Source organism: Patiria miniata, unplaced genomic scaffold (assembly GCF_015706575.1).
Source record: "Patiria miniata isolate m_02_andy unplaced genomic scaffold, ASM1570657v1 HiC_scaffold_20, whole genome shotgun sequence".
Classification (NCBI taxonomy): Eukaryota; Metazoa; Echinodermata; class Asteroidea; order Valvatida; family Asterinidae; genus Patiria; species Patiria miniata.
The window spans coordinates 26,199,197-26,343,375 of record NW_024037059.1 but is presented as its reverse complement, the minus strand read 5'-3'; the positions used below and the strand labels follow the sequence as shown (position 1 = coordinate 26,343,375).

The 144,179-nt window shown below is 40.5% G+C and overlaps 5 protein-coding genes and 1 long non-coding RNA gene across 8 annotated transcripts; 4 read left to right on the top strand and 2 right to left on the bottom strand.

Moving 5' to 3' along the window:
• Positions 1–13,236: 13,236 nt before the first annotated feature.
• LOC119727237 (glutathione peroxidase 7-like) lies at positions 13,237–19,260 on the bottom strand. Its single transcript, XM_038199101.1, has 3 exons — positions 19,079–19,260; positions 15,622–15,886; positions 13,237–13,416 (listed from the first exon to the last, which is right to left on the bottom strand). The coding sequence occupies exons 1-3, from the start codon at positions 19,253–19,255 to the stop codon at positions 13,256–13,258; spliced, it is 603 nt and encodes a 200-aa protein (XP_038055029.1). The 5' UTR covers positions 19,256–19,260; the 3' UTR covers positions 13,237–13,255.
• A 331-nt stretch (positions 19,261–19,591) lies between these two features.
• LOC119728617 (cell division cycle protein 20 homolog) lies at positions 19,592–33,764 on the top strand. The gene is made up of 10 exons (XM_038200920.1): positions 19,592–19,676; positions 22,242–22,545; positions 24,076–24,312; positions 26,230–26,358; positions 27,002–27,198; positions 28,457–28,551; positions 29,091–29,319; positions 30,679–30,804; positions 32,214–32,331; positions 33,156–33,764. The coding sequence occupies exons 2-10, from the start codon at positions 22,272–22,274 to the stop codon at positions 33,341–33,343; spliced, it is 1,593 nt and encodes a 530-aa protein (XP_038056848.1). The 5' UTR covers positions 19,592–19,676; positions 22,242–22,271; the 3' UTR covers positions 33,344–33,764.
• Positions 33,765–37,097: 3,333 nt separating this feature from the next.
• Positions 37,098–49,339, top strand: LOC119728624 (cytochrome b-c1 complex subunit 6, mitochondrial-like). Of its 2 annotated transcripts, XM_038200935.1 has the most exons (4): positions 37,098–37,203; positions 44,819–44,860; positions 46,523–46,684; positions 48,650–49,339. In XM_038200935.1, the coding sequence occupies exons 1-4, from the start codon at positions 37,159–37,161 to the stop codon at positions 48,680–48,682; spliced, it is 282 nt and encodes a 93-aa protein (XP_038056863.1). In that variant the 5' UTR covers positions 37,098–37,158; the 3' UTR covers positions 48,683–49,339. The 2 variants fall into 2 exon arrangements, with proteins under 2 accessions (XP_038056863.1, XP_038056864.1); XM_038200936.1 differs by lacking the exon at positions 44,819–44,860 and having other exon boundaries at positions 37,133–37,203.
• LOC119728625 lies at positions 38,147–38,699 on the top strand. The gene is made up of 2 exons (XR_005271090.1): positions 38,147–38,557; positions 38,594–38,699. It is a non-coding gene; the product is annotated as an uncharacterized LOC119728625 (long non-coding RNA).
• A 5,650-nt stretch (positions 49,340–54,989) lies between the features above and the next one.
• LOC119728770 (ATP synthase subunit delta, mitochondrial-like) lies at positions 54,990–58,703 on the bottom strand. The gene is made up of 4 exons (XM_038201149.1): positions 58,460–58,703; positions 57,683–57,836; positions 56,552–56,640; positions 54,990–55,151 (listed from the first exon to the last, which is right to left on the bottom strand). Exons 1-4 carry the CDS (start codon positions 58,613–58,615, stop codon positions 55,023–55,025), a joined length of 528 nt encoding a protein of 175 aa, XP_038057077.1. The 5' UTR covers positions 58,616–58,703; the 3' UTR covers positions 54,990–55,022.
• Positions 58,704–62,745: 4,042 nt separating this feature from the next.
• Positions 62,746–141,650, top strand: LOC119728346 (rapamycin-insensitive companion of mTOR-like). 2 transcript variants are annotated; one of them, XM_038200549.1, is made up of 30 exons: positions 62,746–62,847; positions 62,945–62,992; positions 73,731–73,828; positions 84,168–84,229; positions 98,312–98,507; positions 102,039–102,165; positions 104,458–104,627; positions 105,508–105,572; positions 106,974–107,041; positions 109,226–109,308; positions 109,939–110,026; positions 110,534–110,691; positions 111,241–111,321; positions 113,723–113,823; positions 113,992–114,160; positions 115,170–115,274; positions 116,518–116,564; positions 118,761–118,911; positions 119,811–120,028; positions 122,119–122,245; positions 123,440–123,681; positions 125,334–125,613; positions 126,363–126,455; positions 127,744–127,850; positions 129,574–130,959; positions 132,326–132,464; positions 134,553–134,928; positions 136,720–137,002; positions 139,629–139,767; positions 140,817–141,650. In XM_038200549.1, exons 1-30 carry the CDS (start codon positions 62,802–62,804, stop codon positions 140,907–140,909), a joined length of 5,346 nt encoding a protein of 1,781 aa, XP_038056477.1. In that variant the 5' UTR covers positions 62,746–62,801; the 3' UTR covers positions 140,910–141,650. The 2 variants fall into 2 exon arrangements, with proteins under 2 accessions (XP_038056477.1, XP_038056476.1); XM_038200548.1 differs by having other exon boundaries at positions 136,717–137,002.
• Positions 141,651–144,179: the final 2,529 nt, after the last annotated feature.

The window sequence follows — 144,179 nt, the reverse complement described above, 5'->3', positions numbered from 1 at the left end:
ACAGACACTAAGAATATCACGTTTAACATTTCATTCATAAAATTTACAACTTGTAAACTGGTTTTTTTTTTATTACAGCAACAATTGGACTACATCGCCCTCAGTCGCTGAAAACTATGACCTATTGGTAATAGGCCGATCCACTAAGCCCCTCCCACTGCGCACAGACTGCATAATTCCAGACGCGCGCGTCGTACTTAAAATTAGTGTTTAGACTGTTATTTTCGCTGGACATTATTTTGGTTAAGCGGTCACGGCTGATGCGATTGGTCAAATTTTCGTAGACGGGCTGAATGGATCGGTCTATTGCGACTGAGAAAACATACAACAATGTAGCCTGGGAATAGTCGTTGAGTATGCTCAGATGCACCATACATGTGTATTTGCAAGTTACGCATGATGTCATTCTTAAGGCCTCCCTTACAGAAATGTCCCATGGGCATCCCATGGGATGCCCACGGGGTCATCAATAACACCATGTTAGTTAAAATGATCACCATGGGAGATTTTATGCTCATCATGGAAAAACCATGGGAACACCATGGAGATTGCATGGACACCATGGGAACACCATTGAGATTGCATGGACACCATGGGAATACCATGGAGATTTTATGAGCTCCATGGGAACACCATAAAGGAATTTATGAACACCATGGAAACACCATGGGGATTTTATGGACACCATTGGAACACAATGGGGAATTTGTGAACACCATGGGAACACCATGAGGATTTTATGGACACCATGGTAAGACCATGAGGAAACTGACGTATGTAAATGTACATACTATGCTGCATCGGGAGTCCGGGGAGTCCTGTTTATTTATACGTCACGATTTACTATGTTTTGTTTGCTGCCCCCAGCGACGACTTTTACACAAATTGCACGTTCGGGTCGAAACACGACCTGAAAAACAGCTCTCAAAGTACCTTTTGTACTTATTTCATGACAGACACAATAGTCGTTTTTATTTCATCACACCTTAGGCTACATATACCCGGAAAAAGACGGAAATGTCTTCGAGCATTCCACAACCTCTTTAAGAACAGGTTGAATGTTGCAACAGTATTGGTAATTTTGCTTGATAAATTGAGGTTCACGATGTGAACTTGGAATATGGATTTTTGTTGCATGTATAGCATGCATCGTAATATCGCTAACGGATTTTTAAATGTATTGATTCAACCATACTGTCTTCATTTTGCATGTTGAAATAAGGTTATCGTGTTTTATGTGTATGGTGTGGGTTTTTGGTTAGGTATAACGTATAAATTTGTATTCTCGTTATGCCTAATGTGTTTTTCATAGAAGTCTCCATTTTAGTGTTGTTTTTAGTAGTTTTGAATTTGGGGTGCCAGGTCACTGTTAGGTGTAGATTTCATCTTTTATTTAGAGACATTTAGATATACATGATTTTATTAACTTAGTTCTAAAATGTATACAGTCAGGGTACATCTTTCATATTTTATTTAGAGATATTTAGATATGCATGTTTTTATTGAGTAAATTCTACAATTTATACAGGTACAGATTTAATATTTTTATTAATAGACATTTAGATATAGATGTTTTTATGACTTCATTCTGAAATTTATATTGTGCTTTATTGTGATATTAATGGGCCTATGCAACCTTCGAATCCTCTTAAATATATATAAAAAAACCTATTTTGACATCCCTTTTTTGCGCTAAATTTATTGAGAAGTACACTTCTCTAAACTTATAAAAAAAATTCCATGCCTTTCCGGACAGCTGAGGGCGCTGTTACGCGTGAGTGTCATTTCAGCACAAAAAGACACTGTTCGTTTTAGGTGTTATATGTTTTTGAACCAAAAATAAATGTTCATTGAAAACATTGGTGAGAAAAGTTTGCTCATTTCCTTACTGCCATGTACTAACAAGGAATCACTAAGGAAAGGAAAATTTACGACAGCGAAATATCAAAAAATCTGGCAACTCTTTGTGCTGAAACCTAGTTGTAACATTGAGGTTTCTGCCTCGAATGACATCACACTTTTGCTCATGAATATATGGAAATTTGGCTTAGCATAAAAGACACAAAAATATTCTTGAAAATGGCAAACAGAAATAAAAAGTAGGGGAGTTGGGGACAGGTACGTGCATTTTCAAGGATTGTATTAAAAAAATTTATATTGCATATCCCTTTCAACCAATACTCCCTCTAGCGCCCAAAATCGCCTGAAGCGAACAGTGATTTCATGGATTCTTCAGTGAATAAATACAAATGTAATACACAAATGATTTCAATAAGCACATTTTTGAGTTCACAAATTGAATCAAAAATACTGGTAAACTGAAGTGTCTTCCTGAAATGACACTACTGCAACAGCGCCCTCAGTTGACCGGAAAAGCATGTAATTTTTTCATGCTTTTGTGTAATTTTTATTAATTATTCTTTATAAATAAACCATACACTTTAAATCACCTTTCGTAGATTTTGTCAAATTGATTATTTAACTGTTGTGTTGTATCCGTGCCTCACAAATCAAAAATGGGGGGCATGTAAACAGGCACGTGCTTCTTTATTCTGCATGATTTTCCTATTTCAAGGGGGCTACCTCCCCCCCCCCCCCCCCCCGTAGATACGGACGATCCCCTTCCTTTCGCTTTTCCCATTTTTACGAACGAAAAAAAGGGTAATGTAACTTTTATTCCAAACAAAATACCATTTTGCCCCCTCCCCCGCCTCCCCTGACCCAAAACCTGAATACGCTTCTGGCCTTTTTACTTTTGATAACTTTTACGGTCTAGATCACATGACAACTTGCTTTTAAAGGAAACATGCAGTGGAAATTCAGCTCATCTTGTTTTTATGTATATTACTATGTGTTGCAACAATATGTACAAGATCTTATTGCTTGTTTTCATTGGAAGTGACAAGAAAGTGGTAGTTTTTCAATTATTAGCTAATCCTTTCATTTATACATGTAAGAGGGCGCTATTTTACTTTTGTCACACAAGGTACTCCTTGTCAAAAGTGCATATGAACAGTACAAAAATTAGTCCTTCAAATTACCCACACAAAAAAAGTTTGGAAGAAATATTGGCCACTACTACTTTGTCCGAACAAGCTGTTTAACTTGATGAACAAGTAAAAGTGGCACTTACTCCAACAAAATGAAGAAAAGTTTGATATATAGTTTTACACAGAGCTATAGAGACACTACTGTTCTGCATGGAATGACATCACGCTTTGGCTCATGAATATGGAAATTGTCATTATCATAAAAACTCAAATGTTAAAATTTCTCCCTTTTACTGCTACAAAGGAGGTGGAAAGTCATAGTTAGGCCTAAATGGCAATAAACCTGTTTTAAATGTATTTAGGTCATAAAAATCCTATGTATGTTTTCTTTAACGATCTTATTCAAAAAAAGGACCTTATAGTAGTTTGATCATATCCTCACTTCTCTCTGAAAATTCCGCCACGAAATTCCCGCGGACAAATTTTTTTTTATCCCATGCCAAAGCGGGGATTTGCTCTGCAAACTCGAAGATTAAACTGACCTTACTTGTATACCATGTGAACAACACTCACAAACAACAGTGCAACTTGTCCAGAATCCTTTGCTCAAATATTTGTGCTTTCAAAAAAAGCGGGAACGTTTGACGCCGTGGATATGGGCACGGCGCTCATGTTCTGAGCAGAAAAACAACCAGACAAACCTCCGACGTAATAACAACAGCAAACAAACATAATCCGTCCAGAAAAAAGGTGTTATTGGTTAATTACGTATAGAGAACCTGAGCTTTCTTTTCAACTTGATGAAAATTCCAAAATATTTTGTCCGGTCGAGATATTCAAATGGAAAGAAAACTCAGAATATTTTCAAGTCATGCCATTATCAAACGAACCGAATGTCACATGCGCAGGAAGTATGACAAAAGACAGGGTTGTGTACATACTAGGCTCAATCCCCGCCCCCTTTGTGTACAGAATGCTAGATGGATCCTCCCCTTGCCTGATTCTATGTATAATCAAGCCCCCCCCCCCCCCCCAGCCACCTCCTTTTCTGTTTTGTATAGGCTATTGAAATTGGGTGGTCGTGAATTCACGAATGAGGGACTCGTCTCCAAGAATGGTCCTCCAAACTGCTACACGGAAATTAAGTCAACCATTAATTAATATTGCGAAAGAACAGGGCATTGCGTTTGTATGTTTCACACGTAACTATCATTGACGTACGTATCGCAAAGTGGGAAAAGCTGGGACCCGGGGATACGGTATTGGTAGACTCCATCACGAGTCCATGACTAGTCCGGTCACAGCTAAATGGCAAGTCCATCACAGGGCCAGTCACAAGAGACAGGGATGCACTTTATGAGAAAAAAAAACCCACATACTTTTGTCAAAGTTCTGTTGAAATGCCTGTGGTTCGACTGGAGAACTTGACTTTTGGGATAGACTTGTGATAGACTTGTGAGGACTAGCGCGGACTTATGGACCCGACTTCTTGTACTCGATTGAGTGTTCTTCCACTTCCCCCTCCCAATACCGAACACAAACCATGGCGGATTCCTCCATGCACAAACATACTAAATGCAGCGTTCGCTATCATTGGCTGTAGTCATTACGGCGTACTCTTTCTGCTCGTTGCATTATCAGCGATGTTACAAACGAACTACAGCACTCTCCAAACTATAGTTGGGATGGGACCCAATTATAGCATGGGGTAGTCCCTATAGTTGGGTCCTTTGGCTATTCATTACGGCTTATACTATTTCTGCTCGTTCCATCATCAGTGATGTTACAACAAAACTATAGCACTGTCCAAACTATAGTTGGGATGGGACCCAATTATAGCTGGGGTAGTCCCAACTATAGTTGGGTCCACTGGCTATTCATTACGGCTTACTATTTCTGCTCGTTCCATATCATCAGTGATGTTACAACTGTCCAACTGTAGTTGGGATGTCCCAATTAAAGCTGGGGCAGTCCCAACTATAGGTTGGTCCATTGTTATAGTTGGGATGTTACAGCAATGGCTGTACTTATTCTTGTGAAGAAGATTAACCGTGAACCTAGTTCGAAATTCTTGGCCCGTTTAGTCCGGGATCTGCACTTTGATTTTAGCACTTTTTCGGTAACTTGGAACCCATGATTGAACAGTTTTATTTTTTGCGCGCTGTATACATTCTTCTCCTTAAGCCCTTAAGTAAACCACACGGTTGAAGAAAAAAACTGTTGTTTGAGTCAAACAAACCAAGTACTGTGGGAGTTACGTGTTTGTGAGTTTGCAGACGTCTTTCAACAGAACACTCACACGGTCTTTCACATGCATCAAGTTATTTTGGGAGGCAAGAAACGATAGTGCAAACCTCATGCAACTTTGAGAGCACTTGAGAGGATTCTTGGCGTGCATACCTCTAGTGGATGTTGCCACCCAGTAATGAGTGACCCTCTTCCCAGTCTCCCGACGTCTGCGATTCGTTTGAAAGCAAGACGATAATAATTTTAACGGTAAATGCAGGACACATATAGGTAAAAAGTGAAATATTCAAAAGAAAGTGAACCGGAGTGAAGATTTTATATTCTATAAAAAATTCAAAATTGATGCACAAATGAAGTATGTCAAATTTTTAAATAAATCACTTGCTTCATATATCTTACAGTTATGATATACAGTTTTATGTTTCTGTAATTGACTAATGATGACCTGGAATCTTCAAAGTGAGGTACCTAAATAGCACTGTTAGCAGGCGGAGCCGAGTGGAGACTACACCGAGTTTTGGTACATCCCTGTTACGATCGTCAAATCATTAGTACATGATGACGCACTAAAGTTCGCCCCTCGTACGATCCGAGTGCATACTTGTTTTTACTTGATGCCCAAAATCGTCGTTGAATTTCAAGTTTTCTAAATGCAAGCAATGATTATTAATTATCAACTCATTTTGTAAAGTTATTAATAAGCAAGGTAGTTAATAAAACCTATATTATACTCGGAAACACCCGGCGGGCGCTTTCCGATTGTCGACGAAATTAATTCGGCAAACTTCGGACATTTTCGGAAAAAAAGGAGGCATTCCTCCCGTGTTAGTCACGTGCCGTATATATATTTTGTATAGATATACTATCTGACCTAAGATTCATCAGAAATCATCAGAAAATTTTGGTCTGGGCACCAGACTACGGCAGCTCCAGAATAGCGCGCGGTGATGTTGCATCGAATACCGCGGGACCAGAAAGGAAACGAAGTTGCAGTGCCATCACCGTTTTTCTGGGTGAAAATAAAGTCATTTTAGTAAATGACTTCATTGCTTGAAAAAAAAAGAATATGGAAGCTGAGGAATTTCTGAGCATATTATGCGGTGTTATATTTTGAAGAAAGTGTTTTTGACTCAATGCCGCTGGCCTTCTTCCATAGCATGTCAAGCATGATTTCTTTGTAACACGTACACTCTGACTTTCGAAGTTTAGATATATCTGATTACTTTCGATATAAGTTTGTTACCTGGACTACAACTGATGCATGGTAACCGGAGCAAAACTGAGAACTCTCAACATTTTATTTTTTTCCAGCTAAAGTGTATGTCAACAGTACTGGCCTATATTAACCAAAAAAGTTTAGCCAATGTTAAACTCATAGCAACTTGTTTATTGCTAGTAATATAAACGCAGAAATCCAAAGTACACTCAATGATGTTGCTCTATGGCAACGATGGAACGAACAGTCAAGTTTATTGTGTTCGATCCGTATTCATTCTGTTCAAGAATGGAATATAAGTTATTCGCAGATTTGATATATCTGTGACAGACCGGTATTGCTGATATAAATCAAGTGACCACGTGATATTCGAAAACCAATGCAAATTAACTATTGGTCTGAGAATTACACGATACATTATCCAAAACAAAGATCGCATCAATTTAAAGTTTGGTGTTATCTTCACATGTGTAAGGTTTGTTGATCGAATGTGAATAATAATTTATTTCTCGTTTGCGATGGTTAAAATAGTTCTGAGTGTGATAGATGAGAACACACAACTGTTAAAGGGAAAAGTACATTTGCTTTTGCTGCAGTTTTGAGAAATAAATGGATTTGGGGGATTAGAATATGTCATAGCAAATATTGTTTAAATAATTTTACGATTTTACAGGGAGTGCTTCAGACTGTCATTCCCTAACAATCCAGCTGGGTATTTTGTTGATAATTCGATCATTCCGTTTTGTGATGTTTGCAAATGTTGTATCTTCCCTCTAGCGTTGGTTTTGACAAATTGTAAATAAATTTGGTCGAAATTAAAAAATTGCGCGGTAGGGTACTAGGCAGCATATAATTGACCTGTTATTAATAATGGCTTTTCAAGGTCTGCATCCTTGTCAAATTACTGGCGTTCTAAACAAAAGTCCACCCCCCTCCGGTTGCCGCCGTCAATTAAGTCGCTAATCACCATACGACTGGCAAATTAAAGCAAACTTTCAAATTACACTCTTTCTTTGCATAAGCAGGCTTCGCGCCAAAAGGAAAAAAAAGCTAAGTCTAGCTCTAAAAGCCTTTTCTTTTTTAATCCACATGATAGAGCGTGCGAGTGGCTAAAACGCAGTGTTTGTATTAGGGTTGGGAGAGCTATGGCTTTTTGTGTGTGAAGACCCCCCCGTTCGTTTGCTGTATCCTAGACAACACAATCAGTCATCATCGAGCCAACTATTGTTATGCACGAGGCCCCTGAAAAACCGGATTAAAAACCTGGCTGTGTTGAGTAATTAACCCTTCGCTTCATTATTTGCTGGTCAGCTGTAGAAAGCCCGCCCATTTTTCCCTAACCACGGCACAGGTCACATACACGCGAGGTGGTATACACCGCGAAAATGCTATACAGCGGGAGGAAGGATCTCTGTTGTGCAGCAGGGTTACTCTATGGTCGTAAGCAGTGATGCGTGGTTGTCGTTACCCTACATTCACCACCATGGATTGGGTCACCAAGAAAACACAAAAGCCAAGTGATTTGAATGTCAATGGTGCACGTAGAACGCCTATAATACAAAAACCAGCAAACAATAGTGCAGTGGAATGCGGCATTTTAATGGCATGGGGTGGTTGGCGAGTAAGGCCTACTGCGTGATCGGGTGGGGGACCGGTCACGGCGTGGTGTTAGCCTCCATTATTCACCTGTTGAAAACACAGATGAGTGGTGGAACGCCCTTAGTCCGTACCCACAGAGAAAACCCACTGGGCCGTGCGAATTTAAAGGCGGTTCCGGTGCCTCGTGGTGGCATTCGTGACATGGAAGCGATGACGATCATCTCGTAGTCGTACTTTACCCACAACCGCCATTCACCGCGTCACGTCCTACGTTACCTCATACCGAGAGGAAAATCGACCGGCAATCCAACGGTGTCATCCCCACTGAACCAACCGCGACGTGCTGGTAAGTTGTGATTAACATCCTGCATATACAGTGTCCATGTAAATCTGCAAAAGATAATTAAACTTATGGTATCCCCCATATCCCTCTGCTTGGTTTACTTAACAGTTTTCGTTTATCATTAAAACTAGCAGTATAAAATAATGTGAAGTTTTATCACGTTTTTTAATCTACACGTGTTGCATCTCTGCGCTACCTTTATGGGTAAGCCCTTTATGCGTATAGGGGCCTGCGCCTCGCCGCCCAAGTTTGCCTTAACTTAATCTGTCATGCACAAATTTTACATTAGTAGTCCGTGAAATTTAGAGGCCATCTTCCCAATCCAATATCATGCGAGTTTGTACCATGCCACCAACCACCACTAACGCTATATCGATTGCTCAGTGACCCGATAGCCCCATTGTTGAACCATTCATCTGATCGTGTTAATACTGCATTGGGAGTTCGTGAATAGTGCATCGTCATTTTCCCGCGAGTACTTGTACTAGTGTCGACGACTGGTGCTCAAATGTTACCAACGTTTCTTTACGCGTACGATACAGAGGTCAACCATACTGTAGTTGGTCTACAAACATAAAACAAAAACAAAATTCTTATTGAAATTCTCAAAAGTTGTACTGTAGATTGTCCTTTTGATCATGTTTATGTTCCTTCCTCCATGTTTTGATCAAGATCTTTTAAAGTTCCAAAACAAAATTCTCATTGAAGTTCTCAAAGTTGTAGAACTGTCCTTTTGATCGAGATCTTTTAAAGTTCCACGAGTTGCGCTTCAACCCGTGAACCTTGACCTACCAATGGAACCATTACGAAATCTTTTGTGAAAAAACCTTTATTTTTTGACAATTTCTTGGCGAACGTGTGCTTTTTGACAAGCCAATTGTCACTCGGGGGATTTCTGAAATAAATTTGAGTATTTTGGTAACAAATTTTAACCATTTGCTGAATGCGAAGTTTGGCTCTGCGGTCAACAGTTTCCCGCCAATTTGTGTTTCTAAGAAATCCCACATTATCATCCTCTGCACTCTAAGTCTAGCACTATGGGGAAGATTTCGTCACGCGGGTAGTGATTGTACCGCAAATGCTTTCAGTCAATACTGTCTATTCAACGTGCGGGTTGGCCAATTGGTTGTTACGTAATGGTCTTATCGTGGTATTTGCCGATGAAAAAAATCCATACCATGATATACTGTACATGTATCCATGCATGTAAGCTTTTCATGTCATGGAAACAAAACGCTGCATTTTTAACGATCTGGCTTCCTTTTTGTAGCTTTACTCCCTACGGAAAAAAAGTTAACCATTTATTGTTTGGCTTACAAAATCAAATTACTTTTCTGTACCATCTTGGACTCTTAACAATTTACTGTCTTTAATCGCAAAACATCCACACATCATTTTTGATTTAAGCAAGATGTGGTTTTAGAAGGTATGCACAAATTCAGGATTCACTTTAAATTTCAGGCAGGTTTCGGGTTTGATGCGTTCTTTTTTTTTTATCAATTCCTACGCGCATGCGATTTCAGTATTTGAACGGAACGTGGTACGGCTCAATCAATAAGGTAAATATGCCACGCTACGGTTTAAAATCAACCTGTATACATAGAACACACCCCGGCTTATCTTTATCACAATGCAAAGAAAAAGGACCTTTGGCCCGTTGCTAATATGCTGTGGAATTGTGGTCCATTTTGCGCTGCGTAGTGTGTATGAGCGTTTAGCGCTGGGCCGTAATTAAACACTGGTATCGCACTCAAGGTCAGTTCGCACGCTAGTTATCCGTAACACTGCCTGTTTTTTTTCCTGCATTTATTTATAGTGTAGGCCTGCATCTCCGTTGTTGGTTAGGCTTGATGCGGCTAATGGTTGGTATAATTAATGGTGCCTTAATTATATCGGTGGTGTCTTATTTTGGATGTACATTAGCCCACTTGTTTAACAGCGTGTCTGCATGTTGGTATGTTGCTGTGCCGAGGTTAAATTCTCACACGATTTTGGTATGTCATGTTGTCGTTTTGACATGGAAGGTCAGGGTATTGTTGATTATATTAAACCCACTGTACATTTGTACGTGTGTACTGATAATTGATGTAGCGCACATGTCGTTTAATTAATGAAATTCTGTTAATTCTCTGTTATGCGCATATCGATGCTATGCTCTCAGAACTCTTATCATGGGTGCAGTTGCCAACGACCTGTTGCTTGAAGATCTCGCCTGACAACCGTGGAGCAATTCCTTTTGAATAGCACCATGGGGCCTGGGGAAACATACCAGCATACACCTTCGAAAAATTTAAAAAATTTGCTGTTTCTGCCATTGCCAGGTTTTCTCCATTGATACTTTTGAGTGCCGAAGAGGCAAGATGTTGGCATAGCTGTGTCCAACGACATATTTTCAGCTGTGCCTACATACTGCCATTTTGTCACTTGTAAATGCCTTCAGGAGGAACAGTAACCTTCCAGGATGTGCACCGAATTCCGAGTACAATTCCTATACACCGTAACATTGATTTTCTGTACGACCATGTTCTTACCATCACTTTAAACATGTATTGTTCTTGTAAAAACTGCAAGCCCGCCATTTTCTCTCTTGTGTTCATTTGGTCTATTCATGCAATGTTTGATCTTCGCCAGGCGTGCCCATGTGACGTGCACACAATCTTACGTAACTTTTGAGTGGTCATCGCTGGTTGTTGTGGAGCCCACTGAAGCTGCTAAAGAACATGTTCAAATTAGCGAGTGTAGAAAAGGCAAGATGTTGGCATAGCTGTTGTTGCCAAAAAACCAGCTGTACCTACATATTGCCATTTTTCCACTTGCCCAATCTTCGCAGTTGTCGACAGCACAGTGAACGAATCCAACCATCAGTGAGACTGTACGTTTATACTCTCAAGGTACTTGATATTTTTTGTCTCCACAGATATGCAGAGGCAGTGATGCTTGAGTAACTACGCTTTGGATCACAGATCGGGTGTGGAGAAGGCAAGATGTTGGCATAGCTGTTTGATTCAAATTCTCAGCTGTGCTCACATATTGCCATTTATGCACTTGTAAGAATCATCCACTGCAGCGACTCGACACTAAATGAACACCATTCGTGTCGTGTCGGTGTGCCTGATCGGAGCCGGGTACCCGAGTAGGCCTATAGGCTATACCAGATTATGAGATCGGGTAGCCGTAACCAACTTACAAGTTGCTTCAATATAATACAGTCGAACACCTTTATAGCAAGGTCCTTGGGTCTTTACAAATTACCTGTTTATAACAGGTACCTTGTATGATCAGTAATGGAAAACAAAGAAAAAGACTTGGGGCCTAACAGTTTCCTTGTTTTAAGCAGGATGTTGTATTAACGGTGCTCTTCTTATGAGGGTTCGACCGTATTTACAATTCTTGGACAAAAATAGTGTGGAATGCTTCTGATGGAGAGTTTTTAAAAACTTCTATACTGAACAGATTTCGCGTTTTGTGTGCATTTAAACGCGCGAAAGATGACCCCACAAAAGTTGAACGTGCAGCTCACACCGTAAAGCTACATTGTACGAAAGCCTTCAGACATCTTCCTGGGTTTTTGAATTTTAGGGTTGGGTTCGTTTACGGGTACCTTGAACCCTGTGTTGTACAAATAAATAGGTTACCTGCTGTTCCCGCAAGACCCGTTCATGCACACCACTAAAAATTGTGTTTCCACTTATTCACTTTTGCTCATGTCATTACCTCTTCCTTGTGTATACGGGTCTGTAATGGGTTTACGTTTTCGGTGAAAACGGTATTTTTTACAAAAATGAATTGTTTCATAATATATGCTAATAATTTCTGATAGCACGTGGCAATCATTTATGTGCAGTGTACTTGTGCATGTACATGTACATGATACGTAAAGCAACTGAATGTAGATCGGCTATGTAACATAGTTATAGGAGCACATTCATTTAAGAAGAGCAATTATTTTATTCCGCTTAAAGATAATTTACTGCACCCATGACTGAATACGGACCGTACACAACATTGTTATAAATCGCATTCATGTTTTATACTGGTGCTTTCAAAATGCTTGGATCAAGGTTCATTTTTCATTTGCCTCAATAATTAAAGGCCACGAGCTTAAGCTAGATGTTAATTAAATGGTAACTATATGAAATCTGAAATGATCTTTAACTTGTCAATGCACACAAGTGTCTTGAGGTTTGTTTTTTAATTGCATACGGATTACGGAAACTATTTTGTTATAGTGAATGTAAAAACTACAATACGAGTTTCTACGCTCAATAAATATATTAAGCCACTTCATATAATGTTACCATAACATATATATGTTCGTCTATAACATGTCGTTGCTGATTTCTTGGCAAGAATCGTGGCGAAATTATTAGAACTGAAAAAAAATCAACAAGGGCCAAACCCAACTGCAGTGGTCCATGCAAGTTGCAAATTAATTTCCAAAAAAAAAAGACTCCCTTTGATTGTATTGGAAAAACGACATCCACACTCGAAATGGTTATTTTTTTGTTGGTTGGTTACAATATGCATTGGAAGACTCTTAACCTTTAACAAAAGAACAAAAAGAGGTTTCACACTCATGTGTTCATGATGTGTATTAACCCTCGCCTTCCCAAATCCTTCAAAATCCTCTTTGCAAAATGGATGCTTTTGCAGGATTGAGGCTCTATGGCACAAATGCGTGGCTGACTGATTTTAGAGGATGCACTGTGTCAATGTCTTGAGCCGGACCTTGTGTGTTTATACACCTTAGGCTATACACCTGTTTTTTTCATGGAGTCAGTTGGAAGATATTGCATGATTGAAGTTGCATCCTTGCAAAAATGCCGAAGGAGTTGGGTTAATACCGATTCTAGCAGTTAGCTAGAACTCGTCCCGTCGTCCAGACCCGGTCTTCGTCGCTGCCACCAGAAAGCCGTATATTTCCCGCACGCTGGTCGAGGGCCCCCAGGCATCGATGACTCGCCCCTGCCGGTCCACTAGGTACTTCCAGAAGTTCCAGTTGGGCTGTTTTCCCGAAGCATCTGGACGGAAAATTGGCGGAATCTTAATAATTTGTCAAGTACAATATAACCACGTGTCATCAAGATTTTAATTTGTATTAGAACACAGTTCCTATTAGGACAATATGAAATAAAATTCTTCACATTGGCATAGGCCCTACAAACGTGACGACTTTTAAGATTCTACATATAATTTCATGGTCGGTCGGTCCCCGAAAATTGACCAAAAATAATTGACCAAATGCATGCTATGCAGTCGTCAGAAAATACACTCTTAAAAATTGTTTGACTATTCGTAAAGCTATAATTGACTTGAAGGTTTTCTAAAAAAGAAAATTGGCGGGTAACACTATGTGGAAAGAAATCTCTTCTAAGAAGAAGTGTGGTTCTGAAAAGAACCGGAGTTGGTTGAATGTAGTTAAATGCCTTGAAGGTTTTCTTAAATAGAAAAATGGCGGGTAACGCCATGTGAAAAAAAAACCGGTTGGTTGAGTGTAGAACTAGACGTTCTACACGCAATTTTTCTATTTTGATTCGTAAAGTTGTTTATGAAAGTTTTGCAAACAGAGTCCAGATGTGCAGTAATGTTAAATGACTTGTTATTATGTTAAACGCATTTTAGCTTTATACTCGGCAGACTATAATAAGCCACGCATGCGCATGTATTGCTTTTCATGTATAGTTAGGGAATTAGAACCTCGCATTGTTACGTAAGAGATGACAAACACAAACACATTGATCACAATGGCACAAAAGATCCAAGCCCAACAAGAGCTATAAATTGCCGGCTCATAGCTTACTGGGTCCATTAGGTGCACAACTGCAGTGTGTTACAGAAACTGGTGGTACATGGTACATGCAAGACAATGTATATGGATGCACCCCTGTACACATGTACTAAAATTCCTATAGACACCAGTGCTAAATGCCCATACACATGTATTAAAAATTATTTATAAATACTCGGATCATTCGCAGGTATTTAAGCTGCACAGAAAAACGAAGTCATGTTTCATTTTCTTTTCAATTTTTTGGTGGGTTGACGTTTGACTTTTTGAGAAACTGTCACCCAAAGAAGACGACCCCTATTTTTCCCAAAGCGGAAAGGAAGCCATCTTGAAAAACGATCCCTCCACAAAATAGCAAAATGGCAAAATAACGCCAGGGTTTCGAGCCCGATTGCATCCAAAACGCTCAGAACTGGAATCTCCGAGCATGATCCGAGCCTAAGGTTCATTGCCATATCTCTTCAATTTCCCAAGTTGTATGGCTTTCAGAACTATCTTTTAGTAGAATATTTTGAGGGTACATGTATAACTTTTATTCATGAGCTCGGCGGATGGGTTTAGGCCTATTTACTCTTCGCAAGTCGGCCATATCAAATTGAAAGCGAGGTTAAGTCTTCATTTTGGAATTTGCGGATACAAATGAAAGCAACGAAATTAAAGTTAATAACAAATTAATACCAGTCGAGTCTGGTATAATAAATAATTTAAAATCTGCGATTAAACATAACCTATTATGTTTTAAGCCACATAAAAAAAAAATCTTAATTGAAAGTGAGGCTTGACACGCACTCCAATCATAAAATAGTCTGGCACCATCGCATTCAACTGTTTACAATTTATAACATCGATTCAGGGTCTACGATCGGAAATGGCTTCCTCATAAATGAGTTAAACCCCCACTGTTTTTCTTGCATTACAAAGTCAACCTAAAAAAGGCGTTGATCCTCTGAATATTTTATCCCCCTCTAGATATTTCCAAATACATTTTCCTATGTTGGTAACGTAATACACCTGACAAAAGGTGCGACATAATGAGTCTCATATTTCTCATATTGAGGGCCTCCATGAAAAGCAGTGTCCTGCACCATGCCTGCACTGATCGGAGTTTACCCTCATTAAAGATGACGTAAATAACATTGAAAATATAATAAATAAATACGGGCGGTCAGGGCTAATAGTTTCCAAATTCAACAAGAATATGCACATTATGCCAAGATAATAAGGTAAATCCCCCCCCCCAAAAAAAAAAAATCACGAAACAAAATATATGGTCGAAAGCGAATGATATGATATGAACAACTCTTCGATTGTGTCTCCCTTAACCCTACAACCTCAAGAATGACTGTGGCTATATTGGGGACTGCATTAAAGATGGGGTTTTAATATAATCTGTAAAATAATTTCCCTTGGTGAAGAGCGTGCAATAAAACTTCCTTACTGATCAGATATGTGTAAGCTGGGTGGGCATATTTCCCGAGGACGTCAATTTTGCCGAAGACCGGGAAGGCCACCCCGTACGTCTCCTGGACATGAGCCAGGATCTCCCGGTCGCTACCCGGCTCCTGCTGGCCAAACTGGTTGCATGGAAAAGCCAAGATGTGCAGTTTCTCGTCTATCTCTGGCTGTTGGCTGAGCCAGACCAAATCCTCATAGTGGCTCTTGGTGTAACCACATTCACTGGCTACGTTAACAATGAGAGCAGGCTGTGTTTAGAGAGAAAGACCAAATTAAAATGCAACTGATAAATGCAATGTTCATTGCTGCATCAGCGTCGTTATGCACATCTTACAATTTTCTTGTAGGATCACTGGGAAAAATACAGTGTGACCCCCCCCCCCCCCCAAAAAAAATACAACCCTAAAACAAAACAAAAAGGGATTGGTGGATTTGTATGTTTTTGATACATCAGATTAAAGCTGAGAGCTTTTTTCTTTCAAATACTGAAAAAAGTAAAAATCACTTTTGGTTGCTGAGAAAATGCCAATTATGTAAAAGTACTCATTTATCTTGTACACAAAACATTACCATGAAGTGAGGGATTTTCACTCTACATGTACATATTTGTGCATGTCCTTATCCTTACAAACAACACGGCACATAATATGACAAGAGTACAAATGAATTTGATGGAAATACCTTTTATTTTCCACCTGAACAGGTATCTCATCCTTTTTAGTCCTATTTTAAACCCTTGCAGCATCATAAATATGTCAAAGTACTAAAAACAAATTGCACAAAATAAAATATAATTGCACAGTAGGCTTACAGTAAAATGTTTCAAAGTTTGAAGTACTAATGAACAGGATGAAAAATGACGACTTTTACATCATTGGCATTTTCTCAGCAACCAGAAGTGCCATTTTCATGATATTTTTTTAGTATTTGAAAGAAAAAGCTCCCAGCTTTCATCCAATACCCAAAACATAAAAATCAACAAATCCCTTTTTTAAAGGGAAAATACAACATTTGCAAACATCATAAAATAAAACTACCAAATCATTTTGAAATACCTTGCTGGACTGTTAGTGAATGACAGTGTAAAGCATCCTGTAACATCATGGCACCTGGTATACTGTCATTTTCAAGAAAAGTGGTATTTTTGTATCAATTTCCAACGCTGATCGGCCGATCAGCGTTGGAAAAAACTGGCTTGTTTTTCAAATACTGGCCCCAGTTGACCATCGCACTTGTTTGTAATCGATTACACACCTATGAACGGGTACAAGCCAGCTAGACTGGTTCCCTGACCTTTCAATTCCCCAATATATGTAAACTGCTCTGTTTCTTCTTAAATGGAGTCAGGGAACCAGACTACAGGAAAATGATTGTTTTTCTTGTTTTTTATAGCATTTTCGAACCCAAAACCTCAAAAAAGTCAGTGTAACTACATTTGCTATATATTTCCAACCCCCCAATTCCATCCATTTCTGAAAATTACAGCAAAAGCAAATGATGTATATTCCCTTTAAGACAAATGTTTTAGGGTTGAATTTTTTTATGGGGGGGGCTGCCTGTATTTCTTGGCTTACAGAGGAAGTTCTGTTAATTGTGTTGCCCCTTCCACCATAAATCCTGTAAAAATTATAACAAGTTGTCGGGATTTCCATAGATTGGGTTTTTGATCATGCGGATGCATGTGAATTGTTATCGTTTTGCTGAAAGAACTCTTACCTTTTTTGTGATACGTGGACAGAAGTTAATTGAAATGGTGTTTGTGTTCAAATTCCGTATATAACTTGAAAAGTACATGACTGATTTGAATGATTCCTGTACTAAAAGAAATCTCATTGATTGGGCTTCATATCCGAGATTTTGCTACAGGCAAAATTTCATTCAAAAATTGGTCCTGCTATTTGGGTTTCGTTTTGTTTGTGCTCGCCCTGTATAAAGGAAATAAACGCTTTTGGTACAGTTATGAAAGACATAGAGATCGTAATAATTTACAAAAAAAGCTAGCAAATGAAACAACTCGGACAAAATGACAATGCAAATTCAACCTCGAGATGAAGCTTTCAAATTATCGTTACAAAACGGTCATAAAGTTTCACATTCACGTTTAGTTCAGAAAGCGTTAAACGCTTCTGAAGGTACGACCATTTATCATGCTTAAACCTTGACATGCAGCGCATCATGCAGCGCATCAATAGGAAGTGGATGAGGGGCATGCACAAAGGGACATGACGTCAATCATTCTGGACAAAAGCAAGTGCGACAAAAGAGAAGTCATGAACGCTTGATTGCTTATGGGAGGCATGCAAAGATGCTCGCTGCAAAATGCACTGTGCAGTGAATAAGTGGGGACAATGAGTCAAGTAACATGCTGGCATTTATTATGGGATATTTGTGGATCAATTGAGATGTAAGATTTTAATATAAGTTTTTTAAAACTTTAATGTTTCAGAACATTATAAGCATTATTTATATACATAATATACACAAAAAATTCACAAAGTGTTATAAAATATCGCCGAAAAATATTTAATGCTGCCTTAAAAGTTTAACCTACTTGAAGCCAAGAAGAAAGCCATTTCCACAGCAAATGGAGTCCTACTCATTGTGTTTCAGGTTCAAACTGGAAAGTTAAAACAAACACTGATATTGCACTGGCTGCCAATGATTTTCTGCATAAGCAGAGAACAGAAAAAAAGGAAGTCGCTATTCAATTTGAATTCAAACATTTAAGAATATCTACAGCGTGTGCTTAAAAAACTCACAACTTGAAATTCAAGGAATTTTGTATAAAGTAAAGTTTATATTCAGCAAATAGTACACTCTATCTTTTTGAAAGGGTTTGTTTCTATACATTCTGTGGAATAAAGTGTTTTTAGCAATATCCAGACATTCACATCAGTCATGGTACATGTTTTCTTTATGTTTGACAACGTTGAAATACACCAAATTTAGGGTAATCTCAATAAGTCAGTACATGTATATAGTCTGTCGATGAAAAAAATACTGCGGAAAACTACGGTCTTAACTCAACAAAAAAAATCATTACAAATGTTCATGCAATGTCACTTCTTAAAAACGGCTTAATTTGAAGTGTTAATGTATTGGGCTCCATGATTGTGCAATTTAATATAAAACATTGACCCCAAAGGATGTCATTCCACTGTATGCCGAAATTCACTAGTATTAGTAGTATGCACAACATCCTCGTGGCATGATTTAGGCATATCATGTCGGCCCTATGTTAATTTGTTATGCTTAGGCAATTAAACCTACTCACTTAAATATTACTAATTCTAGTTGTATGTACTGTACATGTATTACGGCTTTGGCATGTACGCAAAGAGCTCTATGGTCTACAGGTTAGTTGCATTTCCTTGCTCCATGGTTGCATCATGGAGGAATGATTGCATGCACGGCGTAGTGTACCGAAAATTTATCATCACCTTTCCACGAAATGCATTTAAAGAAACTTGTATGCCTCTTGGATCGTTGGCAGAAAAAGAATAGAAATGATAATCTGCAAAAGCAAGAATTGGGAAAGTGCTTATAAAAACGGCATAAACAGAGCACAAAAACCGAACACGCTTTTGACACGTCAAACTACTCATGGGGGCTGCCATCTTGTTTTGGCAAATCTCGCAAGTGGTGAGATTTTACAACGTACTTTTCACTAAACATAACAAAAACAGAATGGTTAGCAAAATGAATAATATAAGATTAATTGCAAACATAAATTGGAAACAAAAGTATGCAATTTCAAAAGTAACAAATATCAAGAAGTATGGATAACATTTTTAATCCCGTTCTCAAGCTACGTAGCGTAGGTTTATTTCCATGGTCTCGTAACGGACCAATCACGGAAACGATATGTGCGTTGCTGCGAACCAATCACAACGCGGGTCATTTAAATGCCCATTGACAAAATAACAACTGGACCGGACCTCGACCACGCATAATGCATAGCGCATGCATTGATGCATACCGCATGCATTGATGCATACAGTACACAGGCTGCTGCTGATGTATATTCCGTAGGAGGAGGTAATTTGTCGTTACATAAATGTCTTGTTTTATTGTGTTTTGAAAGAATGCATTCATGATTTAACGAACAATTGTGTTTATGACTGTTTTATTTCAGCATAAGAACTATTCTGTTTACCATTGTGTTATTCCATGGAGGTTATTCGGTGTCGTTTTCTAAGACGAAACTGATGGCCTACCGCGTCACTTCGCACCATTTCTTTAACTTCATCTTTCAAAATTCATGACTTTGCATGTTAATTTCGCAATGGCTATCGATACTGCAGCCGCAACGCGATTTTGTAACAAAAAATTTCAGTCCCAGATTCATGTCTTTGCAATTGTGTATTATTTGCAATGATGACCTTTTTTAACTAGCCATCATTGCAAATCCACAATTGCAAAGACATGAATCTGGGACTGACATTTTTTTTTTCCAATTTTGTTACAAAATCGCGTCAGGATGCAAATTTCTCTCCAGAAGTCCTCCAAACGCATGCCAATTGCCACGGAATTACAGATTATGAAGGGAAAAATTGAAATCTACTGAAATAATGGAAATCCATAAAAAGAATGATTTGATTAAAAACATGACATGACATGAACGTAAAGAAAACTATTAAAACCTTTTTTTTTAATTTAATGAGCAGCGTGGTAACGGTTTCAAACGAGACACCAAAGCGTTCTGGTTGGACGGGTATAATAGATTCACAATGGTGATTTTGCAATACCGTAACGATAGCATTACCAGTTGAAAATCGCGTTGAAAATCTGCCATAACAATATTTTTTTTACAGTTTGGAACCTAGTGTATGTAACTTTGTCAATTTTTTTTATAAAGTTGACATTGAATGATACAAATTACAATTGTAATTGTATTAAGGGCGTTGAGATTGGCAATGCGATGGAAAGTGTTAAGCATCACAAATTATTTATTTTATTAAAATTATTACAATTTACTGTTTTATACAAAACAGAAGAAATTTAAAGTAGTGACTAGTGGCCTACACCATTTACGTGCAGTTTGAAAATTTGTGCCAAATTAGTTAACTTAATTTAACAGAACTTGGAAAAGCGTTCTTTGGACTTTGGAGAGATGTATACTTTTCAAGTAATACAATGCAGGTATTCGTTTTTACAGATTTTCAAATGTTTCAAGTTTTCAGCTTTAATTCTTGATCAAATCTTTGTATTATGACAAAGACAGATACACAAGAATTACTGCGTCATTTATAAAAACACATAGAGGCTATCGTTACGGCAGCCATAATGTGATTGACAACAGCTATTGTTATGGACTTGCCAAAAAAAAAACAGAATTAGTAATCTATCATTATATCACATTTATAATTACATGTACACATCCAACCATAGTGCTTTGATAGCTCAATTGGGTAAACGTACTACCATGCAGAAGGTACCAGTTCTCGTTACTTTTATGTTATACATTAAATCGTTCTTTTTATTGAAGTAGATTTCAATTATTTCTTAGTGATCTGTGGCTTTGTAGGATTTTTGTTTTTTAAGGAAAACAAAGTCTGAGTACCATTCGGCTGATGTCCGGTTTCGAGACCAAACGATCCTGACATTGAATATTGCCAGGTCAGGGAACCAGACGGTCGACACATACAACAATAGCCACAGCATTAAAAAATTGTGTTACAATCGAATCCTGATAAGAAGAGCACTGTTAATACAGCATTCTGCTTATAACGAGCAAAATATTAGGTCCTAAGTCTTTGTTTTTGTTTGTTGTCCATTACTGTTAATACAAGGTACCTGTTATATAACATGATTGTTTTCCATTACTGTTAATACAAGGTACCTGTTATACCAAGGTAATTTGTAAAGTCGCAAGGACCTTTTTATAAGGTGTTCGACTGTGTTCAAGTTGCCAAAAATGTGAAGGTTTATTTGACCTCCAGTTACAGACATTAGCTGCTTGTGAGAAAGAACTACAATGACACATCTCAACTTAGAAATTGACGTCAACAGTCTCTTAAAGGGAAAATACAGCATTTGCAAACATCAAAAAATAAAACTACCAAATTATTTTGAAATACCTTGCTGGACTGTTAGTGAATGACAGTGTAAAGCATCCTGTAAAATCATGGCACCTGGTATACTGTCATTTTCAAGAAAATTGGTATTTTTGTATCAATTTCCAACGCTGATCGGCCGACCAGCGTTGGAAAAAACTGGCTTTTTTTCAAATACTGGCCCCAGTTGACCATCGCACTTGTTTGCAATCGATTACACACCTATGAACGGGTACAAGCCAGCTAGACTGGTTCCCTGACCTTACAATTCCCAAATGTATGTAAACTGCTCTGTTTCTTCTTAAATGGAGTCAGGGAACCAGACTACAGGAAAATGATTGTTTTTCTTGGTTTTTATAGCATTTTCGAACCCAAAACCTCAAAAAAGTCAGTGTAACTATATTTGCTATATATTTCCAACCCCCCAATTCCATCCATTTCTGAAAATTACAGCAAAAGCAAATGATGTATATTCCCTTTAAGGCTAAATGGAGACAAATTTGAAAATTTATTATTTGACAAAGTCTTTTTTTTCCTTAATTTATAGACATTTAGCTGCTTGTGAGAAAGAACTACAATGACACATCTCAACTTTGAAAGTGACGTCAACAGTCTCTTGAGGCTGGATGGACCAATGGGCGGCCCTGCCATGCGGTGGCAGCGCAAGGCCACAGAGACGTCCATGTGCAATGCCTCCTTGAACAGGAGCTTAAACAAGAGCCTGAATCGAAGCCTGAGCAAGAGCCTGGGAAACGTGAGCGGCATCTCACCCATGAAGACGTCCAATCACTCCTTCAGCAAGACACCCTCAAAGTCCAGGACTCCCAGTGGCAAGAAGTCTAAAACTCCAGGTAGAAAGCAGAGTTGTAATCGAGTACTTTCCGAGTACTTTGTTTATTACCAAGTATTGAGCTGTCTTTGCGAACAATGCAAGAGAAATATTGATAGCAGACAGAAAAATGAAGTCAGTGTTAGAAAACAAATTAAGTTGAGACTTTGGTTACATAAAACCCCTTGTTAATTTACCTTTTGGGTAAGAAGTACCCTAAATGTACTTGAAAAGTACTCGGCGAGTACTTTCCGAATACTTTTGTCTTAAAAGGTTAGTTGGTACAAGATGCTGATTGTCTAAAGTGTTGAATTTCTTTTGATGGGGATTTCCTGTTCAGTGTCTGCATTATGCAGCTTTTTTTATAACAAACCATCATAATCTCTGGTAGCTATGCTGGTACTCGGAAAGTACTCGACTACAACTATGGTAGAAAGTGCTCTCTCTCAAGACGTTTTAATCAGGGGAGGTCAGGTTGGTGTAGCGGTACTTTCCTCGCCTTCCACCGCTGTGACCCAGGTTCGAATCCCGCCTGTGTCAATATGTGGATTGGGTTTTCAGTCCCTGCCCGATTCTGTGGGTTTTCCCCCAGAATATCTTCTGGGCTTTTCCTCCCACCTCTAAAACAGTCATTTCTTCTCGTTGTCTTCTCTGTAAGTTGGTGTGATATTTCCCCTGGGATGCTTTGCCGACTATATGATACAGATACAGAATCAAATATATGTTAGGACCATAGAGCTTTATTAAATTACTAGAGCGCTAACTCCTCATTCTGATGCGGGGAGATACTTTAAAGCCGTCCTGCACGCAGACATTTTGAATTCATGTGTGTGTTTGTAAAACATAACAAAATTTTATGGATTGAATTTTGAAAGTGTACTCTAAATGCAATGCGTAAGTAGAACATACGCAAACAACTTGAGCGTGTCATAACGATTCAAAAACGTCACGGTAAAAATCATCTGCAGCGGATATGCGCAGGCGTTGGCGCTGTCTGCGCAGAACACAAAGAAATTATTATTATTATTATTATTAATCATTTCTGGTAATGAAACCAAGGATTCCCCAAAAAGCGCCCTAGGCACTGTAGCTCGCAAGCCTGAAGAAACCTGTAGAGAGGAGACAATGAGAAGAAGTTACATTTTAGAGGCAGGAAGAAAAGCCCAGAAAAATATTCTGGGGAAAACCCACGGAATCAGGCAGGGACTGAAAACCCGATCCACATATTGGCCCAGGTGGGATTGGAACCTGGGTCACAGCGGCAAGGAAAGTACCGCTACGCCAACCTGACTCCCTGAGTCCCCAGAATGCTCATTTGCTACGAATGATGAGACAACCCCATAAATTAAATTAACTGATTTTTGTAAAGTCAATTTTAATGATACTTGAATGGCAAATTACACAGGTCAGGCGTAACAGGGACACCAAAACAATGTCAAACCTTTTTGGACCCCAGATTTATGGATTGACCCAATACCAAAATCTTTGGCTTCATGATTTTTGGAGAAAAACATAAAAAATTCTTAATGGTTTGGGAATTTTTGTTTTACAGGCAAAACTCCCTCCAAGTTGCCCGTAGGCGATCGCTTCATCCCCAATCGCAGCGGCACCAACTTTGACATCAGCGCGTTCAAGCTGCTGAACTCGTCCGTCAGCAACCAGGAGAACCAGGAGACCCAGAGCCCCCAGAAGCTGGACTACTGTAAGACCATGTCGGATAATCTGAACGGCGACCTGCTGAATGCCAAGATACTGTCCTACAAAAACAGGCCGCCGGTGGCACCCGAAGGTACTTAGATCAAAGAAGGATTCACATTTGCTCATCTCACAACCATAGCTAAGAGTGCTAGGGACTTTCTTTTGAGCTCTACAGGGTGAGTAAAAAAAAACGAAACCAAAATGTTGGGACCATTGTTTGATTGAAGTTCTGCATGTAGCATTTTCAAAATCTAGGATATGAAAGCCCAATTCATAAGCTTTCTTTTTAATAGTACAAGAATCATTCAAATTACTCATGTACCTTTCAAGTTACGGAATTTTAAACACAACCACCATTTTAAGGTTCTGTCCACGGATCACAAAAAAGTTCAGTGTTCTTTCAGCAAAACGAAAACAAATCACATAGGGATGTGTGTGAGTTGTTTTCGTTTTGCTGAAAGAACGCACACCTTTTTTGTGATCCGTGGACAGAACCTTAAAACGGTGGCTGTGTTTAACTTAAAATTCTGTAACTTGAAAAGTACATGAGTGATTTGAATGATTCTCTTGTACTAAAAGAAAGCTTATGAATTGGGCTTTCATATCCTAGTTTTTGAAAGTGCTTCATGCAGAACTTCAATAGAACAATATAGTCCCGACATTCGGGTTTCATTTTGTTTTACTCATCCTGTAGAGCCTGAAAGTAAAAGGTCACGCAGCTCAGCTTCTGGAACCCTCGCGTGGCCCCTCTACGCGCCTTTTTCACTTCACTTGCTGTAAGTGTATACCACCCCGAGAAACTTTAATGTTAGAATTTTATCTTGGCATTCTTTAAAAAAAAAATTGATGAGAAATCACTTGGAGATAGGTGATAACAAATTTCATTTGCAAATTTCATTGTTAGTTAACGCTTGTTTTCACCTCGATAGTTGCATGAGAACAAGAATGTATAATGACGGGAAGATTTACCTACCTACAGCCGATGGATTCTAGATTTAGTCGGGCTGGCTTGACTGCAGTCCTTAGAAGCGGTCACTTTAGATTTTTTCGTAAATGCTAATGAGTCCTTTATGAGTTTATTCAAGCAATTTGGAAACCCTTAAAGACTTTTTGGCCTTCTTAAGTTTTCACAAAATTACTGCCAAAAATTATTTTAAACTTGTTCATCCGATGTACACCGAGTTGCACTAGTCTGCATGCACTTTAGATTTTCTGAAGTGAGAGGTCAATTTTTGGCCGATATGTCTCTTCCACGTCAGGCAATGTATCAGTGTCCGTAAATTGATATGCTAGTAACAATTTTACAAAAGGCCTTTTTTGGGGAATGATTTTTTTAAGAAATCAATGTACCAAAAATAATTGAAAATTTTTGAAGTTTTGCGCGTTAATTTTCCTATTCAAGGGGTGAACTTTCAGACTCTATGGGGAAAATGTTGTAAAGCAAGTGCCCCTGGGTCAGCACTTCTGTGCGCATAAAATGCACAAAATTGTAGGGCAACTGACAAGTGGAGTTTCACTTAGAGTGAAAAGAATTGTATTTTAACCGTTTGGAAAAGTGACTTTAATATTCATGATAAAAAGACAGAAAATACAGTGTGCTTGTTACGTAACAAGCATATTGTATTTCCGGGATATCTTTATGATTGAGCTTGTTATAACGGGAGCCGACCATAGCAGTTTACTTGAAAACAAATAGTAGTGGCAGATTAACTCCTTTCCTGCCATTTTTCATCCATAAGATTATTATTCTGTTTAGATTGAGAAAATTAAGCCTTTTGAAATCCACATTTTAAAAAATACTTTCAGCATAAATACTCCCAGATTGGTAATTTGTTCAATCGTATTTTGTTATTAACCCTACTGGACTTCTGCACTTCACAAGTCTTCAAGTATTGCATTTTTGCCCAAAGAGTTGGCACCTACACTAGGGATTTTACGCAATCCTTGGAATATTGATTTCCCACTAAGGGGGTTTATTGAGCTTTTGTTTCCACCTTGTCTTTTTCAGGCTTCCAGAACAACTTACGGGTGTTGTACAGTCACACCAAGACGCCAGGCTCGACCAAGAAGTCAGTGAGGCACATACCCCAGGTCCCAGAAAGGATTCTGGATGCTCCAGACATCCTGGACGATTACTGTAAATATCATCATATGTCCCTTTTTTTGGGGGGGGGGGCTTTTTTTAGACTGTTAACTCAAATGGCTTTTTTCATTAACCTTAACTCCCTAGCATTATTTACTAGGAACCATGCCCAATTTCATAGCGCTGCTTAACAGCCGACTTTGTGCTTAACGAGCCTCCATTTATTCATACGGACCGTTAAGCAGTAAGCACAGCAAAAGCACGCTTAACCCCTGAAGAAAACTTTGCTTAAATCAGTGACCTAACAATAGAAATCTCCATGCGCGCGCAACCGTTAGCATGAAATAGTGCTTAAGCAGCAGCATGATTTTCTGCTATAGTAAGCGCAACTTTTCTGCCTACTGTTAAGCAGTGCTATGAAATTGGGCCCTGGCAAGTTCCAACACCATATGGGAAACTATACACACATATTTCTGACTTTGTTTCTGGAGGTGTGCCAACCCAATGTAAAAGACTGTCAGTTTAGGGGTACTGTACCCATCCTGACAGATTCCAACAAAACATGCTGTTGGGGTTTGATGGGTTGAGTTCTGTTAGGGTTAAAGACTCACAGAGACACATTGCGTGTGTGTACTGGTTTGCGTGTATGGCGTGAATGTGCACAGAGCTGTAGTGTCTATTTTTATCCCTTAACCAGACTTGAATCTGATTGACTGGAGCCTGCACAACCACCTAGCCGTAGCCTTAGGCAACAATGTGTACCTGTGGGATGCCAGCAGTGGCAGCATCAACCACCTGATGCAGCTGGAAGGCGAGGAGGACTACGTCTGCTCGGTGTCCTGGGTACAAGAAGGCAACTTTCTGGGCGTCGGGACCAGCAACGGGGACGTCCAGGTCTGTCAAGCTTCTCTGTGCCTAATTCTTACCACTTGAAACCTGCTCCCACAGGTTTTTGGTTTTGGGCATTTTCAAATTCCTGAGGTTTTCAGCTTCAAAATGATATAAGATCTTCATAGGTGCTTAGACCCTACCACTCCTGGGAGAAGGGATTAAGTGATAAAACCCTGACAACCAAATTATGAGATAAACTTGCATATTGGAATGCTTTCTGTACAAATTTGTTCACCCCCTTTTTTTTCACCAAATCGGCCCAAATTTAAAACGCACTACTGCTTGATAGATTGATTAAGAAAATCACAAAACCTCAAAATGGTGTTTACACCCCAAAATGACTTCACATACCCTTTATGAAAAACCAACTTCACCAGGGTTTCGTGGGAGCAGGGTGCAACCAAACTCCATGTACTATATCTAGCAGGCATGCAATCTACTTTTCCTCGGATCCGCTGATTTTCTCGTTTTTAACTTCCCATGAATGCCATTACAAATGGAAAAATACTGTACAAAGTCTTGTGTTTGGGAATTTCCTCGGTTTTTTTTTTTTTTAATTTTCTGTTGCATGCCTGATACAGGCATGCAACTTTTCCTCGCATCCGCTGATTTCCTCATTTTTTAATTCTCATGAATGCCATTACAAATTGAAAAACACTGTACAAAGTCTTGTGTTTGGGAATTTCCTCATTTTTTTGCTAAATTCCCAGTTGCATGCCTGATTCTAGGGCTGTGACGATTGTCACATATTCAATCATTTGATCATCAACCAATATTCGAATGGCAATTCAACTATTTGAAAAATTTGAGTGGTCTCAAGGAGATCATGAAAACGTCTGTTATGTTATTTTAATATTGGGTTATATAATGTTTAGTGCCACACTTTTGTTGAAAACCACTTTTACACAAGATGTGAGTACTTGCCTTAGCAATATTAGCTCAAATTTCATTTGGTCAAATATCAGCCATTCTGCTACCTGCCCTTTTGATTAACCCATTTGTCAACTTTTCGACAAGCGAAGGTGTACGCAATTCCCGATCTGTCTCCAGTTGAGGTTGTTTAATGCAGGTTGAAGTTCATCAGTGCATTTTTAAATCGAATATTTGAATATTTTAATCAAGTCCGAGTTGGAATGATCGATTACTAAATTATTCAGAAATCCTCTGCCCTAACAATATCACAACAAGGAAACTAGTGGATCAGTCTACTGCCGACAAATCTGATATATTGTGTGGGGTCTGTCTGGGTTTTTTTTTTCAGCTTTGGGATGTAGCTGCTACAAAGCGGTTGCGTAACATGTCAGGCCATGCAGCCAGAGTGGGTTCCCTTGCATGGAACAACTTCATACTCAGCAGGTTAGTGTGTGTCGACATTTGTCCAACATTTGATTAAAGTGTCTATGAAATGAATTTTTCTTTGGAACACATTTTGCGCAACTTTCTACTCTTAAATATATGAGCACTATTTGACATCCCTTTTTGGTTAATTTTATTTGAAAGCGCACTTCTCTTACACATTTAATTTTTGCTCATGAATATGAAAAAAAAAAATGGCACCTTAATACCCTTGAAAATGGCAAAACAAAAAATGGAAAATAAGGTTAAATGGGACACAAAGGTGCATTTTTAATGATTGCATTAAAAAAAATCACGTTGCCTAGGCCTTTTAAATTTTGTCTTTTTCTAGTCTATGATTAGAAACTTTGTTTCATTCCCTGAAAAGAAAATTCAACCCAAACATAAGTTGAGCACTGATATCTAATTCAAAATTTGCCAGGATCAATAATTCACTCAGCAAAATAAGTTGGAATCAGAGGACAGACGAGTAAATCTTCCTAACATAAACAATCTATCATACCAGATATTTTCTCTTAAAAATTCACTCCGCTATGCAGTGGTTCGCGATCGGGAGCCATCCACCATCATGACGTGCGAGTCCAGAACCACCAGGTAGCCACCCTGGCCGGCCACACCCAGGAGGTATGTGGGCTGAAGTGGTCTCCAGAGGGCCGTTACCTTGCCAGCGGGGGCAACGATAACCTGCTCAATATCTGGCCCTCGGCCGCGCAGGGGGATCCCACCACGCCCATACATACCTTCACTCAACACCAAGCTGCCGTCAAGGTGAGTGTTTGTCAGAAGCCAAGTACTGTTGAGTCTCGATCGTTAATACAAACTCATTCGGACCTAGCCAAATTGTTTGTTATATCAGAATTTTGTATTAAGAGGAACAACAGTCCCATTCATTGTGCACATGAATGCACAGTCCGGAGCAAGACTTTATGTTTGTTATAACCAGAATTTGTACTAACAGAGTTTGTACTAACGAGAGTTGACTGTAGGACCATGTGGAATTACCTGGAAAAGAACCTACTGACTGAGTTGACAGAAACTTTGCTCAAAGTGAAGATAAGACTGGTATCAAAATACCCTGTGAAATCTTTAAGCATTAATCCTAACTCCCTAGCGTCTTTTACTAAAAACTGGACCAAGTCCGTCAAAATCCATCAATCGCTGTGCTTTCAATACAAAACTGTACATGAAAAAAGTGGAATCCACCACTGATGCACTGGTTGACATTCGTGGACTTGCTACACATGGCTTTTATCACAATAGCAATACAGGGAGCTAGTCAAAATCAATCGGATGCTCGTAGCACTGCTTCATGCCATTAGGCCCAAGTCCATCCAACTCCATCAATATTTAGTCTTCTGGACCAAGTCCCCAAAAATCCACCAAAATGGGGGGATGGATTTTGATGGAGTTGAGGTGGTTAGGGTTAAAGGTGGCTTCAAAATAAGAGAGTGCCCGCATGCAGGCACACTTTTTTACAATGGAATCCAGTTACAAGCTGAAACAAACTTGATCAGAGCTTGGAAGCTGCGGGCCAACAAATTCGTGTTTATGCATGAGTGGCGTGATTGTGCCATGTAATTTCTTGAAAGAGTAGTGTTTTGAGTAAAAAAAAAAATTACTTTTTGTACCTAGGGACCCCATGATGACCTTTGACAGCAGTTAGGTCATGTGACATGTTTGGGCTGGGCTATGATACTTTTGACAAACTTGTTTGAAATCGGTCAGAATATGTAGAAGAAATGGACAATGTCAACGCTTGTTACTATCTAATGGAGAGACATTATGATTTGATGAGCTGCTACCCGCAGCTAAACAAATTGGGCACTTATATTTAGTCAATAGGTTGGTTGTTAGGCACCCTACTTAAGATTTTGAGCCTTTAAAATTGAGAGCAGTGGTAAAAATATTCTCATAGAAAGTGACATATTTCAGAATTCACAAAATGACTTGTACAAAAGGTTTCTAAGCCTGTTATACAAGCTTTTATTTCTTGAAAATTGACCTGGACAGCAACTATAGTTCCCTCATTACAATTCATGCATGTCCAATTTGCATATTCATAACAGCTTTTAGCAAGAGGACCAATGGTAATGATGGCTGTTTATTGCTTTTTGTTTTGCCTTGCAGGCTCTTGCATGGTGCCCCTGGCAACCCAGCGTTCTTGTAAGTGGAGGAGGCACAGCCGATAGGTACCTACGCTTCTGGAATGTCAACACTGGCACTTGCCTCAACAGCGTAGACACTAAGTCACAGGTAGGAATCCGCCTCGTAAATGATTCAAGCATTATTATATAACTGACATACAGATCCTGGTCTTTTGATTGGTGGAACTCACATCACGTGGCATTCATTTTTGCTCCCATTCACGCCCCGGCTCAAAAAGTACTATCCGCCCATGGGGAATGGGATTTACTATTCAACAGTAAGGATTATGCTTGTTCACTGGCGCGGTATAGTGCAAATGCATGCTGGTGTGCGCCTTAAGCGTAGCGCGTATTGTTCCCAAGAGCCAGTGCTACGGAGTTGAGCAACAATAGCAGAGATAGGTGGAATGTCTCTGTAAATCTGTTCTTTAGTACTGTGCTCACACCATGGGATGTTCTGCACCCTCGTAAGAAGCCTGGTGTACATGTATATGCCATCAATGCCATCTTGAAGCTCCTTCTTCATGGTCCAGGTTTCGGCTCCATAGAGAAGAATGCTCTCCACACAGGCTCTGAAGAAGGCCAGCTTTGCAGATTGTGCTATACTTGATTGCCAGATGTTATGAAGCTTGTTGCATTTTTAGTGATATCTTTAGAACTGATTGTCCAATTTTATTGATTTTTGGGTTGTTTTACCTGAAGATATCAAGAATTACAACGGGTAAATTTTGTTTTTGTAACCTATGTAGTTTTTAAAGAGGTTGTGGAATGCTCGAAAACATTTCCGTCATTTTTTGGGTATATGTAGCCTAAGGTGTGATGAAATAAAAACGACTATTGTTTCTGTCATGAAATGAGTACAAAGGGTACTTTTGAGAGCTATTTTTCAGGTCCTGTTTCGACCGAACGTGTAATTTGTGTAAAAGTCGTCGTTGCGGGCAGCAAACAAAACACAGTAAATCGTGACGTAATAAACAGGACTCGTTTATGCTACTCTGCATCGGGAGTCCTGTTTATTACGTCACGATTCACTGTGTTTTGTTTGCTGCCCGCAACGACGACTTTTACACAAATTGCACGTTCGGGTCGAAACAGGCATGACAGGACTTGAAAAACAGCTCTCAAAAGTACCTTTTGTACTCATTTTATGACAGAAACAATAGTCGTTTTTATTTCATCACACCTTAGGCTACATATACCCGAAGAATGACGGAAATGTCTTCGAGCATTCCACAACCTCTTTAAGCTACAATTTTATAAATTTGGTCGTCATATCGAGATCCATCGAGACTGTCATGTCAAGGGTCTACTCAGGTAGAAATTCCAAAATCTACCAGCTTACCACTTTGTAAACAGGTGTATTAAAGTGGTTTGCCTTGTTGACCTGTGTTTGACTCAGACCCAGATCCACTCGCGGTGGACTGCAAGACGATCGTGTGAATTGTGAAACGGCCCCAATTTACACCCAACCAAGGTTATAATAAACTAGTTTTTTTTATCGTCTCCGTTAATGCATAGGTCTGCTCAGTTCTCTGGTCAAAAGAACACCGGGAGTTAGTGTCAGCGCACGGATTTGCTCAGAATCAACTCATCATCTGGAAGTATCCGACCATGAACAGAATATCTGAGCTGCTCGGTAAGCTTGAGGTTATCCTCTAGTAGTCTGGTTCCCCTTTTGATCCCTTGACATTTCTGAACAAGTCATAGGTCTGTTCGCCTTCACATTACAAAACTGGAATATGATATAGCAAAGGCCTTAATGGCTTTAAATACAGATACTGGGAATTATTTCCCCCCCCCCCCCCACCCCCAACGACATCAAATTTAGCAAACGTGAGGTTCAGTTTAGTGATTTCAAAATTGTTAACACCGATACATGGCAGGTATATTGCTGATGTACGACATATTTTGCTGGTATATGCAACCATTTTACATCTAAAAACACCAGAGCCATCACAAATGTATACATGTAAATGTGTTATAAACAGAGGTTTTCAAAGATTTCTAAAACGAAAAAAAATCCTGCCCGTTTTCAAAGTCAACCCCTGGCTCCGAGTGGCTGGCCATGGGGTCACACACAATTTGCATTGCTCAGATATATCAGACGTTGGTTATAGAGAGAGCCCTGTAGGTCTCCCTCAAATGACGTCATTTCCTACGACCAGCCACGTGCATCGGCACATTGAGCATCAGCTGCGTCGTATTTCGAACACATTTCGAGCAACAAGCGGGCTTATGTGGAACATTTTCAACACTGCGCAATGCATGCTTGATTGCGTAAATACGCAGTTGCAGTTCTCCTACAGAGATGTGCAAAACAAAACCATAAACTACCTACAAAATGACAGTACACAGACAACAGTTGGGTAAAAAAAGGGGGCATTTTAATTTCAACTTAAAGACATCTATATTGACTTTGCTTTTTTCTTGTTCAATTTTTTCTGTTACGAAACCTAACAGGTCACACGTCGCGCATTCTGCACATGTGCATGAGTCCAGACGGCACCACAGTAGCCACAGCCGCCGGGGACGAGACGCTGCGATTGTGGAAATGCTTCCAGGTGGATCAGCAGCAGAAGACGGCCAAGAAGGGAAGCACGCAGAAAGCCTCGTCCGGTACCCTCAAGCTCAGGCAAAGCATTCGATAGATCTGTCTGATGCACTGAGGTGTTCGGTCGCAGGAGTGTATAGATCCGTCTCTCGAACTTTTTCAAAATATAGAGCTGTACACATGTAAATAAATTTGCAATGTACAAAGGTATGATTCATGTACAGCCTTAGCGCAGTTTGCTAGCTCAAGACCAGTACACCAGATTCTATCTAACATGCCAGCAGCTTATGTCATGAAACAGTGCGTAACTTACGCCATGCATAGGACTTACGCCATAAATTTATTGTGCGACTGGCACCAACCGCACAATAAAGTTATGATCGATTTCACGAAATTTGGAGTAGCTGCGCAACGTTTTAAATCATTTAAACATCTTGGACGAGAATATAACAGCATTTACAACGGTTTGTGTATGATTTGGAAACAATCGTTGAATCATCTCAGCCTGCCATTTTGAAGGAAAACATTTCCAACTTTCATCGGATTCATGCAGTAACTCTAAAAACTTGTCAGTTGTTACAAGTAAAATAGCAAATCATTTACTTCAACAGGGGTGTGAGTGACCACTGATGAAAATAGCTGAAAACAGCTGAAAAAGGTGTAAAAAAGCTGAATTTTGGGAATCTCCTATACTTTTGTACACAGCAAGTGAGGGAAAAAAGCTGAAATCCAAAACAAAAAAAGCTGAAATCAGCTTTAAAGCTGAGATTTCACACCCCTGTTCAAACACAAAGCTGTGAGTACATGTCTTGTATCAACCTTGATAAGTTGTGCAATAACAGACTCCACAACGATCACAATTTGCTGGAGAAATAAGTACTTTTCAGTCACTACGCTACAAGTTGCACCACCTAAAATTATTGCGCAAGTTGCACCATAATTTGTTGCGCAAGTCGTGGACTTGCGCACTAATTAAAAACTTTCAAGAAATTGTCATAACGTGAATGTTGTGCAGCATGAAATTGTGGCTCAAGTAGACTTAGCCATTGCGTAAAGTTTTGTGAAATCAGCAACAGCTCTATGGACTGTGTGCACAAGTACCCCCTCATAGGTAAGAAAGGAAGAGTTGGGGGAGACCACTGGGAGAGACATTCAAGCGCATTTGCGGTGACGCACGACTTCGCACAAAGATGTTACTGGCTTGTGCAAAACTCAGAATAAACTTAGTCGTACTTACTTTGAGACATCAAGCATGAACCAGTATGCACACACAGTGTGTACCTCACACTGGACTTTCAAAAGTGGTCACAAAGCACCATTAAATGTCCGTGCACAGGATCCATAGTGCAAACGTTTACTGGGCCATCCAAGTTGAACAAAGTATGTTGAATAACACATAGCCCCAAGGCCAAAAAAAAAAAAAAGGCGGTCTCTGGTCAGACCGAAGTTCCGGAATTGATGCGGCGACGTGTTTTTGGGGGTTTTTTTTGGGGGGGGTGGCTTTTTTTTTTCAAGCTTGAATTGTACAGACAAGGTGGGTATTATTTTGCTTTTTTGTGTCCTCATTATACACTCCATAATATGCCTTGGTGCCCTTTATCATTTGCCTTGGTGCAATTTTCCCCATTCCTTGGTGCTCCTTGGTACAAAAATTTGAGGAGGTGCAGCAATAGAGGGCACTGTTGTAGCTTCCGTGTTAATTTGAAGGGAAAAAAAAGGTTGACGCGCATGATTAAAATCGACGCGCGTGCTGACCAGAGACCGAGTATTTTTTATTTTTTTTTTGGCCTAACAGTCCTGAATCCTCCAATTTCAATATGATTTTGCACACCCCCTAGTTAATACCAAAATCAAAATCGTTATGCATCACTGAAACTTCCGATGAACCTTCTTAACTGCTTTTGGAATAAAATGACATATATTCGTGTAATTTAATTTTACAGTCCCCAAGCGAAAATACAATGGATAGTTTTATTTCAAATGTACATAGCTATTTAATTTTAATACATTTATCACATACATGTATACTTGCTCTATACAGTGTAATTATTTACACGAAAGTATATAACTCCTAGTTTTATACTTACACAATTTTCTTTGTTTAATTTCCCTTTTGCAAATCAGCAGTTATTTTACAGAATTTTACGCATAACCTTCTCATTTAAATGCTACAAATACTGAAATATGGGATGGCATATTCTTTTTTAAGTTTGCAGCTATGCACATTTTAAACGACAAATTTTGCTTTCTATAAAACTTGCATCAGATACAGTGCATCCGAAACTTTGCTTGTAGGCCAAAGTGCTTTTATTCAAGGTTTTGTACATAAAATACAATATGTTACAGCTTTCCAATAAACCTTTTTTACTTCTTCTTGAAGAACGAATCTTTTCTGAACAAGCCTGTAGGCCTACTGTGTGTATACTCTGTACAGAATATTTTATAATAAATACACTGTGACGTAGTACTGCATAGGTTCTTATGCATATATTAAATCCAGTGGCACAAAACCATGTTTATTCCAAGTTTTGCATGATTGCGTACTTTGTGATTGTTCCCCTACCCCATATACGACAAAGGAATGAACTACAGCTACCTCGCCCATATATGTAAAACCAAAAATACCATGATGCTATTATTTTGCCGTTTTATTACTTTGAATGAGGAGTACATTCAGTTGTTAAACACACAACTGGCACAGAAAATGAAGGGAAAATTGCAAAAGGACTTGGACTTATCGAGTGTTTCAAGTTTTTGGACATGTTATTAAACACCTACTTAACACTTATAGTGAAATCTCGATATTAAAGTCAAAACCTGTTAACTCAAAAACATTCCAACTCAAAAGTAAAACTTATTCCTGTCAATTGTTGTTGAATCGAGAATATATAAAATAAAAACTCGTCTCATCTCAAAATTTGAGCCAATCCTCCTGAGGTGTGATTGGTTTTGGATATTCCACTGTATCGATGGCTTGTCCAACATTGTCGAAACGCTGAATTTGATTTTAAAGGGAATATACAACATTTGTAAACATCGAAAAATAAAACTACCAAGTTTTTGCGAAATACCTTAACAGGATGTTGGTAAATGACAGTCTAAAGCATCCTGTAAAATTATGGCACCTGGTATACTGTCATTTTCAAGAAAAGTGGTATTTTTGTATCAATTTCCAACGCTGATCGGCCGATCAGCGTTGGAAACAACTGGCTTTTTTTCAAATACTGGCCCCAATTGACCATTGCACTTGTTTGCAATCGATTACAAACCTATGAACGGGTACGAGCCAGCTAGACTGGTTCCCTGACCTTACAATTCCCCAATGTATGTAAACTGCTCTGTTTCTTCTTATATGGAGTAAGGGAACCAGACTACAGGAAAATGATCGTTTTTCTTGGTTTTTATAGCATTTTCGAACCCAAAACCTCCAAAAAGTCAGTGTAACTATATTTGCTTTATATTTCCAACCCCCCAATTCCATCCATTTCTGAAAATTACAGCAAAAGCAAATGATGTATATTCCCTTTAAGTTATGAGGACATTAATTAAACATGATCAAGAAAAGTACAAAATTAAAGTATGAATATTTACAAACGTATGGGTAACACTTTACACATTTACATGTACATAATGTCACCCAAAAAATTTAAAGAAAGTGAAACTTTATACACGACTTGCAAAAAAAAAATCTGCTTGAAGTTGAACAACACAGGAACCCGGCTGCTGTGCTGATTTGACGAAAGTTTGCATATCATAGCGCCCTCAAGTGGCATTAAATTTTTTCGGATACTTAGCCTCAATATAACGACAACTTCCATTGGATAAAAAATGAACCACGAAGCATTTTGTACCAATCAGGCGCGGCGTATTATTACAGGTATACCGGCAATTCGCAAGCATCAATCTTGCAACATGGCGATCGACGACGAAAGACTTTTCGAGAACGATCCTCCAGAGGTAAATAATAATCATTCATAATTCTAAATTGCACCACAACCTGTCAGAAAATAGGGTATTACTATGGTTGTGTGGACACATTATTATTATAATATTAATCTTTGCACTGTGGGTGAACTCATGAAGTAATTAACGTTAAGAATCCTTGGCTTTTAGACCAATTTTGGAAACGGACCCGACCTAGCTGGAGTTACCCAGCCCTGAGTTTTATCATTGGGTTGTCATCTAGGGCTGGAGCGCATTTTTCTCAAAACTTGTAGTATTTGCAAAAAAAATTTGGAAAATGTTCAATTTTGTCCCCGTTACACACTAATTGCAACTGCAACTCACCCCAAACTTGCCTGGAATAACGGAAACAGGTCAACTCGTACGCGAACCAACTCGTACGCGAGTCAACTCGTACGCGGATTGGTCAACTCGTACGCGAGACAACTCGTACGCGAGCCAACTCGTACGCGTGCCAACTCGTACGCGAGCCAACTCGTACGCGAGCCAACTCGTACGCGAACCAACTCGTACGCGGGCCATTTTAGGAGTGGTTTCGAGGATTGGGTTGGCATGGTTGGGAAGAATTTGGGAATAGTGTGACGGGTAGTCCGTAGTTCAATGTGTGACCGTTGTGTGTGATTGGGAGTGAGAGAATAGACAATTGCACTAACTGAAAACACAATCGGTCCTTTTCAGGGCCACCACGCATTTGCAGTGATATTAAATAAAATTCATTTTTTTTAAAATAAATCAAATTCACCTCCCCATTGTTTTATTTTACAAAATATAATTTGGAGACATAATAATTAGGACTAAAAATTATCGGACCAAAGCTAAAAATTAATTTTCGGATCCAAGAAAAAAAATTATTTTTAGGGCAACCTCGAATTTCTGGTGAAATTAAATAAAATTCTACTTTTAAAAAATCAATGAAATTCACCTCCCCATTGTTTTAATTTACAAAATATAATTTGGATACATAATAATTAGGACTAAAAAATTATCGGACCCAAGCAAAAAATTAATTTTCTGACCCAAGAAAATCGCATTTGACCCAAGAAACCTCGCATTTCCGGTGAAATTATATAAATTCTGATTTTAACAAAAAATGAAAAAATCAACTCCCCATTTTTTCTTTTTTTACAAAATATTATTTGGATATATAATAATTAGGACTAAAAAACTATCTGAACCAAGCAAAAAACTGGCGGACACTGTCCGTACAACTGTATAAGCATGCGTGATGCTATATTCCTTTTTTTTTTTTATAGTAGCTCCTTTTTATACAATAGACCTCGCAAATATCGGTGTTTTCTTGTCATTTTACTTGTCTAACCAACCAGCAATTGTACCGCGGCATACACAGGTTACAGTGATTCAATCATGCATTCTTTATACACAGTGCGCGGTGCGGCGGGAACCAATCATACTGGTTATCGCGAAGACAACTTCCCAATCAATCAAGCGAACTTGTAAAAAAAAAAAAAAAACGCAGCATTCTTCTACTGTAAGTAGCACTGGCGGATTTAAAAATCAACTACATTTAATTTGAAAATCTCCACCTTTCAGAAAAGGTAAAATTATGCCGACCTACCGTACCGAACCTAATTTCATCTGTCCATGTGAGCTAAACCAATCGTCTAAACTCACGCGTACGAGTTGGTCCGCGTACGAGTTGGTCCGCGTACGAGTCGGTCCGCGTACGAGTCGGTCCGCGTACGAGTCGGTTCGCGTACGAATTGACCCGCGTACGAGTTGGTCGCGTACGAGTTGGTTCGCGTACGAGTTGACCTGTATTCGGAATAACCATTACACAGGTCCTTGAACGATCCACGATGAAGATTCAGCCTACAATTGCAGTGAAAACAGGAGGAATAACCACTAACTTGACAACCTTGCTGGATTGGCCAGGACCGCTATTGGTTTGTGCACAAAAAAAATTGTGTACAATGAATGGCGGTCGATTAACAGGCACAGAGAGCGATCGCTGTCAACTACTCGTTTTTGCCGGCTGCGCTGGCTGTTGGCGCATGACGTCACGCGGAAGCGTAACACCCGATGACTGTTTTGTGCACTAGTATAAGGTTTACCACTCGCATCACAGCTTTGGTACTGGAACCGCAACCAATAGTGCATGAAACAGTCATCGGGTGTTACGCTTCCGCGTGATGTCATGCGCCAACAGCCAGCGCAGCCGGCAAAAACGAGTAGTTGACAGCGATCGCTCTCTGTGCCTGTTAATCGACCGCCATTCATTGTACACAATTTTTTTTGTGCACAAACCAATAGCGGTCCTGGCCAATCCAGCAAGGTTGTCAAGTTAGCGGTTATTCCTCCTGTTTTCACTGCAATTGTAGGCTGAATCTTCATCGTGGATCGTTTTTTTACTTCAAGGACCTGTGTAATGGTTATTCCAGGCAAGTTTGGGGTGAGTTGCAGTTGCAATTAGTGTGTAACGGGGACAAAATTGAACATTTTCCAAATTTTTTTTGCAAATACTACAAGTTTTGAGAAAAATGCGCTCCAGCCCTAGATGACAACCCAATGATAAAACTCAGGGCTGGGTAACTCCAGCTAGACCCGACCCGCAACCCACTGCCTGAAGCGCCCCATCAGTGCTCAGTCACAAATTTTGCCTGTTGCCACATGCACAGCACAGGCACAGACAATGCCAGGTCAACTCGTACCCTGCAAGGTCAACCGTGTTAACTCGGACCCTTACCCCAAAGTGGTGCTCAGGTCAACAATGGTCAACTCGTACCTTTTTTTAAAAAGAAGCAAACCTTTTGCTTTTTGGGGATCCCCTTCCATCATCTCTAATTTAAAAAATATTGAGGCTGTTGTGCCCATTCTTGAAAATCACGCAATCTTAAGAATGTGCGCGCATTCTTAAGAATGAGCGCCCATTCTTAAGAACGAGCACGCGTTCTTAAGAATGAGCGCTCATTCTTAAGATTGGGTGGGAATATCACGTGCACAATTTATGAATTTTGCCCAATCTTAACAAACATTGCACGACATAATTATGTTAAATGAATTGTATAGCGGTTAAAAGGGAAACAATTCATATAAAGAGGAAAGAAAATGTTCTATGGTTCTGTACTCGTATAACTACGATAATTTGAATCAAATTAAACCTGTTATTATTACTTGGAAAAAATTCCGTACTCGGACGTCACTTTTTTCAATTAATTTTCTAGCGCCAAAAGTTACATCTTTTATGGTTATTCCTCCACTTTCCCTCCTCTACTCTCACCCTCTCCTTTCCTTAATTTCTATTTATTAATCAGTCAGTTACTTCATCGGGATTCGAACCTCTGACGCTTGCTTGACACACGAGACTCTTAACCGCTAGGCCGCGCACGATCGCTGTTGCAATAATCAATCTTTGGACGTATTTGAAGTATCCATTGAAATAAACTAAATATTCATGAGAAAATAAATATTCATAATGACGTATTGCACTATCATTGGCAGGCTCATGCGACGTCATGGTTGTTGATGTCACGTGTATAACGTACCGCTGTCTTTCAGCCACTACAATCAGTTTTGACCGGCTGCTTCAAGTTAGTTTTGCACGACGTCTGCATCCAAAATGTGCTCTAAAAACACATTTTGAGTAATTTTTTTTCACCTTAACACAGCTTCCTGGATTTCTCTTGGTTCAAATGACAAGGTGAGGTGACAATTAATATGTTTGGCAGCAGATAAATTGACGTCCGAGTATGGACATTTTCCCTATTACTTTTTTCTGCCCACTATGGGAACTTTTGTAATAACTAGCATGACTAGACAAGTTTAAGTTTAGGCTAGCCAAGTTACAAGTCCCTGTATGTATCATATGCATGCCACGAAAAAAAAAACGATGTCCAGAAGCTGCCAAAATTGCTCTTTTGACTAGATAGAATCCAGCTCTGCGACGTAATGGTGGGGTGTGAACAATAAATTGGTGGCAATTTAAATGGGAAATAGCATTAGCACAATGGGATGTCGCAGTATTCATTCTCATTCTTCACATTCTTCATTCTTACGTCCCCCCCCCCCCCCTGCTTTTATTATCCCAAAAATCAGAATTCTTTCCACTAGTATTATTATGTCTCTTATTTTTTCCCGGTCCCCCCCCCCCCCATATCAATACGCCTATACTTATCATATCCACTCTACTTTTCAGCGCCTTGCGTTGCAACAGTATAATTATTGAGAATCAGTGAACGAGGATGCAGCTAGACTTGCCAAGCGCAGCCGGTGCTCGGTATCGACAAGACCGTTATCTTGTCGCGCATTCTTAAGAATGTGCGCTCAATCTGGAAGAATTATTTTTTGCGAAGATTGCGCAAGGATCCAGTTGCACATTCTTAAGAATGTGCATGCACATTCTTAAGAATGCGTGATTTTCAAGAATGGGCACAACAAGCCCAAAGTGTATAAATATATTTTGTAAAACCAGTTCAAATTTCTTAATATCTAAAACTACATGTATGTATTTATGCCTTGTCACTTAATGAAATGAGATGTGGTAAAAATATTAATAAAGAAGAAGAAAGAAATGAAACTTGTGGGGAAAAAATTCCGTACTGGGCCACCACTTTTTGCAATTAATTTTCAAGCACCAAAAAGTTGCATCCTTTGAAAGTTTAATATGGTAGCCCGACTACATCTGGCCGTACAGTACTTACTATATTGCAAGCCCTGTAGTAGTCCGAGTAACTTGGACCCAACTTACATGACTTAGGCCCTATCGCCTTTTTTAACATTCGGACATGGTCTGGCGATAGGGTCCAAGCTAATTCGTATATGCCGAGCAACACAATTCTGTCATTGACCCAAAAACCCAACATTGCCCAACAAAAACATCAGATTTCACCCTCAAAACGGCCTCCAAATTACTAGATACGCCACCTGAGGTACTAGTACTAGTAGACATCGATGATTAAGATGGTTGTACTGAAGTTTAGGCCTACATAGTTATGATCCAGATGAAAAATGAAATTTCCCGTTCAATTCCAAGAGCTCCCCTTGCGATCGTGAACACGTTAAATATGCGACTCGTGTTTGAATTGCGATGTGGTCATCATGCCCAGCGTTCATTCGATGGTCCCCGTATCCCGAGTGCGATTCCGTTACCGAGCGCGCGCAATGCATCGATTATGATAATGAGTCGACTTGATCTCGTTTGTAAACACAAGTGCATTTCGAACGATAATAGGGAGTTGGGAACTAGGGCAGTTTATGGATGGAAACCAGTTCAAGCTAGTTCCCGACTCCCTTTTATTATTTTAGTGGAACAAATGTGGGACCGGTTCGCGGTTCTTTGAACACTTCGGGAACAGTAAGATATGATTTATGACATGAAAGTAAACTATTAAAAAAGAAAATCTCTGAACCTCCGGTACTTTCAGAATTGTAGTCCAACATTTACTAAGTTGAGCTACCAAAGTGCTCTAGAGGGCGTCCTGAAAATAATGGTGCATGTAAACCCCGCCATTTTCACCAATTTACAACCAGAATTTACTGCAAATGTCTACACGATCTTCAAGGTTACAGATTTAGCTTGAGAATACCATTTGTTTAATTAAGATTGCCTTTGTAAATTGATTGAAATGTGTTTGAATATCTGCAAAGCTAAGCCAGAAAAGTTCTGTGCCACTTTTAGGAAGCGAGTGCTTCAAAGATCAGACAATGCCAGTATGGCTCTTTTGATAAGATTATCCCAATGGGTGTAAGACAAACATTCCATTTACACGACAATAGGGTTTTGTTCTTATGTTGAAACAATTTAATAGTACAGACCGGTTCACTTCTTTAAAACTTCAATAAAAGGGTTCAATTAAATATAAATAAATATGGCCAACAAAAAAAGTCTCCGGTTTCTGGTATGTGCGCGCGTCGCCGTAGCCATGCGCGTCAGCAAAATGAAAACTTTTTTTTTTTCAATGAATGATGATGTCTCAAAACCGCCAAACTCACTGGTTTGACTGGAATCCTGCTGCTGCACAATTTTAACGTGTTTTTAGATGGGGTTACGATCGAGAATAAGCTTTATGTGGCCTCTCTAGACTCCTATATATTTGCACTAAGTTTAGTCGGGCACCATTTGCAGTCATCTGCCGACATTTGAAGAAAAAAAAACGGTAAAAAAAAAAAAAAAAAAAATGCGACGCCGCACCACTTTTTGGGCAAGCTCCATACCAGAAACTGGAGACTTTTTGGGGGGGCCTATTGCACACTCTGCTTATTTATGTTAAAGGGAAAATACAACATTTGCAAACATCAAAAAATTAAACTACCAAATCATTTTGAAATACCTTGCTGGACTGTTAGTGAATGACAGTGTAAAGCATCCTGTAAAATCATGGCACCTGGTATACTGTCATTTTCAAGAAAAGTGGTATTTTTGTATCAATTTTCAATGCTGGTCGGCCGACCAGCGTTGGAAAAAACTGGCTTTTTTCAAATACCGGCCCCAATTGACCATCGCACTTGTTTGCAATCGATTACACACCTATGAACGGGTACAAGCCAGCTAGACTGGTTCCCTGACCTTACAATTCCCCAATGTATGTAAAATGCTCTGCTTCTTCTTATATGGAGTCAGGGAACCAGACTACAGGAAAATGATTGTTTTGCTTGGTTTTTATAGCATTTTCGAACCCAAAACCTCAAAAAAGTCAGTGTAACTATATTTGCTATATATTTCTAACCCCCAATTCCATCCATTTCTGAAAATTACAGCAAAAGCAAATGATGTATATTCCCTTTAAAATCACTAACAGTAAAGTGATGTTGTTTTAGAATAGGACTATACTGATTTTAACTGCTTCACAGAAAATGGCACAAAATGAGTTTCTTGGCTTTGCCGTTTTTCAAACATATCTTTGGATTTACAAAAGCAATCTCAATGAAACAAACGGTATTCTCAAGCTAAATCTATTACCTTGAAGATGGTGTAAAAGTCCGGTTGTTAATGTGACATATGGTTTGTTTGGGGGGGGGGGGGTTTTGGGGGGGGTGCCATAATGATGGCCACTGAAAATAATAGCCACTACGTTTCATAAAACGATTGCTCTTAAAGGGAATATACATGATTGGCTTTTGCTGTAATTTTCAGAAATGAACTATTTGAGGGGTTAGTATAATAGATCAAATATTGTTAGACTGACATGTTTGAAGGTTTGTGTTCGAAGAAAAACAAACATGTTCAAGTAGTCTGGTTCCCTGACTCCACTAAATATAAAATGGATCAATTTACATATGCCGGAAACTTGTACGGTAATGGAACCAGTCTAGCCGGCCTGCACTCGTTCATGAACATGTAACCAATAGCAAACAAAATTTGGACTGAAAGAAAAAGGGTTAATTTGGAGCAGTAGTTGAAAAATAGTTAGGTTTTTCCAACGGTGGTCGGCCGACCACCGTTGGAAATTTTTACAAAAATACCATTTTCTTGAAAATGACTTCACACCAGGTGCCATAATTGTACAGGATGCTTTAGACTGTCATTTACCAACATCCTAGTAAGGTATTTCGTAAAAACTAGGTAGTTATATTTTTCGATGTTTGCAAATGTTGTATATTCCCTTTAAAATATCTGGATACATGGCTTGTTTTGTCTCGGTCACATTGTCAGGAAGAAGAAGAGGAGGAGGAAGAAGATGAAGAGGACATAGTGGTAAGAAACGATCCCTGAAATAATTACTAAACCATCAAAAATCATTAGGCCTATTTTCAATAAGTTAAGCTAGCTGACAATTGGCCATTGCTGGATTCCATTTTGTAACCGTTACTTTCGTAGAGGCACTTTCTGATTGTCTGATATCTAATTGTCATATTGGCTGCACCAGCTTTTTTGAAGCTACAGTCTTACAGTCTTACAGCTATCCAAAAGTAACTGACGTAATTATTGTTGAAAATATTGGTTGAAAGTTGGAATTATTGGTTGAAAGATAGTAAGGGGACTAAACTCCCTGTGAAATTATTCTTTCTGGCAAGCTGTCATTTTGAAGAAACCAATTAAAGAAGGCCTTTCCAACGAAGAGTCTAAAGATGCATCGTTGGGAAATTTCCGTTAGTAGTTCGCTTTTTTATTAGGCGAAGCGCACGCATGCGTTGACATGACGCACAAGTGCGCAGTTGCTATAGTTCGTCAGATCAGTGCGTGACATCGCGTAGCTGCAATTTGATCAGTGAACGTGTCTCGGATGCTGAATTCAGGCCCAATTCAAAACATGATTCAGCAACTTTTGATTTGAAATCGAGATCCTAGAATGTTGTTTTTCTTGAGAAATGCAGCTGAAGCTAAGCTGAAACTTCACCAGATTGGTTGTTCAGCATCCTTCTTCAGATATTGAGCACTTTTGTTGCTTCAAACGAACAAAAGGCACAATTTACAAATAATGGACTATACCTTTAACAACCAACCTGATGCAGTTTCAGCTCAGTAAAGGCTGTATAGGAAAGATTTCCATATAAGAAGTTCACTCAACACCCTGTGTACGAACCCTATGAGAGTGGACTGAAAAATTCTAAGTGTTTTCTAAGAAAATGCTTGTATTTTCTCACTGCTCAAATTGACTTTGATGACATGAAATTGCTATCTGGGGGCTTGTTAGTCAATGCAGAGGAAAATTAGTGAACTTCTTGTATGGAAATCTTTCCGGCTGTATATACCGAGAAAAAACAATACATTGTATTTTAGGTTCACGATTTTAAATCACAAGTTGCCGCGTCTGGAAAACGTCATTCAGCCAATTGCAGCTACGAATAATTTCACAGGGACTTTATAAATGTACCATCTTTAAACTAAGTAAGCTTTTCAACAGTAGTTTCGTCAGTTACGTTTTGGATAGCTGCAGATGATGGACTGTAGCTTTAACTGTGGGGTGCTGTGGTCCAATGGTTATGGTGTTAGACTCGTGTGCCGTGGTACATGGGTTCGAATCCTGACCGTGGGAACATGGTGCTTGTGCTCTTGAGCAAGGCACTTTACCATTATTGCTTCATCCTTCGGATGGGATGTTAAGCCGTAGGTCCTGTGTGTTGTGTAATACACGTTAAAGAACCCAGTAACACTTATCGCTAAGAGAAGGGGTTTGCCCCAGTGTTTCTGGCAGTGGCTGCAATATGCACCGCAGCACCTTGTAAACCCTTATAAGGTGCTACATAATGGGTCTCATATTTCTCATAAACTTTATTTACCTTTCTTTAATAATAGACATATCTCCAGCGCCTTGAGTACCTAATAGTTGGTAGATATGTGCGCTATATAAGACTCCGATATTATTATTTTTATTTTTATTAACTGTAATCCATCCCACTGATTCACCTTTTGTAGGATCCTCGGGATGAGATCTTGGAAAATTGCCGGGAAGACAGCCACTGCGCCGGTTTCAAGCAGGAATTTGAGGTGTGCCAGGAGCGGGTGACCAGCCGCAGCAATACCGAGGAGACGTGCACCCAAGAGCTGTTTGACTTCCTGCACTGCGTCGACCACTGTGTGAGTGTACATAAAGACTCCGCGCGCAAACACTAGAGGGCGCCTGGTGACCGTTTTCGGGAGCCAAAGTTGGAGGGACACGCCATGCGTGCACCGGTTCCCGCTTATTGATTGATGCTCAACTAATTTTTTTCTGAATGTGCACAACCTTTTTGCGTCTTAGAATAAGAGTTGTGTCATCGGCAACTCGTTTAAATTTTCCTCCCGGTGGTCTCCCCCAACTCTCTTTCTTAAAGATATAGTTCATCATTTGTAATTTGTGCATTTTGTTCGTTTGAAGCAACAAAAGTGTTAAAATCTAATGAAGGATACTGAACAACTAACCTGATGAAGTTTCAGCTCAGCTTCAGCTGTATATTCCGAGAAAAACAGCATTCTAGGATCTCAATTTCAAATCAAAGTTGCTGAATCATGTTTTGAATTGGGCCTGAATTCAGCGTCCGAGACACGTTCTCACTGAGCCGATTGCAGCTATACGCGATGTCGCGCACTGATCCGACGAATTATAGCAACCGCGTGTGTGTCGTGCCAATGCTTGCGCGCGCTTCGCCGAATAACAAAACGAACTACTAATTTAAATTTTCCTACGGTGCGCAGGCTGACGGTGCGTCTTAAGAGGCACCGTTGGAAAGGCCTTCTTTTGTTGATTACTTCAAAATGACAGCTTGCCAGAAAGAATAATTTCACAGGGAGTTTAGTCCACTTACTATCTTTCAACCAAGTATGTTTTTCAACAATTATTACGCCAGTTACTTTTCGGATTGCTGCAAATGATGGACTATAGCTTTAAGCTGTGGCAGGAGCTTCTATATGTCACCTTTCGGTCTGTCTGTCTGTCCGTCCCAAAAAATTGACCGAAAAATATTTGACCAAAAATAATTGACTAATTGACCAAATGCCATACCCGTGGTCTTAAAATGCACTCTTGATGAAAATTTTTGGAACACTTGTTTTGTTTCAGTCGATGCACATGCACGGATATTTTGCATATACCTGCCCTGAAAATGGACCAAAATTAGCCCCATAAGTTTCCCACAAAATGCAACTACCAAATCGAAAAGTTCACAACAGAATAAATCTAATACTTAAACAAAAATTGTTTGTAGCAATTCAGAAAGATGTTTATGAAAAGTTTTTAAATGGAGGCAAAATATGTGCAGTCATGTTATAGTCAAGTGGTATTTTGTGTAGCGGTTGGAAATGTCCCCAAAATTGGCCAAAAGTATGATGTTCCATACGTGCCATCGGCGTCACATTTTTTGCCAGGGCCAATTGTGCACTTGCACGTGTTTTTCTCTAGATAACCAAAAGAAAAAGGAAAAAACCCACTTATGCTTGATTTTTTTATATTAATGTTTTGGGAAATTGTAAATTTATAGTTGCTGTTTCAGAAAAATTAAAAACCTCACACTGGTCAGTGGTCAGTTCACCCCCGAAATGACTTTCACACACCCTTTGTGTATTAACAACTATCGTCACTTTGTCCTGGTTACATGATAGCAGGTTTAAAGATTTTGTCCCTGTGTAGCGCCCAAAACCACCCTGCCTTCTTCTCACTGTAGCGCCCGAAACTATCCGAGTGCTCTATTAGGCCATCAGCCTTGGTCCACAATTTTGGCCACCGGTATCAAATGAGGGGAATAATCGTCATAGCGATTTCTGGCAAGGTATACACCTCCAGAGTTGGAAAATATGTGATAGCATTGCAGCGGTGGCAGCTTTTTGGGTGTTATCACCTTTTGTTTCAAAATGACCATCGAAATGCTTGTTACCACTCTAGGGGCGGTATACCTTGCACATGCACACTATTATCATTTATACCCTGATTTGATACTGGCCAAACCCCCAGGCTGATTGCCTATATGCTTTTATTGATCTTTTACTGAATAAAGACGGAGTAATGCAAGGAATTACAGGTGCTAACGGGTTTTAATCTATTATTATTACTTTTTTTTTTTTTTTCAGGCTTCTGAAAAGATCTTCAAGCATGTGAAATGACGTGAACATCTAGGCTACTGTTACTTCAATTGATCCCCATACTCCCAGTGTACTCTTCATCCCGAATGCGCACACACACACACACAGCAGGGTTCCAGGCACTTTATTCTACGACGCATCCACCAAATCTCACTGCATGACATGTAGAGATTTCTTTTTCTAAAGATTTGTCAGTGTTGGAAAAATACAGATGTCTTTACAGGACCCAATTGCTAAGTGCATTTATGTTCTAAGCAAAAATCCCCAGAAAAAAATGAAACGTTCCGTGTAGGCTTTTAATTGGTACATTCATTTGCAATTGTTCTGTGCTTAGTGGTATTCTGTGCTCAGCAGCTTGGTGGAATAAGCTCCAACGGCTCCGCTCAAAACACAAACTCTTGTCTTTTCCACAACAAAATTGTGATTGTTGAGAACAATAGGAAACATGATCCAGATGTTGTCGCATTGGAACTCCGATTCATTTTTTTAAATACTCTAATATTCTTCAGAATTAATCTTTGAAACATTTGGTAGTAAACAACTTAATATTTTGTTGATCAGTTTATTAGTTCAATTAATAGAAAAAAAACCTGTGCTGTTGATATTCTGTATAAACATTACACACTGTGCTTTGATTGGCTTTTGTCTCCCTAAATGTGGGATAGACAAAAAATCTTTACACAAACTTGAATGATCATTTGTCACAAAGGGAATTTAACTGCATACAGTGGAACGTTGCTATAACCAACATCGCGGGATCCACAGAAATTGTTTGGAATAGCGATCGTTCGGTATAGCGATTTTAAGCTACCAGTGCTCCGGTACTCATTTTTCAATAAATAGTGCCCTTCAGAACTTCACCCTGCATGCCCTGGTAGTTACTGAAAGACGACTTTGAGCACGTGCCGACTATTGAATTATGTAATGACAGAGTTTTTGAGCTTACTACCTACAGCAATGGGTGGCTATCCCCTCCTATTCCTTGGGGAAATTATAGCCACTTGTCGCTCTTCTGTTGACATTTTTCAACAACGATGTTCGGTATGTTTTGTACACTAAATGTTCGGTATAGCGGTGTTCGGTATAGCGACGTTCCATTGTATATAATTTGAACTGGCATGTACGCTATATATCATTCTGTATTACACTGGTTTTTTTTTTACATTTGCATGGGTTGCAAGTCTAGATATGGTGTTCATGGACCATCACAAAGGTTAACGTAAATATGGTTAAATACTGCCCCTGACAAATTTTCCTTAATAAATTTAGCATTCAAATTACATTCTCCAAAGACCGGTATTAGATTCAAATGCCAAACGCATTTGAAGCATTTTGCTTTTCTAAAGTTCATGGGTTGTCAAGTTGATTTTGAAGGAACTACAGAAGCCGTCATTTTCAGTTGCATTGTTCGTTGATGTTAGGCTGTATTTAAAAGATTAAAAAAAGAAATTGGAATTCTTTTGATTTTGAAGTTTTTGATGTGGATTGAATGTGAAATCGTTTTTAAGTTTTAGGATACAGTTATTAAACCAGATTGGTAACATTCACTTTGTGGCGGGTGTGTTGTGCAGTTAGTTGTTGAATATCTTCTCTTGAGATATGTGAAGTTCAATATTAGGTTTTGCCCTTCACTGACGTATTTCACTCAGGAGGTAACAAGCTACTGTGTACTCGGTGTGTTACCTCCCGAGTAAAAGTTGGAAAAATCACTTGGGTAGGACTCGAACTCAAGACATCCTGCTTTCTAGTGCAGACTTCTAATACCATCAACCACCGAGCTTACGGGATTCGTTGGCTGGTTCGAATCTGATGAACATAGCAGCTGGTACTGCATTTATGTGTAGTCCTGTTCACTAGTAGTCCGAGTATCACCCGTTATCCATGGAGCCTAGTCTCCTGTATAACGTCTGATTTGTCAAAGCATGCAGATTTATGCGATCTCGCGCCTCGGCCAATCGGAGTCGACGTTACTAAATCGTAATGTCATTTCTTTCCCAAATCAGGACTAATGGTTTGATTGGTCAATTCGAATGCAGTGTTTTGTAATGCAACAACAATCCCGCGCATACGTGGTGCGTAACATAATACAATGTAGCGTGTGACCAATGCCTTTGTTGCTGTGTCTAGCGGGGTTATTTTTATCCATGTCGAGACGCGACAAAGGTGAATGACCGAAGACCCGACATAGAAAGCGCCTGCTGATTGGTCAAAATCTAGAGGTCAAAATGCGGCTGTCTTGCCTAATTAATCATCGAATCTGTTCATATGTAACGGATGGTGGCTTACACCCGGTTCAAACTGGCCATTGAACCAATAAAGTACATGTACTAAGAATCTATTTGACCCAAAATAGACTTGAGTTTTTAGGCAGACCAACTTCGTGCAATTGTGTTCCTTTGACTTGACCGACGTCTGAAATCAAGTAGTTCTTGACTCGTGATTAGCTAGGGTCAGGGGCTCAACTCCAGCTGCTGGCCAGTTGTGGTGTCCTCTCCACCCAGGCGTATTCACCTTATTAACGAGGTAGCCATTTTCGATCGTGTTCCCTGAATGTATTTTATAAATTGTAAACTGTTGCATGGGATGGTGCCAGACTATTTTTGCGTTCCAAGCCTCACTGTTAATTTTTTTTTTAATTGTGGCTTAAAACATTAGGGTATGTTTAATCACAAATTTTTGATTATTCATCAGAGCAGACTGGTATTAATATGTAATTAACTTTATGTCATTACTTTCGTTTCTGTTCCCAAGTTCCAAAAATGACGATTTTCCCTTGTTTTCAATTAAATATGGTCGACTTGTGAATGAAGCCTATAAACGAGAACTGGCATTAGCTGGGGTAAACCTGCACTGGACTGGCATCCCATCTAGTAGGAAAAGAAATATTTTGGTATTTAATAAGGGAATAAATGTGTGTTTGGGAGGTATTATAACACTCTGTTTAAGACCGGTTTGAGTCTGGATGGGCGATAATTACCCGAGGCGAAGCCGAGGGTAATTATCGCCCATCCAGACTCAAACCGGTCTTAAACAGAGTGTTTAATACCGACCGAACACACATTTATTCTCATTGATAAATACCTTTTCGGTCCAAAATAAAAAAAAAAATGTCAAAAACTAGACGTTGCCAACCACTTTGTTCAACAATTTTACATCATGTTTTATGAAACACCCCTCTGACTATAATATGGAATGCCCCTCCACAACTCGTTACCTAATAGGGACATTGCCGTGCGCGTCGCGCGTACTGCGTGATGTTGCGCAAAACGCAGCTGGGCTGGTGAAGTGTGACTTTTGGACCATGAAATACTGATTCACTGGTAGTACATTGCGCATGCATACGGGAGGAATTTGAACGTTCAGCCAATGAAACGTTAAAAGGCACCGGATTTCATAGGACTATAGGAGTCCAAATTTCATGTGACACTGGAAAAGCGTTTAAGACCAGCTAGCCATGTCTTTATCATCCGTTTAAGACCGGCCACGTGACGGGTTCTCGACCAATAGGAATGCGTAAACCGTCTGAGGTATTTATGAATGCCACTGCAAGTGCAGATAAATGCCGGCCTGGTGGGCCCTAATGCCTTGTGATTACTTTTTACACCCACACCAGATGAGTCCCTGTATTAGATGTACTCGGGTTACGTCTTAGCTATTAGAAGAGCCCCCCCCCCCCCCCCCAAAAAAAGAGATATTTTACTAAGGGAATACATACTGTGCTTGGCTGGTTTAAACAAGTACATTTAAAACCATCTCCAATGGTGTCCATTAATCAGAGTTGTAATGACTCGAGTCAATGACTCGACTGGAGTCCCTAAGGGCAAATGACTCGACTTGACTCAAGTCACTGCGAGCAAATGACTCGACTCGAGTCCCTCATCAGAATGACTCGACTCGAGGAAGGCTAATATGACGAGTCCCAAAAATAAAAGCAAAACTTTGCGAAAAATATTTGCAATGACTTACGCCGGTGCCTGTTTTTGTTCACGTCACGTTAGAATGTTCGCAAATAATGTATACATATACATACGTGGTTTGATCAGTGTCCCCATTAGTTGAATGGCGATCAGCCTGCATCCCCTTTTTATTTTCATAAAGAGTCAAATGTGGTGTCGCCACATGTAGTAGCCTGAATGTAAAATTTCAAAAGCCAAAAAATGACTTTCTCTTCGAATTGACTCGAGCTAAATACGTGACTCGACTTGACTACACTCTGTGACTCGACTCGACTCGACCTTCTTCACCTCATGACTCGACTCGAGTCACTTCTTTAAAATGACTCGACTTGACTCGAATAACAAAAATCAGTGACTCGTTACAACTCTGCCATTAATTCTGCTTGACTCTGTACAAAAATGTATAGAGCGAGACAGTATATGGAGTTAATATGGCACCCTCATGAAATGCCAAGATCCGCTTTGAAATTAATTGCGCCTTTTATTTCAGTCTAAATAATTCCTTACAATTATTTCCTTACATTGTTCTCACTCTGCATTAATTTCATTAACACAATACAAAAGAGGACCGACACATACATGTACTTGTAACTCAACAGGTCATTTTTATTGTCATAAATCTATATTTCGTATCCAAAAATCGCAAGTCAATCTATGTGGAAGTTAGGACACGGGGTTTCTGTTCAAATTAATTTTAACAAATTATGGGAATCAATCTATTTGTGTAAACGGAATTTCATCAAAAGCCATGACTTTTCCAACTACATGCAAACTGTGAAGTTATTTTTATTCTATTCTTTTTTAGAATTGTATGATTTTTTCAATGCAAGCGTTCTCTTGTTTCGAAAAGTGGAACTAACGTGAGGAACTGTTGGTTCAAAAGTTGGAATTGTTGGAACAAAAATCACTTTTCATTGGGACTGACGCCCAATTAAACAAAATTAATGTTCTGACAAACATTTAAAATGGCGTAGTGATTCATATTCCTATCTACTAAGCCCGATTTCATTTTTCATCCAACTGTATAACACTTTCTAAGAAAACACTGGCTGGCCTGTCACTCAGTTTCAGAAAAACACACCAAATTCAAGCCTTGGATAAACGTCTCTCCGTTGTTAACCTCCAGAAAGCTAAAATCTGCAGCAAACACGAAGAGAAAAAAAAAATTATTACAAGTTAGAATTGCGGTGGATATTTAGTCGCCTTAATTTTCAGGGCCTTTTTTTTTCAGCCACGAACCTTCAACAATTCTCAGAAATCTCCCAATGTGGGAACAAAAATGGCTCATTCTTTGGCCATAAACTTTCAAAATACTTTGAGGATACAGCACTGTGTCCCTGGTTTGATCGGGCAATGTTCCTGTTTTGGGGGCGCATTTCTTTCTTCCTTTAGGGGGTATTTGGAAGCAACAAATTTGCTCAAAATCTCAAGCACGGTGCATAACACTTAACCTGTTTTTCAGTTTTACCTCGGAGGCTACCAGTGTTGTAGTACTCGTACTCGGTACTCGTAGTACTCGAGTACTTTTTTTGGAGTACTCGTACTCGTACTCGAATGTCGAAGAACTCGTACTCGAAATGAAGGTACTCGTACTCGGGCAGCAAAGTACTCGTACTCGACATGTCGAAATTGTACTCGATCATTAAAGTACTCGTACTCGAATAGCAGTACTGGGGGGGAAAATGGTATAGCTTGACTTTATATACCACTGCCTTATTTTATCAATACTTTCAGTTTGAAATGGTTGATTGGCTTGTGGAGAAATCTGATTTTCCTCTGTGCACGTCCGGACAAACACATTTAAGGGCTTGCCATGATGGTCTGTATATCGGTCTGACTGGGCCTGGGCCGCAATTACGCACAATGAACCATGTGCCCGTTGGCCGTATTCGGAAATATAAGTACTCGTACTCGGAAGTACAGTACTCGTACTCGGAAGTACAGTACTCGTACTCGGAAGTACAAGTACTCGCACTCGGCGACCTGTTCTTGTACTCGGAGGTACAAGTACTCATACTCGGCAACCTAAGTACTCGGTACTCGGAAAAAGTACTCGACTACAACACTGGTGGCTACTAAACGTTTTGAAAAAACGTGAACATTTTTGGGGGTTCTGGTATTAACTGAAATCCACTGCCAACCTTCAACTTCATAGTTTCTTTCAATTGTTTTCTTTCTAAACCATTTCGGGCGGAAAGATTTCGCAGGGTATTTGGACCAGACTACTGTTCACTTTGACAAAGGCTTTACTCATTACATTGGTAGGTACGTTTTGGGTAAATTAGCTATGATCCTACATGCTTTGAACAAACGCAGTGAAGTTTATTCTGGTCTATGGGGCTCTCTGATAAAACACTGTTATGCTCACCACATTTTATACACTAGAAGACCGGATGCTAGCCTCTTTATTTGCCAGCAATGGCTTGGTCCATAGCTTCGTGTGCATCTATGGCTATTTGGGCCTCTGCTCTGGCTAGGTCTGTGCTGGCAGCGGCTAGTTCTTGTTGGGCCTTGGACAAGCCTTCTTTAACTGCCTGCATTTTTTCCCAAGACAAAAAGAGGAGATTGTCAATTTCATCTCAAATTTTGTACAAATTACTTGAAAATACTGATGGAAATATGACACAGATATTTTTACATTAAAGCCCGAGTCCATCATTTGCAGCTATCCAAAAAAGTAACTGGCGTAATTATTGTTGAAAAACATACTGGTTGAAAGATAGTAAGGGGACTAAACTCCCTGTGAAATTATCCTTTCTGGCAAGCTCTCATTTTGAAGAAATCAAGGTAAGAAGGCATTTCCAAAGGTGCGTCTTAAGAAGCACCGTAGGAAAATTTAAATTAGTAGTTCGTTTTGTTATTCGGCGCAGCGCGCACAAGCATTGGAACGACACACAGGCGCGCGCGGTTGCTATAATTCGTCGGATCAGTGCGCGACATCGCGTAAAGCTGCAATTCAAAACAATTCAAAACATGATTTAGCAACTTTTGATTTGAAATTGAGATCCTAGAATGCTGTTTTTCTCGGAATATAAAGCTGAAGCCGAGCTGAAACTTCATCGAGTAAGTTGTTCAGTATCTTTCATTAGATTTTGAACACTTTTGTTACTTCAAAGGAACAAAATGCACTTATTACAAATGATGGACTATAGCTTTAACCCAAACTCTACTAAATGCAACAGACTGCAACTCTCATAAAAAGATGTTGCATATTAAGTTGCATACTATTGTACTTTAGCAGTCAACTCAAGTTGGTTCGCCCACAGTACTGCCAAGATGCCCAGGCTTTGTTGCATTTAAGCAGGTTAATTGCTCATAGTGCCAAGGCTGGTACGACAGAATTCACTACTGCGTTTTGTTTTATACGAGTTCTGTTTCTACCCCGAGGAATGTTTTCCTAGGTGAGTTTTCAAATAAAAACAAATGAGGGGAGTCAGGTTGGCCTAGCAGTTCTTTCCTCGCCTTCCACTGCTGTGACCCGGGTTCGAATCCCGCCTGGGCCAATATGTGGATTGGGTTTCCAGTCCCTACCTGATTCCGTGGGTTTCCCCCAGAATATTCCTCTGGGCTTTTCCTCCCACCTCTAAAACTGTAATTTCTTCTCATTGTTTCTCTCCACAGGTTTCTTCAGGCTTGCGAGCTACAGTGCCTAGGGCGCTTTTGAGGAATCCTGGGTTTCATTACTAGAAATTATTAATAATAATAAAACACGACACTACATGTATAGGCCTTTCACATTATTGTGTGTTAAAACCTAGACATTAGCCCTTTTGCACTTTTATTCCATTGTACTTCACTGTATTTACTCCTTGATGTATCCATAAAACAACAGAATGCTTGGGTGGGGTGGGGTGGGGGAGGGGAATGGGTTGGGGTGGTATAAGGAGTAACAGGTAGCGCGCTATGGGCCTTGGGGTCTAACGGATTAACTTACTGCAGGATCTAGTTTGTCAACAGGTACGGCCATCTCTGCTAGGATCTGCACTGATGAATCGTCATTGACTGTCACGGAACCACTGCTCACTGCAATAACAAATATATATGAAATAACTTCTTCCAAAGACAGCAAAACTGTACCAGGATTTTATACCAGGACTTTTCTAGATTTTCTGAAGTAGAAAGCTTGGTGTAGAAAAGTGTTTGGCCAAGTCGTTTTCCACAAGTTTCAAGCACAAGCCAACGTACAGCCCCAGATGCATCTGCGTCTCGAGAAGAGACAAACTTGTAGTGTGATCAACAGTTACTACATGTGACTTTGGGTATGCTTGTTGAAACTGGTGGATTTGCATATAGTATCACACTCAGACTGGGACATTGAGTGCAGAAAAACATGCAAAACAAATTCAGGCAAAGACAAGGTAGTTAGTATACCACCACCCAAGTTTGAAGTCTCAATTCATTTTTTTAAAGGAGACTTTTCTCCCGAGAGCGAAGCCAAGTGATTTCAATTTGAAACTTAAGACTAGACTGGTACATGTCCAGCTGTTTGAAAAGAATGACCCTTCAGCGGTCTGGTTGCAGACCATGGAGAGACGTGTAGAAACAGAGACTGCTTACCAGATGTCTCTTTTGACAAAGTTAACTGATGCAGTACTAAAGGGGTGTTGGACTGGTTGTTTCATGTGGCAGTCTATTTTCTTGTGTTACATGTTTTCAGTACTATAAGTTTTGGGACTTAAATACACCGAAATGGGTTAAGGTCATTGGTCGATCCAACAAGAAATCTCAGACTTTACCTCCCTTTTTAAAACAATCCTCCAGAGCTTTAACTTGGAAAGACACGATGATCGACTAACGGCACTATGAGTATGACTGACCAATGGCGGCATGATTGATCGATAGCGCAGCGTAATTGGACGGTGGCGCAGCACGATCAACCGATAGAGCAGTGCGATCGGGATCAGGCGATAGTGTAGTAGAATCAACCAATAGTGCCATGCAATCCATCGATAGCGCAGCGCGATTGGGCGGTAGCACAGCTGGGTCGGGCGGTAGTGCAGCGCAATTGGCCAGTAGTGCAGACCTGCTGATCACGCCTAACAGGTATACTGCGTATTTTATTTACCAAAAAATTTATTGACGGAGCCGTCATGCTCCAGTACGCTGAGGACGCCAGGTTTTAAGACAGCCAGTGAGGGGACGTGCTGGGCAAGAATGCCAAAGGTTCCGGTGCCCGAGGGTACATCCACCTGCTTCACGTCAGCATCACTGTAAAACATCTGTTGAGAAAACCAACAATCGTCAAGTTAAGCTGATACATGCTGCTGTTCACTGGTGTAGTTTTTGTCATGCAGTTTGTTTACTTGATCCTCATTCAACATTCACTCTGCACATTCTAAGCCGATGATGTCATCAAACTGGAAGTAAATAAATTATTAATAATTTCAATATACAAACATGATTGTAATGTAGTCCTAGGCCTACAAATTAAATATCAAAGCAAAAAATAACATTGTACCAACATGATCCTAGGACTACATTTTTTTGAGAACGAAGCATCAATATCCATATTATTATTAATTTCCTCACAAAGGAAGGGAGGGCGCACTTGTGACGGGGCACTGGAGCCAAGGAGGCACGGAGCCTTGGAGTCGCGTGCCGGTAGAGGGCGCAATTCTCGGAGGTAGGCCCCCTAGGTGGACTGCGGCTCCACGCAGCCATACGGAGGCGCGGATATAGAGTGGAGTGGCCCTGTGTTTTATAGTTGTGCCCCATCTTGAAGTTTAATGAGTCTTTCTTGCTCACTTAGTGACTTACCACTTCCATTATTTAATAGACTGTCGGAAATAAATGCCTTTACCATTTATACTGCACTTAACATGCTTAACACATTTTCATTTACCTGTCCCGGCATGCCAAATGTAAATGACATTTGCGTCGCCGCTACTGGTTTAGCTGCATCCTCTGCATAGAATCTAACCGGCTGTGGTACTCTGAGTCTACTTTGGCATGTCCTTACGGAGCCAGATAACCTAAGAATGTTCCTTAGCATAGACATTTTGAAGAGTGTTTTCCACAAGTTTTAGCAACAGAATTAATCAACGCCGGTAGAAGGGGGCTAACCTTATCTCAAGTCGTCGCGCTTACTTAACGAGTCCGCGACCGCGGACCGTTGAAGAATAACAGCGCCCTCTATAAATTTTACCTTAAGTTAGGGAGGATGGGGGGGGGGGGGGTTAGGAGAGGGAGGAACGGGGACCCTTTAAGGTTTTCCGTATCTTAACTAGAAACTTGTTGTTGGGAAGTGGAATTTTCCCAAGAAACCTTTCTGAATTTTCTATGGAAATAAGTTCAATTGCCCTTGAAATCCCATCTGTTTTCCTTCCTCTATGCCGGATCCAGAACACATTTCTTTGGGGGGGAAAACATTTGTTTGTTCCCCGAAAAAGTGGGTCCAAAATGTGTCCATGTATTGCTTTTGAGTTTTGTGGGTGGTGTACGCAGTGGTTGCTCTTTTTGGGGTCCCTGGTTCGTCTTTTTTTTGGGGGGGGGGGGGTGTCATGGCCCCGTTGCCTCCCTCCCACCCCCCCCCCCTCCCCGGATCCGCCGTTGCAGAAATGCCGCGACGTTTTTCAATACAGAGGACGGAGAGTTTTCTTGAAAAGTTGGGGTACGACATGCATGTTCGGTATATACAGGGACATTGGAAACATCACCCGTAGCCAGGGGGCGCGGGCAATAATAGTTGCTTGTACTTTGTAGGCCAGGGCATGGAGGAATAAGAATCATCCATGGCCAGAGGAACTCAGCACACAGCAAAAAGCTGGCATCGATAAGCATCACTGCGCAACTTTGCACATGCGTTTACCAAAATTTGGCTTCCGTAAAGATCAGCAGACCTGATATTTGAGACCAGGGGCGTAAATCCGGGGGGGGGGTGGAAGTTATACCCCCACTCCCTCTTTTTGACCAGGGGATGGGCTATTGAATCCCCCCCCCCCCCACACACACACACACACACGGAAACACTTTTCCGTGATGAGAAAAAAAATTGCGGAATTCGAGGTATTTATCGAACATCCAAACCACCAAAATGTATTCAATAGCACTGAAAGGTGGAGAAACAAAGTACAAAAGCTTTTTTTGAAGTAAGCGCGAATATACATATTGATATATATATATATCCTGATAGAGGACCCCCTAGTGTAATGTGGTGTCCAGCCCCCCCCCCCCCCCCCCCCCCCGCTTTGCGAATTTCCACGGCCTGACAATAATTGGATTTTGATCATCCCTATCCCCCCTCCCCCCCCCCCCCCCCCCCCCCCACTCGCCGGCACATATTTACGCCACTGATTGAAACCGTTACACCGGCAAATAAGGCCATCCAGCTCCCACATCACCTCTCTTCCCAAAACCATGCGACTGCCCCCTTCACAAAATAAAGCTCCTTCTCCAAGTTCCCCGTACATTACTGTTTTCTGCACAGATGATAAATCTTTATCTCGTCTCTGCGGAGACCCTTCTCATGGTTAGGCATAATGACAGTATATGAGGCCCCTCGTGCCACAATTTAATCAGTGCCTCGATAGACTATATGTTGGAGGAAAAAAAAACTCCGTCGGTAATTTCCTCCATTGTCCCATAAGACTTGCCCAGGTTCTTTGCGTAGGTGGTCCACCGTGCGTGCACTTTCGCCGGTTTAGTGACCGACTTATTATCTCATCCATTTGCAAATACCGTCTGTCAAATTTGGCTTTCCCGGATTAACTAATTCGTATAATAAATTATTGATAAAGAAAATGAGGGTTCCTAAAAAATACAAAGGCCATTATAGCGTTCCAAATTCTAGTCCATTCTGCAGACATCGTCTGTACAATGGACCGGATGAAGCATTAATGCTTATTGGGTAATCCCATTAGATAGTACTGCCCAGCTAGCTCACAACTTCACATGTTAAGCCTCGTTATTTTAATTGGGAACCCAGTTGCTTTTGCTCCTAGATTCGTAAGCAGGTAGGAGCTTGTTCCATCCATGCATAATATGGAAATAAAATTCTGGGGGTGGGGGGGGGGGAGAGATCCCAGCCAATATAGTTTTGGATCATCAATCGTTCTTAAAGGGAAGATACAACATTTGAAAACATCGATCAAAAAACGCAATGACCAAATTATCACGAGATATCTTACTGGATTGTTAGGGAATGACAGTCTAAAGCATCCTGTAAAGTCGCGGCTCCTGGTGTGCTGACATTTAAAAAAAAAAAAAAGCCCTGTATTTTTTGGAGAATTAGTGTGCTGTAGATTAGTATGCTGGCGAAAACTGGCTTTTTTTTCAAAAAGTGCTCCTAATTTTTCATATTTAGTTCGTCTGCATTTTCTTTCAATTAATTACACACCTGCGAAGACTACAAGCCTGCTAGACCGATTCTCTGATCTTACAATTCCCCAAAGTCTATAAATTGCTCCGTTTCATCATAAGTGGGGTCAGGGAACCAGACTACAAGAATATGATTGATTTTCTTGGTTTTTCCAGCATCTACGAACCAAAAACTTGAAACAAGTCAGGGTAACAATATTTGCTACAGCATACTAATCCTCCAAATCCATTTATTTCTGAATATTGCAGCAAAAGCAAATGTTGTACATTCCCTTTAATTTACAACTATTTTGTATCGCCACGAGGTGATGTATTTAAAAAGATAACAGATTAGTAACGATTACATGAAATTATTTCATTTCTCTCCAACTTTTCGGGGTAAAAGTGAATTAAACTGCTTCAATTAAACTTCTACCTGCCTGACTGGATCGACCTGAAATATGAAATCAAAACATAGAAGGCCTTCTTCAGGCGAACAAGAAACAAGCACACTTTTACGGTACATACCTATAGTGTGGACATTCCTTTGATTTCGTGTAGTTAAGAAAATTAAACCCTTGAAGAAAAAAAAAACGCATTTTACTCTCACTGTGAAAACTCTTTCAACCTCTGATTCCCTTGAGTGTTTCTCTTCATTTTGCCACCGATAACCTAACCCCAAAATGCCTCTAAACCTGTTTTCCAGAGAGGGGGAACCTTGTGTGGACGTGGGCAAGTCCACACAACGTCGCTGCTACCAGTGTGGACATCTTTTGTTCGGAAGTCCACACAGTGAATGTAATGCTTGTACATGTACACTGTGGACACACAAGCATGCAGGGTTGGAAGGAGAACCGTGAACACAAGTACGCGGAATTGGGGGGCGGGGGGGGGGGGGAGACCAGAGTGGGTGAAGACCAATATTAGGAAACATGTATACCACCGCACACTGCTTTGCTCCCGTATCCCATTTGATCCTCCCATCTTGCAACCCTGCAAAAATGCACTATGCATGTGTGTCCCCATTATGTTTGTGTCGTGTTCGTCTGTCATTTGTCTCGGAGGAAGGCACTGGTAAGGCAAATATCAGGCCATTTTTATCTGTTTGACTTTTTGTGGTGTAATTCGAATTAAAACTGACGGGTCATAATGTACAGGAATAATGTACTGTCTTGTTAGTACAATGTCTTATTGAATGAAATTAGGGTCTACAACGGGAGTGAAAAATACTTGTAATTGCAGATTTAAATACTTTGAAAAAAAGAATCAAGACAAAAGGCGAGGGAGAAAACTCGATCTATTCGATTGAATGAATTTAAGTCTAAAACGTTTAATCCCTTTTAGTTTTGGTCTGATTTGGATTGTGTTTCGCTTTTGCATAATTATGTTTCGGAATCCATTCCGGATCAGTCCGCATTTTTGTTTTTATCGCCCAATCACTTTTCCCTTCTCTCTTTCCACCTAGCTAAGGGAACCGGCCGGCATAGTGCAAGTTACGTGGTAAAGGGCGGATCCGGCCGTCTCTGGTACAAAAGTGGATAATAAAACGGGACAATCACAGAATTAAGTTGTGTGAAATTGTCGGAAATGTGGACCTTTGGAGGGGTGCCAAGGCAGGCTCCGCCCCATTGCCTACCGGCCGTCAACATTGGGTGCTTGACGTATTAGTTTTGCGGCAATTTGTTCTTCTTTCATAGAACTAGAGACATGATGGTTAGTTCCATCACACTTGTACTTCTGTTGGTGAACTTTGCACCGATTCAATAACCGTCAATCGGTTTGCTCTATATAATGACAGTTAGTAGCCGCAAAGCGGGAGCGACTGAAGTGCCAGACTAATTCATTTGCCACATCCCGAGTAGTGCACATGCGCTATTGTGTCATCTAGTATGGCGGCGACCATGTATCCGAGACGCAGTGGCAGGCGTCCAAAAGGTAAGGCCCATTTCTTGCGAGTTTTAGCTCGAAAGTTGTGATTATTTTGGGAGAGTTTGATGAAGGGATCAATGATGACTTGACTGTTTCTTTCCAGGTCGCCATGATAGCGGAGACGCGGATGTGCCACTTGATTTAGACAAAGGTAGGCTTTCGTTGTGGATTTTCTTGTGAAGTTGTGATGTGACGGCGTCATGCACTGTCATCTCATTTTCAATGCACTGAAATGTCAGCCGCATAAACCTTGGCCGGTGTTGAATGACAGCCATTGACGTATGCAATAACAACCGATTCATCATCCTGCACATAGCTAGCACTAAGTAACACACTTGTCATCAATGCCTCAATCATAAATGTGACATCCAGACACAAGCAAGATTATGTTGAATTTTGAACATGTTTTGATGATGATAATGATTAAAGCCCTAGGAAGATAATGATGATGATCATCATGAATCAACATCCCTACTCAACAGTATACCATGGAGCATGAGTATCTTCAGAAAAAAAAATTCCATACTGGGCCACTACTCATATTCCTGACCTTAATATGACCTGAAAAGTACCAAAAGTTCTAAATCTAATGAAGAAACACTGTTTAACTATTCTTTGAAAATGTTCTGTCATGGCCCATAGACTTTGTGCAGGAGTCTGAGTGGTGGCCCAGTATGGATTTTTTTCCATATCTTCCTCCATGAGTATACGATGTTAGCAGTGATGATATTGACAGACATAACAGAAACGAATGTGATGGAATATGATTTATATTAATTTAAACGCACAAGTGTTTTTGAGAAATGTTTTCAAAGGAGTGTGTTACTGGAATCACGACTAGCACTCTAATTAGCACCAAAAAAGCTCAATTTTTCAGAGTCAAATTTGTGAACCCCCACCAAATTCGTTCTCGCACGCCATCGCAATAATAACGCAAAAACCCTCAGTTTTTAATGGATGGTTTTGTGGATGTTTATAAATCCTACTTTTAAATGCTCTTTCCAATAAACGTCATTTCCTTTAAATGCATTTTTAGCCCAATTGGGCTAATTCCAGGACGTCCCTTTAATCAATGATGGTTTTGACCAATGATAGCAATTACCATGAGCAGCGATCTTGAGGGGGGGGGGGGGGGGGACTGGGGGGATGTTCCCCAACCCCCAATATTTTTTTGGGCGGGGATACTAACTGCTATTTCATGAAGCATAATGTCTTGATATACTGTGTTATAAAAACTCAGGCCCCCCCTCCCTATCTGATTTCTGGGTTCCACCCCTGAAAAGGGTCACTTGAGGACATTTACACGTAAATCCCTTCAGAATATTTACACTCGCCCTGCAGAACCAAACAAAATCAATTGCCAAGGAAACATCTGAGCCTGCTGAATCGGAATCCACCATTTAAAACATAACTTGTCTTTTTTATTCCTCTGATCTAGAATTAAATTTCAGCAGACTTTGCCCTTGGTTTGATATTTTTGGCTTAATCATAGTCTTCTGGGTTATATACATCACTGTTTACAATTTAAAGACAACATCAAAGTCAGTTAAAAGTAGATACATTTTTTTTATACCAACTGCCCACTTTCAAGACTCAGTTTGTAAAACTTAAAATCTGGTATTTTTTCTCTTCAATTCTTTGTTCAAAGAGATTAGTTATGAAAACAGTTCAACTCTAGGTCACATGTACAAGCATTGTACATGTACGTACCACGCTTTACTGGTAGTTTACACCTGTGATAAGATATAAATGGGAACAACACAAGATCACTTTGAAACAGTTTGCATTTGATGAAAAATAAACATGTTTAGCGTCCTGCTTTTAAAAAAAAAAATTGAATGAGGAGGCCCCTTTTTTTTCTTCCAAAATGGCCGCCCGACCGGGCAATTTTTGAAGATGGCCGCCAGCTTTTTTTAAAAATTGCCGCCACTCGGACTCAGGAATGACATACCAGCTTTATATATGGGCTAGATGCAACAGACAAAGCGGCCAGAATGATGCCACTGTTTAAAATTTATCATTTGTTTTTCGTGTTTAAAAAAAATGAAAAAAAAGTGGGAGGCGGCCTTTTTGTCCTTACCCTTCACTTTATGGATTGTCAGTTTGTACAGCACCTACCGCGGGGTACAATGTACTTAATGACTAGAATGATTTGCAGAGTATATTTCTTTAATTTCTCAATCTCTTTCTTAGCAGTTTTTTTTTGTTATCCTGACATACAGTAAGAAGATATAGGATAATAGGAAGTAATAAATGAATGCTTTACCATGTTTGCAGTGGGGTAGGGGGGGTAGACTCTAAAGAGATGACAGGGGGGTCATTCCATGTCAAATCAACACGATTTGTCACCTGACCCTCACAGATTGAAATATTTGGTGCAATGATTTGTCTATAAACCCCAGAACTGATTTTTTTTTTTAATTTGGCTTGTTAGTTTTATTTTGAGATACGGGTCAACAAACTTTGGACTAATTAGCATGACCTCTGAACTTTAAATACTTGTGCCGCCCAAAAGTATAGCCCCTACAGTACCAAGTGTAATCATATAAGGCCCTTCGAATGGCCTCCGTTTCATAAAATAAAACCGAAATCGAAGGCTAAAGCGTTATTATATTTTATGATATGAGCAATAATCTTGGAAAACAACTGTTCTCTCAGCTGTTTTTTGTCTTACAGCAAGCCGAAATCCTGTCATCGTCTTTGATGCGCGGAAAAATGTGCTGTCCATTATTGTCCAAAAGGAAGAGATTAATTTGTAGCACCGTGACAAGATTGTGATGTTCCCTTACCAACCGTTGTGGAAATAACAAATTAATGACTGCGCTTCATTAGCCAAGCAACTCAATTGCGAGGCTCCGTGTGCTGGGTGGCTGTTACGTCCTCTGGTTGATAGTTGTAAAATTTAGAAGCTACCTCAAAAATTTAAGTTCCGGCTTTGTGAGTGATAGGTAAAACTTCTCATTCCAACTCCCAAATCAGACGCCACCAACCAATTTGGAAGCAATCTTTCCCATTTAAATAATTTTTAATTGAGTATCCAGAATTTTAATATTGATTAGGGGTGTGCATTTAGCACACAGGAACCTGGTACCGGTACCCAATTAATAGAACACAGGTAGCCAGGTACCGGTACATGGGCGTCGCCAGGATTTTTTCTAGAGGGGGGCAAAACATATTTTTTCCCAAAATATTGTAGTATTTCTCAACATATTCTTGATTATCAGTTTTAGAGGGGGGCAGGGACATTTTGCCCCCCCCCCCAACCCATTAAATTTACACCAATATGACTTCGTGTCTCTTTTTCTTTTCTTTTTTTCTCTTTTTTTCTTCCTTAGAACAGTAAAAAAAAATCTGCATGAAGTTGATTCTTTGATGAGAAATTTAGCCTGAAGTCTCTTGAGTTTCTTGAAATTGAGATTTTCAATTTGCAACTTCCGTCATTCCACGTTTTATTTTGCCCTTTACCTAAGATGGAAAATATTAATTTGGTGATGTTGCACAACAAAGCAGCATTTCTTTGAAGGTGAATCGAGCAATTATCATTTTTTTTAATAATTTTTTTTGTTTCTTCAGAAGATTGGATTGATAGGCCTATTCATATCATTTTGGTTTCGGGTGATTCACAATGCTTTGTGCCACCAAGAGTTTGCCATGGAGAGTCCATATTTCAAGTTTACGGTCGACAACACTCTTCCCATTTGAACGAGTATCAGTAGACAACTTGAGTTAATTTGTTAAGGATTGGGACAGAATGTACATGTATTACAATTTAGCGTTCTGCCGCCTTGCAAAAAAACACCATATTGATAAAAAGAACAGAAAAGGGGCACTCAGATACTCGAATCATACACTTACGAAACTACTGACCAGAAAAACTAACAATATAAAATGTCCCGCACTTGCGAATTTGTCGACCGTCTCCCACAATGCACTGGGAAAAATGAACTTTCCATGGCAAACTCTTGGTGGCACACTGCATTGTGAATAGCCCGAATTGACAGTACACCCATTTAGAGCTCGCACCGTATAAACTACATGAATGAATCAAATTAAATTCACACGAACCATCTTCGTGCAGTTTGTGGATGGAAGTTAGCAAATGTTAAGCAAATTTTATGTGCTGGGCAACAAAATATCCGCTCCGTTCACAAGTACCCCCTCACCAGCAAAGAAAGTACAGTTGGGGGTGACCGACCGACGCCATCTTGCCTGACTGCAATTTTGCCGCAACGCGCGGCCACCACTAGCACTGCGTGTACGTAGCACAACTGAATCCCCTGGTGTACGTGCGTCACACACAAGGAACGGTGCGCGTCAACCAGCGAAATGTCCCGCCCATGGGACGTCGTTGCTATGTAAAAGGGCGCCCTCTTCTGTTGGCGCACAGAGCCCATAGACTAGATTGCTTCACATTTGGACTGGTGACCAAATTATTTTCCGTTCTAATTTCTTGTAAAAAAATTTCTTTGTTTAAGCCACTCTGTGAAATTGGTCCTATTTGACTGACTGACTGTTATTTGTGACTTTCATGCAGACTGGTTATAGTCTGGTGAAGCTAGCTGGGCAGTGCTCTTGTATAGGATTACCCCATAACCCCAATGAATGGCTAAATCGAACCCCTTGTGTAGACCGGATAGGCATGTATACAACCTTCCAGTGAATAGCCATTCTAAATCAATTAACCCTAACGTACATGTACCTGAATCCATCAAAATCCACACCCCTGTTTCGGGGGATTTCGGCGGATTCAGGATACCTCCATATTGAAAAAGTTGGGGGATTTTGATGGATTCAGGACATGAAGCCTAGCGGTACTGCAGGATATTGATGGATTCAGGATACCTCCATATTGAGCAGTTGGTTGGGGGACTTTGATCAGGATTCAGGATTCAACAGATTTACTCCCGACTAAACTGGTGGATTCTGATGGACTCACTGGCCAACAATTTTTTTTTTTTGCATGGCAAAATTGATGGATTTTGGTGGATTCAGGATACTTTCTGGTAATTATACCCAAGGGGTTAGGGTTCTAAAGTAATCACAATAATAATAAAAATAATAACTATTTATATAGCGCTTTTTGCCAGAGGATACAAAGCGCTGGGGGAGAATGCAACCAAAGACAGGTAAATGAAGTATATGAACGTATGAGACCCATTATGTAGCACCTTTTTGCTAGGTGCTGTGGCGCATAATTGCTGCCACTGCCAGAAACACCGGGGCAAACCCCTCCTTTTAGCGACAAGTGTTACTGGGTTCTTTAACGTGCATTACACAACACACGGGACCTACGGCTTTACGTCCCATCCGAAGGACGAAGCAATAATGGTAAAGTGCCTTGCTCAAGAGCACAAGCACCATGTTCCCACGGTCAGGATTCGAACTAAAACATAATTTTGTGCACTTTGCCTTTGACTCGTCTGGGACCAGTTTTACTAGGCTTGTGTAGTCTTGTTTTAATATTGATTCTCAAGCACTTTGACTAACAAAGTCAAAAATTCAAGCTTCATGTAATTGAAGAACTGCAAGTTGTGCAGTCTGGCTTTCAGATGTGCAGGTTGGCTTCAAATGATTAACTTGTCAAAAGTCAACACTGAAAAAAAAGAAGACAACTGCCAGGCACATCAGTTGCCAAACAGACAGTGGATAAAGCTCCTTGAACTTTACACATTATTGTTCTTATTGAAACAGGTTTTTGCTGGTACCAGAGCCAGCCTATGGACCTCTTTGAACAAATGTACAGTACCTGATAGGGCTGTCCCAAGGACGGATCCAGAACACAATTTGGGGGGGCAAAAAAATGTTGGCGTGGGTTCAGGTCCTGCCTAAGGGCCCAGCACCCGATTTCACGAAGCGCTGCGATGCGTCACAACTCGAGTTACGACGTGTAACACGTCGCAACTCGCGACGTGTCTTATACTCCATTTCACGAAACTTGCGACGGTGTTGAACGCGTCGTAAGTTCCTTGACAATGGCTTAAAACACGTCGCAAGCTACAATGTGTCTAGTGGTCATCGCAAAATAAGAAGCGTCCTTTTCTTGGCCAGTTTTATGCCATAAAAATACATAAACGAGACTATAATGCTGAGACAATGTGTGTAAAGTGTAAATAGAAAATGCACTGAATAATTATGAATTAGCCTTGAATATTGCAGTTGAAATTTCAAACTAGCTATATAGTCCACTGAGAGCTTGATTTCCTTTAATATTGCATCACACGGCCGCCATTTTGTTTTACGTTTTAAACAATTTCGAGCTGAGATCCGACGACTCTTTGTTGAATATCAGACGACTATTTACTGTACGCTGACTAAATACATAAAACAGTCACCGAGTTGTGCTATAAATACACCTACAACGCGTTGCACTTACGACGTGTTTTGTGAAATGGATCGCAGGACGCGTCGCAGCTGCGACGCATCGTAGAGATACGACGTGTCGCAGTGCTGCAATGCATCGTAAGTTATGATGAGTTTCATGAATTCGGGTGCAGGATTTTATTTTGTATTCTACAGATCTCTGTGGTGCGATTTGAGTCACTTTTTGACTACTTAAACCATTTTTTTGTTAGGAAAAGATTGTGGTGTATGCAGTGCCTGCCTTAAGTGTGACGTCACTTAATTAATAAAAGAAATTTGGTTCGTTTTCTTTGTTTTCTTCGACTTTTCTTTGTATTCGGGACCCGGCCCTAGTACGGTACTGACACTTATGAATTAGACTGGTTATCAGTCTATTAAACTGGTACCTAACACTGACTGACTGTCACTTGTAAATTAGACTGGCATTTTCCATGTGCTTTCATGATTTATGTGTCGACAGTAATTCGAGTCTTCATACAAATAACAAAAGTGGATTTTCACTGGTTCCTGACCAGAGGTTCACCTTGTCTGGTAACCACATTCAAAAATAGAACATGACGCAGCCACATCATTCCCTTCTCAAAGCGCATACTTGAGGCACAAATTCTAAATTGACTTTGACTTTGATTTGTCAAAAATAGTCAAAACTTAATTTGGGGTTATGGGGTACAAAGACAACATTTTTCAGGAATACAGTACCCTTGGCAGATCCGGGTGCCCCCTCCCCCCCCCCCCCCCTCCCCCCAAAAAAGGAAAAAATAAATATTTTTTTTTAATCTTTAGATTTGTTTATATTAAAAAGTATTTTTCAAATTGTCCCCCTTTTTGGAAAAAAAAATTCTGAAGCCCTGTTGCCCCCTCCCCCCTCAAAAAAATTGGTTCTGGATACGTCCTCGTACTGTACATGCAGTCAGGGTGACCGTTTTAGCCGAATTTTCGCTAAATTTGACAGAATTGTTCGTAAAAAAAACTAGTTTGACCGAAAATTCAACAAAATGGATTTTTTTTGGGCAGATTTCTGGCAGAATTCTGCAAAAATGGTTATTTGACAGAAAAACAAAGCAAATTTTAAAAAAATGGTACATTTGATAAAAAAAAAGAAGCTTCAATCTTTTCAAACAAACCCTTGCGTAATGGGACAGGTTGCCTGGTCTACTGGTAGGTGCTGAGGTTAACTTGGAACCGGACTTTGTCATGACGCAACCGCATTTTGCCTACATGAAATTTTACGCAATTTCATGACATCATGTGACAATAGATTGTTTATTATGTAATTTGAGCCTTATTTAAGGCAATTCTACAACACATGTGATCTGATACACCGTGCCCTGTGGAGACATGCACACAATAGGGAACAAAAGATTGTATACATACAAGTACGTCTCCACAGGGCAATTTCTATAGATGAATACGTCTCCACAAGGTTTTCACGAAATAGATGTATGGATTTTACTCAAAAACTAGGAATTTCCAAGCTATGTTGATCCGTCGCAAATGGAAGAGTTTTAGAAAAGGGATGTTAAGTCCAAATTTCAGCCAAGGAAATTGATTCTGTTTAAAATAAGAGCATTTTTAAACTAAACTTTCAAACTCGTAAACTTTAGTACACGAGAACAAAGGAATGTCTCCACAAGGATACAAATTCCAGTATATGTGATTTTAAGTGTTTATAGTGTATTTCAAGTGATTCTGGGGAATTTGGCAGATTTTTGATAAATCTGACAGATTTTTGAAGTGCATTTAGCAGGATTTGGGCATGACCTTACGGTCACCCTGTAAAATCTACTGTAGCCCCTCTCATACCCTTACTAGGCCTTGGTGCCAGCAATTTGAAGAGCAACGGATCACGAGACGTTGTTTATCATTATTAGAATCTGTCCCCAAACATGTACTTGAAGTGTCTTTACACAAGTCCTATTTATCGTCGAAATGACCTTCCTTCACAATACATGTCCTGCATATATTTAATTTCATAATTGGCAAAAAGGAAATTTGTCAGTTTTCTTTGGCTGAAAATAGCTTTAATTGGAGATGAGGCATTCAAATATTAAATTAACGATTCAGTATTTTGGGGTTGATACAGATGTTTTGTATTCAATTAAACGCATTTGTTCCTAATGTGGCTATTTATAGACCTGCGTACAAACATGTACCTAATAATAGAAAAGTATCATTTTCATAGAATTTGTGGGTGGCAGGATAAAATGTTTTCTTCCTTTTTTGTGGCTGTGAATTTTAATAACCAAATAAAAACGGGTGGAATGATAGTCGATAAATGTTTTTATTTGTTAACCCTGACCTTCCCCATTCCTCCAAATTGACTTTGCATAATGGAGGATTTTGAAGGATTGAGGAACTGGAGGATTTAACAGGATTGTGCATGGATTAACCCTATTCCTCTAGGCCCTTTTTGCTAGGAACCATCCTCAACCCTCCAAATTCCTCCAAAATTTTGCATATACTTGTTCTAAGGAAGGATACCCGCTGCCTCAATCCTTCAAAATCCCCCAACAACCCTCTATTTTAAAATGCATTCAGCCTTAATCCTCCAAAATCCTCCTCTTCTTTAAACACCATTCATCCTCAATCCTCCAAAATCAACCGATACTGAATGTCCATGTGCCCTCAATCCTCCAAAATTGTACGTTGCATTCATCCTCATTCCTCCAAAATCCATCAAAACCGCCCGTAGGACTTTGGAGGATTCAGGAGGGTTTCAGGTTTTAAATGACACTCCGGTATATTGAGATTGTTGGAATTAGGAATAAACCATTTCGAATTGACAATTTGAAATGAAAATTATTTGTTTCATATCGCAGATTGACGTTTCCATTTCCATATCTCACCGAAAAGCCCATGTTATAAATAACAAATTCAACTTGGAAATTCATGTGTTCAGGGTTAAACATACAATATGCATGGGCAGTGCAATCTGTCGCAGAAATTTAAAGGGCCCATGCAATGTAATTTTTATCCCCCGGCTCTTAAGGGCTTCTGCGAAAGGGGGGATCTTTCGATAGTGTTATTCCTTCTGTGTGTCCGTGTGTTCCATTTTGGTTAGGGTAACTGTTTAGTGCTGTCATATGAAAAGCCAGGCTTCAATCTCAACCAAACTTGGTGACAATAATCTTTGGGTAGGGGGACTTCAGATGACTTGAGACATTTGAGGTCAAAGGTCATCAAGGGTCTAATGAGGTCATTGTTGATTTTGGTTAGGTAAACTGGAAAGTGCTGTCACATAAAAAGTCAGACTTCAATCTCAACCAAACTTGGTGACAGTAGTCTTTGGGTAGGTGGACTTAAGATGACTTGAGACATTTGAGGTCAAAGGTCATCTAGGGGTCAAACGAGGTCATTGTTGAATTTGGTTGGGTCAACTGAAAAGTGTGCTAACTAACTGACTGTATAAATACTGCCGGCATGCCAGGGGATCGTGCAAGTTTAACTTGCAGTTTTTTTTAACGAAATCCTTGAAAAGCACCTTGGTCCTATTTAACCCTGTTTTCAATTTCGACTTTGCCTTTTTCCAGGGTATTTTGGTCCCTTTTTTGTGCTAATTGATCCAAATTTCCATATTCATTAGCAAAAGTGTGATGTCATAGCAGGCAGAAACCTCCATGTTAACAGCTATTTCAGCACCAAAAGTTGTCAGAATTTTAGATATTTTGCTGTCGTAAATTTTCTGTTCGTTAGTGATTCGTTGTGTCAGTACATGACAGTAAGTCAATGAGCAAACTTTTCTCACAAATTTGACAATTGGCAAACTTTTGGGTTTACATTTTGAACAGAAAACCCCCAAACTAAACAGTGTCTTACTGAAATGACGTCACAGCAACACCGCCCTCCGTTGTCCGGAAACTCATTGAAATTCTTATTTGTTTAAAGAAGTGCACTTTTCAGTAAAATTAAGCAAAAAGGGATGTCAGATAATTGTTATGTATCTAAGAGGAGTAGAAAGTTGCATAAAATGTGTTCCTCAGAAAAATTCACCGCATGCATGATTTAAAGCCCCCTCTATGAATATTAAGTGTGAAAAATCCCAAGCAAACAGCGCAAAATTCATGAATTCCTAATGCCTGTGCATTCCTAGATCCTTTCAAAAGAAAAAAAAAAACTTGATATTTGCAGCATTTTCCAGAAACCGTGCCCTATTGGAAGGTGTTGACTTAACTAGCTTGGGAGGTTTTGGGCAATGTTTATTTAATGACTTGTCATTATCAGAGATTTTGTTTTTCCTTCGCTATTAACCTTTAGACGAGCTCGCCCGCAGAATCAGTCCTACAGTTTCATTATCAGTAACAGATCTCAAAACCACCTCATTTAGTTATATGATTTCCCATTGCTAGCAGTAATGGCCAAAAAGAAAAAAAAAACCAATTCTTTTTTTAGAATATAAAAACAGGTCTGTGTTAAGGCCAGTGGTCATTTTGCCAAACGCTGATCGTCAGTGCAGCTTCAGAAATTTACAGTGCCGGATCATATTTTTTTTGAGAGTTACAAAAAAATCATGATTTTCTTGAAATTTTCAGAGCCGGCCGACAACGTGCGTGACATCCTTGTTCACGTCGTGCAAGAGCGCAACATCAACAGGGGCAGGCGGGTGGCCTATCTCAATAACTTTGTTAAGGTGAGTGGAAGCACTTGATGCTCTCGTTAGGGTTGGGGTAAGATGTTGCCTAGAACCTCAGTTTGACTTGTCACAGTGGATGATGATAGGAGTGTTATTTCTTGTCAGCATTTCGAGGAAGAGGGGGGGACGGGACAAGCAGATCGGAAAATTTGATAAGTTTGCAGGGGATGATTGTCATCTGCCTTAGGGGCACTGTTCAAACACGAGTGTGTGAATGCATGTATGAAGCTTTTATAATAATAATAATAATAATAGTGAACATTTATACCGTGCCATATCTGTCAATATGACACTCCTGGCGCAAATTATGTCTATTATTAAAGAAAGGTGAATAAAGTTTATGAGAAATATGAGACCCATTATATAGTTCCTTATCCCTTACTCTCTGAGGGTAGTTTACTGCATGTCAGTTGGTTATGCCAATGCCCTCCAGCTGCAGTTTATTGGAGGATACTTTGATGTAGCAGTGAAGGCTCCAATTGGCAGGAGTTGGAGGCCCTGGAGGGTGCCTGATACTGACCAGCTGGGGGCACTCACTTTGTTATCAGAGGACTCTCATTGTTCTCTGTGGCATGTATTGGAGTGCCTGTCCAGTTACCCTTGAAATGACATGGCAGATATTGGAGGGCCATGCAAAAAACATAGGAGATTTTCTTGAGGCACATATTGGCATGCGTTGGAGGGTCTAGTAGGGTAAGGGTTAAACTGGTTTACAAGGTACTGCGGCGCATATTGCTCGTCTAGTATACATGTACTGAACATTGTATAAGGTCACATACTTGTAAGCGAAAAGTCAAATTGTATCTTCTCTACTGTTTCGATTTTTGTTATTAACCCTAACCACCCCAACTCCATCAAAATCCATCCCCCCATTTTGGTGGATTTTGGGGGACTTGGTCCAGAAGGCCTGGCGTGACTTAATATTGATGGAGTATGATGGACTTGGGCCTAATGGCCTGAAGCAGTGCTAGGGGTATCCGATTGATTTTGCCTAGCCTCCTGTACTGCTGTTGTGATAAAAGCATACATGTGTAGCAAGTCCATGAATGTCAACCAGTGCGTCAGTGGTGGATTCCATTATGTCATGTACAGTTTTGTATTAGACGCATAGTGATTGATGGATTTTGATGGAATTCAGTTCCTAGTAAAAGACGCTAGGGAGTTAAGCCATCAAATTTGTACACTGCATTATTTGTAATTCCTTATTGGTAACTTTGAGTGCATGGAATTGCAAATGGCCCTTTTGTCCTCGTGTATAGTAGATGTTTGTTTGTCTGTCCGTTGTACACAATGTACATGTAACTCGGCAAGCCACACACAAATTTTTTTTTTTTGGTTATGCCACCTCTGCTGACCTTTATCGTGCCTAAAACCCTCCTATGCAAACATACATTCTCTACTAAGTTGCCCTTTCAGTCAAAATCAATCGAGTGACTGTTTTCAACAGTTAAGGGCTCCCAGCTGACATAAAGCAGGATTGACTTGCTGTGACTGCTAATGTCACTTGATACAGCTGTGCTTTGACTGTAGGTGATTGATAAGACAGCTGTAACTACCAGCTTCCTACTCTTGTCTCTTGACTGAATTTGACTAGTCCGAGTGCTTGCTTGAAATGTGACTAGCCTGTGTAAAAGGCATGGCAGGGGAAGTGGATGGAATTTTTGACTGTCTGTGACTGTTTAAACGCTAGGAGGGTTAATATATCTTTTTTTAAAATACCGTACTTCATTTTTTCAAATGTTTATAACTTACATCGTAGAACTGTTGCACCATTTTGTACAATTTCTGGTGCAAACTTCCCCTCATTTGGTTCAAATCTGTTAACGAAAGGTTCCAAGAAATTTTCATGTTCTTTGCAGGCAGCAGGGGCTAAAATCTGGCAAGTTTAAAGAAACTCTTCAAAATCCTTCACAAATTTGTGACTGTGCAGTTTTGCAGACGGGTCACTGACGGACGGATTTACGCATTCATATCTTGTATCCTATCCCGTTGGTCTTTTACATGTAAAAAAAAATCCACAGATTTCCCTCACGGTCATCAAGTTTAATGAGACGTCCTCGTACCGATAGCTGTGTTGCAAAGGTGTCCCGTCCACTTAAGAAAAAAAAAATCAAATCCCAGATACGATATATTAAACTCGTGCTCGCATGACAGCGTGCGTGAAGGCGTTCCTTCAGACTGCGCAGGGCATTTTAGCGACCGCGTAGCCTGTTCACCCGGTCGTGTCACGTTAATGGTCCCGGTATTGTCAGGCGGTGATATGCAAGACGGATGTTGATTGAATTGGGGAAAAAAAAGTTGTTTCTTTGCGTAGTCTTTTTTATTCGTGCGTCTGATGTCGCGTGGCCTGAGTGAAACGGTTTTTGGAGGCAGATGAAGTAAGACTTAGGTAGCTCAGATTGGTTGAGTGCTTGCATTTTATATGGCAATCAAAACATCGAGGATTAGGAGACGATTGAAGTCGTTGCCATGAGAACGAACATCCAGATTTCACTGTATTATTTTGGAAGAGAAAAAAAAATGCGAAAAAGAAAGACCATCATTTGTGATGAAGTAAGACTAAGGTAGCTCAGATTGGTTGAGTGCTTGCATTTTATATGGCAATCAAAACATCGAGGATTAGGAGACGATTGAAGTCGTTGCCATGAGAACGAACATCCAGATTTCACTGTATTATTTTGGAAGAGAAAAAAAAATGCGAAAAAGAAAGACCATCATTTGTGATGAAGTAAGACTAAGGTAGCTCAGATTGGTTGAGTGCTTGCATTTTATATGGCAATCAAAACATCGAGGATTAGGAGACGATTGAAGTCGTTGCCATGAGAACAAACATCCAGATTTCACTGTATTATTTTGGAAGAGAAAAAAAAATGCGAAAAAGAAAGACCATCATTTGTGATGAAGTAAGACTAAGCTAGCTCAGATTGGTTGAGTGCTTGCATTTTGTATGGCAATCAAAACATCGAGGATTAGGAGACGATTGAAGTCGTTGCCATGGGAACAAACGTCCACATTTCACTGTATTATTTTGGAAGAGAAAAATAATGTGAAAAAGAAAGAGCAAAGTCAACACAGAAGAAAAAAAGTATTTGTGAGCTTTGAAAAAAAAACAAATCCTAAAATCTTGCCTGAAATTGGCACATGATGACAAATCAGAAAATTGTCATTGAAAAAAAATAGGAGATCAAGTTGTCAATTTTTGATAGTGTTTACAATGTGACTTTATTGTTCACGTTACAGGGTGCATGCGTAAATTATACATGTACACACGTGTATGTAAATAACAGATGAAGCTATATTTAACTCATTTGTGCCCTTTCATACAGCTTTCCGGATTCGGGTTCTAATTTTGTACCAGAAAAGGTCAATGCACATGAATGTCCGAAATGCGAGATCCTACTGTCAACACGCCCGATCGGTGTTGTGACGTGCGATTTCAGAGAAGCTCTAACTGCGAGCTGTTTTATTAACCACTGAACGCCATGTGTTAAAAATATTCACGCTGGCCACGGTACGTGTCAGTTATGACTGTCAGATTATTAACTTTATTATTCTCGCCACGGTTCACACTCTTACACTCCGCGGCAGCCCGGTACGTCCGTCAAAACACCGTTTGGCATTTTTGTATTAGAAGTTGCGCAAGCATGCATGTATATGTCAGATTTAATTTGGCTTCGGAAAGGGGAAAGAATTACTCACGGCCAAAAGAATTTCGTGTGAATAAGGAAATTTTCTCCATTGATTTGTTTTCTTGAGGGAAGGGTATGAGTGTCAAATCGTTTTTTTTTAGGCCTTATTTGAAAACCCACATGTAGATCAAGAGTGCCATGCAATATTTCAAGAGTGCCATGCAATATACTGGTATATCATTTAACAAATCATACGTGTATTGTTTATTCACTATTACACACTCTGGCATCACAGTAGTAATTATTAATAATGTGGGGCTAATATTTAACAATTGTTGACTGCTGTGATATGGGATATGACGTTTTTAATAATAATAATACCGTAATAATAATAATCATAATAATCGGCATTTAAGAACGCTCTTATTAGTAAACTAAATCACAGCGCTTACAGTATTATTATTACCCCTGATCCCCCTATTATTACCCCGGGCCAATTAACCCTAACCGCCCTGAATCCTCCAAAATCCTTTTTGCAAATTGGAGGAATTTGCAGGATTGAGGTTACATGGCCAAAGTGTGTTGCTGATTTCGGAGTACGCACTGTGTCAAGGTCTTGGGCCGGACCTTGTGTTGTTTATGCTCAGCCGTGCATAAATTTAGTCCTTGATTATACTTGACATCCTCCGCACTGCTCCAGGATGTCACTGCCTCTGCCTCAGCCTATTGACAGTTAAAGCCGGAGGATTTTGCAGGATTCAGGCAGTGGTCATCCCTCCATGGACCATATTCAAGAATCAACGAAGGAATTTGCAGGATTGAGGCTATATGCTATTTTTCCATGAGGCCAATTGGAGGATTTTGCAGGATTGAAGCTACATCCTAGCAAAAGGGCCTAGGGAGTTAGGGATAAACATTCCAAATACTGGTACCATCTCAGCTCCCTGGGGAGTATACAGCTGGATGCAAGCTGATTCAATCACAATAACCATCTCTGCCCTCACAGGTACCCATTTACTCCTGGGTGGAGAGAAGCAATGAGTGACAAAGTGCCTTGCTCAAGGGCACACGCACCATGACCCCAGGCTGGACTCGAACCCACAGCCCGCAGCTTTACCCACAGACCACGAATCCAGCGCCCTTAACCACGAGGCCACAGCACTCAAGAGGCTGAGAGTTTTTAACACCCAAGAGGTGCATAGCACCTGAGGCGAAGCCAAGGATGCTATGGCCCCCCCCCCCCCCCCCCCCCCGGGGGGTAAAAAAATGTCATATCCCACATCGCAGCAGTCAACAATAGTTTTGTTATATCGTGCCATTAACTCAAAAAGATAAATGGTTGTAACTTACTGTCTGAGAAATAAATTATATCACTGCGATGTATACCGTACCTTTGATAACTGAAGGTTTTGATGTCCTGCGGGACATGAGACTGAGCCTTTGGCGTTGCAGTTCTCATTGCGCAAAGCTAGCGCGCTGGCAGGTTCCACACACGCGCAACGCGCGCAATGAACGGAGTGCGATATCACCCTCAGTGTGTGACATGCATGTTTGTTGTCCAGACATGTGGCCGTCCTAGACCAATGAAATTACAGTATCCAAGCATACGATATAACAAAACGCTTTATACCAACGTCTCAACGTTCTTCGCAATTATTACCCCTGCTCAACAGGCCACATAGACCATTTTTTTTCTGCAGCAGCTCGAAATCAGCGCACTCTGGTCTCTACCCTCACAGGTACCGTTTATACTCCTGGGTGGAGAGAGGCAATTGAAGTAAGTGTCTTGCCCAAGAACACAAGCATCAGTGCAATCTGGTCTCTACCTTCTCAGGTACCCGTTTATACTCCTTGGTAGAGAGAGGCAATTGAAGTAAAGTGTCTTGCCTAAGAACACAAGCACCATGCTACCGCTCAGCTAAAGGGTTGAATCACAGAATAGATTATTATAGTGCTGTTACAGTACAAAGTCTTTAAATTTTTGTGTCGCCTAAATGAATTTGGGAGACATTAGCCAGTCCTAAATTCTGTATACCCGGTAGGTCTCGTTCAAATGACGTCATTTCCTACAGACCATCCACGTGCATCGGCATTTTGAGCGTCAACTTGCATAACGCGCAGCAGCTGCGTCGTATTTCAAACACATTTCGAGCAACAAGCGCGCGTGTTTGGAACATTTTCAACACTGGGCAATGCGTGCTTCATTGCGTAAAATACGCAGTTGCAGTTCTCCTACAGAAATGGCCGTCATTGAGCGAGTCCTACTAAGTATTATGACCGTGTGACCCGTATGTTAAAGTTTCGGTTCAGTTTTTATTAGACAAATGTATAACTTCTACATGCTTTCATGGATTTTGATGAAACTCGGATGCAGTAACCCTTGAGTAGGAAGACACAATTCTTCATCGGATTACTGAGGTCAAAGGTCATGTAGGGCCCATTAGAGGTCATTGTTCAAATATGCTTCAAATGTTTCTTTGTCTACAGAATTTGATGGATTTTATATTAACTAGGCTGGAGTGATCCTTGGGTGGGGTTCATCACAAATCTTTCAAAATTTGAGGTCATAGGTCATCTAGGGGTCATTTGAGGTCATTTAAAAATGCCCAAAATTTGACTTTGTAGGCATCACATGCGATCTGTGGATCACTTAAGTTTAAAATTGAAGCTTTAAATTTCATAATCATAGGGAAATTTATGTTATTTTTATTTTCTTTCAACATATTCTGATCCAGTGTGATAACATGCAATTGTACACGTCGATGTGGTTACAAGTACAAACCTGTAATATAACGGAAAACGCACGCATGCCACACAGTGTGTTTGTGCTCATAATGCAATGAGGCTCCTGTCCAATTGTATTTACAAAACCATCAATATTTGTATTCCCTTTTTTGTGGCTCAATAAAACCACCTCATTTAGAAGCATTGAGAAATGTACACACATACAGGGTGATTCAGAATGATCTGGACCCAAATTAAAGAAAATGATATTAAACATGTAGCAATTATCAAAACAACTGCAAATGAGATATGTGATAGGCTGGTATTTTGGACATGTTTGATGAAAGTTTCATGTAGGCCTATATCCATTGTACCATTTTGAAGACAAACACTAGCAAAGAACATAACCTAAAAAACAAAGTTATTGAAATCGCGTACTGATGTGAAGCAGTGTAATAAATAAAAACCTAGTCATGGTGACTGACTCACTTGAAGTTATTGACACATTTGAAAAAAGGCAAAACCAATTCCGTGTGCAGACTGGAAAATCAGCCACTTCAATGAAAATGGCATAACTCCTCACCACAGCCACTACTTTGAAAAATTCAAAATTCCTGTGGAAGACAAGGTAATAACCATTCATATGAAATACCCAGTTTTTTCCTCAATATACTATTTTTGCCACCATAAAATGGTGAACTTTTGACTCACCCTGTTCATACATGTACATGTACATGTACGTACAATATAACATGAATGTTCAATTATGTACATGTACCGGTACATGCAGGTGTACACGTTTGTATTCACAACATGAATGTGTGCATTTTCAATGGGGATTCAGTTGCATGTATACGTTTACTCTGTGTACATTGTACCTAAAGGCTATTGTAAAAGAGTGCATGTTTTGTACATGTACCGGTACGGTACATACTGATGCAGTGCTCATCAGACAAAACTTGAATTCCTTTAATCTCTAATTCGTCTGAGCACTAATGTCTCTCCAAATGCTTCACGATTCCCATTAAATTACAGTATTTCCCTGAATGTAAACCATCGAATGAAGACAAGAAAAAAAAAATGGGGAAAAAAACCATGATTTGAATTCCCTTAATCACTAATTCGTCTGAGCACTAATGTCTCTCCAAATGCTTCACGATGCCCATCAAATTACAGTATCTCTCTGAATGTAAACCATCGAATGAAGACAAGAAAGAAAAAACTGGGGAAAAAAAACATGATTTGAATTCCCTTAATCACTAATTCGTCTGAGCACTAATGCCTCTCCAAATGTTTCACGATGCCCATCAAATTACAGTATCTCTCTGAATGTAAACCATCGAATGAAGACAAGAAAGAAAAAAACTGGGGAAAAAGTACATGATTTGAATTCCCTTAATCACTAATTCGTCTGAGCACTAATGTCTCTCTAAATGCTTCACGATGCCCATCAAATTACAGTATCTTTCTGAATGTAAACCATCGAATGAAGACAAGAAAGAAAAAAACTGGGGAAAAAAAACATGATTTGAATTCCCTTAATCACTAATTCGTCTGAGCACTAATGTCTCTCCAAATGTTTCACGATGCCCATCAAATTACAGTATCTCTCTGAATGTAAACCATCGAATGAAGACAAGAAAGAAAAAAACTGGGAAAAAAAAAACATGATTTGAATTCCCTTAATCACTAATTCGTCTGAGCACTAATGTCTCTCCAAATGTTTCACGATGCCCATCAAATTACAGTATCTCTCTGAATGTAAACCATCGAATGAAGACAAGAAAGAAAAAAACTGGGGAAAAAGTACATGATTTGAATTCCCTTAATCACTAATTCGTCTGAGCACTAATGTCTCTCCAAATGCTTGACGATGCCCATTAAAATTACAGTATCTCTCTGATGTCTGAATGTAAACCATCGAATGAAGACAAGAAAGAAAAAAACTGGGCAAAAAAAACATGATTTGAATTCCCTTAATCACTAATTCGTCTGAGCACTAATGTCTCTCCAAATGCTTGACGATGCCCATTAAATTACAGTATCTCTCTGAATGTAAACCATCAAACAAAAACAAGAAAAAAAAACTGGGGAAAAAACATGATTTGCTGAGGGATTCCCTTTGTGGATGCATTGATCAAGGCTTTTTTTTCCCGGGGCCCACGGGGGAAAAATAAACCTCTATTCCCCCTTCTAAGCACGGCTGACATTTTACTCTGAATGCATGAATTCATAAAAGCATTTATGATGAATGGGGAACGGTATCACGGGCGATGGCATCCCTCCTTCGCGTGGGCTGAGCCGAGGACAGACATGACAGGACGCTGGAGTTGAAGGGGTTGAGGGGGGGGGGGGCAGGGGTCTGTGTGAGCATGTGTCATCCCTATTGTCGTTATACCTCCATGAAATTGTAACCTTAAAATATGAGTCCCCCGAGTATGTGTTATGAAATCATATATTTTTTTTGCGGAGCATAATCGCTCAATGTTTTTTTTTTTTTATTGCAGATATATGTTATTTAGCACTGAACAAACAATATTCTATGTACAAAAGTAAGAATGGAATATTGTTGGATTGCAGAAGAAATCTATTTAAAGCGTGCAAGCAGTAATTGAGTAATAGCATGTCTAAATCAAAGGTACTAGGAGGATTTTCAAAATGAGGGATAGGCAAAAAAAAAATATGATATGTCTTTTTTGCTAATATCGAGATTCTTGGAAAATCATTCATGTTGCTAATCTTTGAAACGTGTGTGAAACTTTCAGTTTAACCCTCCTGCTATTTAAACAGTCACAGACAGTCCAAATTCACTTCCACTTCCCCTGCCATACTTTTAACAAAGGCTAGTCACCAGCAGTCAGATCATATGTCAGGCAAGCACTGTGACTAGTCAAACTCAGTCAACAGACAAAGCAGGCAAGTTGTGGTCACAGCTGTTTTATCACTCACCTGGAGTCAAAACATAGCTGTATCAAGTTACTTAAACAGTCAAGTAAACATGGTTTTTTTGCTTTTTTTATTAATTAACCCTCCCTCTCTGGCTGGCCAACGAGGCCAGCCCAGCAGCAAGCGAGGCTGGAAATATCAGGATGTGCTACCCGCAAATGACGGCCTGAACCCGTCTGGCATTGAGGCTCGTGCAAAACAATCCCGCGTCTGGGTCCAGTCAAGTTCAAAATAATCCTGGCGTGAAGTGGTTAAGCACCTGTCTTTAGATTTTTAGCACTTTTGTCGCTTCAAACAAAAAAAATGCACAAATGATCTACCCGGTACCCTGCATTGTACCTTTAAAGGGAAGATACAACATTTGCTAACATCACAAAACGTAATGATCAAATAATCACGAAATACCTGACTAGATTGTTAGGGAATGACAGTCTAAAGCATCCTGTAAAATTGTGGCTCCTAGTGTACTGTCATTTTCAAGAAAAATGGTATTTTTCCAACGCTGGTCGGCCAACCAGCGTTGAAAAAAACTGGCCTTTTTTCAAAAACTGCTCCTAGTTTTTCATAATTAGTTATTCCGCGTTTTCTTTGCAATTGTTTACATGCCTGTGAAGGGGTACAAGCCTGCTAGACTGATTATCTGACCTTACCATTTCCCAAAGTCATGATTGCTCCGTGTCATCTAAAGTGGGGTCAGGGAACCAGACTACAAGAACACGATTGGTTTTCATGGTTTTTCCAGCATCTACCAGCCCAAAACGTGAAACAAGTCATTTCAACAATATTTGCTATAACATACTAATCCTCCAAATCCATTTATTTCTGAAAATTGCAGCAAAAGCAAATGTTGTACATTCCCTTTAAGCAGTCATTCCCTAAGCGCATTGTGTTGTCTGTTTTTGTGTCTGTTGTGTACTAGGGGCTAACTATTCAACAAACACAAAATGACTACAATTTTTTTTGTCTTGAAACGTGTCTTCATTCGTAGCTATTTTCAAATTATTGTGACTTAGTTTCTCCTTTCTTTACCCTTGTAGGTCATCAACCATGTGTCCAGTATTGAGAAGCTGGGGCATCCTATTATGGAGATGGTTGGCTGGTAGGTACATTTATGACTAATTAACCCTGACCTTCCCAAATCCTCCAAAATCCTCTTTGCAAAATGCAAGATTTTGCAGGATTGAGGCTATGTGGCAAAAGTGTGTGGCTGATTGCAGGGGATGCACTGTGTCAAGGTCTTGGGCCGGACCTTGTGTTGTTTATGCTCAGCCGTGCTTAAATTCAGCCTAGATTACACCTGAAATCCTCCGCACTGCTACAGGATGTCACTGGCCCTGCCTCAACATACTGACAGTGATTGCCGGAGGATTTTGCAGGATTAAGGCAGTGGTCACCCCTCCAAGGACCACATTCAAGAAATAACAGAGGATTTTGCAGGATTGAGGCTGTATGCAATTTTTACACGGAGGCAGTTGGAGGATTTTGCAGGATTGAGGTTGCATCCTAGCAAAATTGCTCAGGGAGTTAGGGTTAACGTTTCTAACTTCAGTTTTGAGGGGGATATTGTTTTACGGAGTAAACCAACATGAGCGCTAAGCAAAAGTAACATAGGTGTACATGTACCTAATTAAGATTCAAAAGCATAAAAAAATGAGAAACATTTTAGAGGCAAGAACCAACCAATTCTCCAGCAGCATAATACAGATAAAAAAAACCGAAACTGATATATTATTGCTAATTATAACAGAAGTAGGGCACATGTGAATCAAAGGGAGATATCCTCTGTTAGGGTTGAATCTCCTCTTTAAAATGACACCCTGATCATGTCATTACATTCACGGTTGACTGAGCAGTGACCAATTTTATGAAAGGGTCTATTTAGAGACTTGCGCCACATGGTGAAATCTCTTTTTTCCCCACCTGCCTTGATTGGCAACCATAGCACAATTGACACAACAAAAACCACAATTGAAAAGTGGCGCAATTCTCTAAATAGACCCTTTCATAAAATGGGTCACTGCTCAGTCAACCGTGAATGTAATAACATGACCAGGGTGTCATTTTAAAGTGGAGATTCAACCCTAACAGAGGATATCTCCCTTTGATTCACATGTGCCCTACTTCTGTTCCAATTAGCAATAATATCTCGGTTTCGTTTTTTTTTATCCACCCTGTATAGGGGTTTCTGTTCAAATTGTGAGCCCCAACATTTGCTCATTGAAAACATTTGTTAGAAAAAAAAATGTGCGCATGGACTCACTGTTATGCACTAAATCAAAAGTGAGTCGCCATTTAAACAGAAAATTTACCACCATTGCAAAAAAAAAAGAAGAATCTGGCAACTTTTGGTGCTGAAGTACATGTACGTGTAGCTGTAACACAGAAGTTTTTGCCATGAATGACATCACACTTTGGCTCATGAATATGGAAAATCGATTACCATAAAAACGTAAAAGGTACCAAAAAGACTTCGAAAATGGCTACATGAAGCTATTAAATGAAAAAGAGCTATTAATGGGATGCAACCCTCCTTTTGTTTAATCACTCACAGACAGTCAAAAATTCAATCCTGTTCCCCTGCCATGCCTTTTACACCGACTAGTCACCAACAGTGAGATCATATTTCAATAGGCACTGTGACTAGTCAAATTCCATCGACAGACAAAAGCAGGTGACTGGTAGGCACAGCTGGCTTATCAATCTCCTACAGTCAAAGCATAGCTATATCAGGTTTCATAACAATCACAGCCAGTCAATCCTGGCAGGGAGCACTCAAATGTGAAAAAACAGTCACTTGATTTATTTTGACTGCTGGACTGGCCTTGTTGAAATTGCCAGCCAGAGAGGGTGGGTCAAAATGATTGCATTAACCCTAACCCCCTTTAATCCTTCAAAATCCTTTTTGCCAAAGTGGAGGAATTTGGAGGATTGAGGTTACATGGCAAAAGTGCGCCACTTCATAGGATGCACTTTGTCAAGGTCTTGGGTCGGACCTTGTGTTGTTTTTGCTCAGCCATGCATAAATATAGGCCTGTATTATGCTTGAAATCCACCGTACTGCTCCAGGATGTCACTGGCCAAGCCTCAACATATTGACAGTCACTGCCGCAGGATTTTGCAGGATTCAGGCAATGGTCACCCCTCCACGGGCCATATTCAAGAAATAATGAAGGAATTTGCAGGATTGAGGCTATATGTTATTTTTCCATGTGGCCTATTGGAGGATTTTGCAGGATTGAGGCAACATCCTAGAAAAAAAGCCTAGGGAGTTAGAGTTAAAAAATCAAACTATATTGCAAGTACCGTTCAATGTTATCTGGTGTAAAATCAAGGGTAAGAATTGATACACAGACACGGGTACGCACTGACCACGACCGTCTTAGTCAATCATTGATGGGAACCAGGGCGCAGGCTACCACGCCGTGCACTCTCACATCTATTTATACATGTAAAAACACGGGGCCCTTGCGTGGGACCGTCTATTTATAGAAATGTGGGCAGGGGTCGCTAACGGCCCGAAAATCAGCCCATAAGAATCGTTTTGTGAAAAACAAATGTGTTGACACAAGGATTGGAATTTGACATGCGCTTGTGTGTTTACTGTTTCATCTTCAACATCAGTTTTAATTCAACGCAAAAATGAACTGTTCGGACAAAATGAAACTTCACAACCAAATTGGAAATGTCATATCCATTTGTTACTTTGGATTGCAATCACAGTTCAACATTTCAGCATTTTCGTTGTAAATTGGTAAAGGGCCCAAAAGTGAGTGAATGTCTGACCATAGTTTCATAACTGAGAGGGCCTACTATTTTAATCCTGGCAAAAAAATGAGCCTAGGTTTCCTGTTTTCTCAAAATGTGTAGTATGCACTGAGCTGAAACAGGTTATGCACCCTACTTTTAAAGGACCCATGACATGAATCTTACTTGGGAACATATTTTGTGCAACTTTCTACTCCTCTTAAATGTATGGAAACTATTTGACAACCTTTTTTTGGTTAATTTTGTTGAAAAGTGCACTCTTTTAAACTTTAAAAATTGTCCATGCTTGTCCTGCCTGAAATGACATCACACTTTTGCTCATGAACGTGGAAATTAGCATTAGCTTAAAAACCAAAAAGTCACGGAAATGCTCTTAAAAATGGCAAAATGAAAAACTTGGAAATAAGATTAAATGGGACACAAAGGAGCATTTTCAAGTGTCGCATTAAAAAATATTACATTACATGGGCCCTGTAAGATTTTGAGCAAGGTTGTTGGTTTAAATTTCAAAAAAGAAAATGCACAAAAAGGAAACGATCCTATCTTTAATCTGTGTGACTTTTAGTGTGGATTCCCCCCTAGCACCAACCAAACATTTCGCCATCAACACTCTGACATCACATTTGTCATGTTCGTTTATCCATGATTTAACACACCGTGACATGAATGCATTCCGCAGACATTTTTTAGCGCCCGCGGGAAACATTTCTCGCTTGAAAAGAATTATGATTGAATTTGGGACTGGCATGATGGACTGTCCAATTTGTTTACGGCGCATTTTCTACTCAGAACGCCACCACAAGTTATTCTCCGCCTCGGCCCGTGAACAGCAATGGTGGTGTTGTAATTATATCGCTCGTCCATTTTTGGCGATTAACACTAGATGACAAGGCGCCACATGCAACTAGAGCTAAGTTTATGTCAAGTCATTTTGCGTGTCAACACCATTTATTCCAAGACTGTCACAAGCTTATATTGAGACGAAGGCCCGACCAAAGAAAATATTAGTTTACCATCAGACCTGCCCATTTTTGTCACCTAAACGAATTTTTTTTTAGGACAGCCAACGTATTTGTAGAACTTTATACACCGTTCTGCAGTTTGATACATTTCTCATGCATAAAAACGACTACACCTCTATTAGTTGCTCTAGTGGCTTATTTCGGGACCATTGACAATGGTACGTGCATACACAGCCTTTAGATTTTTTTTGACTGCCCCCCCCCCCCCAAATTATTTCCTTGCCCCCCCCCCCCCAATTGCCCCCCCCCCCCCAATTTTAGAGTCTGGCGCTGCCATTGACGGTGGTTAAAGCTATAGTCCATCATTTGCAGCCATCCGAAAAAGTAACTGGCATAATTATTGTTGAAAAACATACTTGGTTGTAAGATAGTAAGTGGACTAAACTTACTCAACGAAAGAAGGCCTTTACAACGGTGCGTCTTAAGACACACTGTAGGAAAATTTATATTGGTAGTTTGTTTTGTTATTTGGCGCAGCGCGCGCAAGCACTGGCACGACGCACAGGCGCGCGCGGTTGCTATAATTCGTCGGATCAGTGTGTGACATCGCGTATAGCTGCAATTCAAAACAGTTCAAAACATGATTCAGCAACTTTGGATTTGAAATTGAGATCCTAGAATGCTGTTTTTCTCGGAATATACAGCTGAAGCTGAGCTGAAACTTCATCAGGTTATTTGTTCAGTATCCTTCATTAGATTTTGAGCACTTTTGTTGCTTCAAACGAACAAAATGCACAAATTACAAATGATGGACTATATCTTTAAATCGATCATGAATTCGAAAACAGTGTGGTACCGGTAGTTGTCAGTATTATAGTGCTGATGATGACATTGGCATATTCGCCTCCGGTGCTATGCGCCCGAGGGGATTAAAAACGGCATATCGCATATCACAGCAGTCAACATCACAGCAGTTATAGGCCTACCATGCCAATAAGTCAAAAAGATAAACGGTTGTAACTTACATGTACTGTCTGAGAACTAAATGAAACCTTTGATATTACTGAAAGTTTTGCTGTCCTGCCGGAGTGTTTGACGATGCAGTTCTCAGCTAGCGTGCTGGCAGGTTCCATACGCACGCGCAGTGAACGCAGTGTGATATCACTCTTCTCCACGAACATTGTAAATATGTAAGTGTGTGACATGCATTTTCATAGATCAGACACGTGGCTGTTCTAGACCAATGAAATTACAGTATCCAAGCACACGATAAAAAAAACATGTTTTCACATGCCGTACAGGTATCTTCTGGTTTGCCTAAAGATATAGTCCATCATTTGCAATTTGTGCATTTTGTTCGTTTGAAGCAACAAAAGTGTTCAAAATCTAACAAAGGATACTGAACAACTAATCTGATGAAGTTTCAGCTCAGCTTCAGCTGTATATTCCGAGAAAAACAGCATTCTAGGATCTCAATTTCAAATAAAAAGTTGCTGAATCATGTTTTGAATTGGGCCTGAATCCTAGCGTCCGAGACACGTTCTCCCTGAGCCGATTGCAGCTACGCGATGTCGCGCACTGATCCGACGAATTATAGCAACCACGCGCGCGTGTGCGTCGTGCCAATGCTTGCGCGCGCTTCGGCGAATAACAAAACGAACTACTAATTTAAATTTTCCTATGGTGCGTCTTAAGACGCAGCATTGGAAAGGTCTTCTTTCGTTGATTACTTCAAAATGACAGCTTGCCAGAAAGAATAATTTCACAACGAGTTTAGTCCACTTACTATCTTTCAACCAAGTATGTTTTTCAACAATAATTACGCCAGTTACTTTTCGGATGGCTGCAAATGATGGACTATAGTTTTAAATTCATGTACACTGTAGTTGTTCAAAAGTATTTCTTCAATTTTGAATTCTTTCTGCTCTGAAACCTGATAATCTCATAACTTGCTCTCGCAAAAAAAAGTGCACATCTTCATATGATCAGAACTTTCAATGGAGAGGTCGTATGAAAGTAATTTAAACCGGTTCTAGTAAGAGCACAACTTTAAATTGATACGCGTTGTGGAGGGTTTTCCCAAGATATTATCACATTTGATTATTGGAAAGAATAGTAATTTGTTTTTAGCTTGTACGAAGCAATTTATGTATGTCATACTTCCACGAAGTAACGTCTGACATGATTAATTACTCCGGGGAGAACCGCTGTATGTTTTCATAGCACTCGCGACGCGCCTACGATAAGATACGCAGCTCTCCGTGTGGGACGAGTGTCGGTCTCGGTTTTCAGCCGGAGACGTCACCGCGCCTAAGTGCTTCGAGATTGTAATGACATTTTTGCTCTTGGAGTCTTGATTAGGATTTTGTGATTTTTTTTTTTTTTAAAGGCGGTACATGGTTGCTGTTTCAGCAGAGGTGATTAAAGTGAAGGAAGAGGTTGTTGAACCTTAAACGGTATCTACACGCCAGTGACTGTCCATGTTCTGTACCTTGAGTCATGCTGGCGCGGGGTACCAGTTACTTTCTCTGTGCTTAATTTGAGCTTGGGTGACCCAGGTTCGAATTCTACCCCGACTAACATGTGGATTTAGATTTCAGTCCCTGTTTGTTTGGTCTAATTCTGTTGTTCACCCCTGGAATGTCATTCAAGGAAATTCACTTACCTCTAAAAGGGAACTTTTCAATCTTCTCCTTCTTTTTTTCCTTTCAAGTACATGTAAACAATCTAACCATAAACACGGGGGTGGGGGGCTGTCGGCATTTGATGGCGTCATAAAACAAATAAGAACAGTATATTTTAGACGGTTCTAACCACTTTGCGCCGTAATTATTTTGACAAAAATTTCGATTTTTGCAAGAGGCAAAATGTTGTATTTGTACAATAGGCCGTACACAATGGCTAATTCAAGATCAACACGCGGTCCGACTCCACAGACTTCACATACTTTGTGTGTGGGTACAAAAGGCACGAGGGATTAGCATGTTTAGACGTCACCCAGAGGCGAGTCGAGGCAATCTTGACGTCTTAATCCGTCAGCCACGCCTGCGTATAAAAACAGCCAGTGCGTGTTATCACGTCTTCCGACGCAAACTGGTGAAGGTAGTTCAGATGTCGATACAGTCATTTTGTCCACCCTGGCACGAAGCTAGATATGCTGCTGAGTGCAGTGTATGCTGTAGCCTATTCACCAGCACATGATGCCCTCCTCACTATCACTTCCCTAAGCCTTGGTGCTAAAAAAAATGAACAAATTACCAATAACGTCTTGAAATGAGACTAGGTCTGGCATCACACATTGCCTTTGGGAATCACAAGACGATTTGAGTTCACTGAAGCATATAATGCAGAACGTCAAATTCTGCTCATAATTACAGCATCATTATGTTTACTTAGGGTTTTTTTTAGGAAGGATTTCCTGTTCTTTATGAGTCTGGGAGGATGCTTTCAAATCACATTAAGAATGTTGACATTTTAGAAGCATTTATGTGGGCGTTTCTGAGTCAGGTTAGTAAATGCATGAACATTTAACATTCCTTATGCTATTTCAAGTTTTACCCCGAAATTGCAATTTTCCTAGCCTGTAACGGTTATTCACTTGTGAATGAGAAATTGAATGAAAAATTCACTAATGTTTAGTTATTTAATTATTTATTTACAAAGTTAATTTATTTATTGTCGGACAACATTAGAGCCTGAAAGTAAAATGTCCGTCTATGGGCATTTTACTCTAGGTTGCCCTTTCTCTTGCTGTAATTTTGGAAAGAATGATTTCTAACCGTGACTACCCCAAGAAACATTCATGTTGGAATTTTATCTTGGTATTCCTCAAGAAAAAAAAGACGAGAAATCTCTTGAAGATGGTAAAAACGAATGTTACTTACGACCTTTCACATCTGGCATTTTTGTTCTTAGGTCTCCTTATTCATTCACGTTTGTTTTCACATCGCGTACTTGCATGAGACGAAAATGTATGACGACGCGAAGATTTATCTACCCACAGCCGATGGGTTCTAGATTTAGTCGGGCTGGTTTGAATGCAGTCCTTATCAGCGGTCATTTCAGAATTTTTTGTAAATGCTAATGAGTCCTTCAAGTTAAAGGGAAAATACAACATTTGCAAACATCAAAAAATAAAACTACCAAATCACTTTGAAATACCTTGCTGGACTGTTAGTGAATGACAGTGTAAAGCATCCTGTAAAATCATGGCACCTGGTATACTGTCATTTTCAAGAAAAGAGGTATTTTTGTATCAATTTCCAACGCTGGTCGGCCGACCAGCGTTGGAAAAAACTGGGTTTTTTTCAAATACTGGCCCCAATTGACCATCGCACTTGTTTGCAATCGATTACACACCTCTGCAGGGGTACAAGCCAGCTAGACTGGTTCCCTGACCTTACAATTCCCCAATGTACATGTATGTAAACTGTTCTGTTTCTTCTTATATGGAGTCAGGGAACCAGACTACAGGAAAATGATTGTTTTTCTTGGTTTTTATAGCACTTTCGAACCCAAAACCTCAATAAAGTCAGTGTAACTATATTTGCTATATGTTTCCAACCACCCAATTCCATCCATTTCTGAAAATTACAGCAAAAGCAAATGATGTATATTCCCTTGAAGTCAATATCCTGAAAGACATTTTAGTGTCCTATTTAAGTTTCAGTTTTCATCCAATGACCGCCACGAGTACACCAAGTTCCACTAGTCCACATGTATTTGAGATTTTCGGAAGTGAGAGGTCAACTTTTGTCACGATATTTCTCTTTCACGTCGGGTGATTTTTCAGTTTCCATATATTGAGATGCTAGTAACAATTTTACAAAAGCCTTTTTTTGAGGGTGATTTTCTTAAAGGGAAGATACAACATTTGCAAACATAAAAAAACTAAATGATCAAATTATCACGAAAGGTCTTACTGGATCGTTAGGAAATGACAGTCTAAAGCATCCAGTACAGTTGTGGCTCCTGGTGTGCTGACATTTTCAAGAAAAACTGTATTTTTCCAGCGCTGGTCGGCCGACCAGCATTGGAGAAAACTGGCTTTTTTCAAAAAGTGTTCCTACTTTTTCATATTTAGTTTGTCTGCATTTTCTTTGCAATTGATTACACACCTTTGAAGACTACAAGGCTGCTAGAGTGATTCTCTGATCTTACATTTCCCTAAAGTCTATAAATTGCTCTGTTTCATCTTAAGTGGGGTCAGGGAACCAGACTACGAGAACATGATTGGTTTTCTTGGTTTTTCCAGCATCTACGAAACCAAAACGTGAAACAAGTCAGTGTAACAATAGTTGCTATAACATACTAATCCTCCAAATCCATTTGTTTCTGAAAATTGAAGCAAAAACAAATGTTGTACATTCCCTCTAAATCAGTGTACCAAAAATTAATACAAATTTTAAATTTTTAGTATGTTAATATTCCTATTCAAGGTTTCAGAAGCGCCTCGCGCCACCAGGGGTGAAATTTCAGGCTCTATTAATTTGCCTCAGGCAGGTTGGGTTCATTTGTGCAAAATAACAGTCCTTTTTCAGAGGGTTGGGGAAGCCTAAAATTGGAAAAAGATTTTTTTTCAGTAATACAATTTTAAAATAAATTTAACATTCATTAGGCAGTTAGGACTTTTTTTTTGGAACAGCACAGGACGCGCATCTTTAATAAATGAAGCATTTTTCAAACCTTTGAGAAATGTACATTTGTCGTTTGATTATATCAATTTTATGTGGCTGAAACTTCTTTTCTTACTTACATTTGTTTACACAGATTTCCAAAAGACAACTGTAAAACTACACTACATGTGCAATTTTGTGGTCTTTTTTTTGCATTCATTAATGAAATATGTACGGACAATATGCCTATAATGAAAGTTTTGCAAGAGTGTCCACAAAGGTCCTCTGAAAATTAATTTCATGTTAAGAAAAATTGTAATGTTTATATGATGAATTGTCCTTAGTCACACAAACTTTTTTTTCACCATTAAAGGGAATGTACTTCATTGGCTTTTGCTGTAATTTTCAGAAATTAACTATTTGGGGGGTTAGTATAATAGATCAAATATTGTTACACTGACATGTTTTGTGTTCGAAAATGCTGGAAAAACCAAGAAAAACAAAAATATTCAAGTAGTCTGGTTCCCTGACTCCACTAAAGATGAAATGGATCAATCGTACAAGAAAATTGTACGGTAAGGGAACCAGTCTAGCTGGCCTGCACTCGTTCATGAGCATGGAACCAATAGCTAGCAAAACAAAATTTAGACTAAAAAAAAATGGTAAATTTGGTGCAGTAATTGAAAAATAGTTAGGTTTTTCCAACGGTGGTCGGCCGACCAGCGTTGGAAATGTAGACAAATATACCATTTTCTTGAAAATGGCTTCACACCAGGTGCCATAATTTTACAGGATGTTTAAGCATGTCATTTACCAACATCCTAGTAAGGTATTTCGTAACAACTTGGTAGTTTTATTTTTCGATGTTTGCAAATGTTGTATTTTCCCTTTAATTACACACATTATCAAATTGACCTATCACCGCTTGCGAGTTAGCCACGCCCCTTAGACAACCCTACGGAGTTTTTGTACACTAAGTTTTGTTTGTCTCGTTTGATTTTGCGTGTTCCACGCCCACTTGTATATCATGAAATTGGACAATATTTCACAAGCTGTGTTGACATGATTCTAATGCGATTCTACCGTGATAGATCAGTTGATAGGTTGAAACACAAATCCTTAGCAAAATTTCAATCTAAAAATAGGCATTGACTTGTTTGTTTTTTTTCCTTGTTTTTTTTGGGATTTTTTTGGTGTTACTATTTTAAAAATAGTTATGTTTGGATTCAAGGTGCACCTCCCATTGTCACAGCCATTGTAATGTGTTACACAATCGTATGCAGTAAGTGCAAAGTCCAGTGCCCTGCAGACAACAAACTTTGCACAGGCGACAGGAGTCGGCCCAGTTTAAGGTCCATACTTCTGGCAGTGCTGCAATATGTACAGCTGTAATCTATGGAGATTGACTAATGTATTCACCATGCACATGTACTTGCGTACATGCACTTGTTTGAACTTTTGAACTGAGCATCAAAGGGAATATACAACATTTGCAAACATCGAAAAATAAAACTACCCAGTTTTTACAAAATACCTTACTAGGATGTTGGTAAATGACAGTCTAAAGCATCCTGTAAAAATATGGCACCTGGTGTGAAGTCATTTTCAAGAAAATGGTATTTTTGTATACATTTCCAACAATGGTCGGCTGACCACCGTTGGAAAAGCTAACTAATTTTCAACTACTGCTCCAAATTTACAATTTTTTTCGGTCCAAATTTTGTTTGCTATTGGTGACATGTTCATAAACGGGTGCAGGTCAGCTACAACTGGTTCCCTTACCTTACAATTTTCCGGCATCTATAAATTGATCCATTTTATCTTTAGTGGAGTCAGGGAACCAGACTACTTGAACATTTTTGTTTTTCTTGGTTTTTCCAGCATTTTTAGAACAAAAACTTCAAACATGTCAGTGTAACAATATTTGATCTATTATACTAACCCCTCAAATAGTTAATTTCTAAAAATTACAGCAAAAGCCAATGATGTACATTCCCTTTAACCACATGCACATTCATGTACATGTTTGTTTTGTGCATATTTATGCAAGCGAACACACATACATGTACTAGCACATTTGTTTATGGTGTAAATACCGGTAGAGGATTTTCTTTTGTTCCTCTTCCCTTTTCCTTTGTTTGTACTTTTTCGCAACAGCTCTCATTGGTTTTGTACACGTTTTCCAACCGAGGAGTCCTCGATTCGGTTTCTGACCTTGATTCACTGATGCTGTTGCATGTGTGTGTCCTCGATTTACACCATAAACAAACGCTTGGAATGTAGTATTTTTGGGGATCACACCAGTTGCATGATTGGTTTTGTTGGGACCAAAAACATTGTGGGGACAGTCAAAAGTCCCCACAACTTACATGTCATTATAACAGTAATTTATAATAGCTACACCTGGGCCCAATTTCATAGCGCTGCTTAACAGCCGACTTTGTGCTTACCGAGCCTCCATCTATTTCATAGGGACCGTTAAGCAGTGAGCACAGCAAAAGCATGCTTAACCCCTGAAGAAAACTTTGCTTAAATCAGTGACGTAACGATAGAAATCTCCATGCGTGCCCAACTGTTAGCATGAAATAGTGCTTAAGCAGCAGCATGATTTTCTGCTATATTAAGCACAACCTTTCTACTTACTGTTAAGCAGCGCTATGAAATTTGGCCCAGCACAGTCAGTCAAAATCAATCAAGTGACTGCTTTTAACTATTAAGAATTCCCTTGCTAATTTGATATAGCCATGCTTTGACTGGAGGTGATTGATATGCCAGCTGTACCTACCAGTTACCTCTTTTGTCTGTCGACGGAATTTGACTAGTCACAGTTTTTACTAGTGTTGTAGAACTCAAGTCCAGGACTCGGACTCGATTCACATTTTTCGTGACTCGACTCGAGTCACATTTGAAAATGACTCGGACTTGATCTTGGATGACCATGATGACTCGGACTTGAGCTTGGTGACTCGTGACTCGAGTCACGTATTTTCATCAAAAGAAAAAAACATAGCGTTACATATTTGTGCGACGGACTAACATTCTTTTTACTTCATAGACCAAACAAGGCACCGCGGAAAATTGTATCCAGGGGCCGTGCACGCACGCCTAGCGCCTGCACGACGAGCACCAGGCATGCCAGGGCCCGGTGTCATGCCCAAAAGTGTCCAGTACCAAAGAGTGTCACGTGAACAAGTGTTTGTGACTCGGACTAGGATTCGAGGCTTGTGACTCGGGACTCGGACTCGTACTCGATGTTTGTGACTCGACTACAACACTGGTTTTTACACAAATGTGATCTGACTGTTTTTACTAGTCTGTATACAAATGCATGGCAGGGGAAGTGGGAGAACATTTTGACTGTCTGTGACTGATCAAACAATAGAGAGTTTTCATGTGTTAAGTACAGCACTTTTAAATGAAGATCAAATCGAATGAAATTATTATTATCCCACTCGCTTGACCCACAAGATGTTTCTTTTGCTGTACCACCTCAGATTTCTGGGAGGTGAACAATTCAATGCAGCCATTAACCCTCCTTTGCAAACATACATTCTGTGCCAAGTTGTCCTTTCAGTCAAAATCAAACAAGTGACTGTTTTCAACAGTTAAGAATTCCCAGCCTACATAGAACAGGATTGACTGGCTGGGACTGTTTAAGTAACTTGATACAGCTATGCTTTGACTCAGGTTCAGTGATAAACCAGCCGTGACCACAACTTGCCTGCTTTGTCTGTTGACCCAGTTTGACTAGTCACAGTGCTTGCCTGATATATGATCTGACTGCTGGTGACTAGGCTTTGTTAAAAGTATAGCAGGGGAGGGGGGGGGGGACGAACCTGTGTTCACAGGAACGGAGTGCCCATCTCTCGAAGTGATGGGCCAGACTCGAGTCCATGAAATGCTGCTGTGGGGGGATCGCCACACCTCCTCCACAGCGAGTCTGTTACCTTCCCAGCATTGAATAATGCCAGTACCCATTTAACTCCTGGGTTGAGAGGAGTAATTGAGGTAAAGCGCCTTACTCAAGGGCACAACACGCATGGCCACGGCGGGGCTGGAACCCACAATCGCACGATCATGAATCCTGTGCCCTACCGCTAGACCACACGTGCCTAATGTACATACTGGTAGCAGGGGAAGTGGAACTGAATTTTGACTGTTTGTGACTGCTTAAATAGTAGGAGAGTTAAGCAATGAGTATATTGAGTCTGGTATTGAGTACTGGATAATGAGCATTGAGTACGTGTAGCATCTACAGGGTGAGTAAAAAAAAACGAAACCCAAATGTCGGGACTATTTTTTTTAGTGAAGTTCTGCATGTAGTACTTTCAAAATCTGGGATATGAAAGCAAAATTTGTAAGCTTTTTTTAAGTGCAAGAATCATTCAAATCACTCATGTACTTTTCAAGTTACGGAATTTTAAACACAACCACCGTTTTAAAGCTCTGTCCACAAATCACAAAATAAGGTGTGCGTCCTTTCAGCAAAAACGTAAACAATTCACACACATCCCTATGTGAGTTATTTTCCTTTTGCTGAAAGAACACTTACAATGTACCTTTTTGTGATCCGTGGACAGAACTTTAAAACAGTGGTTGTGTTAAAACTTTCGTAACTTGAAAATTACATGAGTAATTTGAATGATTCTTGTACTAAAAGAAAGCTTATCAATTGGGCTTTCATATCCGAGATTTTGAAAGTGCTACATGCAGAACTTCACTAAAACAATAGTCCCGACATTTTGGGTTTCGTTATTTTTGACTCACCCTGTATTAATTAGTTTTGGGTATTGAGTCTTGTTATCAAAGAATAACATTTAGTTATTTGTTTCCTTTCAGCTTGAGGTTGTCTCTCCTTCACAGCACCAAGGAGGTGCGTAGTGCAGGCATCCGAGCGCTGCGTTACCTCCTGCAAGACGAGGCGGCCGTCGAGGCTATGATGAGACTACACATAGACTACCTGGTCATGAGGTCACTGGACATCTGTCTAGCCAATGACATAGAGAGGGTCCAGGCCCTACGATTCATCCGAAGGGTAAGTTAAAAAAAAAAATTAAATAATAATTATAAAAAATATTACCCTGGATTGGACATTTGGGAGACATCCCCTTAGACTTGTGCATAAAATTTTTCAAACTTAAATGTGCTCTAACCCAGTATTCCCTTGTCCTTTTTCCACGAATTTCGGTATGTTCACTAATTAGACCACGAGCAACAACTGTAACCTAATTGCGACAATAAAATTGTGACTCTTAAGGGGGGCCGTGACATTAGGGAGACATGAAAATGTCTCCCTAATGACCGATGTCTCCCATCGTGCAAAGAAATTAAGATACCGTGTCTCCTTAATGGTACCTTTACATGTATAATACTTTCAACTAATGCTAAAGCCTAATAGGGCGACTTTCCCATAGACTTGTGCGCAAACCTAAACTGTCACCTAACCCAAGTTACCTGATCCTTTCTCTACGAAATTCGGTATTTTTACTGATTGGACCACGAGAAATCGATCTAGATTGTTTGCGACAATCAAATTCCTTGTCCTAAGGGTCGTTTTAACAATCCGCTCCGTTCACAAGTATCCCCTCACCGGCAAAGAGAGTACAGTTGGGGGTTACCGACCGACGCCATCTTGCCTGACTGCAATTCATTTGCCGCGAAGCGCGGCCACTGCGTGTACATAGTACAAATCCCCTGGTGTATGTGCGTCACACACAAGGAACGGTGCGCGTCAACCAGCGAAATGTCCCACCCATGGTACGTCATTGCTAGGTAAAAGGGCGCCCTCTTTTGTTGGCGCACGGAGCCCATAGGGTGACACCAATTTGTCACTCCAATAAGGCGTGTCGCCCTAATCCAGACGCCATTTGAAAAAAAATGTTCCCCGTTTATGGGATTTTGTAGTTGTAACAATTTTTAAAATTAACAAAAATAAATCAAACAATAAATTGTAATCCTTTTTATAATGCTTTCCTTCGTAACAACAATTTCAAAGTGCTTTACAATTATTCCCCGTTCATCAGGCCACGAGAGGCCACGAGAACACGTGGCAGACGTTGTCAGCACACATTTGGTCGTCTACTCTCACAGGTACCCATTCATACTCCTGGGTGGAGAGAGGCAATTGTAGTTGAGTGTCTTGCCCAAGGGCACAAACACCATGTTCCTGACAGGGTTTGAACCAGCCAGTGATTTTATCAGTGGGTTAAAACCACCCAAGTGACGGGCGGTTGACCAATAGAAATGGGTAAACTAATAATAATCGTAGTGCTTATATAGCGCTTTCCATCGTATCAACAATCTCAAAGCGCTTTGCAATTATTACCCCGATTATCAGGCCACGAGACCATGCGGCAGCCGATATCAGCATACATTCGGTCCTCTACCCTCACAGGTACCAATTTATACTCCTGGGTGGAGAGAGGCAATTGCAGTTAAGTGTCTTGCCCAAGGGCACAAACACCATGTTCCTAGCAGGGTTCGAACCCACGCACCATAGTACATGAGTCAAACACCGTAACCAGCCGGTGTTTTTATCAGCGGTTAAAAACCATCCAAGTGACGGGCTCTTGACCAATAGAAATGGGTAAACTGTCTCAGATATAAATTTATGAATAGGCATTCATAAATACCTAAGACATTTTCCGCATTCCCATTGGTTGAGAGCCCGTCACGTGGCCGGTCTTAAACGGATGATAAAGACATGGCTAGCTGGTCTTAAACACTTTTCCAGTGTCACGTGAAATTGGACTCTCATGAAATCCGGTGCCTTTTAATGTTTCATTGGTTGAATGTTCACATTCCTCACGTATGTATGCACAGTGTACATGTGCTACCAGTGAATCAGTATTTCATGGTCCGAAATTCACACTACACCAGCCCAGCTGCGTTTTGCGCGACATCGCACAGTATGCGCGACGCGCACGCCAATGTCCTTAAAAGGTAACGAGTTGTGGGAGGGGCATTCCATATTATAGTCAGAGGGATGTTTCATGAAACATGATGTAAAATTGTTGAACAAAATGGTTGGCTAGTCTAGTTTTTGACTTGTTTTGATTTTTGGACCGAAAAGATTTGGTTTTTTGACCGAAAAGGTATTTACATGTATGAATGGGAATAAATATGTGTTCGGTCGGTATTAAACACTCTGTTTAAGACCGGTGGTAGTCTGGATGGGTGATAATTACCCTGGGCTTCGCCTCGGGCACCTCCCTAATACACATTTATTCCCTTAGTAAAAAAAAAAAGATGACTAAAAGTCTTGAAAAGAGTACATGAACATGTGTGAATTGGAGTCAGTTTCGTTCGTCAGTTCTTGGCAAATTCGTCGTGGGATGCATGAAGTAGGTCATGTTAGCCAGGCTGGCGGCGACCGGGGAATACCACCGAATGACACATAGTGTACATTGCATCCCTCGCGGCCGTGTGCGGAACATGCTCACGTGTTCCTGTTATGCAGAGAGGACGTGCCACATTGCCAATGAATCATTTCGTGCTGTCAGGGCTTGTCAGAGCGCAGATTTGTTTTGACGAATGGGTTCAAGAATATACTGAGAAAAAAAACAAATCCTGACGTTGGAAATTCTATGACGGTTTTTGATTAATGGGTAAGACAGAAATGAAAGAGGATTCTTTAAACAAGACAAGGCAGACCAAGTCAAGTTAAGACTGGTCCCAAAGGGTGCAAGTTAAAATGTATTCATAAGGGAACAAATTTGTGCTTGGCCGGTATTAAACAAGTACGTTTAAATCCGGCTCAGGGGCCTGGACAGCGACCAGTCCCCTAAGCCGGTTATAAATGCACCTGTTCTTGCTTTATACCGGCCAAGCACATATTTAGTCTCATTCATAAATACATTTGAGTCAAAAAGTCAAAACAAGTCGACAATTATAAATTTCCAGCAATTTTGCTCAACAATTTCACATCGTGTTGTTTGCAACACTGGCTTTGATATGGTACTGGTATGCGCCTCTCGCGAGTAGTCATAAACATCTCTTAATATGGAGATTGGCAATTATCTTCAGTCCAAGTATGTTCTTTAACCATAACGTACCGATACCTGAATCCATCAGAATCGACACCCTTGTTTTGGAGGATTTCGATGGATTCAGGGTAACTCCATATTGAAAAAGTTGAGGGATTTTGATGGATGCAGGACAGTGAGCTTAGCGATACTGCAGGATTTTGATGGATTCAGGATACCTCCATTTTGAGCAGTTGGGGGACTTTAATGGATTCAGGATCTCAACAGTTTAACTCGGCTATATGTTTGGTGTGTACTGTATGAGGTATAGGTACTACACTGGTGGATTCTGATGGACTCAGGACACCAACATTTTTTTGCATGACAAAATTGGTGGATTTTGGCGGATTCAAGATACTTTCTAGTAAAAGTACTCAAGGGGTTAGGGTTAATCCACGTAGGACTTTTTATAATAATTCGGTAGGTTACTTTTGTGTTAAATGCAAATGATCCTTTATGCCTTTAATCAGAATAATAAAATTGTCCCCAGCTCGGTTTCTGTTGTGGTGCATTTGTTGATCTTTGTCTTAATTTGCCGTTAGATAATTGCGGTGGCCCCATCTTTGTGCCCGATCTCTCTGGTCCACACGCTGGTTGCCATCGCCAACGACGGCATGAAGGAGAGAGACAGGATGGTGCGTCCCTCCTTGGAGACGCTGAGCGAACTGGGTGAGTCGTAGTGAGTCAGCGTCCCAGGGCATGCCCTAGCGACACTGGAAATCCTGGGCATTCCCCTAGCAAACATTAACTCTGTAGCTTAAAGATGTAACTGGCTGGCTGTTCTTGAGTTTAGCTCCGCAAAAATATTGTAAAAAAAAGTTGTTAAAGGGAATGTACACCATTGGCTATTGCTGTAATTTTCAGAAATGAACTATTTTAGGGATTAGTATAATAGATCAAATATTGTTACACTGACACGTTTGAAGTTTTGTGTTCGAAAATGCTGAAAAAACCAACCAAAACAGAAAGGGTCAAGTAGTCTGGTTCCCTGACTCCACTAAAGATGAAATGGATCAATTTATAGATACCAGAAAATTGTAAAGTAATGGGACCAGTCTAGCTGGCCTGCGCCCGTTCATGAAAATGTAACCAATAGCAAACACCTTTTGGACTGAAAAAAAAAAAAATTGGTCGATCTTGAGCAGTAGTTGAAAAATAGTTAGGTTTTTCCAACGGGCCGACCACCATTGGAAATGTATACAAAAATACCAATTTTCTTGAAAATGACTTCACACCTGGTGCCATAATTTTACAGGATGCTTTAGACTGTCATTTACCAACATCCTAGTAAGATATTTCGTAAAAATTTGGAAGCTTTGTTTTTTAATGTTTGCAAATGTTGTACATTCCCTTTAATTTTCTTGCAGTAGAAATATTATGTACAGCGTGTGTCAGTTAAAATGTAACAGTCAATCCAAAAGTTTTTAAAATACTAGCACTCTCGTTTTGCAAAACTTATCGATTGAGTCTGAAGTTGTAGTAAATACTCTACACAATGGTCTTCATCCCGTTTCATTTGGACACCCCAGTCTAGAGATACAGCTAATTAAATGAAAGGACTTGAATTCCAAGTTTTCAGATTATCTGGTATCTAATGAAAGGCATTCACATACCTAGAAGGTGTGTGAATGCCTTTCATTAGATACCAGATAATATCTGAAAAGTGGCCTAACCAGATTTTGACAGTTTTTACAAGCTTGGCCGTAACTTTTAACAATAGGTCCAAATCATACAGAACCAAAATTCAAGGGTAAAGAAACACTCTATCATCTTATGGTTAATGTTAAAACAAAAAAAAGAAGATTTAGTTTCCTCAGAAAAAAAGTTGTTTGACTGCTACATTTTTTGAGACACACAGTTCTTTTAACTACATAATGGGAACCACCAACATAGGGTTCGACACAATGACATAACAGGGGAACTGCCAACATAGGGCTGGCTAGCTCAGTTGGTAGAGCACCGGAACGGCAATCTGGAGTTAACTGGTTCATACCTTGCTCCGTCCGGTCAATAGTTTTGTTCAACTTTAAAAGTACAGTACATCATTTGTCATTTGTGCATTTCTTTCGTTTGAAGAAACAAAAGTGCTTTAAATCTTAAGACGGGTGCTTAACAACTAACCTGATGAAGTTTTAGCTCTGTGAATGCTGTATGTTCCAAGAAAACAATATTCTGGAGGGATCTTGATTTTCAATTCAAAAGTTGCCGAGTTATGTTTTGAATTGCACCTGAAATCAGCATCCGGGACACGTTCTCATTCAACCGATTGCAGCTACGCAATATTACGCACTGAATCAATGAATAATAGCAACCGTGTTGGGTGTGCATCGTGTCAACGCTTGTGCGCACCCATGCATGGATTCACCGAGTTACAAACCAACTAATAACAGAAATTTCCAAAAATGCGTCTCTTGGCTCATCTTTGGAAATGGCCTTCTTTTATTGTTTTCACTGGAAGAATAATTTCACAGGAAGTTTACAATGTATTACCGTTACTATCTTTAAACCAAAATCGCCGGAGTTAAAAATGTGTTCAACTTTTGCGAATTTGCAGTGCAAAAACCCGCCCTGACATTTTTAAATTCGCGTTCGCTTTTGCGCCGAGAATGAACCGGGCTTAACTGTGCAAACTTTTTTCCAGAATGTTTGTTAATTATGGTCATATAAAATTCACACTACCTTTCTTGAATAGGCACTTTTTGTTGTTCACGGTCGGTGGAAACCAAATATTTTCACAAAACTGCTGAGCAAAAATAGTTTATCGGCAAAAATTTTCTGTAATGCATAATACTCTTGGACAAATTTTTCGCTCCTAATGCAAATCAGCTAAGCAATCTTTCCTACTTTACTGTCCACAACTGCAGGTAGAAACCTGCATTGTAGACACCCACGCCCTTTTGGGGAGAAAAAAAAGTTGAGGCTTTTTCTTTAAACAATCAGTTGTTGATCTGTTTTGATTAGCAATAAAGAGCACGGAGGTGTTTGCGGCAGCAGGCGGCCTGTCGGCGCTGATCATGAACATACTGGACACGCAGCATCTACGCATCAACGAGGCTATCATGCTAACAGTGTTGCACCTACTCAACCATCCGCACACCAGAAAGTACATCAGACTCAATGTGGATATAGAGGTAAGGCACCACTTCAGGGGCGGAGCCAAGAGCAGATCAAGGGGTGGGAAATCGTTCACAATGTTTTGTAGTCCTCTTTGAACCTGAATGACTGACAGCTGACTGACTGTCACTTGCGAATTGGACTGGTTACCTATCTCACTGACTGACTTAAAGGGAATGTACATCATTGGTTTTTGCTGTAATTTTCAGAAATGAACTATTTGGGGGGTTAGTATAATAGATCAAATATTGTTGCACTGACATGTTTGACGTTTTGTGTTCGAAAATGCTGGAAAAACCAAGAAAAAAAAAAATATCCAAGTAGTCTGGTTCCCTGACTCCACTAAAGATGAAATGGATCAAAAATACCGGAAAATTGTAAGGTAAGGGAACCAGTCTAGCTGGCCTGCACCCGCTCATGAACATGGAACCAATAGCTAGCTAAACAAAATTTAGACTAAAAAAAAATGGTAAATTTGGAGCAGTAATTGAAAAATAGTTAGGTTTTTTCAACGGTGGTCGGCCGACAAGCATTGGAAATGTATACAAATATACCATTTTCTTGAAAATGGCTTCACACCAGGTGCCATAATTTTACAGGATGCTTTAGCATGTCATTTACAAACATCCTAGTAAGGTATTTCGTAACAACTTGGTAGTTTTATTTTTTGATGTTTGCAAATGTTGTATTTTCCCTTTAATATGACTTATACCTGTCTGGGAGCAGATTTACATATTTTGAGGGTATTTATGTATATTATACAAATATGGAATGATTAAAGCGGTGTAGTAAAACTAGCCTCCCTCGGTGATCCATGCTCCGTGGATCACCGAGGGAAACTAGTTTTACTTCACCACGAGATAAACAATTTTACCAAAGTTTTCTTTTGATTTGCAGCAAGTAATAGCGCCATACACTGACTGTCACTACAGGCACAACGGAGACAACAATGAACAGACAAAGTAAGTGATATTATAAGAAATATAACGCTCATACAGATACCGATTTATAGGGATTTTTAAATATCCAGCATTCTTCCACACCAACATCTAAGATACATGTAGTCTAGTCCTGCCTGGGGTTATGGTGCGTGTGCCCTTGGGCAAGGCACTTTGTCACTCATTGCTTCTCTCCACCCAGGAGTGTACTTGTGAGGACAGAGTTGGTTACTGTGACAGGTTGATTACGGCCTAGCCCCATAAATGTGGCCAATTTACTGGACTACCTCCGTAAATGAAGGCCACACTTCCACCATGTACAAAAACATGTCGAACCTTGTCCAATTTTGATTTTCACATTTAGGCTTAGTTTGTAGTTTATTTTTGCTTTAGAAGCATACTCACCCTCTTTATAGGCTAATCAGAAAGTGCTGCCTTTTTCAGATGAATGTTGAAATTTTGATACGAAAACATGTGCAAACAAATCTGGAAATTTCACAAAAAAATAGACATCTTAAAAAGACAGCACTTTCTGATTAGCCTATAAAGAGGGTGAGTATGCTTCTTAAGCAAAAATAAACTACAAACTAAGCCTAAATGTGAAAATCAAAATTTGGCAAAGTGCGACACGTTTTTGTACATGGTGGAAGTGTGGCCTTTATTTATGGAGGTAGTCCAGTAAATTGGCCACATTTATGGGGCTAATTACGGCCAAGAGTGCCAAAATGGTTGCCCACCGGCCGTGTATGCTCCCCAGGGAGTTGAGAAGGTTTCAGAAGTGTTTGCCCATTGAAACAGGGAAAATAACACCTGTCTGTGGGTAATTATGCAGGTTGTGGGTTCGAGTCCAGCCTGGGGTCATGGTGCGTGTGCCCTTGGGCAAGGCGCTTTGTCACTCATTGCTTCTCTCCACCCAGGAGTAGATGGGTACCTGTGAGGGCAGTGTTGGTGACTGTGAGAGGTTGATTACAGCCAAGAGCGCCGAAATGGCTGCCTACCGGCCGTGTATGCTCCCCGTAGAGTTGAGAAGGTTTCAGGAGTGTTTGCCCATTGAAACAGAAAAAATAACACCTGTCTGTGGGTAATTCTGCAGGTTGTGGGTTTGAGTCCAGCCTGGGGTCATGGTGCGTGTGCCCTTGGGCAAGGCACTTTGTCACTCATTGCTTCTCTCCGCCCAGGAGTGAATGGGTATCTGTGAGGGCAGAGATGGTTACTGTGAGAGGTTGATTACAGCCAAGAGCGCCGAAATGGCTGCCTACCGGCCATGTGTGCTCCCCAGGGAGTTGAGAAGGTTTCAGGGGTGTTTGCCCCTTGACGAGGGGTGATAATAATTGTAAAGCGCTTGGATATGCCCTATTATGATTATTATGATTAAAATTTTACTCATGAAAAACATTTCAATCTTTTGCCTTTTTTCTTTTCCAGTGAGGAGAAAGAGATGCGGTATTGTGCCAGCCGCATGGCTATCGTAACACTCATCAGGTCTTGGCCAGGTAAGAGATTTGAGGTGAATGGTACAAAACATAGTTCAAGGGTCTTGGTCACAAGAAATTATAATGTCTGAGGTTTATGTAAAAAAGGTAAAGGTCCCATAGCCATTACTGGCCATAGGGGCAGTGGGATGTTAGAGGTCCACTGTGTCTTGGGCGCGGCATATGAGTGGCGGGGCCCAGTCCTCTCCTCTCGCCGTCTTACCTTCCCTGAACGAATCAGGTACCCATTTGACTGTTGGGTCGTCAGAGAGAGTTTTCAAGTTTTTGGTCCGAACAGGATTTGAACTGCCAACCTCCCACTTTGTAGCTCCAGGCTCTAACCGCTCGGCTACGAGGCCCCTCTGAGGTTTTGCCTTGCCTCATAATAATAATAACGGAGTCTTATATAGCGCACGTATCTACCAACAATTAGGTACTCAAGGCGCTGGTTATTATGTCTATTATTAAAGAAAGGTAAATAAAGTATATGAGAAATATGAGACGCATTATGTAGCACCTTATAAGGGTTGACAAGGTGCTGTGGCGCATATTGCAGCCACTGCCAGAAACACCGGGGCAAACCCCTTCTCTTAGCGATAAGTGTTACTGGGTTCTTTAACGTGCATTACACAACACACGGGACCTACGGTTTTACGTCCCATCCGAAGGACGAAGCAATGCTGGTAAAGTGCCTTGCTCAAGAGCACAAGCACCATGTTCCCACGGTCAGGATTCGAACTCATGTACCACGGCACACAAATCGAACACCGTAACCATTGGACCACAGCACCCCATATATGTCCTCCAGTAAATAGAACCATCAGATTTTGATCAAAATAAAAAAAATTAAGGCGGCCTGACATTCCGATATTAACAAGATCTTCTTTAGAGGCAAAATGACAGGTACAAGAAACAAACATGTAGGGACTCACAAGCATGCAAGGTTGGGAGGAGATACACAAAAGATGGATTAAATAGGGGACAAACCAGTGTGAATGAAATCAAGGGGAACGAAGTAAAAGAACGAACAAAGGACGGATGGAAAATTGTCAAAATAAGACTGGCGCCACATAAAATGTATATCACATAAGTGACAAGTCATTAGTGTGATAACAGGTCCCACACTTTTGAGAAAAAAAACGCATTATTGGAATGACCACTATTGTGTAAACAGCTTGCTTAACTATTGTGATACTGGCATCAATTCGGTATGCAAGTAACGCGGCATCATGTTCCCGAAATGGAATTGGTCAGTGTGTTCGCTCTTTTCACGCTCCGCCATTGGGCATGCAGAGCCTCGATCTGGCAACTTTACACAATAAAAATAGCCGGTTCAGTGATCTGAACCCCGACGCGGGAATCACTGAACCAGCTGTATTTATTGTGTCAAGTTGTCAGACCGGGGCTGTGCATGCTCATGGCGGAAGTGTGAAAAGAGCAAATTGTGAACTCGTGTTCTTGTTCAAATACAGCGTGTGTCAATAAAAACGCAGGATTCAAAGCGATTTTTTGTCTGAGAAAATTATGCTACTGGTGTGCCTAATTTGATAAGGATTTGATTGTCCATAATGTCATCTTTGACAAGATTTTTGTTTGGTGGAATTTGGACTTTTGGTTCAAAAGTTATGACAAGTTTTGTGAAGCCCTTCTGAAGCGGGTTGGTCTAATTCAATGACCTTAACACAACGACGAGTTATGTACAATGCAGGTATGCATTGAAGACAATTAAACCAGAACAAAACTTTCTTTGAAACAACTGATGATAAGTATCACTTAAATTTAATAACTGGACTATCATTGTTTCAAAGCATCATGAATTATTGACTAATAACATTGATTGTGGACTAAAGGATTATGTAAGCCTAATCCTGCCACACATGTCCTTCTTTGTGATCCACAAATACTTTCACCTGTACTGAATTCAAACCTTTCATTAGGTATGTGTGATTTCACAAATCAGACCAGCTTGGAATTTGTAACCCTTCTTCAATGTACTCTATCTCTGGACAGGATTGTCCAAATGAGATGGGATAAAAAGCATAGTGAAGAGAAGGAAAGGTACTTTGAAAAGAGGGTTAACATTATGATGAATAGGGGTGGTTTATATTCTTAATATTTTTGTTTCTAATCCTGCGTTTTTATTGACACGCGCTGTATATGAATTTATACAACCTGTTGTTTCCTGTACGTCATATCTGTTTACAGGAATGATACGACTTTGTCGGCCAGAAGCGAGTGGGCTCCAGTCACTCATGTCCATCCTGTGCATACCCAATGAAGTGCATCGGGTAAGTTAAGTCCAGAAATGAATGTCATGCAGCTTTGTAGTAAGAATTATTTTATGTTGTAAGAATTATTTTATAAGGCACACCCAGTTGACATAAGTGAGTGTCCTAAAATGATAGTTTTATCAATAATAGTCAGTGTGTGTATGGGGGACCATATGCAATGTAGGGTAAAAAATTTGAAACTCTCAGGATCACCTATGAATACCTCAACAAGTTCAAAACCACTCGATGCCATTGTTTCTGATCCTTTTAGGAGCGGGGGCTTGACTAAATAAATAATGGGCGTAGAGACCACAAATTTCACTTTTCTACTTTGCATTTTGACAGATAACCGAAGTTCTACATCACGAGGAAAATATTTTTTTTCAAGAATTTTGCAATTTTTTTTGGGGGGGGGGGGGCAGAGCCACCTTTTTAAAAATAGGGGGCTAAAGATGGTAAGTAGTTTAATTTGATAATGAATTCTGTACAAGTTGTTCATGAGTGTATGCTCATATACATGTATTAAAAGTAGTAACAATAATGGATTCTACATAAAGCTTTTTTTTCGTACTTTTCCTTGTAGGACCTACATTCAGAATAGGCACCGCACCAACCTAATGCATAGATTTTGCTTTTTCCTTTTTGCAGAAATATCTCCTACAAGTTCTGTTTGATATCTTCTACATCCCCATACCAGAGTGGACTGACGACTTTGATGTTGCCCTACAAAGTATAGGTAACAAAAACATGCATTAAGGCCAAGAAAAACCAAAATTGTTTGTGAAAAAATTCATTAAGGATGCCTCATAAAGGCAATATCAAGTAAATTATATTGTAACAAGCTCGATCTGAAATATCTTGGAAGCTGTGGGCCAACCAATTCGTGTTCGTTCATGAGTCACGTGATTGTGCCACGTAATTTCTGGAAGGAGTAGTGTTTGGAGTAAAAAAAGTCAGGTTTTTGACCCCAGTGCCCCATGATGAGGTTTGACAGATGAACCCCCCCACCTTTCCTGGGTCTGCGCCAGGAACACATTTCATCTCTGGAGAATTTCGCAGAAAACGTTTTGCTACATCAAATTCGCTTCGCATTTGCATGAAGTATGAAACAGCCATAAACAAGGTGTAACTCAAGCTCACAGCCTTCTGCATTCCTTGTGCAGATACGTTGGCAACTGTGAAGGGCAAAACACAAGTTTGAGAATTCCAAATCCCTAATTCCAAATTATGTTTTGGTGAGCAGATCGCTACGAGATGCAGCCGCCGTGGCAACTGAGCGAAGGCTTCGTCGCCGAGGAAGGCAAAGCAATCTTACCCCACCGCGCTGCCACGAGAACCAACCTAACAGAGAACCACCTAGCTCTCATACTGCTTGCATTCACTAACGCTGGACTGCTGGAGGTAAGTTGAAGCTTACACCAATACACCAGTGGAGTTGAATTTGACACACAGCTGTACTTTGAAGGATTGTACAGTGGAACGCCACTATAACGAACATCGTGGGATCCACAGAAAGTGTTCGTAGTAACGATCGTTCGGTATAAAGATTGTGAACCGCTGGTACCCTCTTTTGACCAATAGTGAAGTCACTGAACTGGCATTTTCACATCCCGCCGCCGCACGAGGAGTTGTCACAAAACTTTAACAACGGGTGGTTTTCCCTTTTATTCCTTGGGAAAATAATAGTCATCTATCGCTCTTCGACATTCAAACACGATGTAACCATGGGTGGTTTGATGTTCAGGAATTAAAAGTGGCCCAAGCAGTGTTTAATACATGTAAAAACCGGTACAGCCGAATGTTTGGCATAGCGGCGTTCCACTGTATTAACAAAATTTGAATTGCATGGGCCCTTTAAGTTTTTGGGTTATCAGTTCATCCAGTCTGCTGATTCGGCAGGGAACATTGCATTTGATAAATGATGGGATATCATTGGCTCTTTTTTTGCAGAGCATTGTGGAGGTGATCTCGTCAGGTAGTGAACACCTATCCAACATGGCTACTATACTGCTTGGGGAGCTGCTACATATGGTGAGTAGGGGACACTACTTGAGGTACATTCCAGCCCATCACAAATCAAATCACAATTCCGATTGACTTGTGATGGACTAGTGATGGACTTGTGATTAGCTTGTGATTGACTTGTGATTGACTTGTGATTGAAATGTGATTGAGTTGTGATTGAGTTGTGAGTGAGTTGTGATTGAATTGTGATTGAGTTGTGATTGACCTGTGATTGACTTGAGATGGAATTGTGATTGACTTGTGATTGACTTGTGATAGACTTGTGATTGACCTGTGATTGATTTGTGATTGACTTGTGATGGAATTGTGATTGACTTGTGATTGACTTGTGATAGACTTGTGATTGACTTGTGATTGACTTGTGATTGACTTGTCTCTGACTTGTGATTGACCTGTGATTGATTTGTGATTGGTTTGTGATTGAATTGTGATTGGCTTGCTGATGGACTTGTGATGGACTTGTGATGGACTTGTGATGGACTTGTGATTGACTAGTGATTTACTTGTGATGACTTGTGATGCTCTTGTGATTGAATTGTGAATGACTTGTGATGCTCTTGTGCAGTGTTCTAGCCAGGCATCAAATAGCGCTAGCACCCGCTACGCTTTCGGAAATAAGCGCTACGCTTAAATCGCGCCGCTACGCTACCGCTACGCTTTAAATTTTGGTTGCGAAAAAAAAAATATCTGTCGTTTGTTCGTATACAAGCGCAGCGACTTTGAGCATTGCACACTGGCCGTACGACACAGCGAAAAATAAACAACGATCCCGCCGCACGTGCCGCACGTACCCCGTACGATACCCCTACCGTGATGCTGCGCCACACGCATTCGCTATGATAGCAAGCACGTGCTGTTTTGTGCTGCGTAGATACAGCGCTCCGTTCGGACGTACGTGTCACCAACAGAGCGTCACGTACAGAGCGCTCTGTGGACCACACCATTTTGCGGTATCGGGTGTGCTTTCCTAAGGTCAATATTTACAAGCAATTAAACTGTTCTAAAATTATAAATAATACTTTTTATCAAGTCCGAAACACGTTACTGTTTGAAAATAAGTTCTTCAATGTCGGAACATAATTTTCGTAAAGGATTTATTTGAGAAACGATGTCCAAAGAAAGGTCAAGCACCCCTACGATATCAATGGATCCGTCCTACAAGATGGCGCACGTGAAGAATTCTTCTCGAAGAATGTCGCTGTCGAAAATTTGGATTTTTGGCTACACTACTTGTTGCTGATAATAACAGTTCGATAAGTTTGGTAGTAAAAAACGGATCTGTTTGTTCTTAGGACAAAACCAATCAGCAAGTATTGCAACAAAGCAAGTTTTTTTAGCGCCCCACGAATGCGTTGCTTTCTCAAATGCTGAGGGAAAATTTGGTGGCGTAGTTCGCCGGCGTAGCCGGTGCGGGCTGGCCCGCGCCGCGCCCGCACGCGACGCCGGGCCGGCCGGGGCCGGCCGCGGCCGGGATAGGGAGCAATTCCCGGTGATTATTTCTCATCGTCATTATATACAATTATATTTTTTTAACATAACAAAAATGAGATTTCTCCTTCACATTGTGCTGTAGCATATTGAAATTGCAATCGCCGACGACTTTTTCTGTCTGAGACCTCCATGGTTTTACACTTTCTCTCCCTGCCGATCGGATGGTTTTATTTACAAATTTAAAATCGGAACTACTGCTACTACGGCAGCGCTACACAACACAAGGCTTCTGAAATATGAAATGTTCATGCGATTTGTTCTCACCCTTAATATTGACAAAGTAAATCCCAATTTGTTATAAAACATTGAGGAACTACTAAAAGTGGTTAAACATCAGAAAGCATCGATCTTGGAACAATTTATACATTGTAAACATAATCTAAAATTTGAAAACAGAAGAAACTTTCCAGGAGCAAGAGTATCAATCATTGAAACAAATATAACAAAATTTCTTATAATTTTAAACACTTCTGCTAAAAAAAAATCAGGGGAAAGTGGCAGGGAATCGCCTCAGATTGCACCACAGAGCATCTAGAGTCCAAAATTTTTCGGGGCCCTTAAGCGGGCCCCGGACCCCACGCCGTAAGGGCTTCGCGCTCCGCGCTCGCATTAGTCGCCGAACCAAAATTACCCCTACGCTTTAATTTTACCCTGGCTAGAACACTGCTCTTGTGATTGACTTGTGAATGACTTGTGATTGTCTTGTGAGTGACTTGTATTTTACTTTGTGAATGAATTGTGATTGTCTTGTGAATGACTGGTATTTGACTTGTGATTGACTTGTGAATGACTTGTGATTGACTTGTGATGGCCTTATGGTTGACTTGTATTTGACGTGTGATTGGCTTGTGATGGCCTTGTATTTCACTTGTGATTGACTTGTGATCGACATATAATTCTCTTGTGATTTCCCCAGGCGGATCGTCTTCTACCCTCAGAATGTGAGCAGCACCATCACTGCCTCCCAACTCTCATGATCCTAGCAGCGTCATGTGATGTCCCTGTGCTTCAAAGAAAGTAAGTCCAATAATGGCAATGTTTGCAAAGGTCATTTTTGTATGAATTAAAATGTTCTCACTGTTGTTGGAAATTTCCACTTTTTTTCCCATTTGTAGTCCTTTACGTGACAAATTGTTATAAAATGCTTTTCATTTCTGTGCTTCAAAATCTGTGCTTCTTTCCCAGTCGTGCAAGTGCCGCCATTACGCACCTAGACCGACTCCACGAGTTGAACAAGAGAGGGCCCGTCCCCTGCAGCCTGTTCCTGAGTTTCATCATGAGCCGATCGGAGACGTTCATGGCCGAGAGAAAATCCAAGCTCAACCGGGACAAGATGAAACAGTGCATGAATAAGGTAACTCAACAGTATGTCCAAAAAAAGTGTCCGTCTGCCTTTTTAAAAAATAACTACAAAACCATGAGGTCAAGTTTGAAAATCTTTGGCCTCAACCCCTATGAGTTTCATTTAATTTTAGTCACACATCACTGCACTATTGTCAATTGAGCACAACATTTTTGGACACTGTATCCAAGTTCCATGCCTTAACACTCCTATGGAAACATGCATTGTCAGCCTGGTTATTACTTGGGTCAATATTGGTCAAGACTCCCATTGGTTTGTACTCAGTATGCCAGGAGGCGAGGAAGAAAATTTTGACTGATTGTGACCTCATAAATGGTAGGAGGGTTAGTCAGTTTCAGTGCTGTGTTAATGTAAGCTGTGTAAAAAATCCTGCATGTTGTGAAAAAGGCCGATGTGGTTGGACATTGGAATCATTTGCCCTTGAGTATTAAAGCCAGAGTCCATCATTTGCAGCTATCCAAAAAGTAACTGGCATAATTATTGTTGAAAACCATACTTTATTGAAAGATAGTAAGGAGTCTAAACTCCATGTGAAATTATTCTTTCTGGCAAGCAGTCATTTTGAAGAAATCAACAAAAGAAGGCCTTTCCAACGGTGCCTCTTAAGAAGCACCGTAGGAAATTCAAATTAGTAGTTCGTTTTGTTATTCGGCGAAGCGCGCGCAAGCATAGGCACGACGCACACGTGTCCTTGGTTGCTACAATATGCCGGATCAGTGCATGACATCGCGTAGCTGCAGTCGGCTCAGTGAGAACGCGTCTCGGACGCTGAATTCAGGCCCAATTCAAAACAAGATTCAGCAACTTTTGATTTGAAATCGAGATCCTAGAATGTTGTTTTTCTCGAAATATACAGCTAAAGCTGAGCTGAAACTTCATCAGGTTAGTTGTTCAGCACCCTTCTTTAGATCTTGAGCACTTTTGTTGCTTCAAACGAGCAAAATGCACAAATTACAAATGATGGACTATACCTTTAATATTTTTTGTCTTGTCTGTTCAGGACACAGATGATATCAGCACCCAGGCCAGTATAAAAGAGACGCAGGTTCTGTCCGGTAAGGACCACACCTTCTGGAACTGGGACCTCATCAGCTGTATAATCAAGGTGAGCAAAGATGCAGAAAACATGTAACATGTTGTGATAGGCTGGTCTGTTAATAGACCAATGTATTAAGCTTTGCATTAAGATTTGAGGCTTTGCATGGTGGAGTATCAGTATCGTTTCGGTTTGCGGTAACACCATGTGGTAATAAGTACTGTCGCTCAGTAGATATTTAGTTCTGATAAGAACGTGTACCTGCTTATTATCAACTTTCGCTAAGGAGTTTTAGTCTCCTGACGATGACGAGAGCAGGCTAGTCGAAACCTTGAGACCAAAGACAAGTTCTTTTAGGACTTAAAGCAGGACTGTTCTTATCGGAACTAAAACTTCTTAGCGAAAGTTGATAATAAGCAGGACAACTTCTTATCTGAACTAAACATCTACTGAGCAGTAGTTAGTAACACATGGTGTTACCGCAAACCGAAACGATACTAAGCTCTGCCTTGTGATATTCTGACCAATCACAGCCATGATAAGTAAGGGATCAAAAGTGTAATGGAGCAATTATAAACGTGATGTTTAAAAATGGTTAGGGGACTGGCCGCTAACAGCGAGCAGCTTCCTTACCGGTTTTAAAAATCACGTTTATTAAACTGCTCCACCACACTGGTATCACACTAGGTAAAAAAAAAACCTTCGGATCAAAAGCCATAAATATTTTTTTAAAAATTGTCAGAATTTTAGCAAGTTTGTTCTACCATTTTATTCCATGTTCGAGCCATTTCCATGGTACACGCTAGGCATGCGGTCTGCTCAACACCTCCTTATATGGAGACCATGTTAGTGGTTTGGAAGCACTTGGTTGAGGCCGGCGTGCCGATGATGCATAGTGGCTGCGTGTGGGGCAGAGCGCAGGGTCTCACGACCGGTTTTTAAACATTGCCGATTGAACACGTGTTTGAACAGTGGTTTTAAAGCACCCATGTGATGGGCTGTTGATCAAGATCTGGAGTTTTTGAACAGTCTTTGTTCTCTGGTTGTCCTCTGATTGAGAATACTGACGCTAAGATTAAACACATTCATTATACGTGCGGGGGAAGTTCAGTATTTGAGCCACATCATACAGCGGGTTTAAACCACCAACATGATGGGCTGTTGATCAAGATCTGGAGCTTAGAAGACAGAACAGTCGAAGTCCTCTGGGTAAAAATGTTGTGATTGAGAATACTGACACTAAGAATTAAACACAATCATTGTACTTGCTAAAACATATTTACTCTTGCTACTTCTTGACCTTGATTCACAGAAAGGAGGACCCTGCCTAAGAAAATTTGAAGATGCTAATATAAGTAGGTGAGTATATGGAAAAGGATAACAGAATAGTATCTCCTTACTGTTATAAATCAAACTTGAAAAGTTTGTCATTACTTGAACACTTCAAAACTGTTCAACATGTTAAATGTAACTGTAAAGATTTTTTTGTCAGTAAGTTTCATTCCTACTTACAAAATGAAATGGATAGGACATTTTTTTACCGACACACCTTGTAAACATTTGTGGCATTTTATTGTCATGTGCCACTGTTTTTGTCGACGGTAACTTTTTTGTCGAAGGTGGCTCATTGTCTCTATCCTTTTAGCAGGTTTAAACCCTTGACAGTTATAACATATTATAAGATGGAATTTTGTGATATAAATCAAATTAGGTTTTGCCCTTCACCGACGTTTAAACACTGTATACTCAGTGTGTTACCTCCCGAGTGAAAGTTGGAAAAATCACTCGGGTGGGACTCGAACCCACGACCTCCTGCTTTCTAGTGCAGATGTCTTACCACTCGACTACAAGCTAACGGGATCGGTTGGCTGGTTCGAATCTGATGTACATAGCAGCGGGTACCGCATAAACTATTATAAGATGGAATTTTGCGTCGGGGTGATATAAATCAAATTAGGTGGTCGAGTTTTAAGGCATCTGCACTAGCATTTGCACTAGAAAGCAGGAGGTCGTGGGTTGGAGTCCCACCCGAGTGATTGTTTCCAACTTTCACTCAAGACGTAACACACTGAGTATACAGTGTTTAAACGTCGGTGAAGGGCAAAACCTAAGTTGCAAAACACTCCATATCGATCGCCGCGCACAAATTGAACTGGTGCCTTCTGCATGCAACTCTTGACCAGCGCGGCCCGCAGTTGCAGCTGGCAGTTTTGAATATCCGAATATTTGGTCAAACACAGTGTCTAGTAATCAAATACCAAATTATTTGAAAATAGACAGCCCTATATGTTGTCACGCTGTTAATTTTCAAAAGTTGAACACATCTCAACTCGGGCAAAATTTGCAGGGATTGTTTTGTGAAGTCAAAAATTTGATTCGCATTCGGGTGCAGTATGAACCGGATGCCCTTAAAGGTAGAATAAATCATTTGCAGCTATCCAAAAAGTAACTGACTAAATTATAGTTGAAAAGCTTACTTGGTTTAAAGATAGGTAACGACACTAAACTCCCTGTGAAATTATTCTTTTTGGCATGCTGTCATTTTGAGGAAAACCATAAAAGAAGGCCTTTTCCAATGATGCGTCTAAAGACGCATTTTTGGAAATTTCTGGTAGTAGTTTGTTTTTAATTTGATTGAATGAGAATGTGTCCCGGACACCAATATGGGTGCAATTCAAAACTTGACTTGACAACTTCTAAATTGAAATCAAGATCCTAGCATTTTGTTTTCTTGGAATATACAGCATTCACTGAGCTAAAACTTAATCAGGTTAGTTGTAAATGTAACGTAGAAAAATGGATCACTAGAGAAAAAAACCTGGTTCCATTGATTATGTCACGATTTAGCTTTTTAAACTGGGACAAAAAAAAGAAAGAAAAGGAATCAAGGGAAAAAAATAGACTTCTCCAAAAATTTAATCTAGTCTCGTAACAATCTTCAAACAAACCAAAAAAACCCACTTCTATTCTTAAATAAGAAAACCACTTTTTCTCAAATACTCAATCTTGGTCAAAATCCTAGAACAAAAAGAGTGAAAATATATAAATGAAATGAAAGTTTATGAAACCCACACAGCACTAAAGGAAATGACTCCAAAAGCACAGGAATGAACTAAAAACCAAAAGTGGAGCAGACACTTGTGATCGGGATGAAAATGTACACTAAAGCTAGAGTAGGGCTTAAATGTCTTGCCTGTGTGATGCTGGTCTGCTGAATGAGCCTCTAGGTCAATGAACTAAAGCTACACAGGAAGTTGGGCCAGAATAAACAATGGGGGAAGGGGGAGGCCACTACTAAACTAAACACGGGAGAAGAGGGGGTGTACTCCTATAAAAAGACGGGTAGCAGATCTGAAACTAGGGAAAAACTTTAACTTATTTTCTGCTCCTTTACATTAAGCACCTGTTTTTTTTTATTTTGAGCACTTTTGTTGCTTCAAAACAAAAAATATGCACAAATGACAAATGATGTACTCTACCTTTAAGTTGGAATCTACTCTATGCAGTACCCAAAATCAATTTTAAAATTGTTTTTTGTGTGTTTTTGTCGTGCAGGTTTTTCCGACGGTTAGTGGAGTTCTACAAACCCACCAGTAAGCAGTTCTCAAGCGTCGAGTTACCCAAGTCGCTAGTCAGGCCCCCCAGTCTACAGATGCACACCCTCATTGGCTGTCAACTCGTTGAGTTCCTTTTTGACGGAGACGAGGTGAGTATGGACTCGGTGCGCAAGTACCCCCTCAATTGTTTACAAAGGGAGAGGTGGGGAGACCACTGGGAGGGACATAGGGTTCCAGACCAGTAAATAGACTGCCATAGACCTTAGTGCTAATTACGCGCACTTCCCAAAATTATTAAAAATACACACAACTCTCTGAGGTGTTCGAGATACATATCAAATTAAAAGCTTATTTCATCATCATTCATTTTTCTGTTAAATTTTTGTTCGACTATCCAATGACTTTGAGGAGCAAATTCCATCCGAAGATGATCACCTCTAAAAATAGTCCTGAAGCCCATCGCCATTTTTAAAAACTATGCCTACTGTCCAATAGAAAAATAGGGCGCTTGTAGTTTCACAGAAATACAAGTTCACAGTCCTGTGCACGGCTTCCACCCTTCTTTACAAACCCTCAAGCATGTCAAGTTCATGGCCCACAAAATGCTCTTATACCAAAGAATTTGAGGGCATGCAAATCGTGATTTGGCCGGCGTAGGCAATTTTGGACCGATTTACTGGTCTGCACCCATAGGAGCAGCTTGCCGGCAGGGCCCCACGCTCACTCGATGACGCTACAGCTTTGTGAACGTTCAGAATGAAACAAGTTGTGTATACTTTGTGTCATAAAGGACGCGTACCAATATGCACATTACTGTTTTTGCACGGGGTCCATTTCAGAAAAAAAGCAAGAGCTTTTCAACTCGCATGTAAATGTGAGGCGTTCTGGCAAAGACGGAACTGGGCACAGGCCATAGTGGAGAAAATGCAGGTTATTAGTATTTGTAATCTTTGATTTGTATACAACACTTATTTTAAAGAAATAATATTAAAATCGTGGAATAATTTTTTTTTTTAACGAAAAACAATTTTAAATAATTCTTGCCCAGAGTGAAGCCCAGTTCCTTCTCCGAGACCTGGCCCAGGATATTGCCGACTGCTTCCTGGAGATCAACATGGTCCCCAACAACAACATCCCTCCAGAGGCAGTCTTCAGCCCCATCAGCATCCAGACCACGCTCAGTCAGGACTACTTCCTCTTCATCGGCAAGATCTGCCACTCCTCCAAGGGCGAAAAACTCATGGAGAAGACCGGCATGTTCCAGTAGTAAGTCCAAAACGGAGTGGGATTTTGTGAATGTTAATATCTCTGTCTTTACCGCTTTTTAAAGTCCGTATCAATTGACCTATCGCGGTAGAATCACGCTAGAATTGCGTCAAACGCAGATTGTGAAATACTGTCCAATTCGGGCGATTCACAATGCAGTGCGCCACCAAGAGTTTGCCATGGAGAGTCTATTTTTCAAGTTTACGGTCGACAAGACATGAACAATTTGAATGAGTGTCATTAGACACTTGAGCTAATTTGTTATAGATTGGGGCATAGCGTTCCGCCGCCTTACCAAAAAACACCATATTGATAAAAAGAAAACAAAAGGGCAAACAGATACTCCAATCATACGCTAATGAAACTACTGACCAGAAAAACTAACAATTTCAAACGTCGGTGAAGGGCAAAACCTTATTTGATTTATATCACCCCGACGCAAAATTCCATATTATAATTTCAAATGTCCCGCGCTGCAAATTTGTCGACCATCTCCCACAATGCACTGGGAAAAATGAACTCTCTGTGGCAAACTCTTGGTGGCGCACTGCATTGTGAATCGCCCGAATTACGTGAAATACAAATGGATGCGGAACATGCAAAATCTTAGACAAACAAAGCTTAGTGTACAAAAATTCCATAGGGTTGTCTAAGGGGCGTGGCCAACTCGCAAACGGCGATAGGTCCACGGAACTGAGCACAGGTCGAAAAATGCCCCCAAAATTTGTGATTTTTTATTCAATTTTCAGATTTATTGTTAGTTGTAATCTTTGATATGTCTACTAAACGTACTTTAACCCTAACAGAACTCAACCCATCAAACCCCAACGGCATGTTTTATTGGAATCTGTCAGGATGGGTACAGAACCCCTAAGCTGACAGTCTTTTACATTGGGTTGGCACACCTCCAGAATCAAAGTCAGAAATATGTGTGTGCAGTTTCCCATATGGTGTTGGAATTTGCCAGGATGGGTATGGTTCCTAGTAAATCATGCTAGGGAGTTAGGGTTAACCCTTTCATGCCCACATTGTTTATTGACTTGGCTCTCCCCAGGACCAAATTGTTTGCTCAGTCATGCGGTAATCACTAGAGCGTGAACAAAATTACCACGAGTCAAAAACTCACTTTTTTCAACCCAGATTTTCATTGCCAAGGAGTTATTAAAATCATAAATGTTGTGTGTAAAGTTTGTTCCTTGAACCTTACTCTTTTATGTGATGCAAAAATGAAGTCCATACGTGCAAATATAAGAAAGTTATGCCTTTTTGTTCGTCTGGTCCCAATTATCAAACTGCAAGCCATTTCACCACATGACCAAATGGCACTCCATACCTCAAATTGTGCGTGGATACTTCTGAAGCACTTTTCTCATTTTTTTTGTATGGTAACACTATGAATAAACCACACCAATAGAAAGATATGAAAACACTCTTTCAGCTGGTATATAGTTGATGTATGGGCGGCTAAACATATCAACATGCCGCCTTTCTGAAAAGTAGTGAATATATCTGTGTTGAGGGTGTTTTGTGTGTGGTTTCCTGGTCGACTAAAGTCGCCCATGGGAACCAGCAGGGGGCTACTTCTAGTCAAAGTCGCCCATGGTAAGGAAAGGGTTAAAGCCTCTCGCTCTCTGCCTACTTTTGTAGCTTCTTTTCAAGTCCGTATCAAATGGAGGGCATTATGACAAAATGAGACGGATCTGGGGGTGATTTTTTTATCAATTTTCAGATTTATTGATATTTGTAGTCTTTGATATGTCTACTACACATATTTTAAAAGAAATAGTATGAAATTGAGGAATAAAAGTGTTTTTAAGGTAAAACAATTGGTATCTTTCATTTTCACGACTACCAAACTTGAAACTTAAAGGTTTTATTTCGATATTTACTTTTTTTTTCTTCAATTTTTTACTTTGTTAGACATGTCAATAAAAGTGACCTTTTATACAGCGGTGCAGAAATAAAGTGTTTCAAACCAGCTGATGTTTAATCAGCGGTTTAAAACTACCCACGTGACGGGCCCACGACCAATAGGAATGGGTAAACTGGCGCAGATTTGTATGAATAAGCATTATATCTTTCCCTACCAGCATTCTGGACCTGTGTTCCTCCAAGGGTCCCGAGGTGCTGCAGAAGCTCATCACAACTTGCCTGAACTGTAGCAGGGAAGGCCTGGGTAGAACCATCCTCAGTAAACTACTCACCTCAACCTCAGAGGTAATAAGCCCAAACTTTCTTCAAAAATGGGTATATATTTGATAATTGCTGGAGCAGGGCTTGCACCTGTGACCTTTAGATTGCTGTTAGGCCCAAAAAAAAGTCTCTGGTTTCTGGTATGCGCGCGTTGCCGTAGCCATGCGCGTCGGCAAAATTAAAAAGTTTTTTTTCAATGTAAGATGATGTCTCAAAACCGCCAAAACTCACTGGTTTGACTGGAATCCTGCTGCTGCACAATTTTAACGTGTTTTTAGATGGGGTTATGATCGAGTATAAGCTTTATGTGGCCTCTGTGGGCTCCAATACATTTTGCACTAAATTTAGTCGGGCACCATTTGCAGTCATCAGCCAAAAAAAAAAAAAAAAAAAAAAAACAAGCCGCGTGGCTGCACCACTTTTGGGGCAAGCTTCATACCAGAAACCGGAGACTTTTTTTTTGGCCTTACGGTGTTCTACCAACTGAGCTATCCAGCCCTATGTTTTCCCCATTTTTGTCAATATCTTTGTTCAAGGGGCACTAGTCAAAAGCCATAAACCAGTGTATCTCATGTAGTCAGAGCTCATGCCCAAAATTACGATGCTATCAATACGAGCAAGGCTTCAAACCTGGGGTCACTCAGAGAGAATACAGGTTTTAATACAAATGGGCATATTATTAATTATCCCACTCGTGCATATGTGTCCCATATCCCACATCACAGCAGTCAACAATTGTTTTGTTATACCTCTGTCTTGGATTCTTTGGATTTTGATGTAAAAATAACGAAAACAAACAGCAGTAAACACAGCAATCATGACAATCGAACGCCAACTCACATGCATGTCGCATGCTCGAAACATCTGATCGTCTGCTAATTCGCTGCTCCCACTCATGTGTGAAAGCATGGTGAAAATAGCATGGGTGCCAACGATACAAGCATTTCACACCGTACGTACGGTACGTACAAAGTCATAGCACACTCCTTGTGGGATATCACATAGGTGATATCCCACAGAGAGTACGCCATGACTTTTTATAAACTGAACACATGATCGTTCTAGGCCAATGAAAGTACAGTATTCAAGACAGAGGTATAACAAAAGTATTTTTATCGCCCTCTATGATGCATCATGGCACCTCAGGCTTTTAAAGAAGGCTCTGCCTCGCTTGACACGGGTGTTTAAATGTTACCTCTTCTTCTGTACCCAACCCAGTCCATGCGCTTGTACGCCACGGGTCACCTGAGGGTCCAACTCCGCGCCCAGATCCCATTCTTCCAAAACTGGGGCATGGAGATGCTGGTCACGCAGCTCTACGACAAGAGCTCCACGGTGGCATCGGAAGCCGTCGAGATCATCGAAGAGGCTTGCGAGGATGACACTAACCTGCATAGCTTGGTGCAGATCAGGCCCTCGTTGCTGCACATGGGCGACAGAGGGGTGCTCCTCCTAACAAGGTATGGGAGATTAGGCCAAAAAAAAAAAATATTCGGTCTCTGGTCAGACCAAAGTTCCGGAATTGACGCGGGGACGCGGTTTTTTTTTTTCTTCAAGCTTGGATTGAACAGACAAGGTGGGGGACTATTTTTTTTTTTTGGTGTCCTCATGTACACTGGTGTCTTCCATAATTTGCCTTGGTGCTCTCGATCATTTGCCTTGGTGCAATTTCCCATTCCTTGGTGCTCTTTGGTTAAAAAAAATTGAGGAGGTGCGGCAATAGAGGGCGCTGTTGGAGCTACCGCAGAACATTTTGGAAAAAAAAAAGATTGACGCGCATGATTAAAATCGACGCGCGCGCTGACCAGAGACCGACTTATTTTTTTTTTTGGCCTTAGAAGGGTTATTACTTGGATACTGGAATGGAGGTGTGTCTCCTTTGCACATGGGAGACAGAGGGTGCTACTCCTAACAAGGCACGGTTTGATAAGGAAGTTTATTTGGAGGTTGGGTTATGAGGGAGTTTCCCCTATGCATAGAAGTGACAGAGGGGTGCTACTCCTAACAAGGCACGGTATGTTAGGGGAGGGTTATTTGAAGGTTGGGTTGTGAGGGAGTCTCCCCTTTGCGTAGAAGGGACAGAGGGGTGCTACTCCTAACGAGGTGTGAATTTTAGGGGATTTTAATTTGGAAGTTGGGATGGGAGGAGAAGAGTCTCTCCTGCATGCGGGGGACAGAGGGGTGCTACTCCTAACAAGGCACAGTATTATAGGGGAGGGTTATTTGGAGGTTGGTTTATGGGGGAGTCTCCCCTATGCATAGAAGTGACAGAGGGGTGCTACTCTTAACAAGGTATGGATTTTAGGGAATTTTAATTTTGAAGTTGGGATGGGAGGAGAGTTACTCCTGCATGTGGGGGACAGAGGGGTGCCACTCCTATCAAGGTAAGGGGATTTAGGGGAGTTATTAATAAATGGAATATTAATAAATGGAAGTTGGGATTGGAAGGGAGTGTCTGCAATGTATATGGGTGATAGAGGGGTGCTACTCTTAACAAGGTATAGGAGATTCTCTCTGATGCATATGGGGGACAGAGGGGTGCTACTCCTAGTACTAGTAAGGCATTGGATAATACGGGTAGCGAGAATATGGTCAAAAGCTAGGGCCCTTTTTTTCACCTCCATCCTCTGTGCTCCCGGTTCAGATCCCACCAAGGCTGACGTGCATTGATGTTTCAGTCCGTGCCTGATTCTCTAGGTTTTCATTCTGGAATATCATCCCAGTGTTTTCTCCAACATCAAAAAGAAACAGTTCTTCATTGTCTTTCTCTCCTTTCTCGCCTGATCCAATGTTACCGGAAAGGTGTGCAGGCAGCACTCCAATTTCACCGGACGCGGTATTTATGTTAACCAATCAGATTCAAGCAGAAAATCACATGATGCAAAATAATGGCTGCCATTTTGTCATCATGTGACTTGTCATCATGTGACTGATCATCACGTGACCAATTAATGAACAGAATCGGGCATGTGTGGGTAACGAGACTGCAATGGTGCACAAACCGTGCCAGTGATGGGGTGATCCGATAAACCAGTAAAATGGGAAAGGTGTGCGCCAGGCTTTAGAGCAGAGAGAAGAAAATTAAACTAGGAAACAAATTCCTCACATTCAGGTTTCTGTCGACGCCCAAGGGCTTCAAGTATCTCTCAGAAGTCAACTTTGTCACCCACGAGTTGGAGAAATGGCGCTCGGTCTACAACCGCAAGTACGTCACGCTGGTGGAGACGGAAATCAACGAGGCGTTCACGTGCTACCAGAAGCCAGTCTACGAGGGCGGCTTTGTGCGACGGTCGCAAAACGAGAAACGAAAACGACGAGACGTCTACGTGCCCGTTCATCTGTACGGCCAGCTGGTGCAGCATAGAGGGGGCTCAGAGACACTGGAAAAACAGGCAAGGAGTTTTAGAATTGCTAATCTGAAAAAAACTGCTATGGGGCAATTCCACGGAAAGTGGACATGGCTAAAAAGTTCAAAATTTATGAAATCCTCAGAACTACAAGCATGACAACCTCACATGTGGTACCAAATAAAAGGGGACAACAAGACCTTTTATTTGAGTGGTGCGCCAGTGAGAGCGAGACAGAAGTGGTTAAATATATGTTTTTGTCAAGAGAAAGGGCTTTGGGCAAAATTTTTAAATTTTAGGTAGTTGTTTTGGAATCTTTGCAAACCGCAAGTGTTACTGCGAGTTTTTGTTTTTAAGGCAGAGAGGAAGGTTCATATTTTATTTTAAAAAATACAGAACTTGGAATATCATGATTAAGTTTATATGTTTTTTATCATCATGTCGGTGAAGTGGATTTCAGACATGTAACATTCGTAACATTTTTATGTAACATCCGTAACAACAACAAAATGATGTATCCATAACATCAAAGTACCTTTGTGCAAAATGTCATTGGTGTTTTTATAGAGTGAAGCTGAGTCTACCACAGCATAGCTATTTCATTAAATTCTTGCATGAAACTTCACAGACTTCATACTTAAATCAAAAATGTTAAAGTATTAAAGCGTAGCATTCATTTACCCAGCTAATATCTCATTAATTAATTCAGCTAACACTGTATTAACGATACAAATTATAACCAAGACGCAATTGTTTTCTTTACAATTTGATCTTTTTATTTTTCCTACCTACAGCAACACCTTCATACGTTATGTGACATCGTTCGGTACGGAGACATCAGTAGTTACTCCAGCATTCTCAGTCTTAAAGCTGCTCTGTGGGCGCTGGTATGCATTCTATTTATATGATGAATTTTTTAATGTCGGGGAATGTAAATTCAATATTGGGCTTTGCTCTTCACCAACGTAATTTCATAAACTGTATACTCTTATGAGATAAATTTCCCGAGCTTACTCGGGTGGGACTCGAACCCACGACCTCCTGCTTACTAGTGCAGATGTCTTACCACTGGACCACCGAGCTTGCCAGGGTCGGCTGGTTATGAATTCTGTTCTTATTTTTTATGCTTGGGGAAATTGAGTTCTTCAGTGGAAAAAGGCCCTTTTTCCATATAAATAGACCAATAAAAAAAAATACGTTGTGGATTCGGGCAAGGAGTGACGTTTAGTTTGCATTGGTTCTTGGTTTTTGGTTGGTTGGTTCTCCTAAATACTCTGCGTGGGAGTTTATACAGGAGGCCAGAAACACTGGGGCAAACCCCTTCTCTTAGCGATAAGTGTCACTGGGTTCTTTTACATGCATAACAATGCACGGGACCTACGGCTCTATGTCCCATCCGAAGGACAAAGTAATTATGGTTAAGTGCCTTGCTTAAGGGCACAAGTGTCCATCCGGGCTCGAACCCACACCACTGTTGCCTCTGGAACACCAGGGCATGAGTCTGGTGTTCTTCACCGCTAGGCCATGACACTCCAATCATTGATTGGAGGGGATCAGAATCCCCACCCTAGGGCACCAGAATCACCACCCTGGGGAACCAGAATCGCCATCCAGGGGCACTGCTGGAAAGGGGAGGGGGGGGGGGGGAGAACAATCGAGTGATGTATTAACTGTTATTGACCACATGGGGTACTGACTACAATCCCGGCCAAAATGGTTGGGACACTTGGAAATAGCCTTAGCCACCCACGGTCACCCACTCCCCCGCTCCCCCGGTCAATGTTGTTCTCTCCAGCTGATGGAGAACACACCGCGCAATGAGAGACAACATTGACAGGGGCCGGGGGGTTGGGGGCCCAGCAAGATTTGGCCAGGATTGTAGGTTGCAATTTTGGGCATTGCAAAGTAAGTTGACTTAGTGAGGACTCAAACCCGTCACTCTGGTATGCTGATTTCACAGGATGCATGATCCTGTTTTTTACTTACAATCAAGTAGGATATGTCATGATATTTTGACAGTTTCAATTTTGAATGTTTTCAAATGGTGTCCAATACCTGTAAGGTGGCAGGTTTGATTGGAAATAAAAGTAACTTTATATTGCTGCCGTACTTGATGTTTCTTTTATTCCTACATTGCTCACCTCAAACGTTTTTGCACCCCTTGTGCCCCCCTAGGGTCACACAGGCACTGCCTCGTATGGACTCCAGTTACTGTCATCGGAATCTATTGTACCTGATATCATCCGACTGGCAGAAGAATGTGAAGTCTTCTCAGTGAGAGGGTAAGACCGCAATCATCTGACAATAAAACCAATGTATATCTGACCCTTTCTTCCCAAAATCTTGAAAATCTCTTATAGGTCCTTAAAGGTTCATACCGGTAAGGTCATTGCTCTTTCTGTATTTTGTTCGTTCGAAGCAACGAAATTACTCAAAATCCTCAGTAGGGCACATAACAAATAACCTGTTGAATTTTTAGCTCTGCGGTTACTATACATGTTGAAAACGTGCGCGTATTGTTGGGCAAAACACTTTTTTAAAAACCATTTTCAATCATTGGCTTAAATAATGAAAGGTTTGCGGAAACACCATGTGCGAATAACTTCTCAACTAAGAGAATGGTTCTGAAAAGAACCAGAGGTATAAACTCGACGTTCCGGTCAGTATGCTCTGACCGTCTTCAGGAGAGGTCAGAGCATACTGACCGGAACGTCGAGTTTATACCTCTGGTTCTTTTCAGAACCATTCTCTTAGTTGAGAAATTATTCGCACATGGTGTTTCCGCAAACCTTTCATTATTTAGTATCTTCACCATGCAAAGCCTCAAATCTTACTAATCATTGGCTTTTTTGGGGGGGCTAGATGCGCAGACATGGTTCCACCTCAAAAACGGCTTCTAATTTTGTTTGACAGAATAGTCTATAGGGCTTGCTCAATGACGGCCATCTCTGTAGGAGAACTGCAACTGCATATGGGCAATTCCACGGTTACTCATGTTACGAAAATGTAACGTGAGTAACAGATTTTGTGCGTCTTGTTTATCATACATAACACATTTTTCAGGATGTCATCTTTGGTGCTTAGGTAGATCTAGGTCTACTCTATCTACCATGGGGATAACAGTTATTAAACCTTTTCAGTCAGGTAATTACAGCCCAAGGAAACTCAAAAGTACATCAAAACTGTAACGTGAGTTACCGTGGAATTGCCTATATATTACACAATCAAGCACAATGCGTGTTATGCACGGTGCACGTGGATGGTCTGTAGGAAATGACGTCATTTGAATGTGACCTATAGAATGATTGCATTCATCAGCCATCTCAGAGGTTTGGTTTGTTACTTTAATTTATTAACAATTAAAGGGAATATACATCATTTGCTTTTGCTGTAATTTTCAGAAATGGATGGAATTGGGTGGTTGGAAATATATAGCAAATATAGTTACACTGACTTTTTTGAGGTTTTGGGTTCGAAAATGCTATAAAAACCAAGAAAAACAATCATTTTCCTGTAGTCTGGTTCCCTGACTCCATTTAAGAAGAAACAGAGCAGTTTACATACATTGGGGAATTGTAAGGTCAGGGAACCAGTCTAGCTGGCTTGTACCCGTTCATAGGTGTGTAATCGATTGCAAACAAGTGCGATGGTCAATTGGGGCCAGTATTTGAAAAAAAGCCAGTTTTTTCCAACGCTGGTCGGCCGATCAGCGTTGGAAATTGATACAAAAATACCACTTTTCTTGAAAATGACAGTATACCAGGTGCCATGATTTTACAGGATGCTTTACACTGTCATTCACTAACAGTCCAGCAAGGTATTTCAAAATGATTTGGTAGTTTTATTTTTTGATGTTTGCAAATGTTGTATTTTCCCTTTAATGCAAAAAAGGTCCAGTTGTGAATATTCGTGTTGAGCAAAAGCATACTCCTCTCAAAAGGGTTCAGGGCAAATGATGATTATGTGAGAGAACATTGTGTCATTGTTGCTGTTTACCATCTGCAGAACTTGCTTCTATGTGCTGGGCCTCTTCTCCAAGACTCGTCCGGGTGCCGACCTCCTGAGCTCCCTTGGTTGGGAGAGCGTTCGCCACACCCGCATGGCCTACTTCCCAGTCCTGGAAGAGAGGAACAACATCTTCGACGAGTTGGGCCGGTTTACAGACCCCACGGGCCCGCTGGCCTCCCCCTACTCCACCATGAGTGAGTCAACCTACACCCTGGACAGCCCCAAAATGGAATTGGCGGAGAAGCTCCCCGAGCTTGAGAGTCCGAAGTTAGTTGTCGAGAACGATCCGGACGGGAAGAATGTGTTTTTTGTTAGCGGGGAGGTGAGTCCTTACCGGAGCGCCAGCCCACAGCCGGGTTTCTCGGAGGAGGAGGAGGAGGAGGAAGGGGACCAGCAGTATGTCACGGACGAGAAGTCACCATCCCTGGCTCCTCCTGTCCAGAGGATTGGGAGGAGGGACCGGACTAAATCCAGCCCCACGAAAATGTTGGCTGTGGAGCACAGGACTCGCATGAGCTCCAGTGAGGTGGAGATGAGGACTCGAGGCATCAGCGCGGACATTGTGGTGCGGACGCGGTCGGGCTCCCACAGCGACCTGCCGCAGCGGACGCCCAACCACGACAATGCAAGATACGCCAAATATGCAACCATCGGGCACACGGGGGCCCTGCCGCGCAGCAGCATCCTGCGCCGTGTGGCCACCATGCCCGCGATGGAGGAGCCCGGTAACGGCCAGCGGAAGAACGGCCAACGGCTGACCAAGCTCCGCAGCAACAGCGACGCCAGCTCCAAGCCGCACCGCTCGGCCTCCCCCAACCCCAACATGGCCCGCTTCCAGTCGCAGAGCACCCCGGAGAGGCTCCGGGCGCATTCCATGCGGGAGCGGACGTTCAACCGGCGCTGCGACAGCAATGAGAGCGGACGCAGCAGCTTCGGGACGAAGAGTCGCAGTGAGAGCTTTGCCACAGACACCACCCAGACCAGTGGAATCAGCTCCCTCCACTCTAACCCCAACAGCCCGCCGCCGGAATCCTCCAACTCCAGCGTCAACACCATCACCAGCAGCCAGACCGTGAAAGGGATCCACTCTTCCGACACGCTGCGACGGAAGCACAATTTGAACCGGACTCCAAGCTTCATGAGGCGGCTGTCCAAGACCGTCTCCTCCAGCTTCAACACGCCGTATTCCAATGTGTTGGAAACGAGTGCCGTGTTCACGACCAGTCGCGACGCTCATGGCTATGCAGCCCTGAAGGCATTGCGTATTCATCGTCAGGTGTCGGGGGACCCATCAAGTCAAAATACCCCGAGACCGGCATCTATAGGTAGCCATGATGAACTGGCCTATCATGTGCAGGAGAGGAAGAAAGGACTCTTAGTTGAGTAAGTAATTTCTGTGCAAATACTGTAGACAGGAAATATTTAATGTTTCGCAGTTTCGCATTTTTGCTCACTATAGAGTCAGCTAGTATACAAATATTGACTGCTTTGAGTGGTGTAGTAAAACTAGCCTCCCGAGGTGATCCATGAAGCATAGCCGAGGGAAAATAGAATGTTCCATGGATCACCGAGGAGGATAGTTTAACTACACCACGAGATAAAGCAGTCAATATTTGTTTTATAACACCTCTCCCACAGATTATGCTTGATTTTAGGCGATAACTGATTAATTTAATTTGAATGTAATAAAAATTAACTTCTATTTGAATACGAAATTAGTTCAGAATTAACTTGCACTTTTTGTAACTACCCCTTCACGAAACGTTTGAACCCAGCTCTGTAGCGCGCGTTTGGATACAATACGCACAACGGGCAATGCGCAACGGGCAACACAAACACCCCTATGCATTTTTGCACACAGTGCGTATAGTACTTTGGTTGCTACGGGTATAGTTCTTTGGTTGCTATGGGTATAGTACTTTTGGCCGGCACTGAAAGATAGCAAAAATAGAAAGTAACATGTGACTAGCTCTCGGCCAATCAAGGCACAACGTTGTTCGTTGAAGTAGTCTTACAGTCTTTGTGTATGTTGTTGCCGAGCCTGCATGCGATACAAGCGGCCAACGTACTTAATTGCACGCAGTATACAACGGCGCCTCGCGCGTGCTTCACCGCGTGCGGGCGTGTTGTGTGCTAAGCACACGTAGCATTCAGCCTGGAAATAAAGTCTATCATTTCAGCTATCGGTAGTTTCCGATCGCAGTGATATATGTGAATACAAAAAATGCGGGTACCAACCATGTTTTCGTTGAGCGCATCGCGTAGTGCAAGGATCATGCATGTACACCGACAGCAGTGTTGTGGAATTGTGCATGTTTCGTGTCGAAAATTATGTTGGAAATTCGGGTAGGCAGAATAAATATTAGGAATATGGAAAAAGTCAAAGTGATTGAACGAACCGACAGCTTTAAAGGCCATAGAAGCAAAGTTAAAAAATAAACAGAACTTGGCTTGGCTACAAGATAAAGATGACAACGGGGACTTTGTGTCGGACACGGAGTGGCTTTTTCACACACAAAAAAGTCCGGTTTTTTCAAGCAGCCGTTCCGTTTTTTTCAAGCAGACCCTGTGGCATCTCTGCTTCAGCCTTGTGGTATATTGAACACAGACGCACTACATTATTCTGTATTCCACTCACGCTTCCGCTTGCGCTTGCGGGATAACTTATAGAGTATGCGGTGTTTATACCTAATATTGAACTGTCTGATAGTGTTTTTCAATGTCTATCCCTCTGTCTGTCCGCCAATAGCGGGACGGTGAGCATCAACTCACTGGACGTCATACTAGGGATGCCCAAGCCACGCTCCAACACACAGACTCTCTCCCAGTCACATGGCGGAGAGTACCTCGGGCTGTGCCTGCCGGTCGACGTCAGTCTCATATTTCATGTGAGTTTTTTATATTAGGCCAAAAAAAAAAGGCTCCGGTTTCTGGTATGTGAGTGCGTCGCTGTAGTTAGGAGCGTCAGCAAAATTAAAAAGTTTTTTTTCAATGTAAGATGATGTCTCAAAACCGCCAAACTCACTGGTTTGACTGGAATCCTGCTGCTGTACAATTTTAACGTGTTTTTTGATGGGGATATGATCGGGTATAAGCTTTGTGTGGCCACTCTGGGCTCCCATACATTTTGCACTAAATTTAGTCAGGCACCATTTGCAGTCATCAGCCGACATACCAGAAACCGGAGACTTTTTTTGGCCTTAAATATACAATTTGTATGAGTTTTAAAGGTAATATACAACATTTTGTTTTCGTTGTAATTTTCAGAAATGAATAGATTTTAGTATGGGGGTTAGTATTTTGTAGCAAACGTTGTCACACTGACCTGTTTCAAGTTTTATGTTCATAGATGCTGGAAAAATGAAGAGAAAAAAATGCTGTTTTTGTCTACAGTCTGGTTCCCTGACCCTACTTCAGACGAAACGGAGTAATTTATAGACAATGGAAAATAGTCAGGTCAGGGAACTGGACTAGCTGTCTTGCACCCGTTCACGGATGTGTAACCAATTGCTAACAAAATGTGGACTAGCTAAATTTGGTAAACTGGGGGCGGTATTGAAAAAAAATCAGTTTTTTCCAACGATGGTCGGCTGTCCAATCGGAGTGGTCTTTAGAGGCTGTGACGTCATTTTGATCGGAAATGGGCACTAAGGGCCAGTTCATTTGTGACGTCAGGCCAAGTTTTCGCACTACGAATTTGCAAAAGTTGAACACATTTCAACTCTTTGTGCTTTGTGACGTCAAATTTGCATCGTATTCGCATTCACATGAAGTATGAACCGGCCGTAAGTGTTACGGAAGACCCAATAGAAGGGGCCCACTGAATGGTCTGAATCTCGAGGTCATGGGTGGCTTGTGCGTAAAGCGCTCGCCTCTCACCAAGGTGACCACGGTTCGAATCCTGGCCGCGGATCACATGTGAGTAGAGTTGTGCGTTGGTTCTCTCCTGTGCCACGAGGGTTTTTCTCCGGGCCCTCCGGTTTTCCTCCCTCCGGAAAAATCAAACATTTTCGATCTCAGGCTATGCTCTGTGGTCATATATGGGTCGATGTGGCCGGCAGCCATAGGCGCCTTTACATGTCAGCGGCCCGACCATGTTGTAGCTGCGTCCTTTGCAATTCAGCATACCAGCTGCGAGTAAGGATGATTAGCCTCCCAAATGATTAAATTAGTATTATTATTATTAAGAACGCAGACTTGTTTTGCATAATTAATTGCCAAATCTGCTCACATATCATAGACCCTTGCTGTGCAAGGGGATATTCCACAGACTACTGTTGAGGTGTTAGTTTGTTTAGAACAAAAGAACTGGGTGTTGTAAGGGGTATCTTAAGGCAAATACAGACGTAGACCGTTATACCGTAGACCCTATATTGCTCTGGGGCCCTTGCCAATCTTCAACCCCCCGCCGATTGTTTCACAAATGTTTTTTTCTTTCGAATCTCACCCCTAAGAGACTTGATTAAAGGGAAAATACAACATTTGCAAACATCAAAAAATAAAACTACCAAATCATTTGGAAATACCTTGCTGGACTGTTAGTGAATGACAGTGTAAAGCATCCTGTAAAATCATGGCACCTGGTATACTGTCATTTTCAAGAAAAGTGGTATTTTTGGCTTTTTTTCAAATACTGGCCCCAATTGACCATCGCACTTGTTTGCAATCGATTACACACCTATGAACGGGTACAAGCCAGCTAGACTGGTTCCCTGACCTTACAATTTCCCAATGTATGTAAATTGCTCTGTTTCTTCTTATATGGAGTCAGGGAACCAGACTAGAGGAAAATGATTGTTTTTCTTGGTTTTTATAGCATTTTCGAACCCAAAACCTCAAAAAAAGTCAGTGTAACTATATTTGCTATATATTTCCAACCCCCCAATTCCATCCATTTCTGAAAATTACAGCAAAAGCAAATGATGTATATTCCCTTTAAACCTTTTGTGTCTTTTTTTCTTCTTCTATGACCTTAGACTGATGAGAGTCAGTACCGCGGTGGACGCCGCCCACCGTCCCGTACCTCCTCCAACACCTCGGGCTTCCAGGAGTTCTCCTGCCTGGACCCCTCAGCGCTGATCCCCGACGGCCGGCTCCGTCACGAGGAACGCCACCGGCAGGCCGACTCGGACAGCGACTCGGACAATCCGATGGAGCCCTCGGATATCTCCCGTTTCGCCGAGCCCCCCGTAGACGCTAGCTACGACACGCAGAGCGACTATCGGGGACGCAAGGGGAGCGGCGCGGCGCGAGCCGAGGTGGAATTCACGGAGGACACCAAGCATCAGGCTGAACACTGCCTGCTGTGCACTAAAATGAGGGCGCGCAGCACCTATGAAGCTGATGAAGAAGGTATTGCATTTACCACCAGCTTACTGTTAAATTTTATTTATTTATGGGTAGTGTAGTTCCACAGTGTCAGATGTACAGCTCAGCAGTGTGCATATTTACAGTTAAAATTCATCAATCAGTTACTAAGGGAATGAATGTGTGCTCCGGAGGTTTTTATCACTCTGTTTAAGACCGCTTAGAGTCTGGGTGCTGATAATTACCCGAGCCGGAGGCGAGGGTAATTATCAGCACCCAGACTCTAAGCGGTCTTAAACAGAGTGATAAATACCGACCGAGCACACATTTATTCCCATTCATAAATATCTTTTCGGTAAAAAAAAATCAAATAATTTGTTCAAAAAATCCCGGTTTTGTTCAACAAGTTCATTTCATGCTTTTTGAAACATCCCTCTTGCAAAATAATGGAGTGTTCAGCTGGCGAGTAAGATGTAAACAACCTTTTATGGAGATTGACGCGCGCGTAGCATGTTCTGCGCGATGTCGCGCAGAACGCGCCTGGGGCGTTGCGTTTTGAATTTAGAACTGTAAAATTCTGACTCGCTGGTAGTGTTGCGCACGCCTACGTGAGGATTGTGAACGTTCAACCAATGAAATGGTAAGAGGCACTGGATTTTTAGGAGTCCACATTTTATGTGACACTGGAAAAGTGTTTAAGACCAGCTAGCCATGTCTCTATCATCCGTTTAAGACCGGCCACATGACGGGCTCTCGACCAATAGGAATAGCTAAACTGTCTGAGGTATTTATGAATATGATTTAATAAAAAAAAAATACATCCAACTTTTTTGCTGTAGTACAAATCTGCTCAAAACATCCTGGTGTTGGAAGCACTCGGACAAATTGATTTTTTGTGTACCCATTAGTTAATTCTTTTCAGTTGCAAGCAATGCCCGAACTGTTAAACATTGGAACAGAATTAAACTATATTTCATTCATAAATACCTGAGACAATTGGTCGAGAGCCCGTCACGTGGCCAGTCTTAAACGGATGATAAAACACCGGCTGGCTGGTTTTAAACACTTTCCCGGTGTCACATGAATTTTGGACTACTATGAAATCTGGTCCCTTTTACCCTTTCATTTGTTGAACGTTCACAATGTTCACTTAGGCATGCGCAATACTACCAATGAGTCCGTATTTCGAGAGTTCTAAATTCACACTACACCGGCACCGCCGTGTTCTGCACCACCGCATTCTGCACCACATCGCCCAGTACGTTGCAGGCGCGCGTCAATCTCCATATAAGGAGTTGTTTACGACTTATGGCGAGAAGCACATACCATAACACAGCTTAAACCTAACCTCTGAGCAATTTTACTAGAAAGTATCCTGAATCCGCCAAAATCCACCAATTTTGTTATGCAAAAAATGTTGGGTTCCTGAGTCCATCAGATCCACCAGTGAGTCCATCAGAATCTTCTTACACACCAAACATACATGTATGGCCAAGAAGTTAAACTGTTGAGATCCTGAATCCATCAATGTCCCCCAACTGCTCAGTATAGAGGTATCATGAATCCATCAAAATCCTGCAGTACCGCTAGGCTTAATGTCCTGAATCCATCAAAATCCCCCAACTTTTTCAATATGGAGATATCCTGAATCCGCCGAAATCCTCCAAAACAGGGGTGTGGATTTTGATGGATTCAGGTACAGTACGGTAAAATGCAGATAATAAGCTTCAAACTGATATACACGTTTTTCATTGGGATCAATTGGAAATGTTGGCATTGAGGTTTCTAAATCTGTGGAACTGCCCGTATTTGATGACCTTCTTTGTTTGACAGAAGATGACCGGCTGCGGTCCATCAGCGAGGCCGACAGCAACCTGCCCCCAACCCGACCCCGCCTGCGCGGCTCCAGCGCGGCCAGCGGACGCTACACGCCAAACAGCGCCGACATGTCGTCGACTAGCACCGGCAGCGGCCACAGCAGCTCTGATTCCAACCAATCCAGCCGCATGCGACAGGACACGCCGAAGGGCCGCGCCATGATCCGGAAAGAGGTCTTGCGTCTCGTCATCAACTTAGGTAGCTCTGTTGGGATGAAGGCACAAGAGCAAGGACTGTTGAGGTAAAAACAAGAAAATTGAATGACAGTGCGGTAAACAAAATATGTGTCTAAGGCCAAAAAAAAAAGTCTCCGGTTTCTGGTATTGAGCTTGCCCCAAAAGTGGTGCGGCAACGCGTGTTTTAAAAAAAAAAAATTATTTTATTTTTTTTACCCAATTTTTTTTCTCTTCAAATGTCGGCTGATGTTGCAGATGACGCTTCAATCCCCTTAAAACTCTCAAAATATCCCTCAGAGTGCAGCTTTAGGTGACCTCAGTAAGGCCATAAGGCTTGAGAAGTATACTGAGCTAATTAAAAAGCGTTTACAGGTTCCAGATACACGACCAGTGCTCCGTCAGTCTGGCTTCCAGACGCACAATTACAAAATTACAACACCGTCTGCAAATGGTGCCCGACTAAATTTAGTGCAAATAAATGGGAGCCCAGAGAGGCCACATAAAGCTTTTACTCAATCGTAACCCCATCTAAAAACCGGTTAAAATTGTGCAGCAGCAGGATTCCAGTCAAACCAGTGAGTTAAGCCGTTTTGAGACATCATCTTACATTGAAAAAAAACTTTTTAATTTTGCTGACGCGCATGGCTACGGCGACGCGCATGCGCATACCAGAAACCGGAGACTTTTTTTTGGGGGGCCTAATGCACTCATCTTTAAACCAATAGATTATTCCAATGATGGAAATCAGAGAAGTAGCGCCTCGCTCGTGTGCATGTTATTATAATAATAATTTTATGATACATGTATAGCATTTTATACCAAAGTCTGAAAGTGCTTCACAGACACAATTATTACCACTGTTCATCAGGCTATGAGACCATTTTTCTGCAGCAGCTCGAGATCCAGACAATGCAGTCTCTACCCTCACAGGTACCCATTTATACTCCTGGGTGGAGAGAGGCAATTGTAGTAAAGTGTCTTGCCCAAGAACACAAGCATCAGCGCAATCTGGTCTCTACCCTCACAGGTGACCGTTTATACTCCTGGGTGGAGAGAGGCAATTGTAGTAAAGTGTCTTGCCCAAGAACACAAGCATCAGCGCAATCTGGTCTCTACCCTCACAGGTGACCGTTTATACTCCTGGGTGGGGAGAGGCAATTGTAGTAAAGTGTCTTGCCCAAGAACACAAGCATCAGCGCAATCTGGTCTCTACCCTCACAGGTGACCGTTTATACTCCTGGGTGGGGAGAGGCAATTGTAGTAAAGTGTCTTGCCCAAGAACACAAGCATCAGCGCAATCTGGTCTCTACCCTCACAGGTGACCGTTTATACTCCTGGGTGGGGAGAGGCAATTGTAGTAAAGTGTCTTGCCCAAGAACACAAGCATCAGCGCAATCTGGTCTCTACCCTCACAGGTGACCGTTTATACTCCTGGGTGGAGAGAGGCAATTGTAATAAAGTGTCTTGCCCAAGAACACAAGCATCAGCGCAATCTGGTCTCTCCCCTCACAGGTGACCGTTTATACTCCTGGGTGGAGAGAGGCAATTGTAGTAAACTGTCTTGCCCAAGAACACAAGCGCCATGTTTCCTGTCAGGGTTTGAACCCACGTGCAAGTCCACGAGTCAAACACCGTTACCTTCCCACCAAGGTTGAGGGAAAGTGATCGTTCTCTGTTGAGACTTCAAGCATTAAGAATGAGATTTTTAAGATGATATTCAAATTATAATTCACTCGAATCTCTCTTTTACCGAATCTGTATTTTTTAATGCCCATTTGTGCTTTTACAGTTTTAACTGCTTGTATAGTTCTATATTCTTATACTGTAAGCCATGTTTTAATAATGTCCATTTGTAATGTCCTTTTGTATTGTCTCTTCTTAAATTGTGGCATCAGGAGATTAACTCGATAGTAATTTAGTTTATATTTTTAAAATCCATCAGGGGTGCTACTTTTTTTTTTCTCTTTTTCTTGTTCTCTCTCCTAACTGTATGTGCATGTTTTTGTTTTCTTTACTGTTCTTATTGTCTGTACTTGAATTTTTACCTGTGAAATTAATAAATGAAATGAAATGAAATGAAATTTGTTTTTACTTTTGATTTGAAGGCATGCATATACAGGGTGAGTAAAAAAAAGCGAAACCCATTTGTCGGGACCATTGTTTTAGGGAAGTTCTGCATGTAGCACTTTCAAAATCTAGGATATGAAAGCAAGAATCATTCAAATCACTTATGTACTTTTTAAGTTACGGAATTTTAAACACAACCACCGTTTTAAGGTTCTGTCCACGGATCACAAAAAAGTTCAGTGTTCTTTCAGCAAAACGAAAAGGAATCACATAGGGATGTGTGTGAATTGTTTTTGTTTTAATGAAAGAATGCACACCTTTTTTGTGATCCATGGACAGAACTTTAAAACAGTGGTTGTGTTTAAAACTCTGTAACTTGAAAAGTACATGCGTGATTTGAAGGATTCTTTGACTAAAAGAAAGCTTATGAATTGGGCTTTTATATCAATGGTCCCGACATTTGAGTTTCGTTTTTTTTACTCACCCTGTATAGTTCAAGCCAAAGCTTTTGTGCAAATCCGCTCAACATTCGCTTTTGTACAACTGAAATACTTACAAACCCTTTGGCTTATTATGTGTAACATTTCAGTTATTATTTGATTAAACATGTTCTTTTATAATCAGCTTGAAAGAGAAATTCCCGTCCACATTTGAGAATGTCTGCCTGTATTCTGACGTGGCGTACCTTCTCAGCAACTGTAGCTATCGCCTGTCGGCCCGACGCTTCATTCAGGAGCTATTCCAAGATCTGAAATACTCATTGGTAAGACTGATATTTTCAAGAATCTCACCTTCGTTTCTTGCATTTGGCTTCATCTATAGCCGTGTCCGCACTGCACTTTTTTTTGAAAGGGATCAAAAACCTGATTTTTTTTTAAATCTAAAAACACTGCTCCTTCCAGAAATTACATGGCACAATCACGTGACTCATGCATGAACACGCATTCGTTGGCCCGCAGCTTCCGAGATCCGATTGAGCTTGTCGGTTTGTCAACAACAAGCTTCTAGCCCTGAGATAAGTAAGGTTCATACTCTGCGCTGAAGTGTATTTTTGAACGCAACTTCATGACATCCATGTTCATGCTGCAAATTTTCCAACGTTGCAAAAAATGTCAACTCCTGCGAATCTTTCCAAGAATTTTTTCCTCACATTTGCATTCACTTAAGTGTGAACAACTTGATGATATGTGCCGAGTCTCAAAAACTTTAATATAGGTTTTCCCGGCCACTTTCCTGAAATGTTCATTCCCATTTGAAAATCGGTCGTTCCTTTTTGTCTGAATTTGAATGCACGTCTTTAATCCCATTTCAATTCAACGAAAGTTCAATCGTTTTCATTGTCCGTGCACTCGGTTTTGAGAAACAGATAGCCAATTACATTACCTGTGCATTCATTTACGCAAGCATACCTTTTCTAAATTGATTTCAGGTACAGCTAATTTGATTGACAGTTAATAAAAAAGAAACCCCTAATTGTATCTGGTGCCAATGGCATTAAACTAAAAGTGAAATAGAATGGTGAATGTTTGAAATCGCCCTATAAAAGCGAAAAAGAAGTCTTGTGAACGAATATGGTTGGGCAAAAATGAAAGGTGCTGCTCAATCACTTAATTCATTGAACTGAAATGGAATCGAATGCTCTGGTAGCAAAAATGAAATGCGTATTCAGAGCGATTCTCAAATTCAGACGAAAATGAATGACCGATTTTCAGAAGTGAATGAACATTTTGGGAAATTGGCCTGGAAAACCTATATTTATTTGTGATTTCTCAAGAATAATTCCAACCATTTTTTAAAACTTTGTGTTTGCAGTTGTTTGAGGAAGCCAAAGAGATCCAGGGAGTTGTGGAGGCAGGCAAACAGCTGGAAGAAACGAGTAACGTTTTGTCCGTCGTCTGCCAATAATCAGGATTTCATTGTTTACAAATTTATACAATTTTGGTGTACATCTTTCTAGCACCAGCTGGGTTAGGATAGGTGAGACTGGTAGCCCAGCTTTCTGGCCTCTGCTTGAATGGCAAGGTGTTGTTAACTGGTAACCGGGAGCCGATTTTGTATAACTGCTAAGTAGAAAATGGTGCTTAGCATATTTTTGTGTTAAGGCAAAATCAGCCGGGAACCAGTTACAAGCTGTATAAATCAAATGGCATTTTGGTTGGTAACCTGTTTTTGCTAAGCAACTATTTTCTTTGCTTATTGGTGACCTCGCCTGAAATTGAGCCACGGCCTCAAAATTGTAGCCAGCAAGGGCCAATTTTATTTCTGCTTTCCTTAAAAAGGCCATGAGATTGATTTTTCTGAGGAACACATTTTGTGCAACTTTCTACTCCTCTTAAATATATGAAAACCATTTGACATCCCTTTTTGGTTAATTTTATTGAAAAGTGCACTACTTTAAAGCATTAAAATAGTTTCCATGCTTTTCCGGACAACTGAGGGCGTTGTTGCTGTGATGTTATTTCAGGAAGACACCGTTCAGTTTAGGGGTTTTCTGTTCAAATTGTGAACCAAAAAATGTGCTCATTGAAAACAGTTGTGAGAAAAGTTTGCTCATTGGGTTACTGCCATGTACTGACACGAATGTACTGACACGATAACCAGTCACGAAAGAAAAGAAAACTTTACGACAGCAAAAAATCCAAAATTCTGGCAACTTTACCCGGTAGGTCCTGAAATAGCTTTAACATTGAGATTTCTGCCTGAAATGACATCCCACTTTTGCTCATGAATATGGAAATTTGTATTAGCATAAAAACCAAAAATTGAACCAAAGTACCCTAAAAAAAAATGGCATAACGAAAATTGGAAATTAGTTAAAAGGGGACCCAAATAATGTGCATTTTCAAGGATTGCATTAAAAAAAATTACATGTCATGGGCCCTTTAAGTACTATTTCACAGCGTGAATATTCATGAGTTTGCGTGCGCCACAGAGATTTCTATTGTAACGGGATTTATTTTTTAGCAAATTTTTCTCGTGAGGTTAGCATGCCTCTTGCTGTGCTTACTGCTTACGGTCTCCGTGAAAAAAGACCAAAGGCTCACTTAGCAGAAAATTGTGTGCTTAGCAGCGTCAAGAAATCGGGCCTACAAATCTTACTTAGGCCGTTGACTTTTGGACTGCCAGTTGATAGCCTGCACTTCCAGGTTTTAATTTTGGCCAACAGTTGCCATCCAAAATGCATGATGCTTGAAGGCCTGAAAGCTGATTGGACAGCCGGCATTTAATTTATAGTACTTATCAATTTTGTTTTGCTGCAAATTGTTGGTTTGTAGAGATGAAAAGAACTAGAATCATTTGTTATGCAAATTACATGTGCACAATTAAAAACTCTATGTTAAGTTGTAAGATAGACTTAAAACTCTGAAATCTTGCAGGTAGATTTTTTTGTTTAATACCAGCCACCTTTTTCTTACGTGATAAGTTTCTTGCTTTCAGATACACTGATCCAGTACATGGGACTCTCGTCCTATGTTGTAGTCAAAGGTAGAGTAGATCATTTGCAGCTATCCAAAAAGTAACTGACCAAATTATCGTTGAAAATCTTGCTTGGTTTAAAGGTAGTAATGGCACTTAACTCCCAGTGAAATGATTCTTTCTGGCTTTCTGGAAAAAGGCCATTTCCAAAGATGCGTCAACTTTTGGAAATTTCCGTTAGTAGTTGGTTTGTAACTTGGCGAATCCATGAATGGGTGCGCACAAGCGTTGACACAACGCACGCACACAGGGCGCAGTTGCTATTATTCCCCGGTTGCGTGACATCACGTAGCTGCAATCAGCTGAATGAGAATGTGTCCCAGATGCTGATTTTGGGCGCAATTCAAAACATGATTTTGCAACTTTTGAATTGAAATCGAGATCCTATAATATTGTTTTCTCGGAATACACAGCATTCACTGGGCTAAAAGTTCATCAGGTTAGTTGTTAAACACCTGTCTTTAGAATTTGAGCACATGTATTGCTTCAAACACAAAAAATGCACATATGATCTGCCCTACCTTTCAGGCATGTTTTTTTTAAATTTTTTTATTTCAATTTTTTGTTTGCGTGGGGCTATGCAGTTTAAGAGAATGCCACACTAAATTTTTGCTCAACTGAAGGACTCGAAACTGATTGAGTTGCCCGGGACTGAGTGAAGACATGTAAAGGAAAAGCAATTTGAAAAGCGGTTGTTTTTTTACCTTTGTAATTTATAGCATGATTGTTGCACAATATTTACATAAAGCTGCAATTGGACGTTGTATAAAAAAAAAACTGATCGGATCCTTAAACTTACATCCTAAGTAAGTTGTGTCAGCACACGTGACAAAATTTTATAAACTGTTTTCAAATTTTACGAAATCAATGCCACAAATTTACTTATAGAATAGTGCTGCCGTAATGAGAAAAAAAGTAATTAAAAACGGGAAAGAGATTATTGAGAAGTTATATTATTACATTGAAAAAAATGTTGTAAAAAGTAGTCAGATTTATTTTTTAAGCGAAGGAATCAATGAGACTTAAATTAACTTAAATTTCCTTTTTTTTCAGCACTGTAGTTTTCGTAAAGGTTTACAAAAACAATTTGGCTAGATACTTGTTTGTTTTGGGCGTTTTGGGGTTCTTTCTTGTTGCCCTATTTTTCTCTAGTAAAAAAACCCACAGGATTATCGCATTGCTGATATTTGTAAATATGAACATGGCTGTTATGGCGTTTATGCAAAAAAAAATTGTCTTAGTTGATGAAAGAAGACCAAAAAACAAAACTGGAGATATGTTGTAGTGGGAAAAAAAAATCGTGCAACTAATTTAAAAGTTCTTAAACAATGTGCAATAATTTTGTTGGATGAGTAATTTAACGATGATTGTTGTAAATGGTGATTGTAGTTAATTTTGTGAAAGCTGACGTCGCACGCCTACATGAAAGGCGCCCTCTTTTGATTATAAGTGGCAGTCACCAGAGTGTGTCGTGTGAAAACCTTGATAAACTGAAACATTCAGTCAGTATCTCGGCAACAAACTGGAGTTGGTTTTGATCCAGAAAAAAAAATCTTTTTTGAGAGAAAGGTAACCTGTTAAAAAGTTATTCTTTTGATTGGATGCAACAACAACAAAATGTCCGCCTCTGAAATTTTGACCTGCCAAATGTAAGTGTCACACACTGATGTAAAGTTGGAATTCACTAGTGTGTGTTTG

Bases quoted from the DNA above. Each gene is read 5' to 3' on its own strand.
- LOC119728624 (XM_038200935.1), top strand. From the start codon at position 37,159: ATGGCGATCGACGACGAAAGACTTTTCGAGAACGATCCTCCAGAG. The intron at 37,204-44,818 runs GTAAATAATAAT...TCACATTGTCAG, and splicing joins TCGAGAACGATCCTCCAGAG to GAAGAAGAAGAGGAGGAGGA. The intron at 46,685-48,649 runs GTGAGTGTACAT...TTTTTTTTTCAG, and splicing joins TGCACTGCGTCGACCACTGT to GCTTCTGAAAAGATCTTCAA.
- LOC119728770 (XM_038201149.1), bottom strand. From the start codon at position 58,615: ATGTCTATGCTAAGGAACATTCTTAGGTTATCTGGCTCCGTAAGGACA. The intron at 56,641-57,682 runs GTAAATAAAATA...TTGTTATTGCAG, and splicing joins CTCCGTCAATAAATTTTTTG to TGAGCAGTGGTTCCGTGACA. The intron at 55,152-56,551 runs GTAAGTTAATCC...GAAAAAATGCAG, and splicing joins TTGACAAACTAGATCCTGCA to GCAGTTAAAGAAGGCTTGTC.
- LOC119728617 (XM_038200920.1), top strand. From the start codon at position 22,272: ATGACACATCTCAACTTTGAAAGTGACGTCAACAGTCTCTTGAGGCTG. The intron at 27,199-28,456 runs GTCTGTCAAGCT...TTTTTTTTTCAG, and splicing joins CCAGCAACGGGGACGTCCAG to CTTTGGGATGTAGCTGCTAC. The intron at 30,805-32,213 runs GTAGGAATCCGC...GTTAATGCATAG, and splicing joins GCGTAGACACTAAGTCACAG to GTCTGCTCAGTTCTCTGGTC.
- LOC119727237 (XM_038199101.1), bottom strand. From the start codon at position 19,255: ATGGCAGCCCCCATGAGTAGTTTGACGTGTCAAAAGCGTGTTCGGTTT. The intron at 15,887-19,078 runs GTGATGATAAAT...CTCTAAACACAG, and splicing joins TAAATGCATTTCGTGGAAAG to CCTGCTCTCATTGTTAACGT. The intron at 13,417-15,621 runs GTAAGGAAGTTT...TTTTCCGTCCAG, and splicing joins AGCTTACACATATCTGATCA to ATGCTTCGGGAAAACAGCCC.
- LOC119728346 (XM_038200548.1), top strand. From the start codon at position 62,802: ATGGCGGCGACCATGTATCCGAGACGCAGTGGCAGGCGTCCAAAAG. The intron at 120,029-122,118 runs GTAAGTCCAAAA...TTTCCCTACCAG, and splicing joins AAGACCGGCATGTTCCAGTA to CATTCTGGACCTGTGTTCCT. The intron at 123,682-125,333 runs GTATGGGAGATT...CCTCACATTCAG, and splicing joins GGGGTGCTCCTCCTAACAAG to GTTTCTGTCGACGCCCAAGG.